Source organism: Ascaphus truei, chromosome 1 (genome assembly GCF_040206685.1).
Source record: "Ascaphus truei isolate aAscTru1 chromosome 1, aAscTru1.hap1, whole genome shotgun sequence".
Lineage (NCBI taxonomy): Eukaryota > Metazoa > Chordata > Amphibia > Anura > Ascaphidae > Ascaphus > Ascaphus truei.
Genome location: NC_134483.1, coordinates 415,168,120 through 415,312,298, shown reverse-complemented (window position 1 = coordinate 415,312,298; position 144,179 = coordinate 415,168,120). Strand labels below are relative to the sequence as shown.

At 44.3% G+C, this 144,179-nt stretch overlaps 1 protein-coding gene across 13 annotated transcripts; it reads left to right on the top strand.

Annotated features, from left to right (window-relative positions):
• Positions 1-48,773: 48,773 nt before the first annotated feature.
• GAB1 (GRB2 associated binding protein 1) lies at positions 48,774-137,498 on the top strand. Of its 13 annotated transcripts, none has more exons than XM_075614435.1 (12): positions 48,774-49,291; positions 90,172-90,466; positions 107,711-107,930; positions 108,884-108,958; positions 110,870-111,474; positions 113,599-113,684; positions 114,308-114,605; positions 128,140-128,229; positions 129,086-129,185; positions 129,729-129,843; positions 133,285-133,407; positions 134,689-137,498. In XM_075614435.1, the coding sequence occupies exons 1-12, from the start codon at positions 49,193-49,195 to the stop codon at positions 134,845-134,847; spliced, it is 2,265 nt and encodes a 754-aa protein (XP_075470550.1). In that variant the 5' UTR covers positions 48,774-49,192; the 3' UTR covers positions 134,848-137,498. The 13 variants fall into 13 exon arrangements, with proteins under 13 accessions (XP_075470550.1, XP_075470542.1, XP_075470604.1 ...); XM_075614427.1 differs by having other exon boundaries at positions 129,083-129,185; XM_075614417.1 differs by having other exon boundaries at positions 48,777-49,291; positions 129,720-129,843.
• Positions 137,499-144,179: the final 6,681 nt, after the last annotated feature.

The following is a 144,179-nucleotide window of genomic DNA, read 5'->3' as shown; positions in this document are numbered from 1 at the left end:
AAATTATTCATCAAACAGACCTGTTTCAGGAGGGAGAGATGAACAAGTGGTCAAACCCAAATAGATTCTCCCCCTTAGAGGAAGATTTTCAAATAACTTCAAATAAGGAGAAGATATGGAGATGTAGAAAAAAGGTTAGACGAGGGAGAAAATCCTAAACGTATTTTTTATTTAACCAATCATGAACTTAATCCAGATCAAATGTCAGTCCCAAAGAAAGGACTTTGTTTGCTCCTACACTGGATCCCAACACATTCAAATGGTTTATTGATGCTAACAAATTCCTAAGAAATGTAACTTTGAAACAACACTTTCTAAAAAGGAATTTGGAGTCTCAGTATAACGGTAGGACCCCTATTCATGTAGAGACGGACGATTTTAAACATACTCATTTTAAGCATAAATCAAATTTGGGAATGGGAATTTTTTGCAAACTTTCCATTATGTAGTGTTAGAGGATTTTGAGAAATGATTTGCTAAAGAAAGAATGTCTAGATCAAATCTTAATACAAAATAATATGTAGCCTTTAAAACAATTAGAAGAAAGAAAATAAATCATAGTGAAACAAGCTGACAAAGGGAGGGGAAACAGTCATCATGACAAGAGAATATTATTTGAAAGAAGCATCAAGGATACTTAATGATATGTCCTCCTCTTGAAAAACGATCCAACAAGACAATATTTATTGAAATTAGAATTCACTTTTTTGTTCATTTAACATTCTAACTTACCAATTTTTTGCCAAAAATTCATAAATTCTCCTGGGAGGCCAATAATCTCAGGCATTAATTCTCTGACACCGAACCTGTCCCAATATCTCGATTTTTTTGTTGTTGCAAGAATATGTGATGGCTTTTCCTTCTTACCTTAAAGATGCCAATGAGGTTTTTAATATTTTTGATGGCCATCAATGGAAAAATAACTATCTTTTGGTGACGTGACGTCAATTCGCATTGAGCATAATAAAGGGTGTTCGGCAATCACAAAATGACTAAAGCTAATTTATTAAAAACAGAACAAATGTATTTATCTATATATTTATATAAATTTATTATAGATTGCATTAAATTTATACTCGAACACAACCTCTTTTTCGACAAAGGCCCTTGTGGCCGAAACGCGTCAGAGTTCCCCCACGATCGCATCATGGAATAAAGTTAATTTTTAACCCATCTTGTTGGTGTGTGGCCCCACTGTTCTACAGCTGTGCTCCGCTTCCCTTCCTCGGATCATCTCTACAACCTCTTTTTGGTCCACTGATGATATTTTCTTGCGATATGTGGCACGGCACCAAGTTATTTGAACAATTTTATGAGAGGATGAGTTTATCCTCAATAACAATCTATTTGGTGTCAACCTAGTCCTATGGTGGGTCTACATTGATGATATTATTTTTATTTGGGAGGATGATGAGGCTACCTTAAAGGACTTTTTTCTTTATCTCAAACAAAATCATTTGAATCTTGATTTGACATATAATGTCAGTGATTCTTGTACTGATTTTTTTGCTCTAAGTCTATACATAGAAAATAATATTGTCAGAAGTAAAACTTTTTCCAGACTGTTGACAACAATCATTTTATTTTAAACTCTAGCTGTCACCATAGGACCTGGGTAAAGAATGTACCCTGTGGTCAAATAAGGGACATATGAAAAAATTGCACTAATATTAAGACCTACAGTGGTGTGAAAAAGAAAGTACACTCTCTTTGAATTCTATGGTTTTTCATATCAGGACATAATAACAATCATCTGTTCCTTAGCAGGTCTTAAAATTAGGTCAATACAACCTCAGATAAACAACAACACATGATATATTACACCGTGTCATGATTTATTTAACAAAAATAAAGCCACTTCTTGATGATGAGCCAGCAAGATCAGGAGACAATGAAGACACTATAAATGAGACCACCGAGGATTCTATGGATACCGAAGAAACAGTGAACGAAACCATAGATTATCCTATGGAGGGACCCTGTCAAAAAGGTACTTCGAAATCATGGGGCACCTCCCGAAGGAGCAATGGGTAAAGGGCCCAGACAACAAACGCCTACCCCGGTGGCTCCAATGAGCCAACCTTTGTATGCAAGAAGTCCCTGCTTTGTACCACAAAGAGACTTTACCCCCTCTGGGAGAGGCTGAGACTGAGAACTGTGAACATTATTCCCCAGAGGGCGTTGAAGAAGGGCTCTGCAGAAGCCAGCAGGCTAGGTACCCTCCAAACTGGGTAACCAATGATACAATTGAAGCACCCCACCATGAGGCTCAGAAGTGGTCTCGAAGTAAGATCAAATCTGTGATTGTGATGTTCACAGAAATGTACAACCTCATGTATAGTTGATTAATGTGATAAGTTGTACATACGCGACTGCATTTTTATTATATAACGTCTGTTGATGGTTGTATTACGATGTTCCAAAGCGGGGACGTTGGTATTTTCACCAGAGGGAGACTATAACAGGGTCCCTCCTCCCAGTCCCCGGTTCCCCCACTTACCTCAGCTACAGTGGGGGAACGTGCCGAGTGTTGCGGCAGGTTGCAGCAGCCTGTGGCAATCGACCCGGTCGCCGGAGGCATCGGCGGCTCCCGTAGAAGGGCGTCGACATCTTGGTTTCGATAAAGCATGCACGAGATGACGTGCATTCGCAGTGATAGGCGTGCGAGGCAGCCATTGGAGGAACAGGGTTCCACAGGGACTACAGCCCCCATAATGCAGAGGGGCAGGGGATCAGGCGACACAGATAGGCCAATAGGGCTGCGAGAATCCCCCTGCTCCAGAAAGGATACAATTTGCGCGCTGAGACCACGCCAGTCGGAGCTGGGATATCAGAAGGGTAGGGTGTGTGCGTGTGTAGGGTGTCAGTGTCCCCTGCACTAGGCCAGAGATCCCCCTTAAGCCCCAGTTGCATCATAGCCCCTGTCTTGGACCAGACCATCAGCTACATATGAGAGACCCTCCAGCTGGACACCACCCAACAGAGAGGCGGACTCGTCAATGACCACAACCGTTACTGGATCAGTGGATCCTATCGTACCGTTGTGGCGTTACCAGATGTTGGAGCACCTGGCAGGTACCTCACCTTGACAAGTGCACCAATTCTACCCACGCTAGTGGGGCAGCACTGTCTCACACACTTGGGTGGGTGGCTACTTGTGGACACCAGAGTGGTTGAGTGCCCAGGGGCACCTCAATGCTTTGGGGTAAACCCTACTGGGGTGTGGATACAGTGTGGGGGCACGGTGTGGGGTTACTGCCCTGCGAGGCCTGAGTGGTTCTGTTATTATCATTATTATTCATTTTATGCATGCAGTAAACTGATATTATTACTATCTGTGGGTGTATTAAGTTATTGGGTCCTGTCATGGGGTTAGCCCACATCCCGTGAGCAGGTGGTGGCGCTGTCACGAGATGGATCAGACACACCCCAGGCTCCCAGCAGTGGAGGCTCAGCCCTCTTGTGAGCCACAGGTAACGCACCACATACACGATAGCCGCCATATCTCCCAGGGAGTGGGGGAAAGTGCGCTATAATAGTCTCTTTATGCGTTGGTGGTCTGGTCCCAGACCACAGACCGCATCTGCTGCGTGGCATCCTTTGCTGTGTCCCTGACACTAATTAGATAATGGGGCAGTGTCCCTGTCTAAGGGCCTGTACCTATAGCAGCAACAACCTACAGGGGAGGCGGGGCCTAGCTAGGGCCAAATAGGCGGTCCCTGGCCTAGTGCAGGGGCCACAGACACCCTGCACATACACACTTACCCTTCTGTGTCCCAGCTCCGATAGCCGTGGCTGCAAGCGCGCCAAATGTATCAATGTTGCTCAGCAGGGAAAATCTGGAGCCCTTTTGGCTCTATCGCGTCACGTGTCTGGCAGCCCCAGTGCCTTCTGGGGGCTGTTATCCCCGCAGAGCCCCTGTTCCTAACATGGCAGCCACTATCCTAGTTACATTGCGAATGCGCGCCGATGTAATGGCTGCCGCAACCAGCTTCTGCGCATGCGTGCCATCTCGCGCATGTGCACCTGCATAGAAGATGGCATGTGCCCTGCAAAGGGAGCCTCTAGGAGCCTCCAGCGACTTGGTCACTTCCCTGACTGCCACACTCTCACCCGCACCACACAGCCCTTTCCCCCGCCTAGCGGGCTGGTCCTTCACCTACTCCGGCGGCGAACGCATGCCCAACAGTTCCCACACTGCAGCGGAGGTAAGGAGGAACCAAGGAGGGGCCGAGTGGTATGCCCAGAGCGGAGACTAAAATGAAGAGATTGACCCTGCCTTTCTACTAAGTCTTACAGTGATTTTTTTCCCCTCCTGTTAAGTTATGGGAGTATGCATACTGTTTTAAATGCATTGCTGTTTAATTTTTGTAATTATTCAGTGCTTTCTTGTAATATTTAAATCCTAAGTGCAGTACTGTAGATCAATGTCTCTTTCCATTTGTATTGTTAATTACTTAATGTGTATGAAACATTTATAAAAGCAATATTGTAGGGTTATCCCTCCAACAAAAAACAGTGTAATATCAACTTTAGAAAATGAAATGAAAATGTTTGGGTGCATATATAAGAAGTCTAATGAACTAATGCTGCTGAGTATTTGCTATTTCTTAAAACTGGAAATGTGATCTGTGTAAATTATCATTTAATATTCCCTCGGTGGAGGTAGTTATGTTAAACATATTCGTTTATTTCTCCACACAAAATACTGGGCTTAGAATTGCAGGCTAGAAGTTGCAAGATTTCAATATGAAACTAGAATTCAACCATTGTACAACATCAATATAGTATTTCTTCCCATATACAGTGTATGTTTATCTCTAATAGCATTCTGAGATGTACATAGGACTGCATATCAGCTGCCATTCAAATAAGGGCTATGTGACCTTGATACATATTTAGCTTTATATACTGTATGTTATTTACTGTCAAGAAGATTTGACGAGTGGCAGTTTTTAAAAACTGACCTTTTTCCGTCTTTTAATCCCCACCAGAATGTTCTCAGTTTAAAGACTGTACTGACAGTGTCAGCATTTAATGACATATAAAATACTTGTGAATGTGAATCCACACATCAAAGTGTGACTCACTGTCAGGAACCTTCCAGAAAAACAATACTAGCACAGACAAAGCCATGCCTGTGTTCTTGTAGTCTAATACAAAGAAATACGTACTGTAATAGGGTTCAATTAAAGATTTGCCAGTAACAAGTTTTCTGCCGTATATGTGAGTGTAATACTTACCATGTAGACTTTCCTCTTTTCCTCCAAATTTTGGAACATACTGCAATATATTTTCCTTTTCTTTTTCCCTTTCCTCCTTTTTTGTGCCTAGTTTTTTTTTCTTATTTAGAGACATTTCAATCCACTATATTTTTAGCTGAAATGTTTAGGGGATAAGTCAAAATAAAAATATACCTACAATTACTCATGTAGCGCACTTTCCCCCACCCCCTGGGAGATATGGTGGCTACTGTGTGTGTGGTGCGTTACCTGAGTCTCACAGGAGGCCTGGACCTCTGCGGCTGGGAGCCTGGGGTGTACCTGATCCGTCTGGTGACAGTGCTTCCACCTGTGCGGGATCCTAACTGTGTTGGATAACCCCTTCACAGGACAATATAAGAAATACACACATGGTATAAGATAACATTTTACAGCAGGTATGTAATAACAATGGTGCCAGTCTCCCACTTCAAGGCCACGCACGGCCGTACCCTTCAACACTCTGTCCACACCTGATAACACAGTCCCCAAAGTACAGAGTACACCAACCACCCTGGTGTCCACAAGTAGTAACCCACCCAATGTGTGAGACAGCGCTGCCCCACTAGAACTGAAGGTGTTAGTTGGTGCACCTGGTGAGTTACCTGCTGGGTGATTCCACACCTGGTAGCGCCGACTGACGATAAGGATCCACTGATCCTGTGACGTGGTCCACGATGGCATCCACCTCCACGTGGGGTGGTATCCAGTTGGAGTGTCCCACACTGAAGAGAGTCTCTATGTCTTTCGGTGGTGGTCTGGTCCCAGACCACAGGCCGCAACTGCTGAGCGGCGTTCTGCTCTGTCCCTGGCACTAGTGAGGCTAAGGGGCAGTGTCCCTATCTAAGGGCCTGTCTCTGTAGCAACCACAAACTATACAGGGGAGTCAGGGCCTAGCTGGGGCCTAATGGGGTCTCTGGCCTAGTGCAGGGGCCATGGACACCCTGCACACGCACACCCTACCCTTCTGCTGTCCCAGCTCCGACTGACGTGCTCTCAGCACGCACAATGTAACAATATCAGGGAGCAGGGAATCCGGCCGCACGATTAGCTATGCTTAGCCACCTGACTCATAGCCCCTGGGCATTATGCCCTAACGGCTGCCGCTTGCACTTGCACTGCGCATGGGCGAGGAGTCCAAAGAAGGCCGCCACAACAGAAAACACTACACTGCGCATGCCTGACTGTACTGCGCACGCGTGAGCAATTCCAAAATGGCGGCGCCCTGCAATGGGAGCCACCAATACCTCCACTACAGGAGATAATCGGGGGAAACCGGGGACCGGGGGAGGGACCTTGCTACACACATTATGGGGGCTATGCACTAAACTCCGATAAGTGGCTTTAAGAGCGCAAAGTGCTTTTAGAACATGATATTGCGCTCAGCGTGATTCACTGAGCAGTGATAACAGGGAGTTTGCGTTCTTAAACGGGTTTTATCAAGAAATTTTTCTAAGTCCCAAAAAAGCTTGTACGATCAGCTAAATGCGCCGATTTCATGCTTTAAAAACGCGCAAGAAAAAACACGACAGCTAAAGGCAGGCGCAAAAAGAGCTGGACTTAGAAAATAATTATTTGGTTACCTTTTTGCAGGCACAACATCCGTACAAAAGGCCGGCGGGTGACCCCAACTGACCCCACGGGGGTCCCCGGGTGTCCGGGTGTCCCCGCGGGCCTGCGGTACCAATGGTGTGCCAATGGTGTACCAAAATTACTATTATCCACATATGATAATAATGCATTTGCCCATTTCAAATACAATAATCACAATAAATAAAATAAATACATCTTGCACTCACCCTTGCCCGGCTGCCACGATGAAGGCCATCCTCATCCTCATCACCGTGCATGCCCCCCCCCCCCCCCCCGGTGCTGAAAAACATACACAAGAATAAAAAGAGCCAATATAATGTCCCCTAACCCCTTAATCACCTTAGCGGTTATTAACCGCTATAGTAATTAAGGGGTTATACCACCCTCCCCCACTACCCACCCATGAGACTTAACCACCCTCACCCACAGCTGTGGGGCCCCCGGTTCTTCCCCGCAGGTGTCCCCCGTGGGTGGGTCCGCAGGTAGCACCCGTGAGCGTCCATGGGTCCCCAGGTGGTCTACAGAGGTCCCCGCAGACCTAAGGAACCAACCCTGTATGTAAAAAAAATAAACATGTCATATACATTTAAATAAATCAATACCCCTCCCCCCCCCCCCCCACCAAATACATACAGTACAGTAATGGGAAAAATAACTATTATCTACATATGGACAATAGATTATTTGTCCATTATTAAACACATTAAACAGCATAAATACATTTGAAAAAATACAGTTCTACTTACCACACCAATATGAAGGCCGTCCGACAGCCACCAACGTAGTTACCCTTAGTATCTCATGTTATTAGAGAGAAATGCAATAGTGCAGATGGTGGCAAAATATAGCAACTTTATTGGAACATCAAACCTATAGTAGCCATATATATCTATAGGCCATGGAGAAGTACAGCTTTGTTGTAGGTCGCGTTTAATGGACATATGAAGAAGAGACCCGTGAGGTTTTTAAAAAACTTTGTGAATTACATTTTAACCTATGAGGAGCTCTCGGTTTTATCTGATAAAAGGTATTGCAACCTGCAGCATGTCTAGCAATCTTATTATATATTTGTGAAAGCACTGTATGCCTGTCTGCATCTCCTGTGTCCCTACGGGCAATCTGATTGCACCTTTGGCCTGTCACTCCGCCTCAGGCCATGCCCGCCCCCGCACAACTCTCATTGGTGTGCGGTCCGCCCCCGCACAACTCTCATTGGTCTAAGGCCAACACCACTGCCACACTGTCCCACCCCTCACTGAGCTACACCACTGACACACTCTCCCACCACTCACTCACTGAGCTTTGGGAACGCTTGGCAGCACCTAACCCTCACTGCTCTGAGAGATTTGCACCTAACCCTCACTGCTCTGAGAGATTTGCACCTAACCCTCACTGCTCTGAGAGATTTGCACCTAACCCTCACTGCTCTGAGAGATTTGCACCTAACCCTCACTGCTCTGAGAGATTTGCACCTAACCATCACTGCTCTGAGAGATTTGCACCTAACCCTCACTGCTCTGAGAGATTTGCACCTAACCCTCACTGCTCTGAGAGATTTGCACCTAACCCTCACTGCTCTGAGAGATTTGCACCTAACCCTCACTGCTCTGAGAGATTTGCACCTAACCCTCACTGCTCTGAGAAATTTGCACCTAACCATCACTGCTCTGACAGATTTGCACCTAACCCTCACTGCTCTCAACCCAGAAAACCCTGACCGCCTGCTACTACGACAGAACTGCACAATCAGGTACACACTCTTATTGCTTTCAGCACTGCAACATTCCACACCCTCACACAACACCACACACACCGCACGCTCACACCGCCTCTTAAAAACAGCACACTCGCACCACCACCCCACCACAAATGCACAGCACAGCTCTCCCGCTACACCAGCCCCTCTACGTCCCGCAAACACTACGGCCTACACTGCCAACACCCCTCCCATTCACCTCACCGCACTGTGTGATCCTCACCTCTCCAACGGCCCCCGCACGGAGCTCCTCCGGAGGCCGCTACACACAGACCCAACATTAACCCCCCCCCCCCAGCCAACAGCACTGTCTAATCCTCACCTCTCCAACGGCCCCCGCACAGAGCTCCTCCGGAGGCCACAACACACAGAGCCAACATTAACCCCCCCCGAGACAACAGCGCTGTGTGATCCTCACCTCTCCAACGGCCCCCGCACGGAGCGCAACACACAGACCCAACATTAACCCCCAACCCCACATCCCCCCCCCACCCCCAAGCCCACATCCCACCCCCACCCCCGAGGGCACATCCCCATCCCCCCAAAATCACATCCCCCCCAAAAACAACATCCCCCCCCAAACACACAGTCAATACAATCAAAATTTACACGTACGCCCAACATCACCCCCCCCCCAAAGCCCACACATTCCCCCCCCCCAGCCCATATCCCCCCCCCAAACCCACATCCCCCAACCACACTCAATACAATGAAAATTTCAACGTCTGACCACCCATCTCCCCTTGCACATCAACCACCCACCCACAAACGTCTACACCAACACACCCCCTCCGCTGCCAACACACCTCCCACCCAAACTCACCTCTTCTTTAAATAAAATATATTTGGAAAACCATTAAAATGGAGCCGTCTGTGTCATTTACTGCACAAACACTCATCTCACCCCCACACACACACAACACCCACACACCCACACAACACTACCTCATCCACACACACAACCAACCCTCCTGTGCTGATACACCACACACAACAACAAATCAACAATCCCCTACCCCCACAACACCCTCACCACTGGAAACACACCCCCCCTTCACCGTCGTCACACACACACTACACTGAATATAATGCTAAATAGCACGTGCATACTCACACTCCCCTTTAACCACAACCACCACGCACACACGCCATCAGCCACGCACACACACGCACAAACACACACTCACCCACACGCCCTCTGCCACGCCACACGCCCTCAGACACGAAACACACACGGCCTCAAACACGTGCCATACACACACACACCCTCAGCCCCACACACACACGCCCTCAACCACGCCACACGCCATCATCCACAACCCACACACTTCCTCTGACACGCGCTCTGCCACGCCACACGGCCTCAGCCACGCCACACTGCCTCCCACACACACACAACCCTCCTGTGCTGATACGCCACACAAAACAAATACACTTTTCAAAAAAATTACATAACATTCACATTACCTTACAGTTTTACAATACAACATTTACACATACTTATTCACACTTCACATCCCGGGCAACGCCGGGTCACTCAGCTAGTAACTAATAAAGCCTATTTTATGACACCAATAACAAAACAGAAGTAGCAGGTTTTATAACCCCCTTTAACACGGTCTAGGACATTACGCTGCAGCATTTCTGCCACCGCCGGGACATTTGACCACCACAGATAATGTGTCCCCTAACCCTAATAACCTTAACACATTGGAGTCAAGAAGGAATTTATTTTTCCCCTTATGAGATATCATTGGATGATATGACACTGAGATTTTTGTTTGCCTTCCTCTGGACCAATAAGTAAGTATAGATATAGGATAAAGTATCTGTTGTCTAAATTTAGCATAGGTTAAACTTGGACGTACGTCTTTTTTCAACCTCATCTACTATGTAACCTTACTTGTGTAGCCAGGTCCCCTCTGGTGTCTGTGTGTGCCCCTCCCCCCCCCTCACTGTGCTTACCTCCGCGGCGAAAGAGACCAACGAATTACCGATGGCCAATCCGCTCCTTGACCCCGGAGGAGTGCAACAGGATATATGACTTAGAGCGTCACGGGGACCTCTAAAATCGTCAACGCGGACTGACGACAGTTTTACCAGGGGGAGTGCAACGTATGGCCGTCTGGTGCTGCTATCCCGATCGAGATGAGACCGACCATCTTTTCTCTCTGGAGAGTACCCCTGAGGAAGACGTTCAGAGAGGGTATAGGGAAGTGGGAGAATGGACGACTAAAATTCCTCTACGAACCTATGTATATGTTCAGAATATCTCCCCATTCCCAATGGACCTTGATGCAGGACGAAGTTTGGGCCGCATATATCCGGTCAGCCCTGTGGAAACAGTGCCACAGGTGAACGCCGCTGCAGTGGATGAGCAGTTAGTCGACCTGGACTTCAACTTCGGAGATTCGACGCTGCCAACTGAGTGTAAAGGTCGACTGACAGCCAAGTTGAATGAACGTAGGACGGTGTTTTCCATAAGTGAGATGGATGTGGGTTGCAGTCGCAACGCCCAACACACCATTAGATTGAGTGACGCCACTCCGTTCCGTGAACGCTCTCGTCGCATCGCCCCCAGGGATGTGGAGAATGTAAGGAACGTCCTGAAAGAAATGGAGACCGCTGGGATTTTGACGGAGTCTCTGAGTCCTTACGCCTCACCCATAGTGGTGGTAAGGAAGAAGAACGGATCTGTAAGACAGTGTGTCGATTATCGAACCCTGAACAATCGTACGGTACCCGACCAATACAACCTTCCTCGCATTGAAGAGATTCTGAATGCTCTAACCAGGTGCCAATGGTTCAGTGTTCTCGACTTACGATCTGGATATTACCAGGTACCTATGAGTGCAGAGGACCAGGAAAAGACAGCCTTCGTCTGCTCTCTGGATTTCTACCAATTTACGTGTATGCCCCAAGGCATATGTGGGGCCCCTGCTACCTTCCAGCGACTGATGGAGAAAACTATCGGAGACATGAACCCTCGGGAGTGTCTAGTCTACCTGGGCGACATCATTGTCTTCTGAAAGACCCTGGAAGAGCATGAGGAGCGGCTGCTTAAGGTGATAGACCGTCTTGGTAAAGAAGGGTTGAAGTTGTTGCTCGACAAGTGTCGTTTCTGTCACACCTCAGTGACTTACGTGGGACACATCGTGTCTGCCCAAGGAATTGCCACCGATCCGGCCAAAGAAGAAGCGGTAGTGAACTGGCCTCATCCTGAGAATGTCACGAAGCTACGATCCTTCTTGGACTTCTGTGGATATTACCGTCGCTTTGTGAAGGGGTACTCCAGTCGAGCTAAACCCCCTTCAACAATCTTTTGAAGATATATCCCGAAGATACGGGACAAAAGGCCACTTCAGCCCGTCAACCGTTCGGTGATAATTGGACGTCCGAATGTGAACGGGCCTTTCTGAATTTGAAGAAAAGTCTGACGGAAACCCCGGTGCTTGCATACGCTGATCCAGAACAACCCTACGTTCTGCACGTGGATGCCAGTCTCAATGGACTGGGTACAGTCTTACATCAGAAGCACCCCCAAGGGTCTTCGGCCCGTAGCCTACGTCAGCCGCAGTCTGACACCCAGTGAACAAAAATACCCCGTACACAAGTTAGAGTTTCTGGCTCTCAAATGGACGATCACAGAAAAACTCCACGATTATCTTTACGATGTTACGTTTGAGGTAAGGACGGACAACAATCCCCTCACGTACATTCATACCTCCGCCAAATTGGATGCATCAGGTCACCGATGGCTGGCAGCCCTATCCAATTACAAATTCTCTCTGAAGTATAAGCCGGGGCCTTTGAACATCGGAGCTGACGCTCTATCCCAACGACCAGGACTAAGTGCTACTCCAGATGATGATGAGTGGGAAGAAATCCCGGGACCAGGGATGCGAGCAATGTCTAGCACAGCTTTCCTGGAACCAGAGTCATGAATGATGTATGAATAATTCCAGTAAGCTTAACTCATGCCTTCCCTCTTCCAAAGCACAACAAGTCCTTTTGTCTTTCTTAGTTTTATTGAGGGGAAATCACAGGAAGAAAGGTACTTGCAGATGTAGTGTGGGTAGAGAGTGCTTCTCTGTCTGAGTGCAGTGTATCAAGGTATGGCAGTGTAAAAACAGAAAAGCCTTTCTGGGGCAAATAGCAGGCAGGTAATCACTCAGAGTCCAGGGTGAAAAGGAAGTGAGGGGCAAGGGTCACACTAGAAGGGAAGTGAGATTATACTAACTGTCAGCAAGGACAGGGGGGTAGGAATAGCCCACTCTCAGCTAGGAGAATAGGAGATTGCAGGCAACCAACACTGACTAGGGCTGTGTAAACAACATGTAACAATAATGTTCCCTTTTCACATGCAGCTAGCTGCTGGGACAGGGAAAATACCAGGCAGCTAAACTAGAGAGATATGAATCCCATAAGCTGCAAAGGGAGACAGAGAAATGTGGAATCTAGTTCCAGGACAACAGCCGCCATCATCAACGATCAAGTGGCCTTTTCAGAACTACGGGTTGCAGACTTCTTAGGATGCCAGTCGCAGGCTATCCCAGCCGCCTACTGCGATCCAAAGGGAATTAATATAACTCACGACAAGGTAATACGATGGAAAGACCTGGTGGACTACCAAGTGAGAGATCCGGTAATCAGCATCATTCGGCAAGCTGTTCAAAGGAAGAATCCAGCTCTACTGAAACGTGCTCCCAGAGAACTGATCGCATTGCTAATGCATGAGGTGAACAAGTTTGAAATTGACAATTGCTTACTCTATCGGGTAGTACAATATCACAACCACCCTGACAGGCGACAATTGGTTCTACCCCAGAACTTAAGATATATGGTATTGAAGTCTCTACATCAGGCCTGCACAACTCGTAAAGCGAGAAGGGCCGAACTGCTCCAAGGAAAAAAAATTTGGGCCGCACGGGTAAAATCATCATCATCATCATCTCTCCTCCAGCACCTCTCATCATCATCATCATCATCCGCATATCTCCCCCAGCACCCCTCATCATCATATCTCCCCCAGAACCCCTCACTATCAACCTTTGCGATACTCCCCATCTATCTCTCATACCCCCATCTCTCCCCCTCACCCACATACATAATACTCCCTCTCCACATCAAACACACAATACCCCCCTGCACACCACACACATCCCACCCCCCCTGCACCTCACATCCTTCTCCCCCCGTGCACCTCACATCATTCTCCCCCCGTGCACCTCACATCATTCTCCCCCCCTGCACCTCACATCATTCTCCCCCCTGCAATTCACATCACTCTCCCCCCCTGCACCTCACATCACTCTCCCCCCTGCACCTCACATCATTCTCCCCCCTTACACCTCCAATCAACCCCCCGCACCTCCAATAACCCCCCCCTGCACCTCCAACCACCCCCGCACCTCCAATCAACCCCCTGCACCTCCAACCACCCTCCCCTGCACCTCCAATGACCCCCCCTTCACCTCCAATGACCCCCCCTGCACCTCCAATCACCTCCCCGCAACTCCAATCACCCCCCCTGCGCCTCCAATCACCCCCCCCTGCACCTCCAATCACCCCCCCCCCTTGCACCGCCAATCACCCCCCCCCTGCACCTCCAATCACCCCCCCTGCAACTCCAATGACCCCACTGCACCTCACATCACCCTTCCTGCACCTCATCTCCCCTACACCTCACCTCCCGTGCACCTCACCTCAATGCACCTCACCCCCCTGCACCTCACATCACCCTTCCTGCACCTCACCTCCCCTACACCTCACCTCCCCGGCACCTCAAGTCCCCTGCACCTCCAATGACCCCCCTGCACCTCACCTCCCCTGCACCTCACCTCAATGCACCTCACCCCCCTGCACCTCACCTCACCTCAATGCACCTAACCCCCTGCACCGTCCCACGTTGCGAGCGGGGGGGGGGGGAGGGAGCAGGGAGGGGGAGCGGGCCCTGCGTATGCGCGCCGGGGCCGCGGGGAATCGCCGCCATTTTATTTTATTTTTTAATTTATTTTTTTTTAATCTCATTGCGGGCCGCACAGAGAGGCCAAGCGGGCTGCATGCGGCCCGCGGGCCGTATGTTGTGCAGGCCTGCTCTACATGATGAACATGGACATCTCGGTGTAGAGAAGACCTTTGGATTGGTCAGAGACCGCTTCTTCTGACCCAAGGTGCGAGAAGCGGTAGAACAACACTGTCGCCGTTGTTCCCGGTGTATACAATGCCTACAAGAGCAGCGCCCATGGGACACCTAAAGAGTTCTGGCCCAATGGACCTGGTGTGTATGGACTTTCTGTGCATTGAGCTCGATACCCGAGGAATATGCAACGTGCTGGTCATCACGGACCATTACACCCGGTATGCACAGGCCTTCCCCACTAAAGACCAGAATGCCATCACGGTGGCAAAAATAGTATGGGAGAAGTACTTCGTTCACTACAGTCTTCCAAACCGACTTCACTCAGACCGAGGTCAAAAATTTGAGAGCACTCTGATCCGGGAATTGCTCAAAATGCTGAACATTGCTAAATCGCGGATGACTCCGTACCATCCCGAAGGAGACGCTTTGCCAGAACGATTTAATTGGACCTTATTGGACATGGTTGGAACCCTGAAGGGTGCTCAGAAGACTGAATGGAGTAGACACATGGAGGCCTTGGTACACGCGTACAATTGTACGTGCCACGAGTCAACTGGAATCTCCCTGTACTTCCTTATGTTTGGACGAGAGGTGAGACTGCCAGTAGATGTACGTCTTCGAGTTTCGACGGATGGGATACACAATGCTACCCATTTCAAATATGTGCAAAGACTTAAGGACAGTTTGCAACAGGCTTACCAACAGACCGAGAAGTCTACAGCTAAACTGAATGCCGGCAATAAAAGACGATATGACCATAAAGTCAAATATCGGGAGCTTCGTCCTGGGGATGCTGTGTTGCTTCGTAATCTGGGAGTCCCAGGAAAATATAAATTGGCTGACCGATGGAGAGATGGTGTATATGAGGTAGAGTCACATATGCCTGGCCTCCCGGTCTATCGCATCAAAGACACTGAAGGCCGGGTAAAGGATTGGCATCGTAATCATCTTCTCCCCATTCCACAAGTGGGAGACGAGGAAGTAGAAAAACTGGCCACACCGCTGAACGGTGAGTACGATTCATCAGAGATTGGTCAAGAAACTGTAAATAATTATACCAACTCTGAACCTCCTGAAGATCCTATGGAAGGACCCTCTTAAAGGGACTATTCCACTGAAGGGGCATCTCCCGGAGGAGCTACGGGTAAAGGTCCCCATAGGCTAATGCCTACTAAGGTAGCTCCAACAGGCCAGCCTTTGGATCCACAGAGCCCGTGCGTTGTGCCGAACAGAAACTGTTCAGAGACATTTCTCCCCTCAAGGGAAGAGGCTGAGCCTCAGGACTGTACCTATTACTCCCTAGAGGGAGTTGCTGAAGAACAGCTCCATAGGAGCCAAAGAGTAAGGTACCCTCCAAACCGGGTAACCTATGACCAAATTGGGGCACCCCATTATGAGGCTCAGCAGTGGGCTCGCAGCAAAGTGCAGTCAGTCATTGTGATGTTCAATGAAATGTACAATCTGATATAGAGCTGACAATGTGTAAGATTGTGGTTGATTGCTGCATTTTTATTATATAATATGTCATGCAAAGTTTCATTATATAACTGCTGTATATAGTTACATAAGTATGTGACAAGCGAGGTCGTTGGGGTTTTTACCAGGGGGAGGATGTAGGCAGGTCCCCTCTGGTGTGTGTGTGTGTGTGTGCCCCCCCCCCCCCCTCACTGTGCTTACCTCCGCGGCGACCGGGAGGGATGCGTCCGGTTGCGGGGGCATATAGGGATGGGGCGCGAGTGCGTGCATCTGCCCGTGTTCCGGAGGGGGGCGTGCGGGTGCCAGGCGGCGGTCGCGTCGTCGGGTATCGGGAGGGGATCGCCATCTTCTGTGTGTGCGTGCATGTGCAGTATCACGGAGGGACGGGCGGCACTGAGGCAGGTCGCGCATGCGCAGTGAGAAGCGCGCAAAGGACTAGCCTACCAGGGAAGGCTCTTGGAAGGGACTACAAGTCCCATGAGTCTCAAGAGCGCCCCACATGATGCCAGGGAGCCTATATGGCTGTAGGATCTCCCTGCTACAGGAGATAGATACATTTCGCGGGGTTTAAGGCAGGCAGTCGGCGCCAGGAGAGTCTAGGGGAAGGAGGTGAGGGTGCAGGGGTCAGTGACCCACTGCACTAGGCCAGCAGCCCCCTAGGCCCTAGTTAGCCCCTGAGCCACTCAGTGAGATTGTGTTACTGCAGGGACAGGCCCTAAGTTAGGGAACCTACCCCTTTAGTGTCAGCGGTACAGTTATGGACACAGCGGAGTCTGCGCTTCCCATTCCGAGGCTTGGGAGCAGGCCTACTCCGCAGAGAGAGCGGAACTGTACCCACGGTGGATGGCCCGACCGATCACCACGCGGGTGAAACCGGACGTCATCCAGGAGGTCGTCGGATCCTTTTTGAAGATCCTTTGAACGTCCAGGTGCCGTTGCACTGGGCAGGTATTGTTACGCACGTGCACCACCTACAGAGTACTCACACATAGTGGCAGCGCTGACCACGGGACAAGGGTTATACTGTGGACACGGTGTGGGGGTACAAGGGGGTGGGCAAAGGGGTGTACACTCATAAGTGGGAGTGAATGACATTGGGACTTATAGAGTATAAGATATATATGTACAGTAAAGTTCATTATTGCTTTATCATACCAATTGTGTGTTATTGGGTTGAGTCCTGTTAGGCCCCTTTCCCGCCCTGTCGGGATCCCTCTCAGGTGGAGGCGTTGCACCACGAGAAAGCGAATATATATGTACCCCAGACTCCCCGAGCGGAGGCTTGGCTCCTGAGGGCCACACAGGTAATATACCGCATTAGTAGCGTCTGTGTTCCAGGGAATACCCGTTACACTTGCTTATCCTAAAAAGACATATCTCCTTAATCCTTGCCCTAAAAACCTTACCCATTAACCTCTGACCCTAAAAATCTTACCCCGTTAACCCCTTACCTTAGAAATCTTAACCCCTTACCCTAAAAACCCTAACTTTAACTCATTACCCTAAAAACATTAACCCTTTAACCCCTAACAAACCTCAATGTACCATAATACCCCTAATCCTATTGCTAATCACCTACCTCGGGTCGCAACGGCCAGCGGCTAAACGGCGGCCTACTGTTCCTTGGCGTCCCATTCCGCCATTAACACAACAAAAAAGAGCGCACGTTACCATTATTTTCAACGGCAATTGCGATAAATGCTGCAGTGCACACGTTAATAGGCGTAAGATCAACTAGTACCTTGTCTGTTATCTGCACACATTATTTTTCACTAAGATCTGATTAACTTACATTCTTTTTGCTTTTATCGGAATTATTGGCTGCAGTTTCCTATTAGTGAAAAATGTCTGATCGATAATTCAATGTGCATTACAAGAATAATTTATTTTCCAATGTGTGGATCATTTTCTTTTTCTTTACCAATCCTTAATAAGCACAGCCGTGCAAAAATGTGTAGCGCTTGTGTAAGGACAAGTTGGGAACATGGAAGTAATGTAAAGGACACAGATGCCCCCGACCTGATATTCTTGAAAAATGCCATCACATGTAAGGCTGAGCTAAATAAAGATGCGATATATTTATATATTAAAACGATGAAGTTCCTGTTGCTCTTTTTATCCACAAATAAGGACAAGTTGTGAAATTTCAAGATGGAACATGTGAGCTTTCTGTGCCAGGCAAAGTCACGAGTCACCACATACGAGCAAATTCTGCTTTTCTATAAAAGCAATAGCTTGTCCAGGGAGAAGAAAAAACAATACAAAGAAGTTCTTTCACATCCCTGTCTATTTTTCTTGACTAGAATGGACAAAATGAAATGAAGGACAAAAGCTATCTAAATATATGTATTCACTAGACGGCTATTTAGCATGTAGCAGCGCAAGTTGATCTCCAAATGATTTTCAGTTCAGATTTAAAGGCTGCTGGAGTGTCCGTTTGTATCCTACTTTGTTATTTATTCTATAATAATAATAATAATAATAATAATAATAATAATAATAATATTAATATTTTATTATTTGCATTTATACAGTACATGGATTGTGGGTTGAAATTCTCTCCAGAAATAAATCAATTTTGTATTTACTCATGAAGACTCCTCTTTTCATTTAGAAGTTCGAACTCACTGTACAGTCTGGATTATATTGTGGTATTTATTATGGTACAGTAGGCTTTGGAAAAAAAAGGAGGCCGCGCTCGTCCGTCGTTTTCAGGGTCTCTCTTGGAGTGATTTTCTTCTCCCGCAGCTCCTTCACTCTCCGGTGATCAGCCGGGCCAACAGTCAATCGAAATGTACAAAAAACTTGTACCCTCAACGGGTTTGCTAAGTAGTTTGGTTTACACGCCTATTCAGAAGTGTAATACCTGCACGATAGGTGTACCCGTTTCCTGTTTTCTAACGTCACCCCTGCCAGCTATTGCTATTGCTATTGCCGTTGAGAGCCCACCCACCATTCTCAAGTGGGTAGACTTCCGGTTCCGGATCAGGAACTCTGCGGGGATCCGCAGTAGGAGAGAACGGTCTGGGCAGGGGTAGTGACGGCGCTAACTACGGATGAACGTGGGAGCCCCATCGTGCACACAATTATACCTTATTGTAAGTTTTAATATACAGTGTACTAACAAATAAAGTGACGATTGTTTAACACCTAATTTTCTTCTTCTCTGCGCTCCAACTTTTTTGTACAGTAGGCTTTGAAAACTGGTAGAACACACACAGACTACTGTATACCCATTGAGTAAGTGTATGTGAATGCTATATGTACATTGATAAGGTGAGATTCAAGTAGACTGACATATACCTGGTTTAAGGACACTCACTTTAAGTACACTCGCGAGTAAGGACATATCGCCCAGTAGGCAAACTTCAGCTCGTGCATGCGCCTGTCAGCACGTCCTGAACAGCAATACCGGCTCCCTACCTGTACTGAAGCTGTGCGCAAGCGGGGAGACTATAGAGCCTGTTACACATGCGTTATTTACATCAGTTATGCACGTATATGATGATTGCAGTACAGTACGTGCATCGATAAGTGGAAAAAAGGTAGTGCTTCACTTTAAGTACATTTTCACTTTACATACATGTTCTGGACCCATTGCTTACGTTAATGCGGGGTATGCCTGTAATTTGTGTTCAGAGGACTGTTAGTTACTTATGCACGGTGAACAGAATAATTAGCTAAATCTGCAGAACAATGAATTTAAACTCTTTTTATATATCTACTTAAATTATCTAGAACAGTACATCTTTAAAATGTCTACTAGATATTATAGCTACTGTAACGGTTTTTGTGAACCGGCCTGACCCACCCAATCTCACATTGGCCCCTGTGGTCTAACCGGTCCCCATTACAGTGTGATAGTGTCTGGTGGTGCACCTGTTGGCAACAGGACTCCTGAGTCTCCCGCATGATGGTGTGGGGAGAACCCGTCCAGACAGGCAGCTGAGGTAGTGTGCTGAGTCCTACCTAGTTCCAGTGCAGAGCCTCCACCTCATCAGGGTCCCTTCGGTCACTTGGGGATGGTCCTGGCGAGGAACTCCTCTGTGGTGCTCCTCTCTGTACAATCACTCCACACATGTACACGAGAGGGTTTGTAATTAAGAGCATCTTTATTGCTTGAGGTGGGCTAGCTGCCCCTCGCAGTAGTCTCTCTAGCCACTCATAATCATTCAGTGCTTCCCTTTGAAAGGTGTAATTCTCCTTTAATAGGGATTCCCTATCCCAGCCGGGATGTCTTTACTCTGTGCCAGGTCCCTGGACACAGTCTTCCTATTCAGCTACTATAACATAACTCTTACTCCTCTCAGAACTCTGGCAGAACTCCCCAGAACTAACTCTTAGACACAGTGCTGTGCCTTATGTACACTCTGGAAGCTGACACACCTCTGACATCACAAACCATGGAGTCAGAGCCTGTGACCACTCCCATCCATACACAGGGCACCTCACCAGAGTGTGAGGGCAAACCTCCATAATTACTGCTGGCATGCCCACAACTTACCAGGCCTTACTGTCAGCAGGAGAGATGACTGTAGCCATTTTACATGCCCGCTACATTCTCCCCCTGGTGAATCCCATCGTCCTCGCTGGGACCTAAATTTGCATACCTTCTTCCAGGAAGCACTGTAACACAAAACATAATTGTTAACATCACACAGATTGTACAATATAACAGAAAAATGACCACAGTGACATCTCGCCAAGCCCGCCCCGACCAGCAGCCACGAGCCCGCGTAATGCCTTAGTACCCACTAATAATAGTGACTCGGGTCAGGTTTTCTAACCTCTCTACCACCCATGTCCAGGACCGTGACATGATAATGCCTAGGCAGTCCCCTCTCGGGCCTATAGGTCACCCTGTGTTTATGTATATTCCTCCCTATACTCCACACTCGCATCAGGTGATCTATTCTGTCCTCTGCCCTCCTTCCAGTAACTTCACTCCCTTTACTGACCAGGTACATCTCGATGGTTTCCCTAAGCCACCTTTCTCTGTTTTCTTCTATCTCCTCCATGAGGGGTTCAGGGACATAAGGGTACTCCAACCCGTGGGAAGACTTATATCGAGCCATTATTGCCCGTTCCACTCTACTGATCCTGGTCAGATCAGCCCTACTTGCCCTCCCAGGTAGCACCCATGACAGGGGTTCATCAGGATCCACAGGGTCTGATAGTGTGTCAGGACCCATGGGCTCTATCTCCCTGTGCTCAATCTTAATCCACCGGTCCTGCAACTCCCTATCTATTTGCTCAGGGGTGAATTCTCCTTCGGCCCACCAAAAATCTACTACCTCCTCCCTACGGATGAGAAACCGCGTACGGTCCATCCAGGCCACATAACCTTCAAAGAGTGGGGCCCACCAACGGTGTTCTTTGAACCTGTGTGAATCCCCTGAGTCACTCTCTTCCGCATCCCCCCACGAAAATACCCCCGATGTCCGTGCCGACCGTGGTACGGACCACCGTGATGATCCCAGGGCCTTGTCCTCTGTTTTGTTGGTCACAGGAGGCAACCACCGGCCTACCGCGGCCTTACCTAATTCTCCCCCATCCCGAGAAATGCCCTCCGTAGCGCAACTGCGCTGTCTTTCCCCAGTCCGTCTCTCCTCCCCCTCCAATGGTACGTCCACAAGTTCCAGGCTAGGCGGGGACCCCGTGGAACAGGTGATGGGGGCAGGGAGTTTACCTAGGGCGTGGGGTTGGGCGTATGGGCAAGAGAGGATGCGCCACGGGGCTACGACCCGTTCCCGGCTGTCCATGGACTGATCCAATAAGGATAGCTCACCCTCCTCAGTCTGCGGTTCGCCCATCCAGCTCTTGGGCCCTTGAGGTGATCGGGGACCTTCATCCGATCGCCCAAGCGTCGCTGCATCCTTCCCGTCTGTTCCGCCGTCGCCACCGGAAATGATGCCCTCTCCGGAACCGGAAGCACCGCCATCTTGGGTTGGACCCCCATGCGGGATCTCTTCCTCGATGACGACATCCGGAAGCTCCGCCGTCGTCTCCACCGGAAGTGGTATCTTCTCCGCACGTGCGTCTTGGGCCTGGCACGGCCTTGTTTCCGCTACACCGTCTACCGGAGCAAGGTAAGTAAGTGGCTTTCTCTTACCATTCCGCAGGGTGTAGGCGTCTCTCGCCCGTCGCCGCCATATCCTGGGGCGGAGGGACTCCGTCTCTAGGCTCGCCGATCTGCAGGGGACGCCCTGCTTTCCAGGCTGCTACACACGCCACGGGGTGTCGCCCTCCCCGGCTCTGTCCCGGGCCTTGATTTCACCTCCGCTAGCTCGCGGAGATCCTCATCCGAGTAGTCTCCCTTCCCCGACTTAGGTGTCACCGATCGGGGTGATAGTCTCTTTTCAGTGCGGTCGGGGGGTGACCCGACCGTCTCGGTTGCTGCTGACCCAGCCGATTTAATCGACTCCAGTCCCCTTTCTCCGGGACTTGCACGACTGATCCACAGTGTACCAGGGGACTCGGCGGAGCGCCTAGCCGTATCCCACGGGGGGTCAGCAGATTGGATCGGAATGAACGTCGGCATTGGCCACAAGTATAATGTCCCGCATTGTGGGCAACGTGCCGCTGTGTTAACAATGCCTCCGGGCAGCCCGCATTGAAGGCAGAGCCCGACCACCGTCTCGTTGTTGGCCACCCTGACTACCAGTACCCCGCCGGGTACCGAGTAGGGCTGGGTGGAGACCACAGTGCCCACAGTGGAGGAGCAGGCCATTCTTTTAGTAGGGACCACTTTCTGTATGGGTCTCTCCAGGTCAGTGGTTCCTCGCAACTGACTGGTAGAAGCTGCTGGGCCAGCCACTTCCTGCTTCGGCTCCTCCTTCCGCTGGCATAGCTGGAACCCGCCCCCAGGGGTTGCAATTATGGGCGGTTCCCACAGGGGAATAGCATGCCCCTTAATTAAGGCCGCGCCTTTCTCAGTCCTGGTGGGCGCGGTCTGCGTTTTCGCGCCAATTTCCTCATCAGAGTGGGATTCTTTGCCCGCGGCTAGTTCCCGCCTTCTCCTGGCAGCTGCCTTTCGTGCAAAATATCCCTCCTTTTTGCACGCTACCTCCGCGGCCGGCACTACTTCTTGTAGTGGCGCCGTCTGGATATCAGTCCCTGGGCCCAGTGGGTGCATTCCCACAGGCCATAGTTGAAAGTCACTCCCCCTGGTGGAAATCAGGGGAGGGTCCCATAGACTAAGCGGTTGACTCAGCACAGGGGCCGAGTGAGTCACTGTCCATGAAGGCGCAGCCATAGCTTTCGCGCCATACCCCCCATCAGGGCGGGGCTCTGCTGTTCGCGCCATTCCCGGCCAGCTTTTTGCAAGTCCTGAATCAGCCAATTTCTCTGCGACTGGCCCACGCGGTCTCCCTAGCAAGCGGGAACCGCCATTTTGGATAGCTTTTAAGCCCGAAATGTCAGTTTGTTTGCTTTCCTCGCTGGGTTCCGCCCCAGTTATCACAATGTCCTCACACTCTTCAAGGGTGGCACCTCGGTGTCCCAGACAGGACAAAAACGGGGCAGCCACAGCCTTCGCTCCACTCCAGAGCAGATTAGTTAAAGACAGCTCAGCGACAGTTTGCTCTTCAGTGGGGCGCACGCCACGGGTGCCTTCCCCATCAGCCTCTGGTCGCCATTTTGGGCTCTCCGCACCACGCGGATCCTCCATTCCTTGGGTTGTCACGCTCTCGTACCAATTATCGTACATGGGGCTCCGCTCTGCAGGGCAGCCACCACACCAGTACAATAAAGATTGCTCAGATGCACCACCACATGTGTACCTGATCTAGGCTGGACTCATGTTGCACTACCTCAGGCTAGGCTCACTCTCTCAGTGTCTGCTGTAACTCCTTCCTCCCAGTCTGTGCTCCCTATGGTAAGTGTCTGGAATGGGCTAGAGTACTCTGGCTCTGCCATGCAGTACTTGGGGCGTCTACCTCTCTTGGTCAGCCTAGTGCAGACCCTCTCCAGGATTCCTGACCACATTAACAGGCTATCCCTTCTGGCGTCCTACCAACTAGCACTACCTCAAAGTGACTCGGTCAGCTATAGCCCGGCTCCAAACCCCTCACTCCTTTCAGGCCGCTAGGTCGTCCCTGCGAACTGACAATACCCTGTCAGCCCTTGACCACCCCTAGGTCCGTCCCTACGCAGCACAGAGTGGCAGCAGACACTCTCCCTGTTTCCCAGTGTGCCTAGCTAGAGCCTGTCCTGTTGACAGATCTGATCTCAGCAGCGCCTCCAAATGTAACGGTTTTTGTGAACCGGCCTGACCCACCCAATCTCACATTGGCCCCTGTGGTCTAACCGGTCCCCATTACAGTGTGATAGTGTCTGGTGGTGCACCTGTTGGCAACAGGACTCCTGAGTCTCCCGCATGATGGTGTGTGGGGAGAACCCGTCCAGACAGGCAGCTGAGGTAGTGTGCTGAGTCCTACCTAGTTCCAGTGCAGCGCCTCCACATCATCAGGGTCCCTTCGGTCACTTGGGGATGGTCCTGGCGAGGAACTCCTCTGTGGTGCTCCTCTCTGTACAATCACTCCACACATGTACACGAGAGGGTTTGTAATTAAGAGCATCTTTATTGCTTGAGGTGGGCTAGCTGCCCCTCGCAGTAGTCTCTCTAGCCACTCATAATCATTCAGTGCTTCCCTTTGAAAGGTGTAATTCTCCTTTAATAGGGATTCCCTATCCCAGCCGGGATGTCTTTACTCTGTGCCAGGTCCCTGGACACAGTCTTCCTATTCAGCTACTATAACATAACTCTTACTCCTCTCAGAACTCTGGCAGAACTCCCCAGAACTAACTCTTAGACACAGTGCTGTGCCTTATGTACACTCTGGAAGCTGACACACCTCTGACATCACTAACCATGGAGTCAGAGCCTGTGACCACTCCCATCCATACACAGGGCACCTCACCAGGGTGTGAGGGCAAACCTCCATAATTACTGCTGGCATGCCCACAACTTACCAGGCCTTACTGTCAGCAGGAGAGATGACTGTAGCCATTTTACATGACCGCTACACTACTAAATAAGTAGCTATGAACAATAGAAAAGTTTATTTTTGTCACCCTCTTTATCACAAGCACTTGGACGGATATGATTGTGTGATATTTTTGATTACCAGAATGTAATTCAATGTTCTAGTGGCCATATATTCGTCCGTAGAAGAGGAATTTACTAATTATTTAGCAATAATTATTGGCCAAAAACATTATAAGGAAGATACAATATTTCACACAGCTGCAAGGCTATGAACGCAGCAGTTTGTGAACATGTTGCTAACAAAGTGGTATTATGCAAGAAATATGAACTAGCACAAACCTCTTACCAGGTTGTCTGAGGTAAACACTACAAACACTGTTATAGGGCTTTTTCTAGAAGCTTTTAGAAGTTCTGCTTACCCTCAGCCTGACCAATAGAATAATTCATAGCATATCTTACAGCCAATAGTCAAAGTAAGGCTGCTGACAGTGTATAAATACTAGAGTGCATAATGCTTTTGATCAATAAAGCAAAACTCTTTGATCACCAATTTAAAAGAAAGTGTACACTTTTAAAAGTTCTGGTTTACTTATACTATGTGGATACACAGTGAGAGACTATTTTAAAATTAAATCTTTTATTCTTTAAAAAAGTATAAAGCACTTACTTCATATACAGTGTTAATTCTAGGAGTTGCAGGATTTGTTCTGTTATTGTCTCACATTCCTGATATTTTGTGGGGTGGGAGTTATCGTGGTTCAGATGGTCTAAAGCAGGCCTGCACAACTTGTAAAGCGAGAAGAGCCGAACTGCTCCAAGGAAAACAGATTTGGGCCGCACGGGTAAAATCATCATCATCATCATCATCATCATCATCATCATCATCATCATCATCATCATCATCATCATCATCATCTCTCCCCCAGCACCTCTCATCATCGTCATCATCATCATATCCTCATATCTGCTCCAGCACCCCTCATCAATCTCTCCCAGCACCCCTCATCATCCTCATATATCCCCTAGCACTCATCTTCATATATCTCCCCCAGCACCCCTCATCCTCATATCTCCCCCTGCACCCCTCATCATCCTCATATATCCCCTAGCACTCATCTTCATATATCTCCCCCAGCACCCCTCATCCTCATATCTCCCCCTGCACCCCTCATCATTAACCTTTGCGACACTCAACCTCTATCTCACACCCCCATCTCTCCCCCTCACCCATACACAATCACTCCCCTGCACCTCACCACCCCCCCCTGCACCTCACCGCCCCCCCTGCACCTCACCTCACTCACTCACCTGCACCTCACCTTCCCCCCCTGCACCTCACCTCCCCCTGCACCTCACCTCACATCACCCCACTACACCTCCCACCTCGCACCTCACCTCCCCCCCTGCACCTCACCTCACTCCCCTGCACCTCACTCACTCCCCTGCACCTCACCTCCCCCCATTGCACCTCACCTCCCCCCCTGCACCTCACCTCACATCACCCCACAACACCTCCCCCTTGAACCTCACCTCCCCCCCCTGCACCTCACCTCACTCACTCCCCTGCACCTCCCCTCCCCCCCCTGCACCTCACCTCTCATCACTCCCCTGTACCTCACCTCACCTCCCCCCCTGCACCTCACCTCCCCCCCTGCACCTCACCTCCCCCCCCTGCACCTCACCTCCCACCCCCTGCACCTCACTCATTCCCCTGCCCCTCACCTCCCCCCCCTGCACCTCACCTCCCCCCCTGCACCTCACAGCGGCACAGCAGGCAGGACTGGCAGGCAGGGTGGGAGAGGAGGGGGCAAGCAGCCGCGGGCCTCACAATGAGTGCAGGCGGGCCGCGTGCAGCCCGCAGGCCGCGTTTTGTGCTGGCCTGTTCTAAAGCAATTGTACTCAGGCCACCAACAGTTTTTCCCATGTTCTACCCCCCCCCCACACACAATACACACACACTACGACCCCACACACACCCAATACACACACACACCGCTCACAATACACACTACCTCTCCGCACACACAATAAACACACTATTCCCCACCACACAATACACACACTAACCCCAACACAATATACACACACTACCCCCACACACACATAACCCCCCACAATACACATACTCACACACTATTTACCTGCCCACACGCACTACCACCCCACATATTTAGTACACACATACAATACACCCTATACACACACTACCCACCTCACACACAATACACAAACTACACATTTACCTTGGGAGTGGGACTCAGGCCTCTGGTGCCGCGCCTCTTCCGCACATGGATACAGACATTTGGCCCAACTTCTGGTGCAGACTGGTGGGCGAGAGGCAGGCCCTGCAGGAGGCCTGGCGGCGGAGAGGCCCACAGCAGCTGCTGACCGACAGCAACTAGAGGCTTGGCAGCCTGATGCAGAAGGTGGACCCAGGTTGGCCAGGCTCAACTTCCAGTGCCGGCCGGGTCCCCCACAGCCGCTAGGCCAGTTGTCTTGGTTCTCCCATCATGTCATCAGCCCTGCATGTACTTATGTCAAGATATAGCTATGAAAATGTAAATACAATTAGGTCCGGAAATAATTGGACACAATTTTCATTATTTTGGCTCTGTACACCACCACAGTGGATTTGAAATGAAACAACTGAGATGCAATAGAAGTGCAGACTTTCAGCTTTAATTCAAGGGGTTCAGCAAAAATATCGTATGAAACGTTTAGGAATTGCAACCATTTTCATACACAGTCCCCTTATTTCAGGGGCTCAAATGTAATTGGACAAACTAACACAATCATAAATAAAATGTTCATTTTTAATACTTTGTCGAGAATCCTTTGCAGGCAATGACTGCTTGAAGTCTGGAACGCATGGACATCACCAAACGCTGGGTTTCCTCCTTTGTGATGCTTTGCCAGGCCTTTTCTGCAGCTGTCTTCAGTTGTTGTTTTTTTTCATGGGTCTTTCTGCCTTAAGTTTTTTATTCAGCAAGTGAAATGCATGCTCGATCGGGTTGAGATCAGGTGATTGACTTGGCCATTGCAGAATATTCCACTTCTTTGACTTAAAAAACTCCTGGGTTGCTTTCGCAGTATGTTTTGGGTCATTGTCCATCTGAGAGACTGTGCGGAGCAGAAGAATAAACCAGTTCCTGTTATACATATCTCCTGCCTGGTGTGTAATCTTTCCGGGGGGAGAGGAGTCTGTTCTACTGTGGGAGATTACCTTCATACATCTGGAGCCTACAGCAGATGGAGGTATGTACCCCAAAAGTCTATTCTGCAGTCCCCACAAACATCGGCGGACACCTCAGCCTCTTGTGAGCCAACAGGTAGCATGCACCATACACCTAGTAAGAGGGGCATCTCCCAATGGGTGGGGGAAACACTGTTACATGTATATGACTGGCAGTTTTCCCTAAGTATTAGAAACAATAGAACACAGTCCTGTGCTCAAGGGAGTGAAGTAATGTTCCATAGAGCTATGTATATAGCAATATAAATATCATGGGTCAGGACTTCAGGTCACATAATCATCTTTTAAAGAAGTCACCAATCCAGGACATGTATAATATGGAGGGCAATTATAGTCTGCTTACCCCCTTGTGAGTCGCTGGATCACTGGTGCCGGGGACTTCTTAAGTTGCTAATTGCGGCTGTTGGCAGAGTCGCATTAATGCAGCTGGAGTCCAATGTATTAAAGACCATCCCTGTGTGCGTGCATCCGAGTGATGAAGAGTAGAAAAAAGAACAGAGAACGGAACACTGCAACTGGACCAAAAACTGGAGCTCTGGGACCATGTTGAAAAATAAAGGCTTTATTCAAACAAACACGTTTAAAAAACAAACAAATCCTCCCACGCGTTTCATACCGCTGGGGTGCTTTCTCAAGGAGTTTTTAATTTTTCCCCCTATGTATTATGATGCTGTAAAATTAATCTGGTAATTTTGGGGGGAGAATGATTTAATATTTTTTAATCTCTGACTAATTAAAAATAAAATACATTACTTGTCCCGGATCCCTGGTTGTAAAACTGTCAAGTAGCTGGGGGGAAGTGACAGGTGACTGTCTGGACACACCCCTACAGGACATCTCACGATGTGGGACTCTGCACAGATCAAAAAGTTGTTGGTTGTAACAGTTTTGTGTTTCGCACTCGCAAGTTACATCCAACTTGGGGATACACTTATACTGTATGTGTGTTGGTCTCACATTTCCCTGGGGGAACCTGTTATTAGACATCTGAGGTACCTGTTTCACAACAGCTTCCCGCAGTAAAGTATAGGATTTCTGTTTATTCCCTTTTATTGCTTAAACGGTAAGATCATATATGTTATTTTGCAATCTTTTGTATAAGCAATGCAACTCATTTAGTTATATTAATTCTAAAATGTTATAAGTATATTTGAGCTCCAATTATCCCATTTACCTTTGATGGGGGATGGTCCTCATTTTTGAGGCACCTTTTACCACTGTTTTGTTGAATTTGGATTTTTGTTCAATATTGTGCATTTTTCAGAGAACTAAGGAAAACAGGACTCCTTAAATTAATCCTGGTGGAAGCTGCATAATTGGGGTGTTGTGTGATGATATTTGGGGGGCCCTGTGCTCATCTTAGTGTCCTGCAGAGAGGTGAGAGGCAAGTGGGTGCCCAATTTATTGCTATCATCAATATATAGTATGCACGTGAGTGAGCATGTACTGTATGTGACAACTTGCCAACTTATCTCCAATTGAGTAAATGACACTGCGGCTTTAAGCAGATCTTCTGTAAATCCTTAAGTTTTATTATCTTCATACCTAATTTCCTATGTAAGCCAAAAATGCTCTTAGCAGCATCGCCTATCTGAGGTGGAGTGAAGTCTTTAATATTTTAGAAAGCTGCAAGAATTGATTTATTGATTTTAATTTTCAACACTGTATATACTTAGAAAACACAAATAAAATGTAGAGTGTACATAAATTAAACACAGTTGTTGATATTTCACTCATACATTTAAAAGCTGTATTTTACTTTTGATTTTTATAATGTTATACATCACACAAAAAATATGCCCGGAGTAAAAATTTTTGTTTACTAAACTAAAGAGAGCATTATCACAGCTCACAGCAGTATTTTGGATAGATTCTAGACTGTGAAGTTGGAAGACAGGAATTTCAGGGAACAGAAAAATGTTTTACAGGAGGAACAAAACAGAGTTTGCAGGAATCTATCATCTGCAAACCTTATTTCTATGGAAAGGGCTGAACGGATATTTATTTATTGCATCCATGTACACAGTGCTTTACAAGCGATTAATCAATGTTTCTAATCATTTTCGTTTGAAACATGATCAAAATCCAAAAGGCCTCAAATGTCAAGCCATTGAATGTCCAACAACTTGTGGGAGAGGAGGTGATAGAATAAATCAAATATCAAGAAGAGAATCGTACTGGATTTACGAATTACAAACACACCTAAAAATCTATACGTGGAATTAATTTGGCCGCTTTTCTAAAGGAGTAGAATATTTCCAAATGAGTAAAATCCACCAAGATTCAGACCATGTTGAGATATCTGTGAATTATTGTGTATTAATTTCAGCCCTTTCTTTGTATAAGATCTAGTTTGTGGGTGACCTGCAATACATGTGTACATCATATAATTTCAATTTTTATATAATTCCATATGTTGTCTAGTGTTGTGGATTTTCAGAACAATATCTGCTATAATTCATTAGTAAAGTTTAATTTTATTTATTTATTTTTTTAACTAGAGACCATCCTATTTTAGGAGTTAAGTCAGTGAGGGTTAACCAAAACCTATACGTTTATTCATTATAAAAATCTCCAAATAGTTGTATCATTATTTGAAGACATGTTTTTAGTGGTTCATGATACACAAACCCTGTGAAGTTATGAGGTTATCTTTAGGTAAGATATACATCTGCCTTATACAAAAGAGAGTATTCATTTTTCACCGAGTAACATTATCTAATTGTGGTCTACTTTAGATAAAGATTTCTCAGCCATTCTTATTCAAAGTATTTAAGTGTCATAATTTTTAGATACTTACCAAACAACACATAACTTACCTATCCATATAATTTAATAAATGTCTAGTTTTATACTAACTAACCACTTTAGCTTTAATCTAGTTCATATAATAGCTGCATATATATATATATATATATATATATATATATATATATATATATATATATATATATATATATATATATATATATACACATATATATATATATATATATATATATATATATATATATATATATAGACATATATTATATACTGTATATATATATATGTGTGTGTGTGTGTGTGTGTGTGTGTGTGTGTGTGTGTGTGTGTGTGTGTGTGTGTCTCCCCTTTTTTCTCTTCTATAAAGTTGTGCTCTTGTCTGCCAAGTGTTTTAATATGAGCTTTCTAATGGAAGTATGTTTGCTACATGTTTATCAAATATATATAAGACATATGTAGTGTCCTGTAGGCAGAGGGCATCTCCTCCGTAACCTGACACCACAAGAAAGGGGCATGGGAAAAGAAGGAATAGGACATGTAGATGCAGGGCTACACTACTTTACAAGTTTATTTGATAGTACTGTACTGAAGTAAATTAAGTAGAAAAAAGAAATATAGCACTTAAGTAGCACAAAGGAAAGACCTCAAAATACTGAAAAAGGCATTAACAGCATATTTCGCACCATAGCATTTTTGGCAGCGAGGTCGGGGTCACGGTCCGGGGTCAGCAACAGGGATTCCAAATAGGTGAAAGTGTAATGTGTGACAGTGAAGATCAAACGTAGCTGCAGCAAACAGAACTTTGCTCGGCGACTCCCACCAGGAACTGCAGCCTTATAAAGCAGACTGCCAGTACCCAAAATGGCCACAGTGAGCAGAATTCTGTAACGGAGTGCTCACCACAAACAAGGCGTGACTGCGAGGCCGAGGTGGGGATTTGATATAACACCAACCCACAGCCACGTCTGGAGTGTAGATTGGTCGAGGTAGCCGGGTCATGGTAGGAGAGGTCTGGATGGTAAGTAATACTTGCCGAGGTCGGTATAGGAAAGTTGCAGATCTTAGAAGGTACTTAGCCGTGGTCTGGATTGAAGAGAGGCGGATCGTCGTGGTACTTTGACGCGGTCAGTACTGGAGAGGAGCGGAACGTCGAGGAGCTAGCCGGGTTCGGGACGGAGAGGTGCGGATGGTCGGACGTAGCAGAGGTCAGGAGAACAGAAGAGCAGAGTCCAGAAAGAAAAGCTAAGGTCAGGAGCAAGGATCTGTAACCACGACAAGACTGTGGAGGCAAGACAACAGTGAACACTTTGCTAGAAGGAAGGTTTATGCTCAGCCGAGGAACCAGTGAAACGGCTGAGCATATAAGGCAAACAGGAACCAATGACGACAAGGCAAGAGGAGCCGCGTCAGGAACGCCTGCTGCGATTGGTGCAGGAGACAGGTGTGGGAGGGCTTACAGGCGGAGGCTGGTGACGCGGTACCTGCGCGCCTCCCGCTCATACGTGACATGCCGATGACGCCCCTTTCGCTTGGTATAAACTTCTGCGCATGATGCGCATGCGCCCATAGTCCGACGGCTGATAGATGGCCCAGGTGACGCGCCGCAGGAGGCGGGGGAAGCAGAGCACACGCTCGCGTGCCGAGGTAAGGAGGGGGCGCGCCGAGGGTAGCGGGACTCACGGATCCTTACAAAAGGACAGGAGAGACAGAAAACCTGCCGTAGTGAAAACCCAGCACGGATCGAGCAGAATCCGTACAGAAGCCTCCCAAACGCATCCCTGAAGATATACTTAATTATTTAAACACCTGATTCTAATTATCCTCTTTAATTTAGCTGATGAAACCAGGATATCGCTCACTTTTGCACATACCCTAAATCTCAATTACTCATTGTTTGTCTAATTCAACGGTGTACAAACTGGGGGGCGCTAGATTTTCTGGGGGGCGCGCAGCAATTATATATATATATATATATATATATATATATATATATATATATATATATATATATATATATATATACTGTAGTATATATATAAAAATTAAATGCCAGGGGACAACGCAAGGCCTCTAAAATACATTTACTTTCCCTTCCAGCGACACGTCGTCCTGTTAACCCGGCGTCAAATGATGCCGCGGGATCACGTGATGTCATGTGACGCTACCATTGCAATGTGATGTCACATGACCCCGTGCGTTATTTGACGCCGGGGTCGAGCAGGGGGGAGGGTGTGAGGCGCAAAGGAGAGCAGGCAGGGATGCGCACGGGGAAACGTTTGTGAACCCCTGGTCTAATTCATACATCATTTTGTTTCAAAAGACATGGAGGATATTTAAGAAAACACTGGTTTTGATTCAAGAAGATTATCATTGAAAAACTATGGAATTTCCGAAATTATCATTGCAGCTCACAAACTTTTTCTCGCCACTGTATATACGACCAAACGGAAAAGAAGCACTGTGTATCAGGTCAATAGGACTGTCATATTCTCGATGCAGAGGTAAAACCTCAGTGTCCTTTTGGTCAAATACACCCGAAATTCAGAATACTTAGCAGGAAGCAAGGTGGCTACCACTTTCTCTTGAACTGGACAAGAAACATTAATTACTGGCCAGCGGGTGTCAAAATAGATCTGCAAGGAAAGCAATTATGCACACAAAAGTTAGACAAGAAATTGAAGGATCTCGTATTCCAGTCAATAAAAGGATTATGCAAAATAAATCACGGCAAACCGAGACTAACAGGAAAATTAGTGCTCGAGATTACATCCAAAGAACTGTACACCTGGCAAGAGTGGAATTGTTTGCATAGAAATGGGTCCAGACTTTAATGGGGATCCATTTATCCACTCCACCACCTCAACTCAGTTCTTCTTTAATAACGGAATTTGGTGTTGTTCCTGTACATAAAGTTCATCAATAAAATGTCTTGATGTTCCTCAATTGATTAAAGCAGCATCATCAGGACAAGGAGATTGATCAGGTTGAGGAAGCATCATAGGCAAAGACAAAAGTGAATATCTGGCAATCTTATCTTGGGAGGTTTGACAAGGAATAGCTACATCCGGAGAAGAGCTTCTCCATTCCCCATTGAGCAAGATTATTCCCCGACCTCAAAGTTTGTTTAGGACGGGCTGTACAGTCTTGTAGAACATGTCCGTGCTTACTACAATACTGAAAACCAATTCTGACTTGTGTCGTCACCTTTCAAGTGAAACCTGGTAGATTCAATCTGCATAGGTTCAGACAGAGAGTGGCTATGTGAGGAAATCTTGCATTACATTTTCAGAGCATATTGCTGAGTGTAGAATTGCAGGGTGACGTATTTCAGTCCTGCTTTCCCCCAGTGTGAGATCGATCTGATGCACTAGGTCTGTCATTGTCGAACAAGTCTCTGGACGGGCGACACGAGCCAGTTCATCCTTGCATTCAAAAAACGTAGCTCGTGCACTATCCACCATCAAAGTCTAGAATTTGAGTATGTACGTTGCTAGATCACTTAAGCCTTGTTGAAGCTCCTGAAGAGCATATTCTGCTGTCTGGCTAGAAGCACTGTGGTCAAAACACTTTCTTAAATTCGGCCTTAAAGTCAGGATAATTCCCCAGAAGGGGGCTGTTCAGAGCGAGCATTGGGGTAGTCCACATAAGGGCATTCCGCATCAGGTTACTGAGGATGAATCCAATGTTAGCTTGATCATCTCAAAACAAGGTCTGACAAAAACGAAAATGTATTTCACATTGGTTAATGATTTGTCCGGTTTCCATTCAAACCGGTAAGGCATGGGTAAAATCAGGTCTCGAACAGCGAGGTGTGTAATCATCACTTGAGCCATCTGTCTCTTTAAGGCAGGGGTGCGCAAACTGGGGGGTGCAAGATTTTCTGCGTGGGGCGCGGGGGTTACAGAGGCTCTGCGTGCTTCCCGAAGGCATTTAAATTAATGCCGGAGAAGCAGCGAAGGCCTCTGTAACTTCTCCTTACCTTGGTTCAGACGGTGTAACGCGTAGCTCACCACAATCGAAGCGCGACCGCGGTGCTGAGATAGGGAATTGGTTAACGCCGACCCACAGCCACGTGGGCGCGCCTAGGATGTAGAGTAGTCATTCAAGCCAGGTCAGGATTACAGATAGGAGAATAATCAAAGTACTTGTCTGGTTCAGGAGTGGAGAGTTGCGGATCATCAGAGTGCGTAGCCAAGTTCAGGTTGGAGAGTATCGGATTGTCGGGGTACGTAGCCAGGTTCAGGATTGGAGAATATCGGATCGTTGGAGTACTTAGCAAATGTCAGGACTGGAGACAGGATGATGGTCGTTCAAAGCCGGATCAGGAGAGGAGAAGTGCGGAATCCAAGAGACAAGCAGGGTCAGGCAACAAGAGGTAATCAGCAAGGCAAGGTCTGGAGCTAGAATGCAGCAAGGCACGTCATCACATCGTCACACTAGACTATGCTCATCAAAGAATGAGAGCAGACTGAAGGTATATAAAGGCAGAGCCTCCAATAGCCAGTCAGGGCAGAACCAGAAAGTAAGCACCAATAGGCTGCAGGTGCACACAGGTGTGCCCTCTGATGCAGCCTAATCGGGGATGAGGGCTGAACTGCTCGTGCGCCATCCCGCGCGCGTCACGGAGGCCAGGGGGCGGAGCTTGGAGTGCGCGTCAATCCCACACCGATTCGTAGGGCAAGAGGGGGCGGGACCAATAGCGCGCCAACCCGCGTGTGTCATGGAGGTCAGCTGAGGACGTGCGTCATTCCCACACCGGACCTGACCTTCTCCAGAGCAGGGGCGGGGCTTGAACCGCGCATCAGCAGGGAGGCTGGCCGAACGCACCCATCGTACGTCAGAGAGGAGGGACGGGATCCAAATCCGCGGATCGGGGATCAGGACATACAAGGTCCATGCGCGTACTAAGACCACGAAACCGCGCATCCTGAGTGTCCATCACGGAAGGCTTGTTGGGGTGAGGACACGGTCTGCAACCGCCAGGATGGCGAATCCTCACAGACGGCTTCTGGTGACACGTCGCCATGGTAACGTGGGGTCTTGTGACATTGTGTTGCTATGGCAACGTGTCATCATGATGCCAGAACTCAAGAGCCAAGGTAAGGAGGGGGGGGTGCGAGGAGAGGGGGACAGCCAGCAGGGGTGCGAAAGGGAGAAAGATTGCACTCCCCTGCTATAAGGCGAGGACGGTATCCTGGAGTACAGCTTTTTCCGACAGTCAAGAGTCAGAGCCTCTGATGGGGAGTGGGGGGGAGATCTGAGACAACTGTCCTGAGCCCGGCAGCTGCAGGGACACTGGCGGTCAGTGCTGGGGAGAGAGTAGGATGAAGGGGAGAGATGGGGGTGTGAGAGATAGAGGGGGGTCTCACAGGGCTGCCAACACTGCAGGGGGCAGTAAAAATTCTAGTTCTGGGCCCGGCGAAAGCTGTCTGCGGCTTTGGTCAGGAGTCAGGATCAGTGGTGCAACAAAGAGTTTCCAGAGTAGGCAAAAGAGGTAGACAGGAAAGCCAGGGTCAAGGCGGGCAGCAAGCAGGAGAATATTTGGACAGACCGGGTTCATGGCAGAAAGCAAACAGAAGAGTCATCAAATAGACCAGGGTGAGAGCAACATAAGGCAAATGGTAATCAGAGGAAAGCCAGGATCAGGTACCAGGGAGTCCAAGTATAGGTGAATGCAGTCCCTGTACGAGGGTCCTGACACGGAGAAGAGCGCGGGGCCTTTGTAAGCATGGCGTCAGGTGCATTCGCACCAATAGCACTGCCATCAACCCAGTCCTCACCTCTGCCCTGCTTGCATCCATCTGTGGAGGGGTTTCTGGGAGTTGTAGTCGAGCTCCTGATGCAATGCAGGAAAAGATAAAGGCCTGGGACCATAACTGCCTGATTCCGGTCAGTAACCCCCCCCCCCCCTAGAAGTAGGAGGTCACAGGACAACCAACATCTAATTAGTGCAGAGTCTCCTAGGGTTGTATTCATTCCCTTCGACAAAACACCTGCACAGAATTTCCATTCACTGGGAAATCCCTGACCGGGATCAAATTTCAAACACCAGTAAATCGGGAAAAGCCAGGAAATCGTACCACTGGCTGATGAAACCAGGCAGCTAGCTCGCTCAGCTCAATGGAAGGATTGAGTAAGAGACAGCTCCACATGGAGCCTCAAGGAAGGAGGACGATGTGACGGTGGAATCTGTGGAGGCTGAGCATAGGAAAGAGAGTGCAGAGAAGGTAAGACTATCACCCTCTGCCCCCCCATGCCCCATCCTATAACCCACTGTCCCACTCTGTCATCCAGTGTCCCACCCTGCGTCCCTGCTGCCCCCCCCATGTCCTTGTGACGGTTAAGGGGATTCGTGCTTTCCAATGTCTCCCCGTCACCCCTGCTCCCTCTGCCTCTGACCTTCTTCCCTCGCCTCCTCGTCCATCTGTCCCTTCTTCCTCCCACACCCGTTCCTCTGCGACGTGCCCGGATGCGCGTCCAGCTGTCATGCGCGTTCCCCGCGAAGTGCGCACACCTCTCCAGGCACCCGATCCCCTCCGCAGCACTCACAGCTCGCGGCGTCCCTCTATTTCCCCACCTGCCACATTACCTCCTTCGGTCGCTTCTCCTGCTCTCTCGCCTTCCTTAGCGAGCGCCCCCGCGGCGCGACACTCCTCGCGTTCCCTAGCTCACACTGTGGGCGCGCATCCAACCCTTACAGAGGGCGCACGCACACGCTCCAGGTATAGGCCTTCCCTGAGCCCTGGCTCTGCCTCCCATAGCGTACAAGCCATATCCCTGTGTGATTCACCTGTCTCCTCCCTTGCTCCTTCTGACCTATCCCTGCAACCTCTCACTCAACCCTCTGCTCCTCCTTCCTCTCCCATTGGTGCTTCCTCCTTTATAATCCCTGTCTGTCCTCTAGCTCATTGCTCTGCATAGCTTCTTGTGACCCCTGTGTGTGCAGTCTCTATGCTTGGCTCTCCTGTCTCTTTCAGCGCTGGTTCCTGTCCCTGCTTACCTTTGGATCTCCCTGGCTTGAACTATGGTTTGTATTGGATTACCCTGCTTTCTCCTGCCCTTGAACCTTGCATTCGGATACTACTACGCTGCCTTCTCCAATCCTTGATCACTGGTTTACGGACATCACCACGCTGCTCTCTATAACCCCTGAACTCTGGCACACGGACATTACTATCCAAACTCTGGCATCCTGGACATTGCAAGTATATGTTAACCCGTTCTCAACAGGCCGGCAATGCATTACCACACTCCGGGCATGCCCTCACTGCTGTGGGGGCGTGTTATAACCTTACCCACCTCAGTACTGGGGACTGGCCAGGTCTGCGGGCATACAGGCGTTACAGTCCTCCACTGTCACCCATGTCTCCTGTCACTCTCCCCATGTGTCACCACCTTTTCTCAACCCATGTCTCACCCGCCTCATATGTCACCCCCTCTTTCCCACTACCACTTGTACTCTGTTTCAGTGTATACTGCTGCTTGGCTATATACTCTGTTTCAGTGTATACACGTAGTATAATCTGACTATGCTATACACTGAAACGGAATATAACCAGATTGTATTGGAACAATGCCAGTTCAATTCTGTGGTGCCTTGTGTGGTGCTAGTTCATGCTGGTAGCAGGCGGTGGAAAATTAGTTCTACACCACCAAATCAAAATACCTCACAGCCACAGTCCTAGCTACACCCCTGGATATATTCATTATACAGTTAGGTCCGGAAATAATTGGACACTGATACAAGTTTTGTTATTTCGGTTGTATACCAAAATAAATTCAAGTTACAGTTAAATAATGAATATGGGCTTACAATTCAGTCTATCCGCTTTAATTTCAGGGTATTCACATCCAAATTGGAGGAAGGGTTTAGGAATTACATCTCTTTAATATGTAGCCCCCTCTTTTTCAAGGGACCAAAAGTAATTGGACAGTTGACTCAAAAGCTGTCTCATGGACAGGTGTGGGCTATTCCTTCATTATTTCATCATCAATTAAGCAGGTAAAAGGTCTGGAGTTGATTCCAGGTGTGGCATTCGCATTTGGAAGCTGTTGCTGTGAACCCACAACATGCGGTCAAAGGAGCTCTCAATGCAAAAAGAAAATCCATCCATCAGAGAGATAGCAGGAACATTAGGAGTGGCTAAATCAACAATTTGGTACATTCTGAGAAAAAAAGAACGCACTGGTGAGCTCTGCAACACAAAAAGACCTGGACGTCCACGGAAGACAACAGTGGTGGATGATTGTAGGATCCTTTCCATGGTAAAGAAAAACCCCTTCACAACATCCAGCCAAGTGAAGAACACTCTCCAGGAGGTAGGCATATCATTATCCAAGTCTACCATAAAGAGAAGACTTCACGAGAGCAAATACAGAGGGTTCACCACAAGGTGCAAACCATTCATAAGCCTCAAGAATAGAAAGGCCAGATTTGACTTTGCCAAACAATATCTTAAAAAGCCAGCCCAGTTCTAGAACAGCATTCTTTGGACAGATGAAACTAGGATCAACCTGTATCAGAATGATGGGATGGAAAAAGTATGGAGAAGGCTTGGAACGGCTCATGATCCGAAGCATACCACATCATCTGTAAAACACGGTGGAGGCAGTGTGATGGCATGGGCATACATGGCTTACAATGGCACTGGGTTACTAGTGTTTACTGATGATGTGACAGAAGACAGAAGCAGCCAGATGAATTCTGAAGTGTATAGGGATATATTGTCTGCTCAGATTCAGCCAAATTCAGCGAAGTTGATTGGACGGCGCTTCACTTTACAGATGGACAATGACCTAAAACATACTGCGAAAGCAACCCAGGAGTTTTTAATGCAAAGAAGTGGAATATTCTGCAATGTGCGAGTCAATCACCTGATCTCAACCCGATCGAGCATGCATTTCAATTGCTGAAGACAAAACTTAAGGCAGAATGACCCACGAACAAACAACAACTGAAGACAGCTGCAGTAAAGGCCTGGCAAAGCATCACAAAGGAGGAAACTCAGCGTTTGGTGATGTCCATGCGTTCCAGACTTCAAGCAGTCATTGCCTGCAAAGGATTCTCGACAAAGTATTAAAAATGAACATTTTATTTATGATTGTGTTAATTTGTCCAATTACATTTGAGCCCCTGAAATAAGCGGACTGTGTATGAAAATGGTTGCAATTCCTAAACGTTTAATACGATATTTTTGTTCAACCCCTTGAATTAAAGCTGAAAGTCCGCACTTTTATTGCATCTTGATTATTTCATTTCAAATCCATTACGGTGGTGTACAGAGCCAAAATTATGAAAATTGTGTCAGTGTCCAATTATTTCCGGACCTAACTGTATATCACCATGATGAGATGGGGCTAGTACTTACATGTCACTCACTTTCAGTTAGCCAGCCCACAGGGGAGACAGTGACGCTCTCCTGCATCAACTGCCCACCCTTCTCTCCTTCACCCACTGTCCATATCTCTCTACCTCTGCATCCACTCTTTCACCAGCATCCACTGCCAATCTCTCTCTCTCCCTCTGCATCCTCTGTCCATCTCTCTCTCATGCAACCACTGCCAATCTCTCTCCTGCATCCCCTGTCCATCTCTCTCTCCTGCATTCACTGCCCATCGCTCTCATGCACGCACTGCCCCACTCTCTCTATCCTGCACCCACTGCCCATTTCTCTCCTGCATCCACTGCCCATCTCTCTCTCACCTCCTGCACCCACTGCCCATCTCTATCCTGCACCCACTGCCCATCTCTCTCCCTCTCTCATGCATCCACTGCCCATCTCTCTCCCTCTCTCATGCATCCACTGCCCATCTCTCTCTATCCTGCACCCACTGCCCATCTCTCTCCCTCTCTCATGCATCCACTGCCCATTTCTCCCTATCCTGCACCCACTGCCCATCTCTCTCATGCATCTACTGCCCATCTCTCTCTCTCTCTCTCTCTCATGCATCCACTGCCCATCTCTCTATCCTGCATCCACTGCCCATCTCTCTATCCTGCACCCACTGCCCATCTCTCTATCCTGCACCCACTGCCCATCTCTCTCCCTCTCTCATACACCCACTGCCCATCTCTCTATCCTGCATCCACTGCCCATCTCTCTATCCTGCATCCACTGCCCATCTCTCTATCCTGCACCCACTGCCCATCTCTCTATCCTGCACCCACTGCCCATCTCTCTCTCTCTCTCATGCATCCACTGCCCATCTCTCTATCCTGCATCCACTGCCCATCTCTCTATCCTGCATCCACTGCCCATCTCTCAATCCTGCACCCACTGCCCATCTCTCTCCCTCTCTCATACACCCACTGCCCATCTCTCTCCCTCTCTCATACACCCACTGCCCATCTCTCTATCCTGCATCCACTGCCCATCTCTCTATCCTGCACCCACTGCCCATCTCTCTCCCTCTCTCATGCACCCACTGCCCATCTCTCTCTCTATCTCTCTCTCTCTCACCCACTGCCCATCTTGCAGTCCCGACCCTGCTACGTACGACGACGAACTGCGCATTCCGGATCCGACTACGTGGTCTCAGGTCGGTGATTATAAAACCCCACCTCAGCCCCGCGGTCCGGTCCTGGTTTGTGGCGAGCACAACCGTGACACTCTCTCTATCCTGCATGCACTGCCCATCTCTCTCCTGCACCCACTGCCCATCTCTCTCATGCATCCACTTCCCATCCCTCTCTGATGCACCCACTGCCCATCTCTCTCCCTCCCTCATGCATCCACTGCCCATCTCTCTCTATCCTGCACCCACTGCCCATCTCTCTCCCTCTCTGATGCACCCACTGCCCATCTCTCTATCCTGCATCCACTGCCCATCTCTCTATCCTGCATCCACTGCCCATCTCTCAATCCTGCACCCACTGCCCATCTCTCTCCCTCTCTCATACACCCACTGCCCATCTCTCTCCCTCTCTCATACACCCACTGCCCATCTCTCTATCCTGCATCCACTGCCCATCTCTCTATCCTGCACCCACTGCCCATCTCTCTATCCTGCACCCACTGCCCATCTCTCTCCCTCTCTCATGCACCCACTGCCCATCTCTCTCTCTATCTCTCTCTCTCTCACCCACTGCCCATCTTGCAGTCCCGACCCTGCTACGTACGACGACGAACTGCGCATTCCGGATCCGACTACGTGGTCTCAGGTCGGTGATTATACAACCCCACCTCAGCCCCGCGGTCCGGTCCTGGTTTGTGGCGAGCACAACCGTGACACTCTCTCTATCCTGCATGCACTGCCCATCTCTCTCCTGCACCCACTGCCCATCTCTCTCATGCATCCACTGCCCATCCCTCTCTGATGCACCCACTGCCCATCTCTCTCCCTCCCTCATGCATCCACTGCCCATCTCTCTCTATCCTGCACCCACTGCCCATCTCTCTCCCTCTCTCATGCATCCGCTGCCCATTTCTCCCTATCCTGCATCTACTGCCCATCTCTCTCCTGCACCCACTGCCCATCTCTCTCTCATACATCCACTGCCCATCCCTCTCTGATGCACCCACTGCCCATCTCGCTTTCCCTCATGCACCCACTGCTCCCTTCTCTTTCTCCTGCACCCACTGCCCATCTCTCTTCCTCCCTCATGCACCCACTGCCCATCTCTCTCCTGCACACACTGCCCATCTCTCTCCTGCACCCACTGCCCATCTCTCTCCTGCACCCACTGCCCATCTCTCTTCCTCCCTCATGCACCCACTGCCCATCTCTCTCCTGCACCCACTGCCCATCTCTCTCATGCAGCCACTGCCCATCCCTCTCTGATGCACCCACTGCCCATCTCTCTTCCTCCCTCATGCATCCACTGCCCATCTCTCTCTTGCAGCCACTGCCCATCTCGCTATCCCTCATGCACCCACTGCTCCCTTCTCTTTCTCCTGCACCCACTGCCCATCTCTGTCCTGCATCCACTGTCTATATCTTGTGTTAATAATACTTCAGCATAAGTCCAAACTAGGAAAAATGCTGTCATAAGGCATTTATATTCTGAAGTAATTATTCACTGCAACAAGTTTGAAGCTCCTACTACTTTCAGAGGAAGTTCACATCACATAAGTAATGTAGGTGAATACCATGTTAGGATATAACATTTTAAAGGTTAAAATGGCTGACTGGGTGGGTCTTTTTGGATAAAAAGTCCTTCAGTGAGTAAGTGAAGCTAGGAAGGAAAAGGAAGGAGGAAGGCCGGAGATTGAAAATACCGTGAAGAGGAGAAAGACATGTTAATACCTGAAGAGAATATCAACAGAAATTAAGCTACTATGTATAACGATTCTTACGAATATCATAATCTATTTTGAAACATCACCGCCATTCTTACTATTTTTGTATGTAAGTAATTATTTTCAAAATAAACGTTTTGTTTTTGTGTGCAAATGACAAGAATGCTGAATTCTGTTGTGCTGGAATAAATCTATAGAAAAGGCATAATAAAGGACATTTAACAATCTCTCTCTTTCCCTCATGCATCCACTGCCCCTCTATCCCTGTCCCTCTCTCTCCTGAAACCACTGCCCATGTCTTATCTCTCTCCCTTATGCTCCCACTGTCCATTTCCCTCTCTATCCTTCACCCACTGCCCATCTCTCTCTCCCTCATGATATCCATTCTATATCTCCTGCACCCACTGCTCTTATGTATCACTCTCTCCCTCATGTATCCATTACCTCTTTCTCTTTCTCCTGCATCCATTGCCCCTCTCTCTACTCCATCCACAGCCCATCTCTCTCCTGCATCCACTACCCCTTACTCTGTCCTGCATCCACTGCCCATCTCTCTCTCTCGCCTGCATCCACTGTCTATATATCTCCCTCATGCACCCACTGCCCATTTTTCTCCTTCCTGCATCCTCTGCAATCTCTCTCCTGTACCCAGTGCCCATCTCTCTCTCCCTCCTGCCGCAACAGCCCATCTATCTCTCGCCCTCATGCACCCACCGTCTATCTCTCTCCTTCATACATCCACTGCCCATCTCTCTCCTGCACCCACTTCCCATCGCTCTCTCGTTCAAGCATCCCCTGGCCCTCTCCCTCTCCCCTGCATCCATTGCCAATCTCTCTCCCTCCTGGACCCACTGCCTCTCTCTCTCTCTCCAGCATCCACTGCCCATCTTTCTCTCTCCTGCATTCACTGCCCATCTCTATCCCTCCTGCACCCACTTCCCCTCTCTCCCTCATACATACACTGCCCCTCTCTCCCTCGTACATCAAGTACCCCCTCTCTCTCTTTTTGCTTCCAGCGGAAAATATCAATTGTTAGTCCAAATAAAAAAGGTATCGCTGAATACTAAGCTAGTAATTTATTCTGAACTATTGCAACTGGTCTAACACTACTATTTCTATTTGATTCTTATACTGCAAGATCAATCATTCTTTACCATTACATATTTACCATATTAAATAAACCTGAACTAAAGCGTGTTTAAAACCACAAGCCCTTTTAGATACAACAATATTATTTATTTTGTTACTTTGACTACTATGTTGTCCACATACTTGTATTCTAAAACAGAGAAGAGATAGGAAGAATTGCCTTTATCCTTTTCTCACAGAATGTTAGTATCTTGATCACTGAGCATGTCCTCCTCTTTTAAATTAAAACAAATAAACTTGTTTTAGTTTTAATCTCTAGCTTCCGAGGTTACCACGGTAACTTTTAAACTGCACGTGAGCTCTGGGGAGAACTTCATTTTAGCCTCCCCAACCCCTCATATTTCACTAATATATCCTGAGCTGAGCATCAGATTTTAAAAATAAAAACAGCACTGGAAAGAGTAAGGCCTCGTCCAGGGTGGCGCTGAGCAGGTGGGCGCGCTCACGCTGGCTATGATGAAACACAATGCGGCATTGTGTGTGGCCAGCGTGAGCAAACGCCTGCGCCCGTTCGGCGCTCAGAGCAAGCAAATTTGAATTTGCCGCTCGCAAACGCGTCACATGAGCGGTTCGCCCAATGAGGGCGAACCAGCTCTGTGACGTCGTGGCCGGGCCCCCAGGCAAGTGCGTGCCTAGCCGGCCACGAATCGCCGGCCAAGCGGGGCGCAGCGCACGAGCGCCAGCACGCCCATTCCCTGCCTGCTGAGGCCCAAGAGTTGATCGGTTAAAACGAAAAGGTTAAATGCTTGAAGTGTCACTAAATAAACAAGGTTCCTTTGAACTGTACAAAAAACGCCTTAGGAAAAAATAAAAAAAAAGCTGTGTGTGCTGTGCACGCGCATAGTAAGTGAAACTTCTTTGACTTTTGTCACAGAAATTGTATTTGTGTTGGTGATGTTTTAATTAAAAATCAAAATACAATTTCATTGACAAAACGCAAATAAATTTGACTTATAATGCGGGTGCTCGGCACACATCCCCTGTATTAGCTATTTGCACTAAGTGTGAATTCCTTGTGTGAATGTGTGTCAATCAGTGTGTGTGTGTGTCAGTCAGTGTGTGTGTGTCAGACAGTGTATGTGTGTCAGTCAGTGTGTATGTGTGTCAGTCAGTGTGTATGTGTGTCAGTTAGTGTGTATGTGTGTCAGTGTGTGTATGTGTGGCAGTCAGTGTGTGTTTGTGTGTCAGTCAGTGTGTGTGTGTGTATGTGTGTCAGTCAGTGTGTGTGTGTGTATGTGTGTCAGTCAGTGTGTGTTTGTGTATGTGTGTCAGTCTGTTGCTAGGATACGGCAGGTGCTGGGTAGACAATTACCCTCTATTGGCTATAGAGGGCAGGGTATTTGCCTACAGTGCACAGATTTCAGGGCAGCTCCCTCTTTGCACATGAACACTGACAGGAGAGGGTTTCCTGGGTGGGGACAGTGACAGGAGAGGGTCCCCTGGGTGGGGACAGTGACAGGGGAGGGACCCCCGGGTGGGGACAGTGACAGGTGAGGGACCCCTGGGTGGGGACAGTGACAGGAGAGGGTCCCCTGGACCCTGTGCCTCATACATCTGTCCTTAAGCCCAGGTCACAGTCCTGAGCCAGCCCTGGCTTTCTATCCCCCCATTACTCCCTGCCTGAGGTCCCGTCCCAGGGGTGGTTGCACTCATTGTCTCACAAGTGAACCTGCCTCCATACAGGAGACTGGGGACCCGGAAGTGTGTGTTCAGCAAGAACCACAAGTACCACAATGCACTGGGGGGGCTGGAACCCGGAAGTGGGGGTCTCAGCCTGACATGCACCCATTCGCTGCACCCCGATATGTGACCCTTTCCCCTGCCCCCCGCTCGGACATTATTGGGGGTCTCCCTCACCTAACGGGGGCGCGCATGGCTCCTCGCAGCTGCTGCTGCCGCCGCCGCCCTCCGGGCCTTCCTCTCGGCAGGCCTCGTTGCTGCCGCTCTCCAGACCTTCCCCCCGGCAGGCCTCGCTGCTTCCGGCCTCCCCGGTACCGGAGGGGGCACAGGACAGGGATACTGTAGCCCGCGCCAGAGACATCAAGCGGTTTCCTCCTATGTGTGTCAGTCAGTGTGTGTGTATGTATGTGTGTCAGTCAGTGTGTGTGTATGTGTGTCAGTCAGTGTGTGTCTATGTGTGTCAGTGTGTGTCTCTCTCCCCCCACCCCCCCGAGGTACACGACCGCGGAGCAGCCCCCATTCTCTACCCCCGGTAGAGCTGCGTTTCCTGCTGCAGGAGGCTCCCGGCGGAGGTACGGGGCCACAAGGGGGTTACAGGAGGGCACGAAAATGCGCGTGGGGCGCTCTTCCTCACCCCCCTCTGATGGTGCTGTGGGGGACGCATTCCCTTGCACAGCCAACACCAACAGCCTCTTCTGCCGCCATCACTGCTGCGCATGCGCGGCATGGGAGCGGGAGGGGCAATGGCGGACGTTCACTCGCCCCCGATAGCAGCACAGTTGCGCAGCATGCAGACCCCGCAGCCATTGGTGTTGGCTTCCTCCGGCAGCCGGGTCAGCGGCCTCCAGCCCCCCGGGGAGCTGCTGTAACAATGCATCTGGGGGGAATGGCGGCACGCATGTGCTGGAGCGACCGGGGCTGAGGGGAGCGCATGCGCGGCATAGCAGCAGGCAGCGAGCGGGGAACGGCGGCCGTTAGGAGCGGCGTCGGCGGCTATCGCCGCTGCATCTGATTTTGTGAGCGGTTGGGATGTCAGTGTTGGGGTCGGGCTGAGCCAGAACACAGCCTGGCCTCAACTGCCAGCACTGACGTCACATCCGTTTCATTTCTGTTTCCACAATCCATTTTTGGCCCAGTTTGAATGAGGTGCCACTAAAGAAGTTTCACTTCAAAAATATATATTTATATTAAGACTAAGGTGCTGTATGTTATGTATCATAAATGTTTCAGTGCCTTCATTTTTTGTACTGAGGTCATAGTTGTCATGAGGTATAAGGCTTGTTACATAGTAGGTGCTGGTGCGCGCGCGGTCGTGCGCCCGACCTTGCGCGTGCACGTGGCGTGCGCATTTAGTTGTTAGGGTGCAAGCAGTGTCGCACGCGGTTAGGGGGCGTGACTGACGTCACAGCGTTAGGCTGCGCTGTGATTGGTTCGCGGCGTGGCAGCAGCGCGAAAATACAATTTGATTGTATTTTCCCTGGTTTGCCATGCAACAGCTCACGTCCGTGCGCGCATCCCTAGTATAGAAACATCTGGCTAACACAGCCAATTATAATTGACGGGCGCACTATGTTACACGACTTATGGAATAAGTTCCCAAGAAATTAACGTTGGAAAGAGACCACATTGGGAAACCCTACCATTTTTATTTATCGATCTGTAAAAGCAAACTCTGATCTGAATCAGTTCAGTTGTATGCAGTGTGCCAACCTGCTGCTTTCTCCTCCCCGCAACTTAACAGGCAGATGCATAGAAGAGATAAAAAAACAATTCCCACTGCAATTCTTTTTCAAAATAATAATAATAATAATACAGTTGCAATTGTCCCGTCCAACATCTTCCAACTAAAATATGTAATGTTTCCCCTGTACAGCAAAGAGATAGAAATCTCAGCAGACCATCTTCCTTGTGACATGGAGAGGAGCTGCTGGAAGAGATTGGAGGCGTGAGAGAGGAGAGGGAGGGATATCAGGGCGACGCTGGTTTCAAGGGGCGGAGAAGGAAACGAAGAGAGAGAAAAAAAAGAGGGAGGGAGGAAAGAAAGAAATAAAGATTCACTGTGGGGGGAAAAAAATGTGTGTGTGTGTTTTATCTTCTGCGCGCCCAGAGGAAGACAAGCAAGGCGCCCTGATAACTCCCTGCAGACAGGTCCCTGTGTGAGGGCAGGAGAGGGGGGGGTTTATTAGAGTAATAATACATGGGCAACTGGGCAGGTCTATATATATTAAAAAAAAAAATTAGGACAACAACAAAAACTTGTGGCTGAAGGAGGAAGATTAAGCGGAAGAGACTGAGTGACTCCAGCCGGGAGTTACCAGAGGGGTGGGGAGCTGGAGGAGGGTTACCAGAATAGGAGGGTGGGGAGCTGGAGGAGAGTCACCAGAGTGTGGGGAGCTGGAGGAGGGTTACCAGAATAGGAGGGTGGGGAGCTGGAGGAGAGTCACCAGAGGAGTGTGGGGAGCTGGAGGAGGGTTACCAGAATAGGAGGGTGGGGAGCTGGAGGAGAGTCACCAGAGGAGTGTGGGGAGCTGGAGGAGGGTTAACAGAATAGGAGGGTAGGGAGCTGGAGGAGAGTCACCGGAGAAGGAGGGTGGGGAGCTGGAGGAGAGACACCGGAGAAAGAGGGTGGGGAGCTGGAGAAGTTTAGTCACCTCTCTCCCTTTGCCTTATAGCGCTTGTCTTTTTAAAGTTAGTTTTTTTTATTAGTACTTGGTGTCTGGAGTAGAAAGTTTTTTTTTTTTTTTTTTTTAAATTTATTTTTTGGCACACAAACTCCCCCTCCCTTACGCCTGAGCCCGGGAGCAGGAGGTGTGATCCTGGAGCCCGAGCCTGGCAGCCTGTTCCCGGGGATCAGGAGGGCGCACTCCGCAGGGCTGAGCAGGAGGAAGATGAGCGCCGGAGGAGGCGCTGGAGGAGGCGCTGGGGGAGAGGTGGTGTGCTCGGGCTGGCTCCGCAAATCCCCGCCGGAGAAAAAGTTAAAACGTTTCGTAAGTATCCCCGCACTGTGCGAGTCTGCAGAGGGAAGGGCCGCAGCACGGGGATAACCCAGAACTTGCCACCCTGTGGCAGGGGAGCCGGGTGACCTAACTCCACAGGTGCCCCGGCTGCTGTTGATTTATAAACAGGACGCGGTGCACTGTGCAGATGTTTCTGATGCTGTTGCTTATGAGTCTCCTGGCTGCCATAGCAAATCTGGTGCCGTTTTACGGCTTCCCCACTTGAGGATATAGTGCTTCCTTATTCGCAAAACTGTACTTTGGAGGGGGTTAGTGTCTGTTTCCGGACATTATGATGTGACTTATTAATCATTGATTAGTAATTATTAATAATGTTATATATAATGACATTAATACAAATGCCAATGCTTTTTTTTTGTCTTCAGCTTTTTGTTTCCACCAGCAAATAAACCCCACATAATTTCAACTAATTTGTTACATTTAAATGCAACAGGAACTCATTGATCCCACCAGGAAAATACCTGGTGGGAGATTGAGGTATAGACCCAGCAGTGGGATGTTATCACTGGGGCAATGGACATTTAGTCTGTTCTGGGTGTAACAGGAGGGTCGGGATACTTGCCTCCCCCACCCTTGCCGTAAAGTAAACAGTGGGCTGCATTCCTGTCTGGAGGAGACAGTCATCCCCTATTGGGACAAATGCCACCCAGTAGTGAGGGGGGAGGAGGTGATGGTATCTGTGCCAGCTGCTGTTGGTGGGATGAGGGGGGCAGGGCTGTGTGATGGGGCTCTTGTTATGAGCTCAGATTTCTGTTTAATGCATTTAAACAGAACTAGTCATGTTAGTCCGGATGCAATAGTGCAGAATAAAGGAGCACTTCAGTATTCGCCAATACCTTTAATTATTATTATTTATTTTATGTGGAGTAACCACTGATTATTTTAGGACAAGCTTGGGAGAGTCCTCTCTCCCTCTCCCTCAGGCCAGGCAGTCTGCTGTGTGAGTAGTGTGTGTGGGAATGTGGCTGGCAGAGCTGCTGTCAGGATACACTTCACAGTGACTGTTTGCTGAGAGGGCAGATTCCTGCACATGGGGTAAAGGCTGAAAGTTGAGCACTGGCAGCTTATCACGTGCTGATATATTTTAAAACGTCTTTCCACTACAGCTCAGAGGAACAGTTGTTTCCCTGGCCTGCCTGCTCTGTGTTAACTCCACCTGTGCCAGAGGGACCTGCAATGGAACTTTTATATATAGTTACATAGTAGATGAGGTTGAAAAAAAAAGACATACGTCCATCAAGTTCAACCTATGTTAAATTTAGATGACAGATACTTTTATCCTATATTTTTGTATTTACAGTATTTTGATCCAGAGGAAGGCAAACAAAAACCCAGTGAAAAATCTTATCTCATAAGGGGGAAAAATACATTCCTTCCTGACTCCAAATAATTGGCAATCAGATTTCTCCCTGGATCAACATCCTTCCCATGTTTACTTATTTTTATGTTTAATTATTTGTATAGTATTCCATGTGGTTTAAAAAAAATATATATATATATATATATATATATTTCTAGTATTGACGTGTGTGTGTGTGTGTGTGTGTTTGTTTATCAAGCCACACAACTTTTTCCGGGTGTTTAGTTGTGTTTAAACACGAACGCCTACATGATTTGTTCTGTGTCCTGCAGTTCCTGTAAAACACAGAACAGATAAATGTGGAGGTCAGCATATAGAGCAAAGTGATATCAAGTTATGATTGGCCCATGTTGCAATATTCTTGTAGTACAAATAAGCAGAGCACCGATTTTGCTTAATTTGAAAGCGATGAACAATTGGTTTATGCAGATATCCGCATGTAATGTAGCAAAATTTGTTTTGTTTTTTGTTTGTTTGTTTTTTTTTTTAAATTGAGGTTTTAATGAAAAAATCCTGGATTTTTTTTCTTCAAATAAAAATGGAAAATGTGGAACAGTAAACATGTAGGATCAATATGATTCATCACATAAAACTCTTCTAAAGGAGTGGAAGCTTTTGGAATAAGAAATGCATTAGAGGAAATGGGCAAAAGAAATACAATTCTATCTTTACTATGGGTCAAAGTCCAGATGGCAGGTCTCGTTCAGCCTGTATTTTGAAGTTAGAGGTGCTTGGATTTGTTGCTTGTAAAACGCAGCCACCAAAGTTAGTCTGTAAGCAGTGGCAGAATTGCCATGTGTGCATCATGTTTTGGCTGCACAACCTATCACCTTTTAGGGGCCCGTCCTCCACGTGCCAGAATGCAGTTCTGCCATTTCTACATGCTCTCTTCCCACCCCCCCCGCCCCCCTTACTCCCCTCTGCACACCATCTCCCTGGCGGTCTAGGACATACCATGACCAAATGACCGCTGGCACTTGGCCACTGCTCACCTCGCTGCCGGCCGCTAAGTCCCAAACCGTAAACCTTACCCTATAACCCTCTAATACGAACGCTACCATAAAATCCCTAGAGTTAACCCAATAAGCGTTATAAAACTTGCCTTATTGTAGAAGTGGCCGGCGGTGGATCGCCAGCGGTCTTTTGGTCGCAGCGAAGTAGCTGCGACCAAATGTCCCATTCCTCTCCCTCGGCCCTACCTTTTTGGTGCCTTACCCAAGTGGTCCTAATACATAAGTTTGGCCCCGTCGGAAGTCGGGCTCAACTTTGAAATCACTGCATGTGTAGGCTCCTTATTTTGCTGCTTAAGGACATGGTCCATAGGGGGGGCTTTATTTAATTAATTTTTTACTTGCATCAGGGCCCATCGGTGACTAGTTCCGCCCCTGTCTGCAAGGCTTTTTTTGTACTGTTTTAGCTGTAAGGAAGGAGATGGGTGTTGGGTGTAGAATCGAACCGTTTCTGGTCTATCCATTAGCAGTGAATATGACCAAGTAAAATACGATGACGGTCTGGTGGATCTTGAAAGGAGTAGTGTGTCTGTACAATAATACTTAACAATCTATGTAGACACCTGCATAGAGCTGAATTGGAATAACACTTTTTAAAGGTATCTTGGCCTAATACTCAAAAGGGCACATACAAAAACTGCTACACATGGGTTTTTGGGGAAAAAAATAAATAAACCATGCAAAATAAATTTGAGGTTTTTTAAATAATAAAATGACAATGTGCAAAGTCCGGTTAAGGTGCAGATCTTTGTGAAGACATTGTAGACGTGTGTGTGTGTGTGTGTGTGTGTGTGTGTGTGTGTGTGTGTGTGTATATATATATATGTATGTACGTGTGGTACTAGGTAACGAGTAGATTTTTTTGCTCGCGAGTAGATTTTTTGGTGATTTGTCGACATATATATATATATATATATATATATATATATATATATATATATATATATATATATATATATATATATATATATATATATATATATATGTGTGTCGACAAATCACCAAAAAATCTACTCGCGAGCAAAAAAATCTACTCGTTACCTAGTACCACACGTACATACATATACCTAGTACCACACGTGTGCTGCTTGGGCCAATAGGAGCTCGCCACAATGTTAAATCCACTTGCCCGGGGCGTGCAAATGTATAGGTTTGTCGAACTATATATGCATCTCATCCCAGCGTCTGTCTAAAAGCTGTGTTTAAAACAGCATGCATTGGCTTGAGGATTGGCTTGTGTAATACGAGCTTGAGACAAAAGGTGGCACTGAGTGCTCATTTGCATGTCATTTCCCAGAATCCCTTGCTGCAGTGGAAGCGCTGTATGCTGGGTGACAATGGGGAAAGACAGGGTTGCAGACCTGTCTAAGACATGCAAATGAACATACAGTAATATTTACAGTTTATATATATATATATATATATATATATATATATATATATATCAATACACTAATGCGTTTGAATGGAAATGTTTTGTTCACTTTGAAGTCCAATCAGAATAAAGATTATTTTATTTGTAATAAAAACTGATGTGCCTATAAGAATTTGTTAAACTGTACTGATTTTCTTATGGTGTGCATCATGCTTGTGGTCAGTACTATGTTGCAGTTTGGTACTTTATTTACTAAAGGCATTAACTGCTCAATTCGGCATTCAGCACGTATGCTCCTCGCTTGAGTAGCGTTTGTGGGCCAAAATGCTGTGCGAGTTGGTATATCTAGTCATGCCTTTGAAATGCATGTTTTGAATAAGGCCAATAGTTCCCAATACTTTAAGACTGGGCCTCCCAAAAGCATCTGTTTTTGCCTTTCAACCCCCCTTCTGTATGTGATGTGCAAAGAAAGGTCGCTAAAAGGCAGGATTCCACACTGAGTTATTTCTATTCCGTTTTGAATGCAGGAAAACTGACATGCTTTCATTATTTCACCCCTCCCCCTTTCTGTCACACTCTTCCCTTCTTTTCCATGCCATTCTGCGCCCCTTTCGCGAAATTCTCAGAGAGATCACTGCATGATTTAGTCATAGGGAAGTCTCGCTATGGAATCAAAACTGGTAGAGCAGCAGGATTAAGTAATTCAAGATCAAACTGGATTAACACGAGAAAAGGGGTTGTGAATAAAAGGTTTCACAGAAAACTTTCTTGTTTTCTTTTTCTAAAGATACTAAGTTCTCGTTCCAGATGCAAAATGGGGTAATGCTTGTTTGTCCTCTTTACCTGTATGTATGCACAAGGCCTGCTTCTCAATTATATTTTGTAACACCTTGAGGAAACCTGGGTGATTCTTAAATTGCTTATTTACAAAATCTGTACACAAATTCATGCTTATAACATGAAAAAAAAAACTATAGAATTATAGAACAAGCGGGTTCTGTAGGAGAGTGGAGAGAGATTAGGTCTGGTGTGGCGTGTGATTTTTCTGGGTTGCAGGGCCTCGGTTCCCTTACCTTGGCTTCGGGAAACGCGTGAAAGGAGGCAGCAAGGTCACGTGACCCCACTGTGTCATTTGACTTTGGAGACAGGGTAATGCTGCGCGTATAGTCCCGGGGATGGGTGATGTCACCCGTCGCCGCTTGCGAAAGTTATATTTTGCTTTGCGGCGGCGCGGGAGTACTGGCATTTGATTGGTTCAGGGGCTGTCACATGAGGCGACAGCCCTTAAAATCAAATATTGCCAGCTACCAAAATTTGCGACGCGACGTCGCTTTGTCACGCTTACTATAAGCGCACGCGGCGGCAATGCATTTGTTTTTGGGCGGCGGCGCCGTTGCCCGTTGCGGGCACTAAACGCACGGCCTAAGAAGGGGGGTGGAGAGCAGGCAGGGGTGAAAAGTTTGTGCACCCCTGTTCTATCGTGGTCATGTGATGTCACGTTGCCATGGCAACGTGCTGTCACATGACCCGACGGCGTCATTTGACGCTGGTTACCATGGCGACACGTCGCTGAAGATAAGGTATGAGACGCTGCAAAGGCCTCGTGTGCCCCCTCCCCCCCCCCCCCGGCATTTAGTTTAAATGCCTTGGGGTGAGTGCGGGACCTGGAAATTCTCCTGCCCCCGCCCTCCCCGTTCTAGAGAATGGGACTCACATTTAATTCCAGTCTGGTTTCTTCTCCAGGTAGAAGTGGTCTTAGCTGGCTGGGATGGTGTTGCAATCATTTAATGTTATATTGCAGCAGTTACTTTTCAGGTTATCCTAAATATTTGGTGCAATATTTTTTTTAAATGGTCTGTATAAATATATATTAAATTAGTCACTGTATCATGCTAACGGCCCGTCATCAGTAGCCCTCTTACCAAACAATGAATACCGAATTGATTTCTTTCAAACTGTTCTTGACACGTGGTTATATGTGAACAATTCCTGCTTCGCACAGCATCATTTTTCCAAAATGTGAATGGGGGATGGTGCATAACCTGCACGAAACGCGTAGAAGTTGCAACCCTCTATTTTATGGCTTCCCATTAAAGAGATTATTTTTTTGCCAGACCTGCTTCTCTCTCTCTTTGCTGTGCGCTGCACACATACTGCATTGGATTCATTTTCCCAAAAGCCTGGGCTGTACCATGCAATCTTTGTAGACGTGACAATAGGAAACATTAATAATTAGAATCAGCTGGTACTTTTCAGTGGAAGCCCTAGAATGCATGTTGTAACCTGTATCCATCGTAATGCGTGAAAAGAAGCAAAGGGAGCAGAAAGCAAGTAGCACTGTCATAGAAAGCATGAGATATGTAGAGATATTGAGGTGTGGTTATTTCTCCGACTCAAGGAAGCTGTAAAACCGACAATATTTTTGCTGAAAAAAAAGCACCAGTTGAATCAAAACAATACATAACATCTTACTATAATTAATTTCGCTAGCCTGTGGTAATTGACGGTTGGTACTGTATTATTCCATTTTATCCTTTGGCAATAATTGTTGGAGAACTAAACCTTTTTTGATGTATCGAAAATACAATGTTTTGAAAACCATGGTGGATTCATACGTGCCATTTGTGGCTATTCTTACCAGTGTTGCTCCACATCAATCTAATGTCAAAGACAAGCAAATTATGTAAAAATAAACGTTGGCCTATTTTGTTTCAGGTTCTAGGTAAATGTCCATTTTTTTACAACACCGTACTGCATACCAAGTGAGGAAACATGTCTAAGTAGCAAATATAAAAGCTGCTGATGGGAGAAGCATTTCTGAGAGTGAGACAAAAAATACACTGCTTTAGTTCTGAAGTAATGTCATTTCATATTTTTATTTTTTTTAAGTTGAGCGGTATATTTAATTACAAAACTTATAACATGCATTGTCCATTTGTGATCTTCTAATTTTACCGTTTGTGAATTCACGATCGCAGTATAAGATTCAGTTGACGTGAAAGTATCAAAAGCTCATGATATTTAATGTTGTGTTTCCTTACATATGTAACTGCCTTGATTGGAGAAATAAAAAAAAAACAAGTAAAATGGGAAAGTAGATTTGTTCATTCACAAAGCGCTAGAAGATTTCCATGTAGACCTAGATTTCTGATTGAATTACCCTTTTGACAATCGGCATAGAATCCTGGGATTTTTGTATGCATGCCACGTGCTAATCACACTCTCATGGGTATTGGAACACTACTAGGGATTATTCATTAAACAGAGTGCCCCAATTGGCACTGGCGCAGTCTAGTGAATAATCCCTGATGTGTGGACTTCTCTGGGATAAAGAAAGGTATCTCAGCAATGCTTGTTTCCCAGGTGCAAGTACTAGAGTGTGAATGAAAAACAAACAGTGCAGTATTGGTGGGCATTCAGTTAGCACACTGTGTGAAAGCTGAGGTCATGTTTCAGTGGCTAAGGAGCAAATGATCAAAGTCCTCTCGGCTGTTGTTAAACAGGTCAGTCCTTGGAGAGCTACTGCCAGACAGTAGTGTGAAATAACTGATATTTTACTAGTGTAAGTGACGACCATTCATATCTTCTAATTTATTGGTTATATTTAAAATCTGATGTCTCCATCTTTTCTAAAGGGGAATGATTGTTATGGATTCTAAGGTTGATTATAGGGTGTTGTACAAATGAACCTGTGGGTGCTAAAGTCCTACAGTGAGTCTGAATAGCAAATTCATTATTATCAGTGCAGTTCCCTTTAGTACCAAAATGAAGGGGGTTAAATGTTGTGATCCATTGTAGTTTTGTTTTTCTCTGTGCAGTGTCGGCATGTTACATTTGATGCATCGTGCCATTCCATAGTAGGCAAAGAAAATAGGCTTTGCTTTCTCCTGCTTTCCACTAGCTCATTTTAAATGCCAAGCCCATTTATTTAAGGACAAAATCCTTGGAATACAATGTTTTAACCCTGGTTTACTGGAGGAGCCTCTAATACATGCAGGAAGTATATTGAATTAAGTGGCTCTTATATTTGCAGACACAAAAGGTTCACCAGGCAGTCACACCACAGTAATTTTGGTAGCTGCATGTATAAATATAGAGTATGCATTAGGGTGCGGTACCATAGTTTTTATTTGGGTATTGGGTATGGCTGCATTGCAAACCAGCAGGTTCAACAGGGTCATCCACAGCATGCCGTCTGTCAGCTTTTCCTTTGTAAACAGTGAGGGTCACGGAGGTTCAGTTCTGTACTACAAGGTGGGTCTAAAAATGCTCTGTGATCTTTCCATACGTGCACGGTAATAACCAGTGCATTTCCCCCCTCCATTTACAAATGGTTTGTTTATTGTGTATAGCAAATAAAACTGTTACCCGTGAGCACATTCACGTGTCACAGGTCTGAAACCTTGCTTTTCACCAGTCTCTCTTACTACACAGTGCTTCCACTGCAGCCAGGGATTCTGGGAAATGACATGCAAATGAGCACACAATGTCACCTTTTACTGCTTATCCATTTTAACATGGAAAACACCTATAAATTTATGCTTGCTGTTTTACACCAACTTTTTAGCACCGCCCGTGTTAAAGAAGTGCATAGCCAGTAAACGTACTAAATCGCTGTTTCTACCTTTTTTTTGGGTCTCATCAGTGTGAGGATGGTTATACTGTGTATAATATGATGGTGGATTATTGGTATAAACGGTCTATCTTGCTAAAGCCTCCATTGAACTCCGATGCAGGAGTGGGAAATGAAGCGGTGAATTGAATTGTATACAGTGGATCACGGTCGCAGTTTTCTTTGGTTGCTTCTAGGTTGGAATGTGCAGAAATACATTATAGATCTTGGTTAGAACTTGGAATCTTTGGGCAATACGAACGGCTCTGGGGGTTCATATACTTTCTCCATATATAGCTTTTGATGACATCCTAAATGTATGAATTACATTTCTATCTACTGTAGCTCAGATATATTCGTAAGCAGTGGCCATTGAGTGAGATTCGTCTGCTGTAAATGGTTATGTAAGTGTAACAGCCTTTTCAAAGCAGTGCTAAACAATGCAATCATGTTTCATTTATAAAAAATATATCTTTAATTTCTAATAAAAAGATATACGGGCAATGTAGGGCTGCCCATTCAAACAAAACTTTCAGCTGTTTGTTGTTGGTATGATTGATTGGCAAAAGTAGTACAGGAAAGCAATACTTTAAGCAGTCTACATAGTATTTGTTCCTGGTAATTTGACTTGTTTTTATTAAGTCACCGGTCGGCAAAAAAAAATATATTTCTTGTGGCAGAAAATACTGCCCCATTTGATAAATTCAGCAAAGATAGGAAACATGCCGTCGGGTGTCACTGGAGTGCTCTACAACATATAGTGGCAATACAAATCATTGTGTTCATGCTTTATTTACTACCTTGGCTGCTATAGGGGCCTGCATCTGATGCCAAAGGATAAAAAGGCGACAATACCAAAAATGACATTGTAGGAAAGATACAGGGGGGAGGCATTAGGTAGTTGAGCAGCATATTTTTCCACGATCTTCTGTATCTTGTGGTTTTCAGTAAAAAATCTTGTGGAATGTGAACTAAATCCAAGATGGGCTGTGGCTTACCCTTGCCCAGCTGCATCATGCTTCATGTGGCCCTGGGGCTCAGTTTGACCTTTTGGCTTGAATTGTTGGCACAGTTAACCTCTACCCCCTTTTATAGGTCTGATTTACATCTGTCCTGATATCTACATTTAAATAGAGACTTGTAAAGTGTGTGTGTGTGTGTGTGTGTGTGTGTGTGTGTGTGTGTGTGTGTGTGTGTGTGTGTACACACACACACCCACCACCCCACCCACCATAACTTAACTTAGTGTGGTGAAACCTATCCCTGCTTAATTTTGCAAAGCCAGTATAACCAACCCCGCACTGAGGAGACCCTTAAGGTCGAAACGACTGTCTGTGGGTGGGTTTACTGGCTATGCATCTTAACCCAGGCTGTGCTCAAAGCTGTGAAATGCAGCAAGCTTAAGCTTATAGGGGACCATGTTAAATGGCTTTGAAGCAAAGGTGGCAGTGTGTGCTCATTTGCATGTCATTTCCCAGAATCCCTTGTTGCAGTGGAAGTGCTGGGTGATAATGGTGAAAGGCGGGGTTGCAGACCTGTCTGAGACATGCAAATGAGCATACAGTAATATTTCCATTTGATATATCTATATCTTATTCCAGTGGTGGCAGACTGCAGTCCTGGGCCATCAACAGGTCAGGTTTTAAGGATATCTGACTGAGCCACGTGTGCTGACGCAATTACTTAAGCCACCTGTGCTGAAGCAGGGATATCCTTAAAACCCTGACCTGTTGGTGGCCCTTGAGGACTGGAGTCGGCCACTCCTGGTCTATTCGAAGGCATTGCGACTTTCCTTTTTTCCAATCTGCATGCTGTCAAACAAGACTGACAATTGCCCCATGTATTAAATGCACTCATTGTAATAGAAAACAATGCAATTTCCAGACTTCAACAACTTATGTTTGATTTAGACTATTAAAAATAAAATAAAAACCGTGGATCTTAAAGATAAGTCTATTACACATATATTTGTTAGTTTGTTATTCACTCATTCATGGGCCCATGCCTTTTTAACTGGTGTTAGAAGGCATCTCTGGATGCTTTCAAGTGTACGATTTTATTCTATAACTTTTTAATTCTACTGTGTATTAAACACTTGAGTGTTTCATAGCTCCCCTTGGTTTCCAGACAGGCCTTCACACATTCAAGTATGGGAATGTTTGCTTTTGTTTCCAGTAAATGAGATGTTGAAGTTGTGTACATGTTTCAGGACTGCACCTGTAACCCTATGGTTAGGTTGACTCCCACAAGTCAGAAATCTGGCAGACATATGTAGGTTATGGTAGATTTCGGATGCACACTTATAAATGCTGAAGCATTGGCGGTAAGAAACTCGTAGCAAGCACTGTGAAATCTCACAGATCTAACAAATGTTTCAACTTGCCACAGGTTTGCTCTAAGGCTTGTTTACATACCATATAGTTGAAACTTGATTTTCTTGTTTGGTGAGCCTTTTGTAAAACGGATTTAGGCAGGTGAATGCTTTAATGCATGCATTTTTAAAAAAAAAAATTTTTTTAAATGAAATCTGGAAAGGGCTTTTTGCTTTTATTGTAGGAGAAGGATAAAAAAAAAAGTATCTTAATATCAGGATTTGTGTTGTGCTAGTTAAATGCTTCACTTGTCTGTTAAAAGAAGCACGTTTACTTAACGAGAATCAGAAAGTCAGGAGCTTGTTTGAGGGCAATATTTCCACGCGACAACAAAACTGGAGTCTCAAACAAAGAGATATTTTATATGTGTATATGTATATGTATATGTATATGTGTGCAGAATCAATGAGTACTTCAGTACTGTATTAGGTGATATATATATATTTATTTATTTATTTTTGACCAACAATTTATGTCATAGGACAAGTTTTCGAGAGTTGTCCTCTCTTCCTCAGGTCAGCAATACTGATTTAACAAAGGAATTTATGGCTAAAACAGGGGTTAGAAGAGCAGGAAAAAAAAAACAGATGTACAGATGTGTTTTTTTTTTTTTTCTTATTTTTTTTTTTAAATTTTTTTTTTATTTTTTTAATTTTTTACAACCCCTGTTGTAGCCATAGATTCGTTTGTTAATCAGTATTGCCAACCTGAGGAAGAGAGGAGAACTCTCAAAGCTTGTCCTATGACATACCCTTTTTTTTTTTTGGACTAACAGTTTATCACCTAATACTGAAGTACTCCTTTATTGTGCACTATTGCAACTGGATTAAGGCTGCGTCCCCGCTGGCGCTGATCGCACTCGTGACGTCACCAACTCTCAAAGCATGAGCGCAGGCAGGGTGTCCTGCCTAATTTTGCAAGCGGAGGGCATGGATCGTGTGTGTGGGCACTTGCCTCAGCTGAGCTCACATCAATCTCAAAAAAATTTTGGTCTCCCCATGTGCCGAGCTTGGGACAGCGCGTGTCAAGCAGTGATGCAGCCTAACACGGCTATATGTATGTGTGTATATAATTTTTTATTTATTTTTCTTCCACCAACCCCCTCCCCTCCCTGTTTTGTTCAACAATATTGGTTTAAAGAACCTGTTGCTCTAACGGGAGTTTTTTTATTTTATTTTTTATTTTTTTTCATTGCAAAACTGGTTTAAGAAAAGAAACAAATTATTCAGTTGTGGGACATTCACAAATAACCTTTTTTTAATATTCTTTAAACGGCAGCATGTTGTGTTTTACCAATCCTAAATATACCATGTTTTCCTGTGATGGGTCGGTAGCCTGTGAGTTTGGGAAAATATATTGGAATGAGCAAGAGAGAATTATGTGTGGCATTGTCTAAACTAAAGTACCCTTAGTGTTATCTTAATAGTGCTACAAGGTCTGTATTGTGCAACAGATTATATGTATCCATCTTTGCAGTACACAGTAATTGCCCTTCTTCCATGCGAGTCAATGAAGCTGGACATGTCTAAACAAATGATGGGACATTCGGTAGTAATTACCTGCTGACCAAGAATAGTAGCAGTAGTTAGACTGGGTGTTAAATTAAGGTAGATTAATTTAATTTGTTGAGGGGGGGAGAAAGAGTTGGTTAAGCTTTCCATTTAATCAAATAAACAGAAGTTTTTTTTAAAGCAGCAGTCCAAGCTACTATTGTTGTTGGTTAACACACTGCAGGCTGGTATTTTTGAAATGCGTATTTTGAAACTGCTACGTGGTGGAGCCACATTCTCTGTGATAGCTCCTTTTCCCTCCCATTGGCCCACACACAGGAGGAGCTTGACCTAATGTGACTTTCAGCACCCGATACCCGACGTTCGCGTTTGCAAGAAAGCACCAACCCGAGGGCTGCGGGCATGCCGGAAGGAAAGTGTAGTTAATCAGCCCTGCCATTTGTATTTCACTTCATGGCAATATTTTTAGGATTTCCTTAACGTGATGAATTAAGTAGAAATACTGTAGTATTCACATAATGTGATGAGCGTGCCAGGAATGAGCATTTGCTTGACTTTGCAGTTGACTTTCTGGGGACTTAGCCGCAATTGATAAGGTTTTGTGTTCTTGCCGGTATTAAAAACATTTTGACGTATTGCTAACCTGGCTCCTTTTATAATCCTGAAAAGTAGCCCTGTCCTTGTGTTCTATCACTAAGGCCTTGTCATGGGTGAGCGCTTGCTCGCGAGCGCGCAATCAAAACAATGAAAGTCAATTGTAGGGTCCATGCTGCGCACATGAGCGTGGGGAGGTGCGCTGCTTGCACAGACAAATTTTTTTGTATTTGTCGTGCTTGCCCTGGTCACGTGCATGGTACAGCCACTGAGGGCGAGCCGTTCACGTCACGGGCATGTGTGCAGCTAGCTGGCGAGGAATCGCCTGGGCAACATTAGCGCCTGATGTCACGGCGCTCGAGCACCAGCTCGCTCTGTTACACCCAGGACGGCCTAAGGCCTGGGACATAGTAAAGACTTTGGTGCTGCTGCTCGCTGTTGCTTGCTGCCGCTCGCTCTACTAGGAGCTTTTTTCTGTCCTGGCAGAGGAGACAGCAAGCGTGCTTGGGAGGCGGGTATCACTGTGTGTGTGTGTTACTTGGTAGCTGTCAGTGTGTGTGTGTGTCACACCACACACACACCACACACACACACACCACACACACACCACACACACACCACACACACACCACACACACACCACACACACACCACACACACACACACCACACACCACACACACACACCACACACACACCACACACACACACCACACACACCACACACACCACACACACACCACACACACATCCAACACACACACACACATCCAACACACACCTCTGTGCTGCCTTTGTCTGGTCTGGTGGCTCTGTAGTTAAAATGCCGGGCCGGCTGCAGCCCCATTGGATGGGAGCGGTCACGTGACCGCTCCTCCGCTTCCCCGAGCGGCAAATTTCAAACTTGCCTGTCTCAGGGAAGTTTCTCAGCCTCCGCACGCATCAGCACGCATGCGGAGGGAGAAACTATAGCCGCGCTGATTACAGATGCAGGGGCTTTGTGCATCTGTTCAGCGCGGCTCAGCCCGCCTCAGCGACGCTGATTTCACTATGTGCCAGGCCTAAGGATGATTAGAGCTCTGGGCGAATGCAGGCATGCAGCTAGTTTGGCAGAACCTGCTCTATTTGTGCAAAAAATGCAATCATGTCACACATCTTCATAATTTGAATGCAAGAACAGTGTTTTCCACAAACGGTCCAACTTACCAAGTTTTGTCTAAAATCTGTTCAGCTGCACATCAGAACAAAACTAACTATTATGATGCAAATTCTGAGTCCAATGTTTACAGCCTTTGAAAACGAGAGTTTAAATAATATGGTAGGGTCACTCGTAAGGAAGCTGCTAAATGTCTCTCGCTGTCCCCTCCTGTCATTGCACATATAGGTTTAGCTGCTGCAAATATGCTTCTGTTAACCACTTCTCGCCGTTGTGTGTTATGCTCATTGCTCAGTTTGCCAATGTTCTCTAATGAGAAGCCCAAGTATTTTGGGCATGCCCCCCCGCCCCCTCCCCCTGCAGTTTCTTCATGGGTTAAAGCTTTGCAATTTATGCCGGTTTGAAAAATATGTAACGGTATGTCTTCTCTCTCTATCCCCACCCCCTCTCCCCCCGTCATGTAAATGCTGTGATGTGCATGGTATTTAATTGCTACAGTGCTTGTCTTTTTGTATGATGTCACTTTGAGCAGTATCTGCTCTCCCCGTAGGCTGCGGCCACTCTCCCGCTAACCGCGCGGTGCTTGGCAAGGTTACTTCTCGCAATTAAAATGTTGACGTCTCCGCTCACGCGGTGCGCGGGCACACACTCACCCATGCTTGGCGCTTACATAAACAAAAATAAGTGACTTTGAACCGCGCTCAGCTTGCCTGCAACGCCCCCTTGCGTGCGCTTGCGAAATAGCTAGGACACCTGGTGCTCGTGCTTGAGAGCTTGTGACGTCACCGCTCTCAAGCATGAGCGCGGTCAGTGCCAGCGGGGCCGCAGCCTTAGGCCTCAGGCATGGTCAGCGCTTAGGCGCTGACCCATGCTGAGGCACGCTGGTGCTTACCAGTGAGCCCCTGCAGTCGCTATGAGAGCGGCTTTAGCAGGGGCTCGCGCACGCTTCCGCAAGCGTGCGGAAGCGTGGGTCTTATGAGAGTTTTAGATTCAAGCGCTCAAGGGAACACAGGGCCGGTCACGTGATCGGCGTGCCCAATGAGGGCGAACCAGCTCCGTGACGTCACTGGCCCGCCCCTCCCCCCCCCCCCCCCCTGACACGCCCACGGACGGCGCGCTAATCAAGGCCAGGGAAAGAACCCGCTTTCCCTCAGCGCGCATCCGTACGGCTGCTGTAACCCTGGACGCAGCCTTACTCCTGTTTGGCCCACCCACAGATCAAGGGAAGAGTGAGGGAAGCAGATTGTCAATTCATCCACCTTCTCAAGTTTCCCATGGATATGTTTTCCCCCCTAATGTTACATAGTGAAAGAGGTTTAAAAAAAAAAAAAAAGACATGTTCATCCTATACAATGTATTTTAAAGTCCGGTATACAGATGTAGCAGAATTCATTGGTTCCGCTGGTAAAACAAATTTTTTATTATCGTGTTATATGCCATAAGAAGCGATGGCAGTGATGACACACTATCGCAGCCATAACGCGCCAGAGGGAACGATAACCTAACCCTATAGTTATCCTAAAATGTAAAATCACGTGGGGTTTTTTTTTTTTTTTTTTTTTTCCCCTGAGCAAAGTTGCACCACTTTTTTGTAGCTTTTATATTTTATAGAATTTCCATATTAATCTTAAATATTTCCGCAACTATAAAATGCAGACATTGAGAATACAAAAGTTTGGGGTATACTGTAGGTGTATTTTTAAGCTTTGCATTGAGTCATTCAAGTTATTGTGTTTTTGTTGTTTTTTTGCATGTGAAACAGAAACCGATGATTAATTACAGATTAATAGTTTGTCTATGTATGTGATTGTTTATATGAAGGCAGTGACTTGTCAGTTTCACTTGAGAACGATGCATCAGCCTAGTAACCTTTTTGTAGCTGGAAATGTCTAGTGAGTTATGGAAGTATTTCAGATCACCTTTTCTACCCTTCCTTTTTTTTTTTTTTTGGTCATACGCCATATTTGGGAAGGTTTGTCCACATAATGGAGCGTTTAGATTTTTTTGCGTATGTAATATATCTATCCTATCTATCTCCCTTGAAGTGGGCTTATTTGAGTTGGAATTTGAGACTTTCAGCATTAGTTGAAGTATCAAGTACTTGCCGTTCTTAATGCGTTTATTCTTGAAACCATGCAACTATTTTTCTTTGAAGGTGTGTTAAGATTAATTATTTTTTTTGTGTGCTGTTTGTTGATCTGCTAAATCTGTGTCATAGATGTATATAATTGCAAAAATCTTGTGCTTAAACCGTCCAGGTCTACAGAATGTTGTGCATGTGCTGCTTTTACATACTGCCAAAACCTTTGCACTCTCAGCCAATGAAAATATCAGGCATGCCAGGGTTTCTCAAACTAATGCACACTATTTTAATTATTGCCATTCAAGTTAATGATTATAATACTATCTTTTACAAAGACCCGTTCATTCATATGTTTAGAATACTGTACGTAATTATGAATTGGATACAATTTTGTAACCTATTTATACAAAATAAACCTGTTATGGTGGATAGGCTGCCCAACATCTATATGCCATTGACCACCACTGGTCCATTTCCTAAAAATGGAGTTGGCTCAACTACACTTAGAAACCACTCTGGAAGATACGCGTAGACTGTACTTTGGATCCCTGCTTTGATTATTCTGAGCTTTACAAGGAATACACATTCTGCAGAAAGTGTGCGCCTCGAGGTTATTGTACATCGAATGTTAGCCACCAGTATCGCTGTACACAAGTCTTATTGTGTGCTTTAGAAACACCAAATTCATATGGATACAGAGGCCTGCTTGCTTCACATCTACCAGCGACCGAAGCAAACAATCACCTACTTGTTTCATACAATGAGTAGTGTTTGGAATATTAAATACAATCCGTTGTCATGTTGTAAGTGTTTTTGTGGGAAAAGAAACAGACTGGTGAAGGGAAAACGCAAGCAGTGTATTTTTCCTGCTTCACTCAGCATGGCAATGGGCACCATTGCTTCAATAACAGAGGTGGTACAGCCAAGGAATTGGCTAAAGTTGATGTCATTGGAAGAGTTCATATTTGTGGCCAAGAAATACCAAATATTCCTCAAATTCTAAAGGGGGTGGGGAACAACTACCCTTTGGTTTGGGTACCTCGCTAGGAATTTGTGGAAGGGTTAATAAAACAAGGATTACAGCTATGATCCTATTTGGATAACTTATTTATCAAGTCTCGGGATAAAGATCTGTTGTAGTGTCTCTCGTTGCGGTTTTGACGTGGATGGTTAATAAACAAGTGAAAAAAGCCAGCTGATGCCAAATCCTTAAGATTCTTGGAAGTTTCCATTTTTCAGATGATGGAAGTCTCCGTCTCAAGACAAGATTTCGTATATGACACATTACGTAAGAAGGTTAAGAAAAGACTATTGGATATCAGCAGGGGACTGACTGGATGAAACTTTGAGGAAAATGAACATCAACATTGGATGTTGTAAAATTTAGTTTCCTATAGGACCCCTGCAACAATCTAGATAAGTCCAAGGAAATCCAAAAATTCTCATCAAAATATGTACCTATATATTGGCACAAACCACTTATTAAAATGGTTTAAAAGTCAAGAGAATGTACAAAAATAGTTGTCCCCTACGCAAAGTGGATTAAGGTAACTATGGATGCCAGCAATTATGGCTGGAGTGCATAACTGGAAGAGTTTAGTGGCGTAAGTAACTTAGTCAAAATATTGGAAGAATTTTCAAGCAGATACTGTATTTTGCCATTGAAGGCAGTAGAAAAAGCCCTTCAGGCCCACTTAGATCAGAGAACTGTACACCAGCATAAAGGCTTGGTCCATAGTGCAGGGGCGCGCGACGGAGCGCATCGCCTGAACGATCTGTGGATTCAGATCGCTGGTGGCTTGGCCGTGACGTCACAAGGCTGGTCCGCCCTCATTGGCTGAACTGCTCACGTGACGCAAAGAGACAAAATAATTTTGTCTTTTCAAAAGTCTGGAATGCTGTCGTGTTCCCTCGCGCCCCACTATGGCCGGCCCCATAGATCTACTGCATTTTGTTTGCGCCGTGCGCACCATAGCCACAACCTAATATGTATGCAATCATGGCAGAACAAAGAGCCGAAGACTTGAGGAAGTCACAAGGTCGGTTATGTCCTGGGCAGAACACCATCTAGAGGGACTAACAACAATTAATTTCCTAGAACAGAATCTTTTGGCAGATTACTTGAGTCATCTAGGACAGTGATGATTCGCCAAAGAAGTCTTCTTGCAGATAAGAAAGCAACTCATGTAGACCTTATGGCAAAATCTTAACACGAAAGTAGGGTATTTTTAGCTCAAGCAATGTTCACCCACAAGCAATACGAATCAGTGACCTTGAATTTCCTGTGGAAGTTTTGAGTTGCTAATATTCACTATATCACTCATGCAAAGAGTATTGTGAAAGATGAAGGAAGACAATATAGAGATTTATAGCTGTTCTTCCCAACTGGGCAAGAAGAGTGTGGTTTGCTCCAGTTATAAACATGGCAAGAAATGAACCATTGCATGGCAAAAAAATCTTCTGATGCAGGGCGCAATCCTACATCCAAACCCACAAAGTTGTTTTGCATTTTCTGGGAGGAGCCCTTTTATGGTTTACCTGTAGAAAATAAATCCTAAATTTTAGGATTAGGATAAGTTCTAACTCGGCAAAAGGGGCGGCGCTGATTCGGTGCCTTCTGCCATGGTGGAACTCCAGGAAACTAACATTATAGTAAGAGGAGAATGTGGTTCTTTCTGTCTAAAAGCAGAAAACTGTTCCGTTTTCAGATTGAATACAAAATGATTTTAATCAAAATTTGTGTTAATAAAGCTTTGCTGTTCAAACCTGGAACCTGACGTCATTGGGCTGTGTGTTGTCGCTCTGGATTCACCTCTCTCTCTTCACATGAATACAAAATGAGTAGACACAGTTTCTGTTTCAGAGCTTTCCTTTCCAGCTCAAACCCCAATTTTAATTAACAATAATAATCATAATCATTGTTCTTGTATAGTGTTTTACAAAGCACTGTACAGAGGCAATTTGCAGACACCGTCCCTGCCCCGTAGATCTAACAATCTATGTTTTTGGTGACTGAGGCACAGGGAGATAAAGTGACTTGCCCAAGGTCACAAGGAGCCGACAAGGTTCCCCTGCTTCAAACTCCATGCCAGCCAGTGTCTTTACTCGCTGAGCCGCTCCCTACAATTTTAAATATTTTCTTGCACAATAAGTCTAGTTGTGACCTTTGGCATCGCTGTAGAATCATTTTGCCCATCTCCAGGGTAACTTTTTTCGTTGCTTTTGACAGTTTTAACTGCTCTACTGAAAATATCAGCTACTTACAGTATGTTCCCATTCTGTATTAATTGCAGTATAGTAATTTGTTAACTTCACATTAAAAATATATACTGTAACATATTGGTAAATGATATAGTGTACATATAACACATACTGTATATTATACATTCTCCGTATATTTATGTTGCCAAATTACCAATTGTAGATAACCACTTTATATGACCTCCTAGACTCTACCGTATATCTTACATGCCCACTTTACAGGTGCTGTAGGCCTAGAACTGTATTTGGTCGGCTATGAAACACAGCAACAAATAGGAGGAAAAGAGATCCCTACCAAGGAGTCCCTTTACCTTGCACTCAAAGCACATAAATCAAATATAGATATATATGATATATTTCAAATACAAATATTTGATTGAGTATAATTTTGTATATATTTATCTCTTATGTACCACTAATCCAAAATAATACCAATTTTATTGATATCAGACATCGACACAATATAGTGAATTTTATATACAGTGATTTTAAAACTCCATTCGAGAGGCTGTATTTACTGGTGTGTGTGTGTGTGTGTGTGTATGTGTGTATGTGTGTATGTATATATAACCAGTGTTCGACAAACCTATACATTTGCTCGCCCCGGGCGAGTGGATTTAACATCGTGGCGAGCTCCTATTGGCCCAAGCAGCACACGTTTGGTACTAGGTGGCGAGTAGATTTTTTTGTTTGGTGAGTAGATTTTTTGGTGATTTGTCGACCACTGTATATAACCACCCAAGGTTGGTATATTTTAGCTGTATATCATGAGGATTTCCCACAGTGTGACTGTACTACCTACTCCTCATAGGTTATTGTACTTGTCAATAATAGGTCACAATGGTAATATTATCAAACAGCCAAAATAATATTATAGTCTGTAACAGGCATATATACAGTCAGGTAATGAGTATAGTATCCACTCAATGGTATAGTCCATGCACAGTTCAAAATGTAAATCCCATTCAGCATGACTAATATTGCAGCATATCTTAAGCAGGTGCAAATGACAATATGAGCATAGCTATGTTGAATAAGACCCTATGTGTAAGTGAAACCAAAAGGTACATAGAGGCATACCAGCCACTCAATATAGGCTCAGAGCAATTGCGCATCAGCGCTGCCTCAGACCCAAAGCACCCTGCTCATAATTAGCATTTTATGTCTGCGTTGATCTAGAACAACCCAGGATACCATACGACCTGATAGATGGTATACAACCAGCCGCTCGTTCTTGACGCCACCGCTGCGGCGTCGGTAAAAGTGCCCTACTGAGTACACTTCGTCAGGGGGGAGGAGTTACGAGTGTGATGACTCCATTCTTATTTATATCTATGGTTAGAGTACTAGTCCACCAATCGCCGTAGAGGCGCTCTGGTGATGACTCATACGGCTATTCACATAGCCAGTATGTATGAGGCATTGTGGGTAGGCATACTTAACCCTTTCATTTCAAGATTCAGGCAGGATTGCCTCCAGTGTCACAATAACTCTAGTGTTGATAGAGACCTCTAGTGGCTAAAGGTCATATTGTTTATCATAAGAGATAGTTTTTTCAGACTTTATTCATTATTAGCTGATATACCCGGTGCTGCCCAGGATTTAATGTTCTGGCTCCCCCTCTCTCTCCCTTCCACTGTCTTCCCCCCCCTCTCTTTCTCCCCCGTTCACAGCAATATGCCCCCCCCCCTTCACAGCTCCGTTACCCCCCCCCCCCTGTTCACAGCTCTGGTCTCTTCCCCCCCCCCAGTTCACATCTCCGATTTCTCCCCCCCCCCCCTGTTGCCAGCTGTGATTCCCCCTGTGTATTTGTCAGCTGACCTGACTGAGGGGGGAAGTGTGTCAGTCGTGACTTTGACTGAGTGGGTGGGTGACTTTGACTGAGTGGGTGGGTGACTTTGACTGAGTGGGTGGGTGACTTTGACTGAGTGGGTGGGTGACTTTGACTGGGTGGGTGGGTGACTTTGACTGGGTGGGTGGGTGACTTTGACTGGGTATGACTTTGACTGGGTGGGTGGGTGACTGGGTGGGTGGGAGACTTACCTTGACCGGGTGGGTGGTGGTTCCTGGCGGCAGACGGTTCCCCTCCTGGCCCTGATATCTCCGTGGCATCTGCCTGGGGCAGGAGGTGGGGTCAGGAAGTTGGCGGGGGGGGCAAGAGTGGCAGGCTGGGGCAGGAGGGCCGCACCGCGCTTCCCCACTGTTCCTCTTTGGGAGTGAGGGGGGAGGAGCGTGGAGTTGGCGGCTGGATTAGGAGGGCCGCGCCGCGCTTCCCCTCTGTTCCTCGTTGGGAGCGAGGGGGGAGGAGCCTGAAGTTGGCGGCTGGGGCAGGAGGGCCGCGCTTCCCCTCCGTCCGGGAGCGGTGAAGGGCGGCGCACGTGAGGGTGAGTGTGATTGGGCGGATGGGGATACTGCTGCTGGCCGGGGCTCGGGTGAGCCTGGTGGATTCCCTGGGGGAGCCGGCAGGGAGGTGAGCTGGGTGAAGAGGTGTGTGTGTGTGTGTGTGTGTGTGTGTGTCAGGAAGAGAGTGGCAGTTGGGTGACGTCATAGAGCCACCAATCTGATTGGCCAGAGGCTGAGGACCAATCAGATTCACCGCATCTAGCACCAGACTCACAAATTTCAATTTTATTATATACTAGCTGATATACCCGGCGTTGCCCGGAGGCAGGGGGGGGGGGGCGTGAAAGGCAGGGGGGGACAGTGTCCCACACACACACACATCACCTAGAGCGACACACACGCGACACCTACCTCTACTTCCGGGCGCCGCCATCTTCTCACTCGGCGCCGCGAGGGAGGAAGGTGGTCCTTCCGGGCGCCGCCATTTTAGGCGCCGCGAGGGAGAAAGGGGGTCCTTCCTAGCGCCGCCATCTTAGGCGCCGCGAGGCAGCTGCAGCCTGCCTGGCCACTGCCTGTTCCCCCGCCGGGGATGGAGATGAGTGGAGCGCCAGGAGGGAGAGGTGAGCGGAGCGCCAGGAGGGAGAGGTGAGCGGAGCGCCGGGAGGGAGAGGTGAGCGGAGCGCCGGGAGAGATGAGCGCCGGGAGGGAGAGATGAGCGCCGGGAGGGAGAGATGAGCGCCGGGAGGGGAAAGATGAGTGCCGGGAGGGGAAAGATGAGTGCCGGGAGGGGAAAGATGAGTGCCGGGAGGGGAAAGATGAGCGCCGGGAGGGGAAAGATGAGCGCCGGGAGGGGAGAGATGGTGTGTGTGTGTGTGTGTGTGTGTGGCGCGCCGAGGGGGAAGACAGTGGCAGTTGGGTGACGTCAGACCCACCAATCTGATTGGCCAGAGGCTGAGGATTAAAAAATTTTCTTTAATGATTGGAGATAATAAAGTGATTGTGATATAGGAGTGAAAAATTAAATCAGACCGCCTCTATTAGTCAATACGGTCGCTTAATATTAATTAGATCTTTATCTAAAGATTAATTTGTACTCAGTGATGTAGGAGTGATCTAATCTAATTTGGACCGCCTTTAAAAGTCAATGCGGCCCACTACTTTAACCTATATTAACTAATCTAATAACAAATTAAGGTGTATATACATATGTATAGAAAATACATGTAATTAATCTCAATGCATTGGCCATATTTACTGACATCACTCTTTTAATTAAGAATGAACATTACAAAAAGCGAGTAAAAATGAAGCCTTCGTTTAATCCCCTGGGTGCCAGTGTATGTAGTGTATGTATCCACCGGCATTCTTTTTTCCGAAGTCGTCGGTACCAATCCCCTTTCCTAATTCCCCATGGGACGTGTTCGATGCCTGTTAATTTTAAGACCTTGTCATTACCCTGATGGTCTTGTAGGACATGTCTAGCCACTGGAGTATCTCTCTGATTACGTATCGATCCCAAATGTTCCAGTACTCCGGTTTTAAAGGGTCGGTGGGTCTTGCCTATGTATATTGTTTCTTGCACAAGCACGTAATCAGATAGATAACTCCAGTGGTCTGGCAATTTATAAAGTCCTTAATTTTAAACTTTAGTTGGCCATCAGAGTCTGTAAATTCTTTTGTTTTCATTATCACTTGACAGGCCTTACACCGACCACACTGATAACACCCATTGGGTTGGGATCCTAGCCATGTTTTCCCAATATTCATTGAAAAATTACTATGTACTAGTCGATCTTTAAGGTTACGACCTCGTCTGCATGTAATACTGGGAAATGGCTTAAGGACATCACACAGATCTTCATCATCCATTAATATATGCCAGTGTTTCGTTAAGGGTTCTCTTATTGCTCCCCATTGGGAATTAAAAGTTCCAATGAACCTTATTGTTTTTCCCATTTCTTTGTCACTTCTTTTTTTTCTCTACCAAAAGTTGGGGTCTAGGAGTCTCTAGGGCCCTCTTGTATGCCTTTGAAATTTTTTTTGTGTATACCCTCTATTGATAAACCTAGACTTCATATCTTTAGCTTGTAACTTATATTCTTTAACTGTAGAGCAATTCCTCCGTAATCGAAGAAATTGCCCTGTGGCAATGTTGTCAACAGTGTGTTTGGGATGATGACTGTTTGCTAGCAACAAGCTATTCGTTGATGTTGGTTTCCTAAAGATTGTTGTTTCTAACCATCCTGTCTTGTTCTTTTTAATTGTGATATCCAGAAAATCTATATTGTCTGAGTTAACCTGATATGTGAGTTTCAGGTTATATGGATTGGTATTCAGTACTTGTACAAATTCCTTAAGTAGTATCTCTGGACCTTTCCACAGGAAAAGGATATCGTCAATATAACGAATCCACATTAGAACATGTGTAGTGTATACTTCCATATTTTCCATGAAGACCACGGTCTCTTCCCACCAGCCTAGATATAAATTAGCATATGTGGGTGCATAGGTCGGCTATGACACAACCCGTTCCAGTGTTGATATATACATTAGTAGGGAACCCTTTGTATGGCAATAAAGCAAATTCCAGACTTATTTTTTTTCTCTCTTTCAAATCATGGCGCTAGCTCAAGCTGCAACAATTACAGAAAGTTGAAAAATGGTAAAGGTGCATATTTATGTATGTTGGGCACGGGGTGAGGGGACAGCTTTCTAGCTACACCAGTCCCATCTGTGGCTTTGTGTTACTGTGTGACACTCGCACACACTCTCTCTTTGAGACTCTCCACGTGTGCGCTCTCACACATAGAAACTCATCCCCTCCACACCCCCCTGCCACAGTCTTCATTGAGAGCAGAGGCAGGCAGAGTACAGAAGGGCTCTGACTAGCTCCACTCCAGCCCTCCGGCTAGCTCTGGCACCAACCCTTGCGAGACCTATGCCTCTGATTCCTCACTGCCCCCTCATCCAAAGCAGTGGTGACTTCTGTCCCGTCGTGCCAGATCCGGCTTTCATGTCACTGGAGAGTGCTGTTGCCGGTCACAGCAGAGATTGACAGGTCATTCATCGTTGTGCATAGCATAGGCACTGGGGGTGGGACAAAATTCTCCATCTGTGTGTACGTACACAGGTGCCTAAAATTCCTCCCCCGCTCCCCCCTCCCCTTGGTGCCTGGGCCGTGCGCAGTGATGACTGACTTGATTGATAGGTCATCACTGCTGACTGCGCAATGAGGTGGGGGGGGGGGATTTGAGAGCAGGAAGTGTGTGAGGGCTGGGAGTGGGGCTAGTAAGGAGGCGGGGATAGACAGAGCTGATAGCGGAGATGTCAGTGTGACACAGAGCCGACGATAGGTGGGGGGTGGCAGTGGGGTAGCCGACACATACACGTCTGTGTGTGTGTGTGTGTGTGTATACATTCTCTTATTGATCTGTGCATAAAAATCACAGAAAATAATAAACAAATTTCAATATAAATAATGTGATGGAACATGTTACCACAGGAAGGGTGAAAAAGTTGATATGATGAAAAGGTCACAGTAAAATAAATGAGTCCTGATCAAATCATCCAGTACGGAGGAAAACGATGGAAGATTTTGTCAGTTAATGTGCTGTATGTATGGACCACATCCAAAGATGAATCTTAGACAAGAAGGAAAAACGCACCCTTCATACAGTATATTCCTAAAACCTGTGCCTTTAATAAAAAAATGCTTATGATTTTACACTATGAAGCGTGCGCTTCTTTTGCTTTTTGTTTATAGAACTAAAAACCGGGCACGCTAAAAAGGGAAGTTTGGACAGTCCAATTTCGGGTGCAGATCTTGCCTGGGATCGGTCAAACTGCTTTTTTTTTTTTAATTTATAGCAATAATCTGTTGCGTAAGTAATTAAATGAATTGGGGGTTATTTTCCACCAGGGGGTGCACAGTAATAATACATAATAATAATGAAATAAGAGAGGCTGGGAACTACTGCTCTACAACATAATTTAACCTTCATGGTGTGTTTTGGAGAGGCAGTGAAGTGTTACTGTGACTTATATTTAATAAACTATTGCACCTCACGGCTCCTTTAGGGCCAATGCAAGGGATTAGGGACTGCGGGCTCAGGGATTGAACCTTCTACCTCCCGTGTATATTTGGATTGTGTATCATTTTAAATCCTTCAGGTTAATGTGTGCTTAATACTGTTTAGCAAATCTGGGACTCTATTTTTGTGACGCCTTTTTGTAATTAAAAAAAAAAAAAATGTTTATCTTGGCTTATTACAATATCTTGAAAGCATCAAAAATACAACACCAAATACTGCTGTATCTAACACACACTATAATAGAGGTTTCAACCCTATTATGAAAAGCATGCTGCAGCAATTGCAGTGTTCAAATGATTAGAATGCTGTAAAATGCGCACATGTTTTTAATTTTACATTGAGTATTTGTTTTACATAGTGAAATTATTCAATAGGTTTTTGACCAGGGTGAAACAAATGAAACCTTGATACAGTGTGCTGAAAGATCTATGTATATTATTGTGCATTTGCAAGGAATGTTGTGGCGAGGGTATTTCCATTAATTTAAGGTGGCAAACCTACTTTTATGGCAATAATATGTAGCAGAATAACATAGGCAGACTGCACACATTTCATCAAATCTTTTCCAGAGCGAAACCACGACCTTCCATTTTTGTATATCATCTTTTAAAAGGAGTAATAATGAAATGTATTATTTATTATGTTGTTGCCATTTATTGGCCGCGAGAAGTGGAAAAACTGCGAGGCAGCATTATCTTTATGCAAAGAAGGGTAGCTCTGTCCACCAATACAGTGCATGGCTCTGTGGCCCCTTGTGTATCGCTTCATTTATTGTATTAATATGGAGTAGTTGAAGTCACTAACTTGGATCAAGGCCAGTAGTCCATTGTAGAGTGCTGCTTCTGCGGAGAAGGCTGTAACGTGATGCAGACATGACGAGAGGGCTATCTTAGACACACCGTGGAAAAAAAGGTTTGTTTTCCGCTTTGATTTTTATGACAAGGGACCTTCTCTATTTCAGCACTATAGATTCCTCTCCGAGTGCAAGCGAGTTCATTTTGCCTCGTCTTTGACTGCAGAATATGCTGCTCTTCTGTTCATGAAATCTCTCCGAACAGTTTGTGTCTGCAGTGTGGTGTGTCGGGAAAGCGTGATCTTTAAGATTGACTAGACAGAAATGTGCTAATGTGCCCAGCTGTTCAGCCAGTTTATCTAGATGATGTGAGCAGTGTCTCTTCAGTTCTCCATGTTTGTAAATGCATGTTTGGAAACAGTATGCTGCCTTAATTACCTGTTTATTATTTTTAGTCCTAGTGTACAGGGAGCCCCACGTCTGCATTACAATGAACGCATAAGTTGTATTTTATGTAAGGAAGTGAAACTTTAGGAAACAATCAGTTTGAGGTATTAATGTTTCGGTAATAAAAGCAATCGTGTCAATATACAAATAATGTTACGCATTACAGTTGTAATATCTTCTGCTGATGGAGTTCTTGCGCACTGGATGCTCTCTCGGTATTTGCACTATTACATGGCGGATCTTTACTGCACTTTTCTTCATCGTTGTCTCTATGAGAATCTTTCCGCCGCCTTATACAATTTTAATGAGCCCTAAAGGTTTTCAAGCATCAGAAATGGCATGAAAGTGCTCTCTCTATCTGTGCTTTTTGACATAAGGGCGGCTACATCATCTTCAGGTTTTCTAGCACCGTGTGATACATTTGTGAGAAAAGCACAAAACTATATATCCATATTTTTTTTTTTTTAATTAAAGGGCGACTGAGATCAACTGTCATGGTCTATTTCCGTACAAAGAAACTTGCAATGGAAAAATCATTAATGTAATCAGATATGAGTGTAAGATTTGACGTTTGGGCACACCCATTGTAATCCTGGTTCTTAATTTCCAAACTAGCTCTGCAGCATTTAATGTACAGCCAAGCATTTTAAACACGTTTTATTTGAAATGCAGTTGTAAGTGATAACGTAGGATGCTTAGTGTTTATTTTTTTTTAACATTTTTATTAACCTTTTTGGAGTACTTTAACATATTTGCAGACATTATTCTCTAGTTTAGGGTTATTCAGTTTGTTTGTGCTGAGGGCCAGAGTGGGTAAGGCATCCACAAAACCCAATCTCCATGGCACATCTGGCTTACTGAGGGGCAGATTTATGTTGAACATTCTCTAAAATGGTGTCACTTTCGGAGATAAATCTATTTCTAGAAACTTGTAGCTTCAAAGGTGTGTGTGTGTGTGTGTGTGTGTGTCTTGTACAACAAAATGTAAACTAGAATATGCTATTAGTCAAATGAAATACACAATGTGTAGAAGTATGGTTGTTGTTTTTAAGTGACATAGATTTGCTTTGCTTTCTCACGGTCCGTTTATAACTTATTCTTATGTGTTTTCCTTCTTATTGGAGTGATTGGTGTAAATCCGTCATTCTGATGACTAGAAACCTAACCTGCTGGCATTTTGCTCTACACATTTTAGAAGTTCAAAAAAATAATACATTTGAGAGCATGAATGGATTTCAGTATAGAATGCTTCTATGTCCTGGGATTAGAGGTTAATGTTTAACAGCCTATATTTTAAAAGACAATATATTACAAGGCCATTTTTGGGGGGTTGGGGAAGAAAATGTCGGTCTTTCAATTTCGACTGGTCCTTCCTCCCACCACCCCCCTCTCCCCCCACCAAACACTCACTGGAAATAACAGGTGCGATTTAGTGAGTTAAGAACTGATAAAGCTGTAGATGAACCCCAAGCTTTGGAAAATTGGTGTCTTAAAATATGTTGCTTAATGCTCTCCCATAAAATAATCAATTTTTTTTTTTAAAGTTTTATTTTAGAAATAAAATGCAATCAATTTTTTCTACTCTGTATCGCGTTCCTTTTGTTCTGTGCTGAATACTGGAGTGAACAGATTAGTGGATGCATTGATACTTTAGGATGTCAAGGGATTAAAGTAATGGCCTGCCATCAAGGAGGCAGCACTGTGAAACCACACAGTGATTACCTCATCTCATTAGCTGATTGAATCCATGCTCATGCAGTTTCAGATGGAACAGCTGAGCTTATACAAATGTGTGGTGAAAACTTACACACACTATTTTTAGCACATCATATCACTACTACTTTATTTTTTTCAATAGTGCTAAAAAAAAAAAGAATGCACATTTGTACATTACATAATCACGGGGGCACAGCAGGTTGTGGCCATAACGAGCTTTCAGTCTCATTTTGATACAGGAATCAAAGGTACTTTGCTAAGTCAGAAGAAGCTGGCACTGGTGGAATCAGATCAGTGCCTCAGTCACAAGGTTACTCTCCCCCTGCAAGTTAGCACCTCTGATATATTAGGCCTCGTCCAGGGTGACGCTGAGCGCGCGCTCTCCGCGATGAAACACGTTGCTGCAATGTGTGTGGCCAGCGCGAGCGCCTGCGCATGCACGGCGTTTAGCTGCTTGCAGAGGCAAGCAAATTTGATTGTGCTGCTCGCTGGCGCGTCACGTGAGCGGTTCGCCCAATGAGGGCGAACCAGCTCCGTGACGTCATGGCCACACACCTCTGACATGCTCCCCTTTGCACAGCTAGCTGGCAATAAATCGCCCAGCATAGCATGTGACGTCACTGCACACGATCGCCAGCACTCGCGCGCTCCCTGCCTGGCTGCAGCCTTGGGCTGGAACCACAAGAATGTTAAGTTCATTGAATTACTATTTATGCATACAGGCATACCCCAGTTTAAGGACACTCACTTCAAGTACACTCGCGATTAAGGACATATCGCCCAATAGGCAAACGGCAGCTCACGCATGCGCCTGTCAGCACGTCCTGAACAGCAATACCGGCTTCCTACCTGTATCAAAGCTGTGCGCAAGCAGGGAGACTATAGAGCCTGTCACAAATGCGTTATTTACATCAGTTATGCACGTATATGATGATTGCAGTACAGTACATGCATCGATAAGTGGGAAAAGGTAGTGCTTCACTTTAAGTACATTTTCGCTTTACTTGCATGCTCCGGTCCCATTGCGTACGTTAATGCGGGGTATGCCTGTACTTCACAATATTTGCCTCTTCCCTTTTTGACATTTCCAAAATGTATGACCTACTTTGGGCTCTCCTTCTTCTTTTTTTTATTTTTATTCATAAAGTTGATAATGCTATACTTTAAATGCACATTTCTTCATTACCAACAATGTGTAGCTTTTAACTGTATTTATCAGGGACCTTTAAACCTTTTAGTTTTCCTCCTCCTTCCTCATATCCAGATAGAGCCAACGGTGAGCAGAGGGCATTTAGAAAACGCCATGTTAAAAAGAGAAACCTTTTATTTTCCTTGCATTTCTAAAACATAAGTAACCATATTTACGCCTGCTTTCATTTCAGTTTTATTATTCTGGAATTATATACATTTATATAGAAAAATGTTTTATTGTCCACCAACAAATAATTTCTCATGGCATCTTCTTTCCAGTTGTTGCACACACCCCTTCAGTGCTGGCGTTCTGCAAAGCATTGAATCGGACGGCTCCGCTTTTCACAGCTTTATGTACATCGCGCTGTGTACATTTGATTAGAGATTAAATCTCAGAGGGGGAAAACCTGCATTTTGTTGAAGGCCCCCAAGCAGCAAAGGGGGGATAACCCCCCCTCCCTCCCCCAACGCATTAAATCATACTGGGTGACTGCAGCCGCTGTTATTTTCAGTCCCATTGTGTCTGCTTCCTGCTGGTCAGAGGTTATTAGGATGGGGTACTGCATGGTGAGATGGAAAGCTGACAGGAAAAAAAAGAAATCTGTGCTGCTTTTTTAAACCGGCTCCACTTGCAGACCAGACAAGTCACCATTTCGCTCTTACTGAAAGACCAAGGTAATGCTGCTTTCCTCTCTGCTAGCACTCCCCCCCCTTTGAACAGTAATACATGCCCATGATGAGGATGTAAGCTGTTTTTGTTTGCAAATGCGTTCTTGAGGAAAGTGCCTCCTTATGCTCAGTTGGCAAAATCAATGCTGCTTTTTGTGTCTCTTTAAAAAAAAAATGCATTAACCCCTGGGGTGGCAAGCAGGCTGTAAAGCAAATAATGTCTATCGGTGCATAAATTAGGATTTCCTTATGTACTCCCAGCACCGAAACCGTGAACTGCAACTTAGGCAAAAATATTTAGAAGTGCTGCTCTCTAGGTATTTGACAGATGCAAAATTGGCAACAAAAATAAATGACTGACTAAACTGTAACCCGAATGTTAAACGGTTGATGTATCTGGGTTTCACTAAAGCACATAGCAGTTGAATGGGCTCCACCCTTGCTTTGTACTGTATGTGTACTGTGGTACACCATGGTATCACCCAGTACATTTAGTTCCCTATTACTGCTGGTTTCAGGTCTCGAAGCACTAAAGGTTTTTTTGAGAACTCCTGCCTGTCCTTGTATGTAATGATTCATAAATAAATGATGTTGGGTTTTGAGGTGGTAATGCTTTGGAAAGCCTCTGCATCTTCAGCAGGTTGCAGTTTCACATGTGTTGTAATAAGATGTGATTGGAATTTTGTTTTTACACACTGTTCAGATATACAATACAAAAACTTGCAATAAGGCTGAGTTGAGACAGGCTACTACGCGTCCGCGCCTCTGTCTGTGGGCGACGAGTGCTCATGCCCAGCAGGCAGAATGAACCGTCATGGAGACGGGACTACTCAGCCATTTAATAAAAAAGAAAGAAACAAAGTGTGTTTGTGATTGGCTGACGACGTACACGTGACGCGGCTGCCGCTTGAAATCACAACTTCAGTTGTCTCCTTCAAGAGCAGCTGCGTCAACGCTGTACTTCGCCGCCGCTGGGTGTCGTTTTCCGTTTGAAAACTCCCACACACCAAAGCGCGAGAGTGGCGCACGTCGCATAGCATTCTGTTTGAACGCAGCCTAAGGCTGAGCTCAGACAGGATGCAAGGCGCACTTACATGCGTGCGCATGTTCGCCACTCTTTCGCTTTGGTGTGTGGGAGTTTTCAAACGGAAAACGACACCCAGCGGCGGCGAAGTACAGCGTTGACGCCGCTGCACTTGGAGACAACTGAAGTTGTGATTTCAAGTGGCAGCCGCGTTACCTGTACGTCGGCAGCCAATCACAAACACACACGCTTAGTTTTTTTTTTTTTTTTTTTTTTTTTTAAGTCCGCCTCCAATCGCATAATTCTGTTTGCTGGAGATGAGCACACATCGCCCAGTAGAGAGGCGCAGACGCGCGGTAGTGTAGCAGCCTGTCTGAGCTCAGCCTCATAGATCATGATTTGGATGGAACAGTGTAGCAATAGGCTCCTTAAGCAAAAAGTAAGTACTGTATGTATGTGTGTGTGTGTATGTGTGTAAATTTTTTGTTTTTTTATTGGTGGGAAATGCTTTATTTGAGCTCTTTTGCGATGAGAATGAGAATGGTTGTGGATTCTAGAATCCAGAAGTTTTGCCAGTCAACTTTTTTTTTTTTTTTGGTTGGCAAATTAAGTTTTATTGCCACCGGTAGCCAAATAAAAATGATTGAGCACAATAACTTTCTGTTAATTATAGGGTAACGTTTCACGTTTAGGGTGATTTTCATTATTTTTAAGGGAAACAATTGGTTCTAGGTTATCATTGGACAATTGGTCCTTAGTAGCCGTGTTCATCCTTGAAGTGGATATATATTTTTATATATGCTTTGATACTTTTGCCAACATAAGATTTCTTAATAGATTTAGATTATAATGTAGAGCACTTTCATGTATTTTCCATGTGCGTGCATAAAGGCACAATACACTGTAATTAAATCGATTAAGTACGTGTTTCCTTAGATGGTATCGCAACCTAAGGAATAATTACATTCAGTTGATGACCTTTTATTTTGCCAGATACATGGGACTATTCTTTTTTGCCTACTGAAATCTAAACCCCATCATTTCCTGGGAACGAATGTTGACGAACCCCAAAAACTGTATGTGGCAGTGCAATATCCTGCAGATATCCTGCATGTATTTAGCCTAATTACCAATAGGAGGCGATATAATGCATATCCTTTTTATGTCCAAACACTTCTATGTGTCTGGGTTTCGTATTGCTGCTCTCTTTAGACCAGTTGGACTAAAATATAGACCTTCCAGACCCTATGATGTAGTGGCTACTTCGTGCGGCACCCCAAGGGTTAAAACTAAAATTCTTCTAGTATTTTTATTTAATTTTTTTACTCTAACATTTCCACAGTGAACAAATAAGAATTTGCCACACATCATAAAATGATCACTAAAAGAGATTACGCTGTCACCTTGGCTTTGTTCTTTTGTTTACAAAGTAATTATGAGGCTGTTGGTAGTCAAGCAGACAGGAACCTGACCAAACACGAGTCATATTCATTTTCCACAAGATAAAATAACGGATTTATTTGTATGGGCGGATGATTTGAATCTCTCAGGATAGCTAATTACACCAAGTATAACATTTTGGAGAACCCCCTTATATTTCAGAGAGCTGCATACTGTTATAGGAACACATTTCTAGAACATTTTAGGAAGGGATATCTTATGAGCTAAACTGTTTCCGGTTTTAAAAGGCAGTTAATGGCCTTTTAAAACCTTGCACGGTTAAGGGCCTACCTATAGTTGTGCCAGAATTAATCAAACTGATGCAATATTTAGAGCACAATTCGGTGTTCATTGCCACTTACTTCATGACATAGCACCGATCGTGGTGGGATACCCCCATCAAAGCAGGAAGAACCTGTCCCTTTAATGGATATATTGACATGCTTTTTATTTGCAGCAGAATTAGGAAAAAGCACAATATTTTACCTTCAGCCTGGAGAGCTTGAATGCCTATCTGCAGTCTTGTCTGAAGCCGCAGAGGGCTATTGGCTACGATCTCGGGTCCTCTGGGGCGGTCCACCTCTCCGTGCCAGGGATTCTGGATTCAACGCTGGGTGGGCAGGCTTTCTCGTGTGGCGCTTCAGAGGTCGATCACTAGAGCTCAGGTGTATACCACTGTTTTTGGGCTCGGTGTAAGACTTGTCTCTTCCTTCTGGCTTTTCCTGTCTAACAAAACAATTGCTTGTCATTTTAATTTGTTTAATTGTAAAGTATTGTGATGTCCACTGAAGTTGAGGTGTGTTTTTACTCAAAAAAATAACTATTTTGTACTTTTTTGTTTTTTTGCCTTTTTTTTAATCATAGAATCTTTTTGGTACAACATAAACCCTAGTATATTACACACACCAAAATTATTACGTCCTATAAAGAGAAAAATGCAGCAACTGTACACACTCCCCAAAACCGAAAAGATTTAAGCTTCATTAGAGATGGAACTGTGGGAGTCGACACCACTGGTTCCTGCTTTGCAGTGTCTATTCAAGTTGGCTCAACTAAACCTAAAAGCACTACACAGTTTTTTGTGCATAGGGATCACCACACTCTTTTGCAATGCTTTTCTTTTGTTTACACAGTTAGGCTAAAGTTAGAACTGACAGCACAAAACTACCAAGTGGTGACAATAGTTCAAAAACAGGAAATGTTATCCAAATGTCCATGTGGAACAGATGATCAGGATGATAGTCGCTGAAGTGGAAACTTCCACTGAGCCTGTTTTTTCCTTATGTTGCTCAGCAAGACAGTGTTGTACATCCTGGAAAACTATTTTACAAAGTTTTATTGTAAGTTTACCTGAACCGTAGAATCTTTTTCATATTTGAAGAGCGTTAAATCACATTTGTGCATTGTTAATACTAATTGGGTTAGAGTGGAATTTGTAGAAAAATTTAAACAAGTTATGTTAATGTACTGTAACTCCCCGCCTTCCTAAGCTAGATTGGTGTGTTACGGATGTTATGGTGCTAACCTGTAGGTTCCCAGGAGGCTGAATCTCTGCAATGGTAGGTGGGAGCTTGGGGTGCAGGGCCTTCATCCTGCAGGGCTCTGCCAAGGACAGAGATTCATTCCTGCAGGAACTTTCCTCCTAGCAAGAAGCACTCGAGTCCAGCAACAATGCAACTTGTCTTTTATTCACAGCAGATACATCCTTACAGAAATACATAGTCTTCCCCATTAGGCTGCGGAAATGGTGCAGTCCGTGCAGAGACTGAATTCCCTGGCTATAGTACTCGGGGCGTTCCTAATGACGTCACAGAGCTCGTTGAACCGCTCACGTGACCGACCTGTCGCAAACTGATTTCTCGCGCCTCCGCACGCCGCATTTATGTGAACACTGCCTTAAGGCAGTCTGTTTGCTCAACGTGCGTCCGCGTGGTCTGAGGTACCATGGACGCGGCCTAACCCAAGGGGATACTTCCCTCCCTGGTCAATACCCGACTAGTCCTCCTAAGGGGAAAGGCAGAGAAGCCAGAGCCCTGGCTATTCTCTGCACTTGGAACTCTCTTCTCTCACATCCTTATCTATCCCAGGGGCATATCACCTTCCTGGGCTAGACACCGCATATTTACCTGACTTAGGCCTCGGCCATGTTCCCTGCTTGCTGGCGGAAGCGCGCGCTCAGCACTGAGCCCCTACAGCCGCAATTAGAGCGGCTTTAGTAGGGGCTCACCTATGCTTCCGCAAGCGCGCGGAAGCGCAGGCCTTAGGGGAATTTAAAATTCCCCCGCATGCCGGCGCGACAGGCCAGTCACGTGAGCGGTTCGCCCAATGAGGGCGAACCAGCTCCGTGACGTCACTGGCCCGCCCACCGGCCAGTGACGTGCCCACCCCCTGACAGCACGTGAGGTAAGCAACCGCAAGGCCAGGGAAAGCACCCGCTTTCCCTGAGCCTCCTCGCGCCTCAGCGAGCAAGCAGGGAGCCTGGCCGAGGCCTTAGGCCTTTGGGGCTAACCTCGGCTCCACCGCACCCCCTTGTGGGTCAAGGCCCAATGCATCCTTCCACTCCCAGGAGGGGAAGTGGACTGGCGCCTTAAAACAAGCCTTCACAGAGCGAGAGAGAACCAAGAAGAGTCAGGTCTTATATCTGGAGGATCTTACCCACAATCCCTGGTAGTTGGGTAGGAACTGGTATAGTAACCCCCACCCCTTCCTGGCATGGGATCTAAACTGTCACTAGCCTGCACCTGCTGATGGCAACAATGTCTCTTTCTGGTTAGCCTTCTCACATGCAGGCCCATGTGCAGAAGACTTAACCCTAGCACTGCCAGCACTTACTAGAACTGACAGTACTAGGGCAGGGAAATTCAGTAGCCAGGGAGCTACATGGCTACAGTATTTTATGCCGCTCAACAGTGGGCATCAGTAAAAAATGTCTCTGGTAAATAATAGGACCCAGGGATTCCCTTTTCAATTATCAAAAGAGGATTTCAAGCGCTTCTGCACAGGCATACACAAGGTTAAAGATAAAATGTACAAGCACAGTGAATGTCAGTGCTATGTACAAATAATTAAAGTAGAACTGGTTCTAATATATGACTTTGATATATATATTCTTTCCTCTACTAAGTGCTTGTGAGTAGTATCAGCAGGTTTAGAATTTGGGATCATAAGTGCTAATTCTACATCATAACTATAAATGTCTCTTGAACATGCTTGTGAAGAATAAAACGCTCAAATATAAAAGGACATTTCACCAGAAACAACCAGCATATATATATATACATACTGTAGAAGAGGGGTGTACAAATTGGTGGTGGGGGGGGGGGGGGGTCAGGTTCAAAATTTTCTGGGGGAGGGGCGTGGCACTTACAGAGGCCCCGCGCTCTTCCCTACAACATTTAAATTAAATGCCGGGGAAGCGTGCGTGGCCTCTGAATATCCCTTACCTTGTCTCCGGTGGCTTCTGGTGACGCGTCACAATGGCAACGCGGCATCAAATACTACCGTGGTTGTCACATGATGCAATGCGATTTGACGCCAGAGGTAAGGAGGGGGGGAGAAGAGCAGGCTGGAGGGCGCAGACAAAGTGTGCGCACCGCTGCTGTAGAAGATACTTTAGAGCAATACAGCTTTCTTTTCTATGAGTAAAATGAATTGTCCGTAACACCAAAACAAGTCGTCTTAAAATAATCTCACTTTGAGCTTTCATTGACTCTAAGAAATGACCGCTCATGCTGTAAGTTTTGTGCCTTGAAAGCCCTATTCACCAATAATGATTTGTCTTTTCTCTCTGGTTGTGCGATAAAAAGTCAACCTCCCAATGTCAACTGGTATGAAAAAGTGTCATCCTTACTATGTCCAAGGAATAATTGTCTTTTTATTTTTTTTCCCCTCACACTGGATAGATGGAAATTAATTAATTACCAAGTATAGAATGTAGAAAGAGTTCAAAGGACATTTCAAGGTTTGAGGCCTCTTGCTTGTGATTGTCCTTTTTAATTCGGTTACATGTCAGGGTTCTAAGAAGGGCAGTATGATGGTTTATTTTGAGGAGGTTTGGTTAAAGTAGACAAAATCCTATTGTGCAAGACTCTGCTGAGCCTGGTTATTAGTTGATCTAAAATCCCGGCAGGACAGAATACTGTAATTTCTTATTGACATGTAGAAACATGGTGCCTAACCACCAGCTATTGTATCTATGGGAACCGATTTACAACTATTCATGATGGTAAGGACTTGCATTCACAACCTCTCCAGAAAAGTACTTTACTTTTCTTCAAACACGGTTTCAATGTCCTTCCCCAGCTCCTCTACCTAATGCCACACCTCTGACAACCAAAGCAAGTTCTGGGGCCTATGCAGAGAGCAGCGCTAGAATAAATTGGAGAGTTTAAGAAAAAGTAGCTTTAATATAGAGTTTTATTCTCCATATGCAGAAATGGGCGAAATCCGCTATTTTTAGCATTACTGCATGTGGAGAATTGTAAATGAGGAGATGCGCGCAGCTGAAAGGGAGAAGAAAAAAAATCGCGCATTTTTTTTCCCCCCTATAGCCGGCGAGCTCCTGCTTCTTGCCAACTTTAGTTGGCGGAGAAAATTGAAGAAAATCTCGCCAAAAACAGCCGCTAGATGGCGAGCGCGCCTTTCTGAATTTGGATATTTTTCAGACTGGCGAGATGTAGTTTCTCGCCAGCCGCGCGGCGAGATTTTCAAATAGAAAAAAAAATGGCGCTTTTTTCCTACCTCGCCATTTTCAGCTGTTTTTTGCGCGATTTTCGCCGGAAAATGGCGAGATTGTAAATAGCGCTGCTCTCTGCATGAGGCCCTAAGTCTCTTATCAGGTGTTAAACACACTATTTCTCAGATAGAGACATGAAAAATGCTCATAGTTAAATAAAGAACCTGGAAGTAAATGACCCTCACATCAGAGTGCAAAACTGCTATAAATAGGCTTGTATGTTGTGCAGCTCTGAAAGAGTTAAATCCAAAAATAGAAGCCGCTCTAAGAATGTGAAATATTCTCCGATAACAAAGAGTATTTATGTGGGGTTTTCTGCGTTCTGACAAAATATAGAGACACTTTTGTGCTATGATTAGCACGGGTGCTGATGTCGGTTTGCTTGTCTGGCATTAGACTTTATTCTGCTACTAAACTGGTCTTTGTACTGCCAGCCAGTAGAGCTTTGTGTATGCCTTTATTAAAGTGCACAGTTCGTGATTTGCTTTTTGCTTTTTGTTTAATCTATGCCAAACTCAATGAGTGACTCATTATTCAAAGAAACCAACCTTCGTATAAATAGTAGCAGGTGCTTATATGCTAAAGTTAGCACTGTAGTTATTTACTGTGCAAAGCTATTCACAATTGGGGGGTGGGGGGGGGGGGGCGCGTGAGTAATCCTAGTGATGCAGTCTTGTTTAGGTTTGAAAGAAATGGTGGTCTTAAATAGAAAGGGACCGGTTTACCATCAGTCATACAGGTTTCAAATTCTTGTCTTGATAGACCTCTCCGGGAGATCAGGGACTAGGTGGAAACATTCTTCAGACGTCCTATTGAAACCTGAATAATAATCGAAAAGTTCCATTGTACACGCCTGCAAAAGGGGCATAGCTTTTATCCTTCGCCATCATTCTGACAAATATTTGGTTTAAATGGTTTTGCATTGGGTTTTTGAAACGCTTCTCTTGCTAAACAAATGGTATCATTTAATTGGTCATAAGTTGTGATACTTTTTTTTAAATTTTTTTATTGATCAGCAAGACATGTCTTTGTAGATGAAAGTGACGTTTTTATAGGGCTTTCAGAAGCTCACGTCTCTGGTCTTCAACGTCAAGAAGACGTGAGGTTTTAAATGCTCTTCACAGATGAAATTCTAGTGTACAAAGGTATATTAACCCATGTGCTTTTTCATGGAGGGATTAGCATGCACTTGTCCTGAACCTTAACATGTGATGTGTAAGACACATCATTTAGGCTCTGATTTATTATAACCTGTTCTAGAAACGTGTGATGCTTTAGGGAATTCAGACCTGCAATCACTGTAAAATGTAAAGATATTTACCTAAATCTACGAGCGATAACATAATTTATTTCTTTTTTTAAACATTGCGTGCACAACATTAGTGTTCCTGCAGCGATCACATTATGTGACTAGGGCCTGGATGGCGGCAAAATAAGTGTAGGTAGCTCCACTGCATTTTTGAATTGCGTTGGCCATTTCGTTGGAGCAGTCGGCTCCGATCTGCCCCTAAAAAATAAAAATGAACAAGTGCCCATGATGTACCTGGTACATCATAAGGGTAACAATACTAATGTTAGAATGAAAGTAATGAAATCTCTGTTAATGGTCTCACTGGGATGATCTCTCACATTACATAACATGTGTCTTCCATCATTTGTTCCATGATCTCACCCACGTTCAGAGAATGCTATTTAAATATAGGATTTCATAGTCTGGATCTAGCCAATTAATGCTAACCTGTCAGGTCTTTTCATGTTTCAAATGCTGCTTTATATACTGAGCATATATATATATACATATATACTCAGTATATAAAGCAGCATTTGAAACATGAAAAGAGCTGACAGGTTAGGTTAGCATTAATTGGCTAAATCCAGACTATGAAATCCTAAATTTAAATAGCATTCTCTGAACGTGGGTGAGAAAAGACATTGGCAGTAATTCTGCAAGGTTTCAGGTTCTGTTCAACGAAGACAAGATCTTGCCAGGGGGTTTGCTACTTGCCAGCATGAGTTTTCTTCATGGATGTGATCAATCGGTACATGAGCTGTCGGTGATTTCAGAAAGACTTGTGTGGTCTTTAAAGTTCATACACCTGTTGGTCCCTAGAAGTTATCAAAACAAGCTAAAAGTGCATTATTAAGCCACCCTCTTGTCATAGCTGGATTCTGAGTATTTAACATAGTGTCATATTTTTACATGGCTTAATCCAGCGGCTCTTCGGTCCTCAAGTCCCCCTCCCCCCTCACAGGTCAGGTTTTCAGGATATCCCTGTTTCAGCACAGGCAGATCAATCAGTCCCTACTTCCGCAAAGGGGACTGTCTCCTGTGCTGAAGCAGGGACATATTGCTCCACCTGTGCTGAAGCAGGGATATCCTGAAACCCTTATCTGTGTAGTGGGGGGGGGGAGGGGGGACAGGGGAGAGATCTAAAAGTGCCATTTGTGCTTCTACATATAACTGCATGTTTTAGCTTTTTTATTTTATTTTTTTTCTGTACAAAAAATATATAATGACCCACTGAAAGCCTCTGTGATCACCATGATGTATGGATACAATATCCAGGACAGGGTGCAATTTTGGGGGAAAATGGGAAAGATATATGTATACAAAAACAAATTCCTTACATTTTATATAAGCATCAAGCCATATGGTGTAATTGAATATTTTGTCCATGAGGTAAAAAACAAAACAAAAAAAACTACAGCTCAACCCCCTTCTAACGCTGTGCTTGGGGTCCAAAGAATCACATCGCGTTATAAGCGGACCGTGTTAGAAATAATGTACAATTGTATTCAATGTACTATAAAGTATTTAAGATACCAATAAACGTGTGGTAAAGTATTCATAAATAGGAAAATTGGGAGCCACGCTTGCATCGCGTTATAAGCGGATCCGCGTTGTAAAGGATCGCGCTATAACGGGTTTGAGCTGTATCTCTTCTAAGCATGTTATTCTTGAAGGCTCATGAGACATTTTTTAGTTTCCCAAAGCTGCGTGGATAGGGTTATTGAAGAACCGGTCCTACCTGATGCTTCTGACAAACATTTGTGTCCTTGTTTTTTAGGCATGGAAGAGGAGGTGGTTTATTCTTCGCAGTGGACGTCTGACGGGAGATCCCGATGTGCTGGAGTACTACAAAAATGACCACGCCAAGAAACCCATTCGCATTATTGACTTAAACTTGTGTGAACAAGTTGATGCTGGATTGGCATTCCATAAAAAAGAATTTGAAAACAGTTATATTTTCGACATCAAGACCATCGACAGAGTGTTTTACTTGGTTGCTGACAGTGAGGAGGAAATGAATAAGTGGGTTCGAAATATCTGTGACATCTGTGGATTTAATCCCACTGAAGAAGGTACGTAATTATAAATAAATACTGTCCTGGAACAGGATTCTGTTTCTCTCTCTCTTCAGGCTGCCAGCACTCCTCAGTTTAGCTGTTGCAACAATGTTGTGACCCCTTGTGGGTTTCTTGGCTTCAGCCAGTTGCCTTGGCAACCCCCCAGCCTTTTACCAGGATGGACTGATCCCCCTCCCCTTGCCAAGTGGTATTGCCCCAGTTAATTTCCCATCAGCCCAGACCAGCATGCTGCCTTTTAGTTCTAGCAGCCATCTTGAGCAGTTATCTCTCCTATCCTGGTAAAGTTACTGATTTTCACCTAACCCTATAGCTTGCTTTTAGCCCACTTCCCTCATAGCTTCCCCTCTCTTCCATTGCTCTCATGTCCCAGTGTTCCCTCAGTACTTTCCCCCCCCTTTTTTATTTGCATGTTGTTGCCCCAATATAAACACTTCAGCAAGTAAGAAGGTTCCCTTGCTTGATATATGGGATTGAGTTAACCTGCTTGTCCCTACGAAACTCTCAGGTGTGCTTGGTCCAGAACAAATACCTTGTAACTTCGTAAATTTTATTATTTAGCTTTTGGTGTGTTCCTGTTCTGGAATAATACCTATACCTTATTTAAAGCAGAAGTCTGTGCTGATCGCAAGGTTTTGTTTTTTTTTGCGTTTTATTTACTATACTTTGAGGTCTATTGGTGCCCTTTTCCAAAATAAACGACAGGTATCCCTCGCTCAGCCTATAGGAGGCCAAGATATAAAAAAACAACAATATATGTTGTACATTCACCAAGTAATGTGCGGTGGGTGCAGTAAGGGGATGGTTTTAATATAGACAAAGGGAACCCCAAATGAGGGATAAAAAATGCCCCTACTATGTGCACAACCACTTATGACTGGGTACTATTTTGGTATGCGAGATTATCACTGCCCTGACACAATACTCACTTTTTTTTTTTTTTTTTACTTTGGCTTTCGTCAACTAAACTTGTCATATGCAGGATAACTTTCCTGCTTCTCTGACCAGACAATGCCACTATAACCAGCTCTCAACTATATTAACTACAACTGATGAGCACTCTTACTTTTATTATGCATTAAACTTCTATAGGCTTCATGGGTGATTTGCTGCTGTGTCACAAGCCGATAATTTGTATCCATTTTTAAAGGGACTAAAGAATGTCCAGCTAAGATCCAAGCAGATTCCAGAGCTAATTCTTTGCTTAGGTGGAAATCATTACCAACTCACGGAAGTGACTTTGCTGTTTCATAAGATGGTTTTGGTTACCACCACCAGCCCATACAAAACCTCCTCTTCCACTAATTATTGTATGAACTGATGACCGTACTTGAGCCTACAGATGTGTCGCGTGACATTGTTCCCTCAGATAACACAATATCTATCAATTTAACCCCAATTGCAACAGAACGTATCTAATTAACATCTCCTTGGTATGTCTATCTGAGTTGAATAGGTACAACTCATCCCTTAAAGCGGTGCTTTCCCTGGCCTTAGAGCGCGCGCCGTCCGTGGGCGTGTCTGGAGGCGGGCCAGTGACGTCATGGAGCTGGCTCGCCCTCATTGGGCGAACCGCTCACGTGACCGACCGGCCCTGCGCTCCGACGAGCACAGAAACTAAAGATTTGGTAAGACACAGGCTTCCGCAGGCGTGAGGCTGCATGGGGCTCAGTGCCGAGCAGCAGCACGGTTAGCGCTGACCATGCCCGAGGCCTTAGTCTGAGGCTTTTTTTCTTTGAGGGACGTACTCTAGGTGACACAGAACCTAAAGGAATGGGCCTGATGATGGGGATGTTGCCCATCTGTGTCACACACTTTGTAATTGTATTGGTGCTTTTTCCTTCCCCCCCCCCCCCCCCCCCTTTTTTTTTTTGGTTCATTACATTGTCCACTTGTATTGCTTCCTTGAATGTACCACTCCCACATACCAGCCGTATTTTAAATTTTCACTGTTGAACTCCCATATAAGTGCTCTCTGTTATATCTGTGCTTTCTGTATTTGAGTGAGTAATCACAGTTTCTTAGTGTTGATGTATTGTGTTTTGTTTCATTTAGTTAACTTTATTCAGTGCTGCTGTTTAAATCATAAGTTAATATTTTTTTCTGTACACTGTTTGGCTTCTGCGTTTCCTTTCCCCCCCCCCCCCTTGTGAGTGCGGGCTTCCTTAACGTCGTCATACGGCTTGATTTGGCGTGCTGATTCAATATGTATGTATCGATCTATCAAAAACGAATAGACGATACCGTTCTGTGGCTAACAAAATGCTTTTTATTTGTGCGAGCTTTCGAGATACATTGATCTCGTCTTCTGGTGGTGTTACAATGGATAAAGCAAGAGAGGTTTCTACTTAAAACAGTGCGTCTTGGAATGTATCTGTGACTGAAGCCTATCCCTCCCCCCTGTGCAATATGCAATTTATTTTACTTATGGTGTGTGTGTGGAGGGAGTGTATACCAATGGTGTGGGTAGGTGTACAAATGTAAGAGGGTGTTGGATTACTATTAGTGTATGTAGATATTATGTGGTCCCTATTGGTATATAGGGATATAATTACATTGTACATTAATGTGTAAGAGACCTGCACACACAGCTTTCATATAGCACAGTATGTATAGACATGGCCTTTAGCACTCATGGTAAGAGAGTTCTCTTGTGTCAGGGTAGTGACTCATGAAACTGCGGTCTCGGTTTAGGCCACCGCTAAGTGTCCTAAACAGTTGCATAAATTTGTATTCATGCATCTGTCTCTCTTTCGGTGTCCTTTGAGTATGGCCACCTTCAGATCGTTCATCTTAGGGCCAGAGTCAGAGAAATGTTTGCCAACAGGACTGTCTCTCGTTCCACGTGTAATGCTGTGGCAATGCAGATTCATTCTCTTGTTTAGCCCCTGCCCCGTCTCACCTATGTAGTAGCAGCCCCCTGGGCATTTCATGCACATGATGATGTACACAACATTGCTGGAGGAAAAGGTGAACCTTCCTCTGATTTTGTACTCCAGATTCCTATGTGGTATTTGTGTTGTGCCCGCTGTGTTGAGCATTGCGCAGGTTTGCAGTTCCCTGGCGATCTTGCATAGGGCTTATAGGTATGGGCTATGTGTAGGGTTACCAGATTTTGAAAATGAAAAACCGGGACACATTTTTAAAAAAAAATATATATAACAGTTTATTTATTGTAGTACACTTATACTTTACTACCATTAGAGAGTGTGTGTGTGTGTGTGTGTGTGTGTGTGTGTGTGTACACCTCAATAATCGAACAAAAAAAACCCCCAGATGTGAATGATTCTGAACCCATTAACCAGTGTCAGGATGCCCCCTCTTCACAATTTCTAAAAGCAGCAATCCCACCTGGGATCTTACCTGATCCGCAGTCCCTCAAGGTACTATACTGGAGGGGAGGTGTTCCTTACCTGTCTTCCGATGTCTCCCGCGTGAAATTTGAGTCAGATCTGGAAGAAAGCAGAGTAGGTTACTTTGGTGCAGGTATACGGCAGTTAAGATAAGACAGAGGGTGAGGGAGGGCGAGGGAGGGAGACAGGGATGGAGGGAGACAGGGAGGGCGAGGGAGGGAGGGAGACAGACAGTAAGGGAGGGCAAGGGAGGGAGACAGACAGACAGGAAGGAAGGGCGAGGAAGACAGACAGGGAGGGCGAGGGAGGGAGGGTGAGACAGGGAGGGTGAGACAGGGAGGGTGAGACAGGGAGGGAGGGAGGGTGAGACAGGGAGGGAGGGAGGGTGAGACAGGGAGGGAGGGAGGGTGAGACAGGGAGGGAGGGAGGGTGAGACAGGGAGGGAGGGTGAGACAGGGAGGGAGGGAGGGTGTGACAGGGAGGGAGGGAGGGTGAGACAGGGAGGGAGGGAGGGTGAGACAGGGAGGGAGGGAGGGTGAGACAGGGAGGGAGGGAAGGAGGGAGACAGGGTGGGAGGGAAGGAGGGAGACAGGGTGGGGGAGAGACACACACCCACTGACACACACACACACACTGATACACACACCCCCACTGATACACACACACACCCCCACTGATACACACCCCCCCCCACTGATACACACACCCCCCCCCACTGATACACACACACCCCCCACTGATACACACACACACCCCCCACTGATACACACACACACCCCCACTGATACACACACACACCCCCACTGATACACACACACCCCCACTGATACACACACACCCACACACACTGATACACACACACACACACCCACTGATACACACACACACACACACCCACTGATACACACACACCCACTGATACACCCACTGATACACACACCCACACACTGATACACACTGATACACACAACACCCCCCCACTGATACACACACACACACACTGATACACACACCCACTGATACACACACACACACACACACACACACACACACACACACAGATACACACACCCACACAGATACACACACACACACACACAGATACACACACACACTGATACACATACACACTGATACACATACACACACACACACACAGATACACATACACACACACACACACACTGATACAGATACACACACACACACACACACACACAGATACACCCCGCTTCCCCCTGCACCGCCCGCGACCGCGCAGCAACCGCTGCCCGCCCCCGAGCCCATCTCCCACACCAAGGGGACGGGGGGAAGTGAGCGCCGGGGGGCAAAGCTGTGAGCGCCGATGGGCAATGGTGGGAGCGCCGATGGGCAATGGTAGGAGCGCCGGGGGGGCAATGGTGGGAGCGCCGGGGGGGCAATGGTGGGAGCGCCGGGGGGGCAATAGTGGGAGCGCCGGGGGGGCAATAGTGGGAGCGCTGGGGGGGCAATAGTGGGAGCGTCGGGGGGGCAATAGTGGGAGCGCCGGGGGGGGGGGGGCAATGGTGGTAGCGCCGGGGGGGGGCAATGGTGGGAGCGCCGGGGGGGGGGCAATGCTGGGAGCGCCGGGGGGGGCAATGCTGGGAGCGCCGGGGGGGGCAAAGGTACAAGGTGGTAGAAAGGCAGGCGCACCCCCGCTACCACCTCCTATTACCCCCCCTGGCTGGGACCCGGGACAGAAGGGGGACACTCACCGCGCACAGAGGAGCCGGGTGCGGGAAGACACGTGTGCTCTGAACAAAGCGGAAGTCCCGCCCCGGGCTTCCTCTGACCCGCCTGCAACCAATCCCCTGCGGGCTGGCCGGCATTCTAAGTCCCGCCCCCGGCAGCATCATTCATCCAATCCCCTGCGAGCCGGCCGGCATTCTAAGTCCCGCCCCCGGCATTCTCCATCATTCAGTCCCCCCGGCAGCATTCACACACACTTAGAAAATACTTACCGGCCGCCGCATTCTCCTCACCGCCGCTGCCCTGCAATACCGGGACCAGGGACAAAAACCGGGACAGCCTTAAACCGGGACAGGACACAAAAAAAAAACGGGACTGTCCCGGTAAAACCGGTACGAATGGTCACCCTAGCTATGTGTGACCACCAAAGGTACCCTGTCGCTTGTCTCTTTCTGTCTGTATTCAAGGAGATCACTTCTTGGTATTCTGGTGGATTTGCTACTCTACAATTCTGTGGTTATATCCACGTTTATGAAATCCGATCTCAAGGCTGTGATCCGCTGGTCTCTGTCTGCTGTGCCGGAACATATCCGTTGTATCGTATGGCATGACTGTAGATGGTTGCATGCTTGGTGTGTGGGGTGGAGGCTGTTGTCCCTCAAATAGCTGGCTCTGTCTGTAGGTTTGCGGTATACAAAAGTCTGTAGTTGGCGGTTCTTTATAGTAATGGTGGTGTCTAGGAAATATTCTTCGTCTGGGGAATGGGTGAGGTTGATGGTCGGGTGGACCGTATTGACGTTCTCTTGGAACTGTATGAGGTCCTGTTCACCAGAGGTCCAAATCAGGAGGATGTCATTGATGTACCGAAGGTATGTAAGGGGTTTTAAGCTGTGTGTGTGTGTATATATAATATATAATCAGTGTCATAGTTGTCTTTAAAATAGCCTTTTCATAATGTGCACAATGAATATTTTGATTGCGTCTGCCTGAAATCTGACCTTGATCAAGCCACAAGCAAAAAATAGTGTCATTGTTCACTTATTTCTTTAACAGGCCCTTTTGTGAATTCTACCTATGAAGTAATCTTATTCAGAGTGTATTGTATGTATTTTAGAGCAAGGTAGTGGTCATTCCTTAGGAGGTTTATTTTGCCAACATATGACCGCTATTATTTTTGTATGCAAATAACATGCAAGCTAGAATAGCTGTCAGCTGCCAACAGGTCCAAAGTGTTAAACATTTGTAAGCATGCCAGGATATCATACTGCAATAATTAAAAGTACAGTTCACTTGCTTATCCAGGAGTTTTTTTTGCATTTTAATGTAGTAAATGGATTTGCATCCTTGCCATGCTCTTACAGAGTTTACATCAGACTTTATATGGCTGTCCTTCGTGTGTCTCAAGCCTTTGAAGGGTGCTGGATCCGTGCAGACGGGCCATAGTTCTGCCGATGTTATAATGAAGAGATTCAGGAACTTTATTAGTACAAACAAAGCACTTGATTTAGGTCCACTGGTTATGCTCCACATGCAAGGACATACTTCACTTTAGACATTAACTGGTGGCAAATAATAATGTATTCTTCCCTTATAGTAATTACTACTACACAAGGGAGGTACTAGGCTTCTTAAGGTTTTATCCCCTGTGTCTCTCACTCTTACCCTGGGGAGGTACTTGACTTGTTACCATTAGTATTGGGTTTTTTGTTGTGGTTTTTTTTTTTTGGCAATCTTCTGCCCTGCGTTTGTATTGCTCTCGTCCCACCGGGACTCATGGTAGGGATACTTGATCTTCAGGGATTAATATCCCATCAGTATATGTAGTGCCCTCCTTGTCCTTCCATATGGGAGTTAGGCGTGCATTGGGACCTGTCAGTCGGAATGGAGTGGTGTTTCCCCCCCCACCCTCCTCCAGCTCTTATTCAAAGAACCCCCCCCCCCCCGGAATACCATGCATATTCCTCTCCCATGGCAGGGAAATTGCCCTTTTAACGTATGATGGCTTGAGTTTTTCTCCAAACTGAAAACAACAAAGGTGACCAGACATCCTTAGTCCAGTTACTATACACTTAAACATAACTTAGTGAGGCTCCTCCACTGTCACTCCTCTAGGAACCGGAATCTTCTAGCTGAGTATATATACTCTGGTGGTGGTGTCACTATCGACCTGCATAAAGGGGGGAGTGGCTTGGTTTCTGCCAAGTCATGCTGTATCACATGATTGGGAGGTAAGTAGCTGTGTGACCCCCACGCAGTTAACCTTTTACGGTCCTTAACCCTTTTAACTATAAGTAATTCCTAGCAGGGGGCTTTATATGTATTCTATATTTGCACATCTTAGTCTCATTTTACTCTTTACTTTTTAGAGCAGCAGTCGGCACTGATCTGTATTTTCCTAATTTCTTTAATATTAAATATAAAAGACCTTCTCTTGCCCCTTTCAGGGGAAGGTTTTATTTTTAAAATCTGATTCTCTGGAGGGGAGCTCCATTTTAACCTCTTATCCTAAACAAAGTCCAGTGCAGCTCTTTTGAAAGACCAGGTCCTGTTCAGGGTACAGGATACAAACATTTATATGAGATTTTATATAGGCTTCTTTGGAAGGGGGTGGGAGGGGGGAGGGAGAAGTGTCATTAGCACCTCCCTTGGAACTATGTGTTAATGAAGCTCTTGATGACACTTGTCTCTCTATTCTACCTTTTTTTTTCCTGTCATATACAAGAAGCCTGTTTGTCGAGCTTTATATATTTTACGTGAGTTTTAGTCGGGCTAATCCTATACCTGCCAGTTTCACTGACACCAACATGAAGAAATTGTGTAAATATATGCTAAGCTAGATACATATCATTAAGTGTGCATCAAATGTCTTGTTCTTTATAACCACTTTCCTTATCACTTGCTGAAGCAAATAATTTACACTTTGACATGTTGCAATTACCACTTTAAAGCACAACAAGCACTGCTAGTTTTTAGTGTTTGTATTTTTTTTTACAATATTCTTGACTGATATTCTCACGTACCTGAAACTTGACAGTTTTTTTTTTTCATTTATAAACTTCAGAAACAATACCGTGAGCACAATTACTGTGACTAAGACCTGTGCTTCCAGTAATGCCCTGTATGATATGGAAAGCAATAATCAGCAAGTAGAACTAGTCACATTAAATCCAGTTCATGTGGACACTGTCTATATTTTTTTTCCCCCCTCTGCCAATTACCCAATATGTAGCTTTAGAAGGTCACACTGAATCTATGGATTTCAGTGTCGCGCACATTTGTAACCCCATTGGATTTTGCAGGACTTGAGAATCGGTGTGTTGCAGAACCTGTGTGAAATGTGGGTTTAATAGAACAGCATTAGAAATTTGTTTATAAAATGTTTTACCAGGAAGTAATGCATTAAGCTACCTCTCGTTGAGTTATAACACATGGTTACCTTAAATGAACACAGGTTATACATTATATTAAAGACATTGCATGAACAGTTAAAGATAATATTTATAGGCGTATGCAACAGTTACAGACCAGATTAAAATGTGAGACAGCTTTAGTTTTGAAAGAACTTGGACTGGAGGTGACTGAGTCTCGAGTTGATTTATTCAAGTTGTCAGGTGAACGGCAAGAGGAGGAGCGACCGGGATTCTTTGTTGAACCTTGGGACCGTGAGCAATCTTTTGGAGTCAGATCTCTGGTGATAAGTGCTGCGTGTGATCGTGCTGCGAGTGATCGGGGTGAGGAACTTATTTAGATACGGGGGTAGCTTGCCCAGAAAGTATTTGAAAGCAAGACAGGAAAAAATAACTTTTCACCTAGACTCAAGGGATGGCCAATCTGGTTCTTTGACCATTTCCCAGTTATGTGTGTTTTTTAGTTACATTGTAGAACAAAGCAGCATATTGAGTTGTAGAGGGTGTCTAGTTTGCTAAGGTGAGTTTGGGGTGCTGTACCATATACAGTACTATGTCCCCATAGTCTATAATTGGCATTATAAACTACTGTGCAATGTGCTTTCTGACCAGTTGGCTTAAGGAGGATTTGATCCTATAAATTACACCTAGTTTGACATAGGTTTTGGATGTCAGGGTATCAATGTGTGCACCCAAAAAGTTAAATGGGAGTCAAACCAGATATTTAAAACTAGTAACGGGGGCTAGGATGGTATTAGAGTTTGTTCTGATCTGTAGTTCTATCATTGGTAGCTTAAGAAATGTATCCTTGGTCCAAAATACCATTGTTTAGTCTTGTCGGTGTTTTAAAAAACAGCTTGTTTTGGGAAATCCAGTTTACTGTACAAGTCTTGAAGAATCAGATTGACGTATGTGTGCAAGGTCAGAGAGGCTAGGGCTGTGTGCATATAAGATTGTCATCCGCATACATGTGCATGACATGCTGTAGGTACAGTAGATCATTAATGAAGACTGAAAAGATTAGGAACCCTTGTGGGAACCACAAGTGATACCTAACAGGTTGGAGTTAAAGCCCGAGAGACACGTTGGAATCTACCCCATGGGTAGGAGTGAAACTAGTTTAAAGCACGTTCCCCTATTCCAGAGCATGTTAGGGCCTTAATTTATTATTGGTATTAGTGATGATTTCCAGAAAATAAGCTCTTCTGGAAACGTCAATTTCTCTTGCTGCAGTTAGAGTAGCTCCTTCCCTTTTTAGACATTTGATGTTTGTTTATATAATATGAAACTGTTTCGTGTTGTGTCCCCTTGTATAAGACTTAAAAATCGTGATGCAGTGTTTATTTAGTACGCCTTCAGAGACCAGAAAGTAGTGTAGGTGGGAGCCAGGAACAAGGGGATTTCCATTGTAGTAATGAATCTGCAGCACATTAGATTTCTTCTTGAAGTGACTCGCACACAATCCATTTTGTTGCAATGTGGTTTTCCACAAGCTAGAAACCTAATCGACGAAACACTTCTATTGAGAAAATAAACCTTTGAATGAAGTGCCCGGCTCTTATAATTGTATAAAGTGTTAGTCTGAGAAGTTTGGATACCGCTTGAGAGAGGTATTCCCCCCTTGTAACACTTGTGGCTAGGCGAGAAAGGAGATTACAAATGGGTGTTCCCATCTCCTCTTTCAAAATGTGTGGCATGGGAATGAGCAAAGGTCATTATTGGAGCTGTAAATATCTGCACCAGTTTAACCCCGCAGAGCTGGGCTTTTTTAAATATTATCACTCTGACAATAATAATGACTAGCAGATTTTAAACGGTGATTGGATAAATATGTCTACTGTTAACACAACTGGTGTGTGTGTTTGTGTACACACACATCGGGTTGTAGGGTTTGCCTAACTAAGTGAAGATCACTGCAGTGATGACAGATTTGTAGTTATATGAAAAGCTATTTTTTTGTATGTATGTAGCCCCCTTTCCCCGTAACTAAGGGAACTACCAGTACTGCTGTTACCTGTTTGGCTACCGGAAAACCTGTGCCTCTGCCACTGGGAGCCTGGAGTATCGCTTGGTCGCCTCGGTGCAGCGCCGCCTCCTGCGAGGGATCCCAGCGTAGTGGGAGGAGCCCCTCACAGGATCCAATATAATAGTAAACACACACTGGCATATAACAGTATTTACTGACATTTAATCCGCAGCACAGAAAAACAAGGCCGTGCAAGGCCGCACCCACACAGTAACACCTCCCTGGTGGAACCCCCAAAGTACTGGAGTGCCTGGGCACTTAACCCATTAGTGTCCACAGACCAGTCCTCCACAAAGCTAGCGCTACCCACAGTGTGTTTGGCCGTTTGTGCACGTGGATGTAATACCACCCTGGTCCTAGTCCAGCCCAGACCAACCGAGCAGCTGAGTTCGTGAGTCTGCGACGTGGTCCTATGCTGCGATCTGCCGGATCCTCTGCTGCGCTGATCCATAGGTGGTTGCCTCTGGAGGGGTTTCCCGCTGGAGTGTGCCCCTGTAAAATAGTCTCTGATGTAGGCCTGAATCTGGTCCCAGACCGCACCACGTTGCATTGTCACTGTGTCCCTAACACTATACAGTATTCGGGTGCGTCCCTGCTTATGGGTTTTCCCTGCAGCACACACAAACTACAGTGAGCCGGGGGTCTATCTTGGATCTGGGGGAAATCTGGCCTATTCCAGTGGAGCACTGCTCCCTGGACATTACCTTCTTCCTCTCCGTTCTGCTTCCTACTGAACCTCACGCTTCTAGCACTCCAAAAGTATCAATATCCCCCTCAGAAGCTTGCTGCAGCCCTATTGGCTAACCGTGCCCATGTGATCGGGCCACCCCAGGGGATCCTGGGAGATGTAGTTCCCCTGCGGAACATTGGTTAAGAGGGCCGCCGCTCTTATCCTGGGACATATTCCCCCAAATGGCCGCCGCAACCTTTTCTGTGCATGCGCGAGCTGTCTGTGCGCATTAGCGGCAACTAAAGATGGCTGTGCCTTACTAGCGTCTGTCCCGGAGATCCCGGCGACCCGGTTGCCCCTCCGGCGGCACCCGCATGCAGCCACAACCTCCCTGCATGCCGCAACCCCCACCGGAGTAGTCCCTGTAGCCATCCAAAGTTAATTGCAGCGTAGCGTTAGAAAGGGGTATATTAGGAGGGAACACCCAGACTTGCCACACATCCCCCTGAGGAAGCAGGAACTACCTGCGAAACGCATAGGGTTGCCGGGGGGACCAGTATCTAGAGAGCACCAAAATACCAGAAGTGACGTAGGACGCCGGCTGGAACGGCTGTGAGAGTTGCGATCACCAGAGGAAAAGACAAGTGCTTGAGCTGGTCCCTCTTATAATATACACTGCCAATGTGAGTGTTACCCTGAATTTTATATAAAGTTGTACTTTTTAAGAAAAAGGCTGCAGAATCCTTCTGTACTATTGTGGGAGCGGAGGAGTAAATAAACTTTTCATGCCTGGGCTCAGGCACTTACATGTAAGTGCATATCTCACCAGTGAATCTTTCAAAGATTTTTGTGAACGTGCTTCACTATTTTTCTCTTCTCTTTTTTTATTTTGAGATGTGCTTATTTTTCCTGGATATATTTTTTTAATCAAACTGTAGCTACATTAACCCCTGAAGCACCAGATTCATTAATATACTTATCTATGTATAACCCTGTTCATTTACAGTAACTGTGCTTGAAAATGAGTGGTAACGCTCAATGTATTGCGTCCAGGTAAAACATTTTGTAAATAATTGTGGGCATGTAGCTTTATACAGAGCAGCCAATGAAATTATGAGTGACAGGAAGGAAACGGTCAGTCTGCAGGAGGGGATTGATGAGCAATGAGGGAACTCTTTGTAGCCCAGTTAAATCTATTAAGACCCAGCTGTACCCGGGATGGGGTTGCCGCAGGACAGAAGTACAGGCATATGCCTTCAGCGTAGGAAAAAGTATAAATTTAGTCTTGGGAGAAATCCCAACTTATTCTCCTTCTGCTCAAAACTTGAAGTAGACAAGGCTAAAATCAGAAGAGGACCTGCTGAAGCTTCTTCATTGTGTACAGGAAAATAGGTATACTTTGGTACCAATTTCATTGGGGGATACAGGAGTTGACAAGAAACTGAGCCCCTCCTATAAAGGCTTCGTAACGCACGTAATTTATCCAAAAAAGTGTGTGTGTGTGTGTGTGTGTGTGTGTGTGTGTGTGTGTGTGTGTGTGTGTGTGTGTGTGTGTGTGTGTGTGTGTGTGTGTGTGTGTGTGTGTGTGATAAATTAAGTCATCAAGTTGCTGTAATTAGCTGATGGTCCTGAGCTTCAACCAACGGGAGACAGTGGCGCTCTCCTCCCTCAAACATAGACATAAATTGGTATAATAGGTGAATCTGGTTTTAATAGTTACAGTACCTGAGAAATAGTTACTGTTGGAGGGTAAGAACTGGAGCATCTGTCCATTCTGGGCACCTGCCTCCAAGGAAAGACGACTTAGACTTCTGGATGTTCCAGACCATCGGCTTTAGAACAGCCATTTTGGCTTTGAACTGTTCATTACAGGAATGTTCCCATCACCGTTTATTTAGGTAGGGAGTTAGGTGGGCAGCCCAGTGTACCCCAAGCACAAGTGAAATCTCCCCCCTCAGGATTTTGTAAGTATGCCAGGAGGTGCGTGTTGTATCAAGTGCTTAAATACCTTGAGGTCTCAAAGCCTTTATTAAACTCGGGGACCTCATTATTTTTGTGACCAATAGGTGAAACTTTTTTTTAAATTATTATTCTTCCGACTAATTGTTAAAGCAGCAAGCACTGCTAATATATAAATATATATATATATATATATTTTTAAGAAAGTGTCGGAACCTGGGGATCTTCCGGTGTAGAACCTCATCATTTTCAGCTACAGAGACACATACACATATGCGTAAAACATGCACACGCATACAAATATGTGCACGCACACCAGCTTTCTGCAGGATTGCTGCTTTAACCCTTCCTATTCCTCCATCTCTTGCTTTTCCCTCCTTTGAGGCTCACACTGTCCAGATCATCTCTCCTCTCCCTGTCCATGTGGCGGTCATCTATCGCCCACCTACCTCTACTCATCCCCCTTCTGCCTTTCTCTCTCACTTTGAATCCTGGCTCTCTTTCTTTCTCTCCTCAGACTCCCCTGTTCTTCTCCTTGGGGACTTCAATTGCCACATTGATGACCCCTCTCTCCCTTGGGCTTCCCGCTTTCTTTCTCTAACCTCTTCTTTTGGCCTTCAACAGTGGACTGCAGCCAGCACCCACAAGGATGGCCACTACTTAGACCTGGTTTTCACTAAAAACTTCTCTCTCTCCGATTTCTCCATTTCCCCTTTTCCTCTCTCTGACCATCACCTCATCTCATTCTCTCTATCTCGCTTCTCCACCTCCATCTACCCCCTGGTTCTGCAGAAACCTGCGCTCTATTCACTTTCCTCACTTTGAGTCCACTTTATGCTCCTCCCTCTCCTCTCTCAGCTCTGCTACAGACCCTGACTACCTGGTCAGGAACTACAACTCTGCCTTGTCCTCCTCTCGTGATCTACATGCCCCGCTTTCTCTCTGCCGCCCTCGCCCTTCTAACCTAGACCTTGGCTAAATTCCCACACGTGTATGCTGCGTTCCTCCACTCGTTCCTTTGGAGGAAATCTCATACTCTCGCAGACTTCCTTCACTACAAATTTATGCTATCCTGTTTCAACTCTGCCCTCTCGCAAGCTAAACAAGCCTACTTTGATTCACTAATCAACATGCACAAGTCTAACCCACGCCGACTGTTCTTTGTCTGAGATACTCTACTCAAACCACCCTCAGCTGCCTCTCCTTCCTCCATCTCCACTCAGGACTTTGCTGACTATTTTAAGGAAAAGGTGGAATCCATACGTCAGAATATCCCCTGTGTTTCTTCCTCCCATCCTACACCTCTTCCTAACTCTCCTCCTGCCTTCCTTGACTCTTTTTCCACTGTCTCAGAGGAGGATGTGTCGCTGTTCATCGCCTCTTCTCCCTCTACCACTTGCTCTCTTGACCCCATTCCCTCCCATCTCCTAAAACCTCTTGCTCCTACTATAATCCCTACGCTCACACACATTTTTAACTCCTCCCTCTGCTCTGGAACCTTTCCATCCTCCTTCAAACATGCAACAGTTTTTGAGTCATTACTCAAAAACAGCAAGCTTGACCCTACATGTCTTTCTAACTATCGACCTGTATCCCTCCTGCCTTTTGCTTCTAAACTCCTTGAACGTCTTGTATTCTCTTGCTTGCTCCATTTTCTCAACACCTGTTCTCTCCTAGACCCTCTACAATCTGGCTTCCGCACTGCTCACTCCACGGAAACAGCCCTCACTAAAATAACTGACGACCTCCATGCTGCCAAAGACAGAGGTCATTACACTCTGCTCATATTACTCGACCTCTCTGCAGCATTTCACACCGTGGACCACCCTCTTCTCCTTCACATTCTCCATACTCTTGGTATTCGGAACAAAGCTCTATCCTGGATCTCATCCTACCTCTCCCATTGTACTTTCAGTGTCTCTTCTGCTAACACCTCCTCTATTGATCTCTGTGTGGGGGTACCCCAGGGCTCTGTCCTGGGACCTCTTCTCTTTTCTCTGTATACACTCTCTCTAGGTGACCTAATAACATCTTTTGGGTTTAATTATCACCTCTATGCTGACGACACACAAATATACTTTTCAACACCCGACCTTACACCTGCTGTACAACCCAAAGTTTCTGAATGTGTCTCTGCTATATGGCCCCCTGCAGACGCACTTACCAGAACTCCCTCCTACTGTCTCTGTATGTTCTCCCTACCTACCAATTAGACTGTAAGCTCCTCGGGGCAGGGACTCCTCTTCCTTAATGTTACTTTTATGTCTAAAGCACTTATTCCCATGATCTGTTATTTATTTGATTACCACATGTATTACTACTGTGAAGCGCTATGTACATTAATGGAGCTATATAAATAAAGACATGCAATACAATACAAGGGCATTTTTCTTACTTGGCTATGGTCTGTTATGCAGTTATTAGTTTGTTTAGTTAGTACTGACGTGGGTTAAAGTGAATCCTTATGTGACCATAGAGTCTCTGTAACTGACTTTTTTGCAAAATAGGTTTTGAACAACAAATTTGAATTCTAGCAATTTAATTTTTTTTACATAACATAAAAAATGCCAAAATCAATGCTGTTTTGTATTGGAGTGTTTTCCACTCTACAGCAACATGGTACCCTTGTCCTAGGAGAAGTAGTTGGGATGGAAACATTACTGGCAATATTGTACTGTAAGATCTGGTGGAAACGTAACCTTCCGCTGAGCTACCTTATTAGAAATAGAAGTGTGAAGAAGCAGGAGAGAGTAAGCGTGGCATACATGGGACTCCTTCCTTTTTAAAATTATGTAGCGCTATTTAATAATTGAAGTACCAGCATGCTCATCATGAATCATCCCTGAGTTTCTTGGCACAATTACATTACAGTTACAGAAGGAAGATACCTGTATTTAGATTGCAAACTCTTTGGGACAGGGAATCTTTTCCCCAATGTTGACTTTTGTATATCATGCAATTATTTATACTATTCTTCCCTGTTTTATGTCTTGTATAATACAGTATCTCTGTAAAATGCGACATACATTGGCCAGAGCTAAGTAAATAAAATTAGAACTCAATGTGATTTGACATGATGGACATGTAACAAAGCTGGGCATCTATGTACCATGTTCGGCTCTAAATTGGTTTACCAGAGTGCTCAAAGATGCTTAATATCCGAAGCAGTGCATGTTTGCAAGGTTGATTTTTGCAGGCTGCCATTATAATTACCGACAGTCTGTCATCACAGTTTTTTCTTGTGGATGCAGAGGGGAGGTCATCTACTGTAATGTTGTTTGGCTCTATTCTTTACATAGGAGAAGCTTTCCATTGCTCAAAGTGCTTAGTGCTAATATTCTGTTTTGTGTTATTTGAAAGGTAAAATCAGATCCAGAACACCATTAAACCATGTCTATGTATTCACTGTATTTTATCATGATGTAACCCTTTCTCTGGCAGAGTAGCTTGATGCTCTGCTAGAGGAAGGGCTACAGATACAATTCAAATATGTCCTAGCAGACCACACAACTCTTACCTTTGTGTATTAAATCACTTGATTCGGGGTACTGAATTATTTTAAGTCCTTTACTTTCGTGTGTCTCCCTCTGGTGTTTACTCAGTGTAATCAATAGAAACACATTTGTGCTGCTGTTTTATTGATGGCTGTTATTTGTTGGGGGTTGCTTTTGTTCCCTGTCGTGCCCTACCAATTGTATTCTTCTGTCCCAATTATAATTAATATACTACATTGTTCCATACACAACCATTGCGCGTGTGTGTGTGTGTGTGTGTGTGTGTATTCATAGGTATGGCAGTTAGCACTCATGTTTATGTAGAAGGCAGATGCTTGTCCCATAGCGTAGAAATAAGCGTGTAGAAACCAGGGGGATTCTGATAACAAATTGAGACAGCACACCGCAGATGTAGAAAAGAAAGTGTATTAAGAACACCAGGCAGCCAACGCTTCGGTCCTCGTTTAGGGACCTTCCTCAGGGCATATATATATATATTTATTATTATTATTTTTAAGGAATACAAGTTCATTCGGTTTTATGCTATTTGTATATGTGAATAGTCAATGAAACTATAGGAAATATATGGAAAGCGTTGGTAATGGGTCTGCTTTATACATTGCAGATGGTGTGAAGTCTCACAATGTTCCTCTAAATGCTCCAATTGAGTTACCTTTGGCTGTGAGCTCAGAACCCTCCTCTCAGGCCGCATCACTCCATGGTTCCTTACCGCCTCCCTACCAGCTCCTCAACATACCACCTTCAGAGTCCTTGTCCAACCAAGAAGATCCTCAGGACTACCTGCTGTTAATCAACTGCCAGAGCAAGAAACCGGAACCATTGAGGTAAAACTGTTTAAATTCTGGCATAATGCAGCGTGTAGAGGGTGGTACCATTTTAGTGCATAGAGCAAAAACTATTTCTTATTTAAAAAAAAAAACAAAACAAAAAAAACTTTTTTGCTGAAAATTTAATTACTAAAATGTATGGTAAATAGTACAATATATTATTTTCCTGAATTTCTCCTGGACTCGTGACAGGTTACACTGCAATGGATTTGAAGCATGTGAAAACGGCTATAGAAGGGTAATTTATGCTGTGATCAGGCCCGTTTTTGGGCATACTGTAGGCCTAGGGTGGTACATTTCGGGGGCGGTGCTGCGGTTACAGAGGTCCCTCTCTTTCCCCGCAACCATTAAACTGATTGCTGGTGGAGCGCGTGGGGCCCCTGTAAAGGTCTCTTACCACCTCCTTGAGCATCGCAATGCTTTACCACGACAACGTAATGTCACATGGTGCCCCGTTGTAATGGAAACACGTTGCCACATGACGTGAGGAGGCGGCCAGGGCTGCAAAAAGGTACGGGCATATGGGCGGCAACATTTTAAAACCGACCCTGGCTGTGGCTAGTTGTTTACCGTACAATTATATTTGTATCGGAGCCTAGAAGTAATTAAATATCAGTGTTGTGTGCATAATAGGTGCTTTAGCTTCCTTCTATACTCTGCATTGACCAGTAATGAGCTTACAGTATACACACTTTATAACAAACATGAAAATAATGTATGTGCCCGAATAAAATCACAATACAGCACAGGTTCTGTCATTGAAAAAAGCAATTCAAACTTATGTTGTAAAAGATTATGGAGTTATTTTTTTTACTTAATATAAAATGTGTTGGCACATAGTAATTCCAGACAAGCTGGCAAGTAGTATGTGTTCATAATTTTTCTTCTGAGGACCTTTACATCTATACTATAGATGTTGCATTACTATGTAATTTTTGTTTGCAAATCAGGCTGGGTTCATCTCTAGTGTCAGAAGAGGAGTATCTGCTACTTGAAGACTTTGAGAGCAAAAAGATCTCATGGCAGTGAGTGTGGTGACTGAGCTATCAGAATTGTGCATTGCATGAGTGCTGTGGTTTGCTGTGGTTCACTCTGTTGTGTGATACTGAATAATTGTGTGCTGCGTGCTGTGAATACAAAAGATATCCTACGTTAAAGTTGACTTGTCCACACTAATTTAGCTGTTGTATACCAAAGGTGCCATCCCACTTTTAGTGTATGTGTGTATAAAATATTGTCTACTTTATAACTTTAATACAAATGACACTATGCTACTTCCCTTGTTCTGCCTCAATATTGCTGTAAAATACGTGTTTGCCTCAGTTGTTTATCCGCAGTTAGCCAACTCCAAACAAAAGTGTTGTATGTTCCTTGATGTTTGGCACCGTTTCATAATCTAAACATGTTTGGTCACCATCAATTTCCGCCTGAAAGATTGACTTATAAAAACTGGTTTAAAAATGGTACTGAGCATGTTAAATCACAGAGTGCTTTTCTGTTTTGCCAAGTGGGACTGCACCTTTTAATAACACAGGTTTTTTTATCTAGTAGAACAGACCTGTGTACTAACTGGTAACTGTCCTTATTGCATCAGTGTATCATTTTTCCTTTCTAGCAAAAGAATAAATACACAATGTAACAACCGTTTTTTCTCTGTTTTAAAGGGGTTGTATATTATGTATATATATATATTATGTATATTATACATCTTGTTCTTTTGAGTGGCTGTTGAGGCGCACAGTGACTCAAGTTAATAGAGCAAAGGCAATAAACCACAACATAGTATAGCTCTGTGATGCAAATGATCAGAGGATAGAGAATGTGTGACTTTAAACTTGCACTTTGTGAATATAGATTGCGCAAAAATGGACAAATCTTTGGTTCTTAAGGAGACAATTGAAAATGCTCCAAACACCATCTGAGAAATAGAACAGAGCAGAACACAATAGTGTAAATCTACTGTGCGTCTAAACATCCACTTTAAGAATTATCCCCACAAACGGAAGAAGAAATCCGTGATTTGAGAGCGGCAGATTACCAAACAGCTTATTAGTATTCTCATTCTTTCTGTTTAATCACCATTATCACATAGTAGTCACTTTATATGTCGCAGTCACAGTGCTGTTTTAGAGCGCATTGAATTTCCTTTCACATTAAATTGTACATCAACAGAAATCGTGTTCAACTATGTATCCTCTGGAGCACTGCAGGTACTTTTCTACCAACCATTGTATTTAAACAGATGAACGGTTTATAGATTGTAGAAATAAAGACCAAGCATCTTTCAGATGCCTTATGTAGAACATAATCTTTTCGGACCGCTTCCGAGCTGAATATTACAGTGTGCATTTTTTGGCACATTTTCTAGTCCGTTGTATTTCTCAGCCTTTTTGTTTGAGCGGACTCCCAAGTGTTAACCTAATTCTATTAAAGCTATGAGAGCTAAGTCACGTGTACACCTAACCAATAACAATCGATGCAGGAGGCTCCTGTGAATGAGGCAGAAGAGACACAGAGACCCTGCAATTCCAATGTGAGAAATATCTTACAATGCTTCCTAATACTGTAATACGTGCTTCAGAGACCCAAGGAAGGCAAATATTTACCTCACAATTTTATATTTTGAAAATAAAATATTACCAGCTTCAACTTTAATGCTTAAAGTTCACCCGCATTATAGTTGAGGAGTCCTGTTTGGACTGTTTAATTGCGTCTTCATTTCTTTTAATATGTAACTTAATTATACAGTCACATTGGATGCACAAGTTATTAGGTCTCTTGCCAAGCATGAAAATGTAATTTTAATGATGGGTTAAATAAGACAAAATATCTTTTTGAATTTGAACCGTGGATATCATAGGCACATCTCTGGCAGAGGAGTATAATGGGCAGTTGGTTTATATTTCTTAATTTCTTGCAATCTTTTCTGTGTTTAGATCTCATGCTGATTCTACAAAATCAACAGCCTCAGAAACAGACTGTAACGACAACGTCCCCTCTCCACACAAAGGTGCTGCCCCCTCCACCCACAAGCATGCAGTAAATGGGTACTTTCAGCAGCCTAGTGTCTATGACTCCCCATCCCGTGCTGGCTCCTCCTCTGCTGATTCCAGTTTCTACAACCTCCCTCGAAGCTACTCACAGGACGTTATTCCAAAAGCAGTGTCTCCATCAGGTACCGACGGGGAAGGCGATCAATATGTTTTTAACATGTCCGGAGCATCCTTATTAGAAACACAGCTGAGACATTTCTCATTAAGCCATGATATTCAACCCACATCTGGAAGCACCTACCAGATTCCCAGGACTGTTCACGATGGTGCGTTGGGGCAGTCTTCAGGAAAGCTGGAGACCATTTCAGATGTTCCTCCACCCAGGCCACCAAAGCCTAATCAATCTTCAGAACGGTCCCCAGGAGAGTTTGGTCTCATCACTCGCACTGCTTCAGAGACTGATAGCAACTATTGTGTCCCCACAGCCGGAATAAACACAATGCGTAGCAACACTATTTCTACCTTAGAGTTAAATAAATATCGGAAAGGTTTGTTTTTTTTATTTGGTTAAGATATTGTTTGTGTTGAGCTATTGTTATTCTCTTTCTGCAAATGAGTCATTTGATGCTAAAACGGTAACTTGTCAGTTTGGAGGAAAGGGGGTGCCTCTTCATGCCACAAGGAAGAAACATGAACTGCTTATAGTGCCAGCGCCGGTGACAATGCATTTGTTTTGACGCGACGGTCGCGTCGCCGGCACTATAAGCGCAGCCTTACAGTTCTCCATCTGTGACTTAAAATAGGAGAGTGGAAAATCCTACACCCATAAAAATGAAGACACTTCCTCCATTGTAGTTAACTGCAGGTCCGAAAAGAGAGGGCAATTTTGGAAATTCTCTATATATGCTCTTCGAAAAGAATCTTCTTTTGTTGAACATTTTTATTTGAAACCCCTGTGACTAAATCTATATTTATGTAGGGTGTGAATGTGGTACTGCTCTTTTAAAACTTTGTTAGGGTACTCCTATAGTACATCAATCATAATTTAGCAGAATACACAGAGTATGATAAGCAATGGACTGTCATTATTAAAGAGGAACAATCTAAATTAAATTTTAAGTTTAAACTGAACTTTTGCTGTTTAACCTATTACTGTTGAAGGGCTCTGCAAAGCAATATCTTGTTGACCCCATTCGCTTCAAACAGGTTAAACATTTGTCCAGCGATAGAGTTGCAGTAGAGAGATGCATGTATGTTTTACAGCATTGCACACTAGTGATATGAACACCTACTGTAGCTTTAGTGGTACCTATCAGGTGTTCAGATTATGTACCATATGTTTTGCTCTGGGTTGGAGCGGTCATCGTAGATTTGTTTCAATACTTTCTAGCTCAGAGGTGGGCAACCTATTTTTCAATGTAGCCACAGGTGTGGCGAATAAAGTGAAAATCGCCACAGGTGTGACGAATAAAGTGAAAATCGCCACACCATGTAAAAATCCAGAAGTTAGGTTGCTTAATCGAACATTTAAAACACACACTGTCCGTCTGCTTCACTCACCACAGCACTATCACCTGCTGTTGCTTCACTCACCTCAGCACTATTACCTGCGTCCCTGGCTATTGGCGACAGGGTTGCCCACATCGGCTCTAGCTCATGTTATAAATGTGTATTCTTGCTTGTAGTACAGATTCCTGCCTACTTAATGATCTTAAATGATACATTCACAATCTTTAGCATCTCTGGTTGGATTGGTGTGTGTAAATAAATGTGCATGGAGCAAGGGGAGAGGTCACAAAATCATTTGGGGTAACCAACAAAAAAGTCTCAAGGATTTTTAAGTAGCCAATTTGTAAAAAGGTGAACATCTTTCCATTAAAAGTAAAGATGTAGGACATGTAAATCCTATTTTTGAATTGGGTGGATATATATCTATATCTATACACAAGACCATGCTCTATAGATCTCACCGAAGGTCACAAGGAGTCGACATTGGAATGTGAACCAGATTCACAAGGCTTCAAATGCAGTAACATGAGCTCTATACTATTTCTTCTACCATAAATCTTTAGAATACAGTATACACACTCCACGCTCTATATAAAACGATATAAAAATGTTAGGGCAGTGAAAGAATGTCTGTGGATAATGTGATTAGATTCCCTCTGTCATCTGCTGCTTTGGGACAAACACAAACATGTTCTATTTGTACAGCTCTTTGCTCTCTGATGAGGAACAGAGCAGGTTTGTGCTTTTCCAGATTAAGCAGAGACTTCCAATTTGTATCTGAGAAGCTGCTATTTTGAATCACAAATCCTAGATGTCTCCTTCCTAATTTTTGCAGCGAGTTAAATGTGTTTCCAAGTTTTTGTTTGTTTTGAACAAGTTTATCTATATATCTTAAATACTTTTACTTATATTTAGGGATGGAGGAGACAATGAGCGTAGTTTATATAAAATGGTGCCTTTTAAATCTGTACCAGATAATGGAAAATTTACAAAGATGTATTTAGCAGAAGTTATAAGTGTTTTAGCTGCATGTACAGTATTGGGTATAAAAAGGTTTTTTTATTTATTTATTTTCATTTTTTTCCGGGAAGGGGGGGGGGGGGGGGGTTTCCGGTCCTGTTTTCCTAGCAGAAAATCTTAAACATTTTATTTTATATTTGTAGATATGAGTTCTCAAGATTTCTATGATATTCCTCGCCCATTTACCAGTGACAGATCTAGCTCACTTGAAGGCTTTCACAGCCACGTTGTAAGTATTCGTTTTAACTCTGTTACCAACTCATGCAAAGGACATGGCCATGAAGATGTCTATGGACGAGGGTTATGCACTGCAGTTCTACACTAGTGGAAGAAAATACGTTTTAGTAGTTATTAGACTCCCCAAGAGAGTCTAGGACATTGAGGTCACGAAGTAGTGCTCTGCTATAAGACACTGTTCGGCTCGCAAAGCCCATTCAAATTAATTGGCTATACGGTGTCTTATGGCATGGTACTGCTTAGTAGATATGGGCCATAACCTTTTATTCCTTTGTAAGCCTCCATTGCTGTTGTATGTATATTTTTATTTCTATAGTGCTAACAATGCACTGAACACTTTACAAATCAAACATTAGAATACAGAGAAAATAAATCACTAACCCAGGAGAGAGATGGGGAGAGATTCATCAAGCCACAATGTGGGGTATCGCACCCCACCTGGTGTTAACTCCCTTTGACTTGAATAGCTGTTGACGCCAGATTGGGTCATATTACTCTGCGTCGTGGTTTGATGAATCCCAGCTTTTGTGTATTATGGTTCTAGAGCACTAATGAAATTGTGCTCGAAATGTACTGCGTTTTAAATTAATTATGTGCATGTGCCTCATCTTGTAGAAAAGCATGTTGACAGTGGGAAGTATTTCCAATGAGGAACTAGATGAAAACTACGTCCCGATGAACCCAAACTCTCCACCACGACAGCATTCCAACAGTTGCACTGAACATATACAGGAAACAAACTACGTCCCTATGACTCCAGGCACGTTTGACTTCTCGTCGTTTGGAATGCAGGTCCCGCCGCCAGCCCACATGGGCTTCAGGTCCAGTCCAAAGACGCCCCCCAGGAGGTCGGTCCCATCTGCTGACTGTGAGCCCCCACCAGTGGATCGAAACCTCAAACCGGATAGGAGACGTAAGTTGATGCTTCAGAGAGAGGGGCTATTAATGTTACCTCTGCAGAGTAATACTGCTAACTACTGCTAGGCATTTAACCTGCTTTCTGTAAACCAACAAAATATTGCTTGTAATTCTGTGGTCTTGATAAGGTACTGCAAAGTGGCAAATCTAGTTCTCAATTAGGAAAATTAACATATTTTTGCTGGTCCTTATGCTATTTAACAGACGTATTGTGGAGATCTGCCGTTTTCGTCTGTCGCAGTTGTAGATGGTGCATGGGATAAAATGCTTATAACTTGCTTTACATAAAAAATATTCAGCAATTTATTTTTTTAAATGTTAAGTAATTCAATGGTTGAGCTGATGGAAAACAATTTTAACCTTCTGCTCCATGGGAGGTATTTCCTCTCTGTTCTCACACATAAGGAGGACTCTGGTGTTCTGTGCAAGCCTTTTAAATAAATCAGGAAAAGCAACGTATTGTTAATAGTATGAAATATATAGACAAATACATTTATTGTTTGTAAGCGGAAATGGCAAAAGTTTGTACACTCCTGAAAATCTTAAGAGAAATATTAGATTTGTTTTTAGTTTACATTGCTTAAAACCTCTTTGTTGACAAAGGGGCCTGTAACACGAGCACGAGTTATACAGTATATATTATATGACCCACAAATATGGGACAAATTGTATTTTTCACCAATGTATTTTATGTAAGATCTACTTCATAACTCAGCCAGTCACTGCAGTCTCGGGAGTACAGCACCATCCTTTAAACCGTAAAGAATGAATCCCTAACCCAACCTATAGAAAAGTAGTTGGTAGTATTCATTCCCTCACTTGTTTTTTTTTATTTTTAACATTGTAAATAATAATAAAAAAAAATGCCAGGCTGAGTATTTTAATACTACTGCAACACCTAATATATTTTGCCTTGCGGGTCAGAAATCTACAAATTACCTGGACTATATTTTTATAGGAAAGAAAAAGACTAATTTCCAAATAATGAAGATAAGTGGCTTTGCAATGTGAATCCCTACAGGGAGCTTTTTCAAAAGTGTCAAAATGCTTTTCAATGTTTATCTCCCCACAGTTTGCGGGTGACACAGACCATTGCTTTCCATTTAAATGGGATTCATTTTGCTTGTGATTTTAAAGAGGCAATCCAAGAGGTTTTGTTTTTCTTCCTTCCTTTTTTTTTTTTTTTTTTAGATTGAAGCAGGGGGTCTCCAGAGCTGAACCACACACGTTTCAGCTCCGGGAACCCCATGCTTCCGGAGGTACTTGCCTCTATAGGGGGTACCGGTAACCACTCCTGGGTTCACATAATGTCTGTTTTTCAACGCTCTCTGGGCTCTGCAGACCAATAGAAAACCATGATGTCATCAGGTGGGGCTTCCTATTGTGATGAGGGAGCTTTAAACTGCAGAGAGATAGCGGCACCCCCTTCGGAGGCAAGTATCTCTGGAAGCAAGTGGTCCCCAGAGATGAAATGAATGGGGTTCAGCTCCAGAGATCCCCTGCTTCAATCCTGTATTAAAAATGAAGAAAAACAGGATTGCTCCTTAAAGGGAACAATGGGATCTATGTATCAAGGCAGAGAACAGTTTGTTTTTACACACTGCCCCATATTCTGCTCCACGTTGTAAAATGTAAATAGCAGATATTCCTGAGGGTTAACGTTTTCAACATGAAAGATGGCTCTGCCAAACTTCTTGAGCCAGTTGTGTGTTTTTTAATCTGTCGTCCCATTTTACAACTTGAACTGGAACCGGGTGGAAAATATATTTGAAATGGCTAAAATTGTATTTGTATTAATGTTCTTTTCTGTACTGTGGCCTGGGACTTTTTTTTCTTTTTCTGCCGTAACCTGCATGTTGTGGAGACGCTGAGCATTGGAAGCTGGGTTCTTGCAGTCTTCTAACGGGTTATCCCCGTGTCATGGTTTGGGAAGAATTGTGTGGGGTTTTTTTTTGTTTTGTTTTTTTTCTCTCCCCTATATTGTCACCTTCTTGGTGTGCAGCGAATTGGCAATCCAATCTCAATTGCCAATTGCCAAAAGGTTCTTTACAATAAGCGTAGTTCAAATGTGGAATTCATTACCCATGGAGACTGTGATGACGGATACAATAGATTTGTTCAAAAAAGGTTGGACATCTTTTTAGAAAGGAAAGGCATACAGGGATATACAAATAAGTAAACATGGGAAGTATGTTGATCCAGGGAATAATCTGATTGCCAATTCTTGTAGTCGGGAAGGAATTTATTTTTCCTTTTGAGATATCATTAGCTGATTTGTCACTGGGGTTTTTAGTTTGCCTTCTCTGGATCAATATACTGTAATTACGGATATAGGATTAAGTATCTGTCGTCTAAATTTAGCATAGGTTGAACTTGGACGTATGTCTTTATTTTTTTTTTCAATCTCACCTACAATGTAACTATGAATACATATTTATGTTTTGCATCTTTCCACTACACTAACAATTAAAACGTCACGGTCATTCCTATGAGTTCAAAGCCATGTTTTTAGAAGTGTGTGTGTGTGTTGCTTGTGATTTAAAATAAAATGCAAGTACACTGGCATCTTTGACAGTAGTCGTTATGTTTTTCTGCCAGATCATCTTTATCTCACATCCTTAAACAGATGTTGTGAAGGAAACATGAACCGGTGTTGAAAGGCTTACAAATTGTTCAAGAAATTATTTTCTTAACCCGTTAACTGCCAAACGAGCCTGCTGTTACTTGCTAAGCATCTGGGGCAGGGGAGAGGTTACAGATAATGAAAGAGACACAGAAGCGCACCAAGGGTTAAGAGGATGTATTAAGCATTAAGTAAAATAAAACATAAAAACTTACACATTATAATAAAATTCCAGTAGCGGTCAGTACATGAGTGGTGAATCCAGGAGGTTGTGTAGGCACTAATTCGTGCTTCATCAGGCAAGAAGCACGAATGAGTGTGAAACGCGTTGCGGAGTGAATCCAGTAGTTGTTGGTGTCCAGACGTTTGGTTGCACCAGTCCCAGCCTCTAACGAAGCTTTGAGCTGATTTTACCTGCTCGAGTGGGACGTGGAGTATACAGGCAATCGGAGGACAGCTCAATACGGGTCCTGCATCAGCCGCAACCCGGAAGAAAGATCTGAGCTCTGCCGGGCAAGTCAGCCCCAGCGCGCGGGACTGAACTGCAAACACCAGGCAAACCCTCCTGTGCCTACACAACCTCCTGGATTCACCACTCATGCACTGACCGCTACTGGATTTTTATTATGATGTGTAAGTTTTTATGTTTTACTATACTTATTGCTTAATACATCCTCTTAACCCTTGGTGCGCTTCTGTGTCTCTTTCATTACCTTCTGACGTCGGAGTCTTCCTACGGAAGTTAGCAGTGAAGGAGGGGCGCCTCCACATTACAGCAGCAGCAAGAGGGGAGAGTGGATCTACTACAAGATTTCTTCTAGGAAGCATGAGCGCGGATTGACTTTCCTGCCGAGGGGTTACAGATGCAGTCCCTTCAGAATATTTCTCACAGGCCGTTCCAACAATCGACCGTTTTGATTAATATGCTTTTTTTATGTTTTATATTCGTATAAACAGAGGTAGTACATTTTGTTTTGCTCATTTATTTGTAGTGCATTCATGCTTTAGTGTCATAAAGGTAACATGCATAAATTATTTCACGCCAAAATATATTTTTATGAAATTATTAGACAGGCGAAGATAAACAGGTTCAACATTTTAGCATTCATCCTTGAAGGTTACTTGGTAGCTGGGAGATTTTAAAGGCTTTGAATTCCCAAAGTGCATCAGTTGTTGCTGTAGAACCTATTGATTTCCCACCCCCCCTATACAGATGTATGTGAGTAAAACATGCCTTGATTGCATCAACATAGTTTAAAAGCTTTATTGCTATTGATTATTTTTGAAACGCAGATTGCACCCGTCCACAAAAGGTTTTGTCAGATGCTGAAAAATGTTAAGTGGTTGTTTCTATATAGTTCATTGGCATATTTCCCAGGTGCAGTTCCGAGAAATGGATACCGCCTTGTGCATTTGTTATTTATTTAGTTATCACCTATTTTTAGATTATGCCGACGCACAACAAGCACATTTTAGAACTCTCATACATTATAGTGACCAGTTAATTCTTCACTTGAAAAGCTTACAACCTAACTATTGGGCTTTTAAGGACATAAGTCCTGTTAACATGGGGTAACCTCTCACTTCATTACCTGTCTCGTGGTAGTTTGAGTTGTGTTTATTATCAAAGTCTGCCTTAACGTTTTTACGTTGTCTTTTATGCCACCTTTAAATTAAATCATTATAAATCCTACTATATTTCAATTATCATTGCCATGTTGGTTTTATATACTAATGTATATACACCGATTCATAGCAGACCGTTATTTTTGTATATCTTTAGTTTTATTTCGTTAACCCTGTGAGTGTGGAGCCATAGTCCTTCAGGCACCACGCGGTCATTGTTCCTCTTCTCGCCCAGATGGCGTCCAATGCTTCACAGGAGAGCAGACCGTGATTTAATCTAGACACCGAGCAGAACTCCCATGATGCAGCAGTCTGTTATGGGGCCCCTGCAGTGCCAGACACAATGACGTGGTTGCTATTTCTTGGGGCACCTGATAGAAATTCACCCACAGAATGTGCTCTAGTTTTTTGGTACCTGTAAACTGTAAATATTGAACTTTAATGGTTTACTTATTTAAGATACACCTAAGAGCCACATAATGGCTCAATGGCTTTGTTAAATTGGTGGCTCAGTTGTACTCGTAGTGCCTGAGATAGTAATAGACATTATGATTTCAGAACTGTAGCTAGGCAGTTGGAGCTGTCTTTCTTGGACCAGTGAAAATAAAGGGTAGTCAAAAATGTTTGTATAAACTAGCGTGTTTTGATTTTGTATGAATGTAACCCCCTTTTCCCGTGTCTAAGGGAACTACGTGTGCTGCCGTTACCTGTGGCTCACAGCCTGAGCCCACGCAGCTGGGAGCCTGGGGTGAGCTCACGTTCTCCTCGGTGCAGCGCCTCCACCTGAGAGGGATCCTAGCGCAGGGGAATAACCCCTTTCAGGACCACTTACAATGAAATGACACACACACCAGTATATAACAATTGGTTTACTAACAATAGAATAACGATATAACTGTACCATACAATATAACACACACAATACAATAATAACAACACGGGGTGAGTGTCCCCCAAAGTACCTAGGGTGCCGGGCACCAATACCCCTGGTGTCCTCCACCAATGAGTCAGTCCCACTCAAGTGTAGGTAGTAGCGCTACCCCTGTGGACCCTTGGTGCACTTTACCTCCTTGGGCACTCCTGTACCCAGGTACCACTGAATGAGCGAAAGGGATCCGTCTGGTCCCACAACGTCTGCTGAATTCTCTCTCTGGTCCGAAGACGTCCGCCTCTTGAGGGAGCTCCAGCTGAAGGGTGTCCCTTAGTGTCTAGAGTTGCCTGTGGTCTGATCCCAGACCGCAGCTCAATGTGTGGCGTCTCTTCGCTGGTGCTACACCTGACACTATAAGGCTAAAGGGTAGCATCCCTGTCTGGGGTCTTCCCTAAAGCATCCACACTCTAAAAGGGGACTTAGGACCTAGCTGGGACCGAAGGGACAAACCTAGTCCTAGTCCAGGGGAGCACTGCTCCCTGGACACTACCTCAACGGTTCTCCCCTTCTTCCAACTGCCAGTAACTGACTAGCTCCAGTAACTGCCAAACTGTCAACATTCTACCTGCATGTCTCTCAGGCTCCTGGGACATGTAGTCCCTTGTGGAGCCTCTCCTAAGATGGCCGCCGCAACTCTGGGGACTGCGCATGCGCAAAGACTGCACTGTGCACACGTGCGAACCTAAAATGGCTGTCGCAACTTCTCACCTCTCTGTGCATGCGCACGGCTGCATTTGCGCATGCGCGAACTACAAAATGGCGGTCCCCGCTTGCCGGGTACGCCGTGGAGCTCCGCTGCTTCCATACACCGCAGCCGTCCCCCTCCCCGGCACCGGAGGTGTATATATATACACAGAAGAGCGAACCCAATTAAAGCACTCTTGATCAGCAAAGAAAATACAAAAAGTTTATCTAGAAAAATGCAACAAAGAAAGCTCTAAAATGCTCAAAAACAGTAGTGAAAGCACTTTGTGCACAGCTATACTCATGCGCATAGCAAAGCTATACTCAAATGGAGAGAAAGAAAAGGCCAATAAAGTGCATGCACAAAGTCACGATCCACAGCATGATAATGGAATCCTAAAGATGTCAAAAGAGCAAATAAATTCTAGATATAGCTTGATCTAGTGACTGCTGTAATGTATTTTTGAGATGACCACATAAAATGTCCATTAGAGATACACAGCAGTAAATGATTAGTATATCACCACCGGTAATAGCTGGTAATGCACAGTAAATTTAAGCACTTGTTACAAAGAAAAGGGATGATGTCTGAGGTGACCGAGTATGTGTAATCTTCTTAATACGTGACGTAAATGCCCCATGTATGTATAAAATGGGAAGCATATACTGAGCAGTGAAGGGACAAATAGCAGGCTATATGCTGAAATGTAAGTCCAGGATATGCTAGAGAGTGAGAGGTGTATATCACTCAAATCGCTTGGCGAGTAGGTGAGGGGAGAAAAAGTGTGTCCATGTCACCCAAAGTCGTCCGCTCCTCGATCTGCACACTAGCCCAGTCCACTTGCTAACTGCTCACAGAAAAGGAAGCAGATTCAATGAAGAAAGGCTGGATCCCCACTGCAGAGTGTCTATGGAGTTGTTGTTTTGTTTGATCCTGGTGTGGTAGGGTTACACTGATTACCAATTGCCAGTATCTGATTGGTCTATGCTTGTTTGGCTCTAATTTGGCTGTGGATGTAAGAATATAGTTTTTCCGTGAGATATTTTGGAAATTCAGGTACTGTCCGATCAGTAGGCACTGCTGTTGTAGGAGGTTGCAGGCTGAGAAGTTAGGTCTTGTGTATCCTCTTTCCCCATCCAGGCATCACCTGGAAGGACACCACTGTCTTAGAGGCCTCCCAGGAGGAGGGCAGTCTAAACAACTATGGGAGGGTGAGAGTTGCAGATCTCTGGCACAACCCACAGACGATGCCACTGCAAAACTCCGATGCTGCATTAGCAGAGTACAACGGCACCTTAGAAGCATCTACAGCAGCAGAGGAAGAGGTGAGGGTTCTGATATTAATAGGAAGCACACACGAAGGAAAGTGCCTAAATAGTGGCCATCCTTGTTGGTGTTGGAATTGACCCATTGGCAGATTTCCAAAGGAGGATGGTAGAAAGACGAAGCTAGATGCCCAGAAGACAGAGCGATCGTCAAACAATCAATTTAAGCCCCCCCAGTAAAAGGATGGGAGAGTCAGAGGGGAGGAAGAAGGAAAGCGAGAATTGAATGTCTGGAATAAATGTGGAGTAAGAGGATGTACAAAGTTCATTTCTGAAGAAGACAGCTGAGGTAGAAAAGCTGGACAGCATGAACCTCAAAGGAATAGAATAAAACGGATGTGGGCATAAACAGGAGCTGATATTGGCAGCGGGAAGGGAGGAAGCGATATACACATGCAAAGTCGGGATTCATCCAACGTACTGTTCTCATCCTAAAACTAAAGGCACAAGAGAAATGTTAATGGAGACAAAAGTGTAGCAGACAATTTTTAATAATAATATTTGCTCAATCTTCACAGCAGAAGGTAAAAGGGTGGGACCACCGTTACGAACAAGATATAAATGAAAAGGAGATGTACACAAGTCTATTTACAGAGGAGAAGGTCCTAATTTCAGTACTTGTCCACGTTCCGTTTGTCAGTGGGGCGAGATGGGATACATCCATGGATATTAGAATAGCTTAGAGGGGTGCTGGAAACACCATTAACAGAATTATTTAACCAGTCTCTTTTAAGAAGTATAGTTCTAGATGACTGGAGAAAATGAAATGTAGCCCCACTTCACAAAAGTGGAAGTAGGGAATAGGCAGGTAACTAAGGGCCAGCGAGTCTGCTTTTGGTAGTGGGAAATCAATGGAAACACTGCTATAAGAGAGAATTGTTTAATATCTAATATCCAGCAATGTATAGGACGCCATAGATTTAATGAGGGGAGATCATGTCAAACGATTCTGATCTTTTTTGACTGGAGTGTCTAAGGTAATAGATCAGTGTAGAGCTTACCTAGATTTTAGTAAGACCTGACACTGTCCCACATAAGGCTAAGGCCCCGCTGCCTCAGTCAGCGCGCCCGCACTGCAACAGGCGGCATGCTGACAGGCACAGACCGCGATATGCGGTCTGTAGGGAGCCAGAGTGGGATGGGGGGGGCGTGGTTTGAGTGGAGGGACCCGCTACACCCCCCCCCCCCCCCCCCTCCCTCCACGGGCTCGGTCTCCCAGGCTGCAGGAGGGAGCTGCTGCGGGCTGCTGAAAGGTAAGCAGCTCCCGCTCCCTCTCCCTTCCCCCACAAATGTCCTCCTCGCACACGCTGATACACACACACACACCACCCCCTACCTTGTGTAGGAAGCTGTCTGACAGCTCCCGCCGCTGATAGGCTCATCAGCGCACCACGTGACGCGTCACTGCTCGAGATCACAATTTTCTTGCATCCCCTGGCGGCTGACGCGTCACAGCACGTTGTGAGCCGTGCAGCGAGGAGGGACTGGGACCTGCTCAGAAGGATTCCCCTGCAGGTGGGGAACGCTCACGTGGCCGCGCGCGCCACCGGGCGCAGCGGGTCCCAGCCCTTAGACTAATTTTAAAAGTTGCGAGGCATTGGGTTGGATTCTAATGTTGTTGCATGGATAAGACATTCGTTGAAGGATAGGCAACAGAGAGTTGTGGTAAATAGAGCTCATTCAGAAGAGGGAAGGTGACCAGTGTAATACCTCTGATCAGTTGTTTAATATCTTGATTAGTGATATTACAAATGGGTTTGAAGGGAAAGTATACCTTTTTGCAGACGACGCACCGGGTTGACATTTCCAGTGCTGGTTCAAAAAGTGGTTTAAACTAGAATATATAACATATAGGTGTTCAGTGCAGTAATCTTAATTGTCAAGTCCAGCATTTCTCTTTGCTGTCAAGATGGCAGCATAATTGCCATTAAAAAGGCGCCAGATGTTCTTTTTCTACCTTTTTAATGACCTCATATTGTACACAATTTTTTTAATCCCACACATTCGCATTACATTTCATAATATGTGCTTTTATTAAACTTGTTTTATTAATGTGAATTGCCAATAAATGTACAAAGGCAAAGCGGCGTCCGCCTGGCCACCAACTCAGGAGAGCAGTCAATCCTGGTCTCAAAATAACATAAATGCAGCATAAGTAAATGGATTTGCTTCAAGACTTTGGATTAAGTTACGTTTTATTCAAACATAGGTACAATACAAGCATTCAGCAGGAGGCGGCCCAAGACACACCCCTATGCTTTTCATCACCTAAATCACACATTAGCATTATATTTCTTAAGCTGTGCCTTTAGTAAACTGGTTTTAATAATGTGATTTACCAATAAATGTAGGTGGGAAATTTGGTACTTTTAGTTAAAGCATCTGTATCTTAAAATAATAAAATCATTATTTCCCCCTAAGTGGGAAGCAGTGGATTTCTGGAGCTGTATAGCCCCCGGCTCCCCGAGGTGCTGCCTGTACCTCTGTTCAGTTTAAAACTCCTGCGGGCCAATAGGAAGCCACAAGAGATGACGATGTGGCTTCCTATTGCCCCACAGAACCTTTGGTCCGCCATATTGGGTACCCAGCCGGCACTGCTTCCAGCAACACTTTTAGAGGTGCGTACCTCGGGAGCAGGGGGTCCCAGGAGTTAAAATCAATGTGGTTCACCACTGAAACCCCCCTGCTTCATATCTATTACCAAAAATGTAAAAATCCCATGGGGCAACGCTTCTTTAAATATTACTTGGTCATCAAGGAATCACAGTGGCTACCCATGCTACTGGATGAAAAAAGGTGCACTTTTAACCAGTATTTATTACACCTACCTTAAATATCAATCTTTCCTTTTGTAGCACTTCAATTAATTTAACCTGCTGTCTTCAGCTGCAATTGTAAAATTGCAATCTCAACTATAAAATCATACACTGTATATACAACACCATTCTAAAGGGCAAAAACGAAAATTGAATATACAGAGTTGTGCAAGACCGTTTACAAGCATATAACTGAACATATAAGAATGTAACCATGATATGGTGAAGACTATTGAAGATGACAAAAGCTTAATGAAGATAAAGAAGCGACTTCTAAATGGGAAGAAGCAAAGATGATGGATCAACAATAAGTGATTGTGCGCTTATAAAGAGAGTTGAAGACTTCTACAAGAAACTGTGCAAGAACACAATTAACACCAGGCATAATCCGATAAAAAGAGCAAGCATAAACCACCAATGATATACCATATGTTCTTCCAGAAGAAGGAGCTTGAAGAACAGGAAATTCTAATCCAATGAAGCAATATCATAATGGAGTTCTCATTCACAAGAAAGGAGACACAGCAGGCTTCGAACAGCAGAAAAATGTTTGATAACTGGCATACTCTCATATACTGTACTACTTTAGATTTTTCTGAGGTCACCATCAGCTTATCTGTGGTGCAGGAATATTCAAAACAGTGTCCTGTTGGAACTGCTTATGTTAAGCAGTACAATACATTTGAAATAGCAGGATCCGCTGTTTATTCATTTCACATCTTAATGTGCTGGATTTTAACACAATGTTTCGGGGGGATAAACCTTCCTTTGGCAGGTGTTGATGAAGGGAGGTTTATCCCCCAACCCCCCCAAACAAAACTTTTTGTTAAAACCTCTGCACATATTAATCTAACCACAGCCCACTTGTGAGCAAGTGGGCTTCAGTTACACTGCTGGAACAATGTTACGCTTACATTCCTTAGAAAAACAAAGTTGGACAACATAGATATGCCTTTAAACAACAATTCTGGGTACCTTCAGAACTAAACCATGCTCCAATAACACCCGCAGTTCCCGAGATATTTCAGTTTTTATGTGCATGGGTTTCTGGACCCTCTTGGGAAACCAATATGGCTGCTTTCGAAGCCTCCCTTGCACAGGCCAATAAAAACTTGCAATGTCATCAGAGCATGGACATGGCAGCTTCCTGTTCGGTGACCCCGGTGGTCATCGTTCATATTACCAGCACATAAAGGTAAATACTGTATCTCAAGAACTGGGGGTCCCCAGAGCTAGGAATAGCACAGTTCTGTTGGACCCCTGAGTTCAGATTCTGAAGGGAAAAAAATCATTAAACCAGCTACTGAAATCGTGTTAACCTTTGTGCTGCTAGAAGGGCCAGCAATGCATTGGAAAGCAAACAAAATATATATATATATATATATATATATATATATATATATATATATATATATATATATATATATATATATATATATATATATATAATCAAAAAATAAATCGATGATACCGTTCTGTGGCTAACGAAATGCTTTTATTTGTGCGAGCTTTCGAGATACACTGATCTCTTCTTCCGGCGATGTTACAATGAATGAAACATCATTCATTGTAACATCGCCGGAAGAAGAGATCAGTGTATCTCGAAAGCTCGCACAAATAAAAGCATTTCGTTAGCCACAGAACGGTATCATATATTTATTTTTTGATTATTGAAGCTCGGCTAACACGGTACTGATAACTCTACATGTGTGTATATATATATATATATATATATATATATATATATATATATATATATATATATATATATATATATATATATATATATATATATATATATATATATATATATATATATATATATATATATATATATCTACTAAAGCAACAATGCAGGATGGTAAAAACAAACAGAACTACAACTAGCATCAAATATGGTTTTACCCAAGTTAAATAAGTTTATTCTTTCATGTGGTGTCTGCCAAATGTAACCCATGAACCTTTTGAGGCAATTTAAATGTGTTGATCACAGGGCAGATGTCAGAATTCTCCTGGATTGGTAGCCACACCTTTTTATTTACCCATTCCAAGGGGAGCTGTTGGATGCTTGGTACATAAGTGGCATTGGATCATATGGTCTACAGCAGGGGGGCGCAAGATTTTCTGCAGGGTTTAGAGGTCCCGCGCGCTTCCCGAAGGCACTTAAATTAAATGCTGGGGGAGCGGCGAAGGCCTCTGTAAACTCAACTTGCCTTGGCTCAGACGGCTTCTGAAGACGCAACACTACGTGGTCGTGACATCGTGTTGCTGTGGCAACATGACGTCATGTTGCCAGAGCCAAGATAAGGTGGGGGGGGGCAGCCAGCAGGGGGGCGCAGGGGGAAAAGATTGCGCTCCCCTGGTCTACAGAAAGGATGAGCAATGGGGGAGCAAGTAGTCATTGTAGATAAAGAAAATATTTAACTTGGTTTGAAACCATTATATGCAAGTATGGTGGTGTATATTCAAAAACAATTAGTTTCACTCTAGAAGTCTCAAACTTTCAATGTTGCCAAATTAAACATAACTTTTGTTTCACCTTATGACGCCAACAAAAATATGAGCTGACTTGATAATAGCAGAATTCTAGTCAAGTTCTGTAGAAGAGTTGAAAGGCTCATTCACTTTTTTATGTGTGGCAAAATCAGTTTCTAAGGGCAAATTTACTTTCCAAGGCCGCCATTTTGATATCTCAGACTGGGACTGCCGCAGAGGCGATAGGTGGCGAGGCCTGTAACATCAGAGAGCTGGTTCACTCTCATTGGCTGAACCGCTCACGTGACCCGGTCGCTGTACGGCAAAATCGAATAATTTTGTCTGCGTGGCAATCGCGCCCTCTCTAGCCTGCCTCTGTAGAGGTACGGCCTTTTCTTCGTGCCGTCACGCTAAGTAGTGACGCGGCCTAAGAGTGAATGTGAATGCCTCTTTAAACAGAAATACATTAGTTGTAACGTGGTATCCAGTTAGACACAAAATTAACCCATTCTAGGAATGAAGCTTGAAAACATTAAGTAAGGCCTGCACAACTCCATTCCTCCAGGGCCGCAAACAGGCCAGGTCTTCAGGATATCCCTACTTCAGCACAGCTGGCTCAATTAGTGGCTCAGTATGAGTGAACTAGTGATATCACGAAGACCTGGCCTGTTTGCGGCCCTCGAGGAATGGAGTTGTGCAGGCCTGAAGTAAGGTAAGTTTGTTTGTTGTTTTGTTTGTTTTGGGTTTTTCCCGTCAACCTGTTTTTGTGGAGACTAAAGGCCGCCGTTTTGAATCTTGCCTCCTGTTTTGCTTGCTTGAGACTAGCTTTTGGCATGTACTAGTTTTCTTTTCAGTGTGGTGCATGGGAGCAGCTCAGCTGGGAGAGCCTCCTTCCCGGGTTGCTTTTGCTCATACAATTAACCATTGCTGTGCTGGATTCCGCCGCTTTTGATGCAGAATTCCATTTTCCTGCCTTTTTTTTTTTTTTCCAGAAGAAACAACAACAAAAAAAACATTTTATTAAGAGAGTCTTCTTTTTGCCAATTAGGTCAGAGCCCTAAAATTTTAAGACCTAAACCTCATGGTTTAGAGCGAACTGATTCACAAACCATAGGTGACTTTCCCACAAGAAGAAAGGGTATGTACTTTAGCTCTCCACGTATTGTGTTGGCTTTTTTATGATTTACATTCGTAAATGCAACTGTTTTTATCTTTTATGCACTGTTGTGTAGTAATGCCTATTTTAAGTCAAATATATTTAAACGGAATAGCCATTGGATTGTAACCTGATTGCATAGTTGTGTTGTATTTATTAAAGGACAAACAAGTGTGTTAATATAAATATATATTATATTATATTTCCACAAGCCTTTTAGGTTTGTGAACATTAAGAGTGGGTTTTTCTTTTGTTACACATGTAAAAAAAAAAATATTATATTGCACAAAAAAGTTAATACAGACTGAGCCTGCGGGAAAGGTATGTTGTGTTGCTTAATATGAGGTGGTAATATTGGTTTTTTTCTGTACAAATATATAAATCCAATCTACACCAGTTTTACCTTTTTTTAAATAGTAATAAAAATTGCCACTACCAATTTGTACAGGTTTTTATGTATAGGGTAAAGTAAATGAATAGTTCCGTGTCATTGTATTTTCTTTCTCGAATTAATTGTTTTGTCGTCTGAATTAGGAAGCGCTTGCAGTTGAAGTGATGTAACGTTTTATCACAGAATGAATAATCCTGCCATTTTATGAATACTAGTAATACATACTGTACTCTTTAGTATCACATTTGCGTTCTTGCGTTTCTTTCAGTCTTTGCATGCATTAGACATCAGTCCTGCATTGGATTAAATGTCCAGTGTCTAAAGTTTTATTTGAATCAGACTTCAGTGACTGGCACAATAACATCCAGGATTGTTGTTTCCCAAAGAATAGAAGTATATTTGCGTTTTGCTCAAAACTAAAAATACTCTTTATTTGTTCCCCAGCAGCAAAGCCAGCACCGTTGGAAATCAAGCCTTTGACTGAATGGGAAGAATTGCAGATGCAAACACCAGTACGATCTCCAGTCACTAGAAGCTTCACACGAGAGTAAGAATTTCTAAAGATTTTATACATATTTTGAAGCATGCTCAAAAATGTCCAAATTGAGTGGTTGAGAAATAATGTATTTGACCCTTTCCCTGCTAGACTAATAAGAAATGCACTGCAGGGCCATTTATTAACCCCTGATCATAAATAGTGATTGGAGGATCTCAGCCAGACACCAATTTCAATTAATAATTATGTCGGTGTCTCGGCATAAAAAGGGGACCCTTGAGACTATTGGGGCGTTAAGTTTTAAGATGTTTAATGCAACCGCTGGCCTGTATTACCACACAGATAGAAAAGGACAAATAACAAAAAAGTATATATAGATGTGTACTAAAATCTTTTTTTTAAACCCCATCTCTGAAATGGTCTTTATACTGTATACTTTATATGTATGTGTACACAAATGGGTACACACACACACACCTTGTGTGTATAGCTATATTATTTTGACTATTATAACTGTTTAATAATTTTTTAAACCATCACATTTATGCAAGCTTTATTGTTTGTAAAATATTTACTGATAATTAGCTCCTCCAGGTTTCCTATGCCTCCCAGACCGGATTCAGTACATAGCACAGCTTCCAGCAGTGATTCCCTGGACAGTGAAGAAAATTACGTGGCCATGAACCCAAATCTGTCCACTGAAGACTCCGTATGTAAAACCTACATCTTCACTACTGTCTTCATATACCACCCTGTCTTATATCTTCATACATTTCCGCTCCATACTTGGCTTACGTATTTTAAACCTATTGCTGTTTTTATACACACCTTTTATAAAAGACTCCAGTTATGACACAGATACAGAAAGAACAAGTAGGTGAATAATATATTGGCATGCATGTATGTTATTTCCTGTGGTGATTTGAAGTACATTGTGCCCAAAATAGCTTAAAGTTTGAGGTTACACAGGCTGCGCTTAGAGTGCCTTGTGATGGCGACACGACGTCGCTCCAAAACAAATCAATTTACTTCGTCGCCAGCGCTTATAGTAAGGGCGACGGAGCGACGTCGCGTCTGACAATTTGGAAGCCGGGTCTATTTGATTTTTTAGAGACAGTCGCCACATGTGAACCCTTTGGCGACAATCACTTCAAATCAAATTACAACTTTCACGGGTGGCGACAGGTGACGTCATCGGTCGCGTCGCCGTCGCCAGCACTATAAGCGTGGCCTTAGAGTTGAAGGGACAGAGTATCATGAGTGATATCATAGTAATAATACATTTAAATCTAGAAAATTTTTACGTGGTTAGAAAGGGATGTTTTATATTTGGCAACTGCCTCCGGAAAACCTTTTACATTGAAGAGTACCAAATGTAGTCACAGTAGCACAGTGCGGTGCACCTTTCAGGTGACTGAACAAGAGATCAATGAGCTGGTGAACAAGTGTTACTTTGCGCCACATACTTGGACATTCACCGGCAGAGTTTACATTATCAATGTTAAATGTTGTAAGTCCATGTACTCAGTCAGGAAAAAAACGCAATATTTTTTAATATATTCACCCTGATCACACGTCGCATTGTTAAATGTACAAGCCCCCAACCGTGATCCAGGCCTGTAACTAGGCTGTCGGCCATATCCGCTCAAAGGTTATTAAACCTGTGACCATAGGACCAGTAGAGAAAGTAGAGTCCGGTTATGTTATTGAGCAACCAAAATCTGAGACGCGTTGTATCCCAATTAACCATTTTTGCAATACATTCGAAACCTTTTAGACACACGAAGCCAGCTTTATTATTATTAGATACCATAACTTTGTTGTTGTAGCATGTCATCTGTGATGCAACCGTGTTCTAAATACAATCCTGTCCCAGTGCAATGACTAGTTTATAACCTGTACTGTGCAGTAAATTACAAAAAGGTAGTCATATTTGGGGTTTTTCATTGTGCTTAACTTTTCTATGTTGCGTAACACATCATCTGCAGTTGTTTCTTTTTTTTTTCTTTTTTCCTTTTGGGCTGGGAGTCACTCGGTCCCCAAAATACATCCATTTTAATGTTGCCTCGTATTTTTGCATTTGCTTAGTATAACAATACAGTCCCCGGGTCTGTCTCATTCTGGTGAGCTAACAGAAAGCCACGTCTTCATAGAGGCAATGACCTTGCACCTCTATTGGTTCACCCTAATAGCCACCCTTGTGTGTGTGGGGGGGGGGGGGATTTACCATAGTGTGATTCAGAGTAACATTGAAATGCAAAAATGCATATTGGTCAGGGTAGAGGCTTCAAGACAGAGGGTTATTGCATGGGGTGCACAAAGTGGGGGGCGTGCCCCCCCTGATTTGCTATGGGGACGCGGGGTTTACAGAGGCCCTGCATGCTGCTCGAAGGCATTTAAATTAATGCCGGGGGAGCTGCAGGGACTCTGTAAACTTCTCCTTACCGTGGTTCAGACGCTCCTGGTGACGTCAAATGACGCTGCGGGGTCATGACGCCGCATTGCCATGGCAACATGATGTCAGAACCAAGGTAAGCAGAGGGGGGCGGAGGGGGAATAGCCAGCAGGGGAGCGCAGGGAAAAATGATTACGCTCCCTGGTTAGTGTACCAGTCATGCAAAAAGGGAAATGAAGGTGTGAGGTGTAGAGAGCAGAATGTTTGTATATTGGCAGTGGTCGACAAATCACCAAAAAATCTACTCGCCGAACAAAAAAAATCTACTCGTCACCTAGTACCACACGTGTGCTACTTGGGCCAATAGGAGCTCGCCACGATGTTAAATCCACTCGCCCGGGGCGTGCAAATGTATAGGTTTGTCGAACACTATATTGGGATACCTAAATTACAAAGGAATACTGTATTTGTATTTCATGATCAGACACATATTTTCCCCCAATTAAGTCCTGTATTCAATGTATCAAAAGTTTGCATGAGTTTATTTTTTTTTATTTTTTTTTCTGAAATTTCCCTTGATTGTAACTTTCATGTCCTTGATATTATTATTGGAGTTTCAAAAGAGTTCCCCTACCGGTGTGTTTTTTTTTTTTATTACTGGTGTGGTGATGCAAGTTTTTAGCTTAAGATGTCTGATAAGGGGCCAAGAGGAGATTTTTTTCTTAAGCACGTGATCTTTCAAAACCTCAACATTGTAATTTTATGCACATTAAAGCATGGACTTGTAAGGTCTCAAAGGTTTTTCTGAAGAATACATGTATGCCAGAATTTTGCAATAGTCATTTACGGATATTGAAGGCTTTACTGAAGGATCTTTTTAGTAAACCAACATTTGGTAAGCGGTAAGCCACCCTGCTAATGTGAATTTTTGATCCAGGTGGTTCTCAGGAGTTTAACGCCACCCTCCCCCACAAAGGTTGTATAGAAATAAAACGTTTTAATTTTGCCAGTAAGTTTCTGAGAAACAAAGATGACTGCTGAGATCACCCAATAGAAAGCTGAGGTACCCTCATTGTCTGTTAATTTTTAGTTTTATTTATCTGCAGCCGCGGGGGGGGCCCAAAGCTTAGAGTAAAGCCGTTTAGCTCTGGGTGGGGAAAGGGAGACTCGCTGGATCAAATACAGTTTAAAAATAAAGTTTTGTTGGTTACTGCTTTAAGATGACCATGGTTTGTAGTATAAGAAGACCGTTTATGGGTAGTATGTTTGACTGAGAATAAGACTTTTGGCTGGATGGTTGCATATACATATGTAAGCACAAGATATCCATGTATTCTTTATATATATACAGCTTGCTGATTTAAGGAATAACACTAATAGATGGAAAACTGAAAACCTAGGAACACCACAACAATTATCAGTCCCCCCTTCTCTTAATCCACAAACTACCCATACATTGAATCATATGCATAAATTGCATCCTGCAGTGTCACAATTTCAGTAACCTAGCAGAACATACATGAAAAAATAAACTAGATATCAATACATCATTTATATGTAAGCATTACTCTTAATGTATAATATGCCAAGAATGACTAACATCTTATTGTTTTCTTGCCACAATAAGAATATATCACTGTCTAAATACCACATGCCTTCCTATTTCTTTTTCTTTCACCCTGTCATTTTGCTCTTGTTTATTCTTTGACAGAGCAGGCATATTTTGATATTTCATCAGTCTTGTTTTAATTGCAGAATTTGTTTGGGAGCAGCAGTGTTGATGGTGGGAACAGCCCTATGATAAAACCTAAAGGGGACAAACAGGTGGAATATTTAGACTTGGATCTAGACTCGGGGAAATCAACACCGCCACGAAAGGTATGTAATGTCAATCAAAAGAAGTATGTCTAAAATTAAGACATTTTAATTCTTCTTTGTTTTTTTTCTGTACCGGTTTTGTATATAGTCGATGATGTTAACCAAGATTAACCTGGAGTTAGTTCTGCTCTCAATATAACCTGTTCTAACAAAAATAGCCATCCATAATTGGTCTTTTCATGTGCAGCAAGTTTACGATTATTGCAGTTATGAGCATAGAAAACAGAAAGGTCCCTTTTTAGATGCACTACTCGAGGTAAAATAATAAATTGTTTAAGTGTGTGTCAGAATGAAACGCGCGTTGGGTTGTGATGTCACGATCATCACTGCATCAGTGCGACTGAAACGCAGGTTTCAGTTTCACGAGGCAGCGCTTTGCACAATTATATATATATATCAGTGTAACAAGCTAAACTATGATGTGGGCCCATGAGGCAACCACTAGCTAGAGATTAGTCTAGACTGGGTATATTACAGAGTTTACCATCATCACGTTAAAAAGCCGCTTAGCACTATTTTTTCACCTATTGTCTCACCTGTTGCTAGCTTAGCAACCAATGTCTTAAACTCCCTGATCACGTCATAGCATTGCTAGACAGAACCATGCAGTTGAGTAGAGGAATTACTTGCTGTGTAACAACGGAATGGTATCTGCTGCTGCAGCAGTTTCACTTGTTTGTAAATAGGTTTTGTAAATATTGGTGTTCACTTTTTTAGACACATCAGGAAATATATCCTTGAGTATAAATGCGAGTACTCCGACCATTTACTTTATACAGAGGTCTCCATTGAGTGAAATATTGTTAGGACTGTGGGCAAAACAGTATCGGGGCCTAGTGGCAAGTATTCAATATTTGTATTGTAAGTTTCCTCGGTATTGGTAAAACTGTACTATAACAGTTACAGAGGAAAAGATATTACGCTATCTTTATATAGCTGCCTACGCTCATGCACTTTATAAGTTTTAAGATTGTTTTCTATATGTTATAATGAAACAATTTATTATTTTACCTCAAGTAGAGGTTGAGTGCATCTAAAAGGCACCTTTATGGTTTCTATGCTCCAAACGCATTCCCTGATAACACCCCTCTAGAACGTCCTTTATATTAGGCTGAGCAGGGACCACTCTCCCTCTATTACTTATTGCAGTTATGATCATAAATAAAATTGTTTGTTCAAGTTTATGAATATGTTAAAAATTGAGATCTGTAACTTGAAAGTGCCTTCCATGTTACAGAATAATTTATGGACTCTCTCTTGCTTACTTTTTTTTTGGGGTAGAAAAAGAACAGTGGTTCTGGAAGCAGCGCTGCAGATGAAAAAGTGGATTATGTTGTAGTGGACAAACAGAAAACCCTCGCGCTGAAAAGCACCAGAGAAGCATGGACTGATGGGAGACAGTCTACTGAATCTGAAACCCCAACCAAGAGTGTAAAATGAGTGCTTCCAGTATCTGAAGACTTACCTTGTGTGAAAGAGGAGGCATGCTTTACGTGTCACGAAATGGAGAGCATAGGCCTTTATATAATAGGTTTTTGGAAAGATGGAATCTGCATCCTACGGAACATTTCAGATGAAGCAGTGAGACAAAGACGGAATTGTCCTCTGTGCCATCTGTAGAGCCCACACCATGTAAATACTGTACTATGTCAAAAACTTACTGTCTCCCATGAACCATTCGTTTAACACATTTAGCCATGTTTTGTAGTATTACTATGTTTATGCACTTTTTTGCGGCTCAAACAATGGTTCGGGTATTTAACACTTGTTTTTTTTTTTTGTTATGAACTTAGCTTATTTTTCATTCAGATTGGACGGTCTACAATGTATTTTCATACACTAATATATGCCTCAATTAAAATCTAGATGAACCCCGTAAGTACTAGAGGCCTCCAATGCATTGCAATGTACAGTAACTGGCCTTCTATGGCTTGAAGTCGTTGAAGCACCTGCCAAACTTTATTTTACAATACACCTTAGCAGTTATTCTGACATTTTAATTAACCTTTTTGTGCATCACCCCTCATTTTCTTTTCCGTGCCTTGGTAATACGTGTGTATTTTTATTTTAAGGGAGGGCTGGCCTTTCCTTTCTCTTTTTAAAAGATTTTTTTTTTTAGAGGCTCTGGCCATTTAGTGCTGACATTGGAACATTATCCAGTGACCTCACCAAACCTTCTGCTTCGCTTGAACAGGAACATTTTTGCAGTCTGTGTGATTAAATACTTACTATAGAATCACAAGTTGGAAAAACAGTGTGTTGAATATTTTTTTTTTAAGTGCTTTGATTCCTCCTCTTCCTCCTAAATTACTGTTTGAAGGGATAGGACTGGTGCTTTTTAAACTACTTGTAATTTTGAAAAGTGATATCCTGACTTGTTAATCCTCGACTTAAAACAGCTTGATAGAATTTGTTTCTGGTTTAATACTGGAAACTTCTAAGAGGTGACGTGAAGCTAGAAACGGTTATACTTTTAACACATATGTAATTACTTCGAAGTTGCCTTGAGCATTATTAGTCCTTTCTCCGGACAAAAAACAAAACAAAACGATAGTGTATTTTTTATTACGTTTTTATGTTTGATTTGTGGAGATCCTGCAGGGTAGCATCTTACACTAGTGAAAGAAACTGATGGAATTAAATGGAACTAACCTGCACATCTCAGATGGTGTGTGATGCTTTTTTTGTGACCATACCGTTTATTTCCAAGTAGTTATCTTTTTTACATTATTTACAGAAGGTAGATTAATATTAATCAGGTACGTACAAAGCACTGCTGTGCTAATACACGGATCAGGTTTTTACAGTGAAATCTAAGCATGTTCCTTGTGCACGTCCTAATACTAATACTTTATTAAGACCGCTGCCCTTAACTTTTATAGTACTAGAAAAAGACTGTGATTTTTTTTTTATGTAGCTGGGATTAGAAATCTTTTGACACCACTGTGCCCTTTATATTGATATATTTTACTTTTAACACCTGCTTTGCCTTATATTTAAAGTTTCCTATGAAACTGTTATTTTGTATATAACATTTTTAGAGAAACAAGTTGAACCCCCTGTAACATTTTATTTTCAAATTACCCCTCCCTCAAAAGCTTTCTATGCTTTGCTTTTGTCCTTAACCAATTCATGTAGCTTGCAAAGCAGTACATAGCGTGCACATTGGATTTGAAAGGGTTCAGTGGATATAAGTTTTTGTACTGCTATGCATTTATTTCTCACACAGAATCAAATATTCATTCATTTTATTTTGAAAAGTGCATAACAGCAGTTTTTATTGGAATTTTTCCCAGTATTTGACTTTTAGGGCATGTGAATATATATATATATATATATATATTTCTCCCAAGATGCAGACAAGAGACTTTTTAGCTCTGTTAAAGTGCGTAGTACTACTGTTTTAAGGCATGCAAGCACCAGTAATGTGTATATAGCATTGCTTCTGTTCTCCCACTTCTCGAAATGTATGTCTCTTTATTGGTAACATATAAAATGTTGTCTTTTAATTGGTAATGTATACAATATTTTAAAGTATTAAATGCATTTTGAAGTTGGGAATAAGATATTTGCATATGGAATGTGCACCTTTTGCCTAAATTGTCCCGAAACATTTTTTTTTTTTTTGGTTCCTGTAGCATATTGTAAAGCACAGAGAGGATTTTGCTTAGTGGAATGTCCTGGTTGCCATTTTCTTAGAGTACATTCTGTCCTTTAGTTGTAGTTCTGTTGCATTTTTGGTTTTCAATTCCCCCGGTTCCTACTAAAAATGGTTTACGGTAAAAACAAAAAACAAAATGGTGCTTCCTTATGCAAAATGATGTCTTGGTACTTGAATTTCATACAAGAGTGATAGTAACAAACTCATTAATAGTTACTTGGCCGTATGACTTAATACAGTAAAATATTAATGTTTCTCTGTGTCCGCACATGGAAAAAGAGTAGTCTTTTTGGTGTTAATAGTATGGTGTTAATTTTGGGTACAAAAAGGTGGCACTGAAACTAAACTGTATGTGCTCCTGTAACACCATGCTAAACAAACTAGACATTCTTTCCCATTATTTTACAAATAAACCTGTCTTGTTCATGTCTGTCTTTTTGTCTGTTACAATTGTTGTATGAAGTTAAATATTGAGTTAAAGGCGCAGTGGCGCTTAACAACATGCATTTAAAATGTAGTGAATAATTCAGCAATTTAATTTTTTTTTATTTTACTTTTGTTTTATAACTGGAAACATGCCAATGGTGCATTTCCGACTAATAACCATTATATGTGTGATGCTGTATGGCGAAAGTAGATTAATGATGCATTTAAAAATAAATGTAAAAAAAGACATGTAGGTGTACTTTTAAATCATATTTTAATGTTTTTATCCCTTTTTTCTAAGCATTGTAACTTGGTCTTATAACAGGAAAGTTCTGGACCAAACAATAACTGCCCCTTAATTCAGAGCCCTGTGTAAATGAAAACAAACAGAACTTTTGTCTTCGGACATTTTTAAACTATGCCGATTCTTAGATTCACTGTTTCACTGTTTCTTGAAGCCGTTCAAATTGTATGGCTGAAAACGATGAAACAACACATAGAACAAATGTTATGGTGTAGTAATAAAAGCATTCTAGTGGACCTCTTCATAGAAAATGTATTGTGGTGGCCATGTCTAGGAGTCCTAAAAATTATTTCACATCAGCATTTTCTCTGAAACAAAATGACTTGAAATGTAACAAAGTATGTTATGTTTGTCATGTGAAAAGAGTGAGGCAACATAGTTAAGGTTTCACACAATGTAATACCTGATGCTTCTGCCACAACTATAGTTTCATGTTATAGCTGCAGTTCAAGCAATATCCTACATGTGTTTTCTAAATCCGTTCTATACTAGGAGAACATACTTGTAGCATTTAAAAAATAAATAAATTGTATTCCAATGTAACAAGCATTTTTGTAACCATTGACAGTCACATCCCCTTCCCCTTCTGAAACAGCATCTCCTTTTTGAGCCCTGCCCTCTTTCTAACAGTGAACCAATTGAATCTAGTGCCTGCCTGGTCACATGATCTTCCTCTTCCAGTGCAGCAGAAGAGGACCCAAGATGCATTTAGTGAACCCCAAGCCGAATCTTCGCCGATCGATCACATGAGAACAGATCGATCGGCAACTTATCTAATCACTTGTCAGTGTGCAGTTTGTATTGATGCACATATTGAATAAAATAAAAAAATTCAAACGACAGCTTGAACTGCAGCTTTAGCATTCCCACTTTAATTTACCCAGCAAAGCTAGGTTTGTTTTGGATCCTGACATTTTTTTAAACATGATTACAGCAACAAAAAAATTAAATATATGTATCTGTACAGGCATACCCCGCATTAACGTACGCAATGGGACCGGAGCATGTATGTAAAGCGAAAATGTACTTAAAGTGAAGCACTAACTTTTTCCCACTTATCGATGCATGTACTGTACTGCAATCTTCATATACGTGCATAACTGATGTAAATAACGCATTTGTAACAGGCTCTATAGTCTCCCTGCTTGCGCACAGCTTCGGTACAGGTAGGGAGCCGGTATTGCTGTTCAGGACGTGCTGACAGGCGCAGGCGTGAGCTGCCGTTTGCTTATTGGGCGATATGTACTTACTTGCAAGTGTACTTAAATTGAGTGTGCTTAAAGCGGGGTATGCCTGTATGTAGTTTCTAAGCATCATATGTAGTCTGTAATAATGATGGGCAGTCCATATGCAAATATCTGGCAGTGGCACCGTAGACACCTCAAAAAGCATTTATTTTTTGCCATTTTACTCTTGACACACACAAAAGGAAGTTAGCAGTGAGTCTCACTACTGCTAATACATTGGAATTAACCGACAAGTGTGTAAGTTACATAATACATTATAATGCAGGTATTATGGTACTACACTCCATTAAAGTTCACTAATGCAGGTATTTATCTGGTCTAATAGCCACCAGTATTTAAGAAAAACATTAATCAAAGCACCAATACCCCCCTACATTTCCTTTCACCATTTGTTTTACAGAATTTAAACTGGGAAGTCCTCTGGAGCTTGACCACCCTGATTAGCTCTAAGGACCCCCAGGTTCTTGTGATGCTTGGTTTTAGCTGGCAGTGTTTTTGTTCCCATTCGTCAAATCAAAATGTTCACCAAATCTGCTCGGTACCATAGGCCAATAGGATGATAATCCTAAAGTTTTCATTTACAGGAAGAACACTGGCAAAAAAAACAAAAAACCCACCAGCAAATAAAATTGAAAGTCCAGGTAAGTAGTCTTCAGCGCTTAAATAAAAAAGTGTGGTGCAGCCCTTGAGTAATCCGCAGTTCAAAATGTGTAGCGTTGAAGTAGCTGATCGTATTACAATCTGGCGAAAACTTCCATTAACTTCAGCACAACACTGCCATCGGCCGCTTCAGAATTTCTGGAATAAGCTTCGTAGAATATAGAATCTCATTATAGAAAAGAACAGGAACACAGCTCTCATGGAATAGGTGAAGAGAAATGTTTTTAACACACAATAATGCAACACAGTATTTCAAAAAGTATACAAAAGAACCAGTAAGTCAGGGTCAAATGCACACACATACTTCAAAATCTTTTCACCATTAAAGCTGCAGTTCAAGCTCCCTTTTTTTTTTTTTTTTTTGTTTACTTCAATAGTTTCATGTGGGCAATCTCTAATTACCTAAAGAACTGCATAGCTGCCGGTCAATTCGTTCTCCGTCTATTGATCGGCAAAGTTTGGCGACATCTTTAGATCTGGGGAATGTAAATGGTTGCTATAGCAACAAACATGTTTGTTAAAATAGAATACAAGAAAATTGGTCTTTCAAAGTTGTTTTTTTTTTTTTTTAAACAGAAAATGCTAAAAGTATTTTTTCTTACTACAGAGCTGATTTATTTAAAAAAAAACACACATGCAGGATATTGCTTGAACTGCACCTTAAGGACCAGCATTGGATGTTTAGATGATGGTATGGTATATGTAAGGTCAGGAAATGGCTGTGGGACGTTTGTTTAGGTACTGTATGAGACAAATACAATTCCAACATAGTGTAATTCTGTATAACACTTTCTGTAACTAAAAGAAATAAAATCAATGCACTCTCAAACTGTACATTGAAAAAAGGCGTTGTGAGCGCACAGGCTCTAGCAACATATGTCCTAGCATTCCCCCTGCTTAATCACCTCCACGTGGGATTCATTGAATTTTTTTCTGGTGCTCAGGGATGTAGATTTCAGGCTGAACATACTCTTTAGTGGCTTACTAGATGAAAACGCGACCCACTCTATGCGTTTTACATGGGCTCAATAGTGAATAGCTGAAAAGTTGCTCTTTAAATAATCTCCGTTTATGCGCTGTCATGTAAATCGTGGCCTCGTAATGCGTCATAACAGGAATTGCATGAAGTTGGCAACAAAAATACCTTTAAATAAAGTCACAACAGAGTACCAAAGGGTAAGAGTAGAAATATGTATCAAATGAAAGGAACACATTAGATCTGGGGGGCGCGTGAGATTTTTTTTGGGTGGCGTGGCGATTACACATGCTCTTCAGCGCAAGGCCGCTAACTCACCTGAGTTGAGCTGGCTTTGGGCCACATGTCGCCATGGCAATGTGGCATCAAATGACGTAACCTCACATTTCTCTGTACACTCTCTAGGTGACCTAATAACATCTTTTGGGTTTAAATAGCACCTCTATGCTGACGACACACAAATGTACTTTTCAACACCCGACCTTACACCTGCTGTACAAACCAAAGTTTCTGAATGTCTCTCTGCTATATCATCCTGGATGGCCCTCTGCCGCCTTAAACTCAACATGGCAAAAACAGAGCTCCTCATACTTCCTCCCAAACCTGGCCCTACTACCTCCTTCCACATGACTGTTGGAAACACGATCATTCACCCAGTAGCCCAAGCACGCTGCCTAGGGGTCACACTCGACTCATCTCTGACATGCTTCCCTCACATGAAAACATATCTAAAAGCTGTCGTTTTTTCCGCTGCAATATAACAAAGATACGCTCTTTCCTCTGTTGCTTGACTGCTAAAACTCTGACTCAGGCCCTCATTCTCTCCCGTCTTGATTACTGTAACCTCCTGCTATCCGGCCTTCCTGCCTCTCACCTGTCTCCCCTACAATTTATCCTAAACGCTGCTGCCAGAATCACTCTACTCTTTCCTAGATATGTCTCAGCATCTCCCCTCATGAAATCCCTCTCCTGGCTTCCGATCAGATCCCGCATCTCACACTCCATTCTTCTCCTCACTTTTAAAGCTTTATACTCTTCTGCCCCTCCTTACATCTCAGCCCTAATTACTCGTTATGCACCATCCAGACTCTTGCGTTCTTCTCAAGGATTACTTCTTTCTACCCCCTTTGTATCTAAAGCCCTCTCCCGCCTTAAACCTTTTTCACTGACTGCCCCACACCTCTGGAATGCCCTTCCCCCTCAATGCCCGACTAGCACCCTCTCTATCCACCTTTAAGACCCACCTTAAGACACACTTGCTTAAAAAAAGCGTATGAATAGCACTGTGGATAATACTGGACACATGTTACATAAAGCTTGGCCCCCTGCAGACGCACTTACCAGAATTTCCTCCTACTGTCTCTGTACGTTCTCCCTACCTACCAATTAGACTGTAAACTCCTCGGAGCAGGGACTCTTCCTTAATGTTACTTTTATGCCTGTAGCACTTACTCCCATGACCTGTTATTTATATTATCCGTTTATTTATTTGATTACCACGTGTATTACTACTGTGAAGTGCTATGTACATTAATAGCGCTATATAAATAAAGACATACAGTACAATACAATGACCCAGCGATGTCATTTGACGCCCTATTAAAGGTAAGGGGGAGAGCAGGCAGGGGGGCACAGCGCAGTACGTTTGCGCACCCCTGCATTATATACAATACTAGAAACATACTTCAAAGACAATATAGGCTTAAGAATAGTACATTAGCAAAATTAGACTTAAGAACATGAACTAAATAATATACATCCAGATATATTAAAAGTAATGAAATATAAAATAAGAGGTGTGCAAACTGACCTATAAAAAGTTTCAAAAACAGTAGGGGCTGGAGAGATCTCACGTTAAATTATAAAAGAATTCAGATCAATATCGACATTTAAACCTGCAGGTTGCAGAGTCCTAGTTTATAAATCCAGAAAGTTTCCCTCTGGAATAATGTTCTCACTCGATCTCCACCTCTCTAATGTAGAGGCATCTGTTCTAGCGCAATATATTTTGTTCCGCTGGGATCAGTGTGCTGTTTCTGTTTTAAAGACACTATAGGATTGTAAACCTATGGTGATGTTGCAAATATGTTCAAGTATCCTTGCGCATAACATTCTAGTGGTTCTCCCAATTTATTTTCTTTTTACCCCAGGGGCCCCGTGGAAATAATTGACAAATTCAGTTTTACAGTTGATGCATGTCTTGATATTAAAAAAACCTCTCCAGTCTTCTATGCGTTTTAGAAACAGGAACCGTCTGATGACTCGAGGTAAAGACCCACTGCAGCTATATAAGCTGTGCAATAATAATTGAAAGCGGAGCATGTGGAAAATGCCTCTGTGGAGATACTGAGTGAATGAGGGGTTGAACTGCCTGCAGACCCGTGTCCAATGTGTGGATGTTGGCTGCAAAGTACACAGTAATATAGGTATAGAGTAATTACTCACAAGTGTAACCGTTCCCCTCCTCTCCTGGCTGAACGAACACCTATGCAGGCGACGGACGTGCTTCCGTTGCGTGGCCACGATCAGGATGAACAATGGATAGTAGGAAGATCGATGCCGCTCCTACAGTACTCAGACTCGCCAGGGTGGTCAATAAAAACTTCTTTATTTAACTACATAAAACAGATACGATGACGGACAAGACATGGAGACCTCCCACGCGTTTCGAGCAAATTGGAGGGAGGGTACTATTTAAACCTCCCTTCTGCTGATTTTCTCATGTGTTACATCTGTGATAGTTAATTAGTTAATATGATGTCAACACATTGGGCTCAAAGTATACCCACAGTATATATGTACAAAGAGACATAATAAGGAACATTTGAAATACAAACATTTCGTAATTTGAACCGCAAAATTGTATTGCAATATATTTACGACAGTGTCTGTATGTATCCAAATGAATACTTATAGCTGATGCTAGATAATGGACAGCAATAAATGCAAGTTATTAAAGAACCACTGTCTGATAAGTAAGAATTGTCTGGTTAAACTATATATGTTTTTAAGCAATTGTAATTATAGATATTTGATGGTATTAAAACTATAGGGCAGAAAGAAAACAAACTTCATTATAGATTACAAGAGTACCCACAGATGTACCGTATACAGACAGTTCAACTCACAATCAGGTACCAATATGGATCTATTGTATAACACAATTATAAGATCATAACAGTCGAATAGGGAAAGAGGAAGGAAGGGTTAGTTAGGGGGTAGAGAAGGAAAGGGGGGAGGGAACAATTGCGCCAATTACATGATGTGGATTCATATATCCAATTACCAAGTGATCCGACCCAGAGTTTCCTATTGGAACTATATGAATTATTAGTACTTGGAGGATCCTACCAAACTCTAGGTGTGCAAGAATATGACTATCTCCACTGTGTTCATCCCATTTTACCTATATTCCATCACCTCCCTAAAGTACACAAGTCCCTTTCTCACCCCCCAGGTAGACCCATTATTGCCAGCATTGGTTCACTGGGGGAGCAC

What these genes read in the sequence shown, in the direction of transcription:
- GAB1 (XM_075614407.1), top strand. Translation starts at nt 49,193, where the DNA reads ATGAGCGCCGGAGGAGGCGCTGGAGGAGGCGCTGGGGGAGAGGTGGTG. An exon ending in GTTAAATAAATATCGGAAAG is followed by an intron (nt 111,475 to 113,598) that starts GTTTGTTTTTTT and finishes TTATATTTGTAG; the next exon opens with ATATGAGTTCTCAAGATTTC. An exon ending in CTTTCCCACAAGAAGAAAGG is followed by an intron (nt 128,230 to 129,082) that starts GTATGTACTTTA and finishes TTTGTTCCCCAG; the next exon opens with CAGCAAAGCCAGCACCGTTG.